Source organism: Cuculus canorus, chromosome 1 (assembly GCF_017976375.1).
Source record: "Cuculus canorus isolate bCucCan1 chromosome 1, bCucCan1.pri, whole genome shotgun sequence".
Lineage (NCBI taxonomy): Eukaryota > Metazoa > Chordata > Aves > Cuculiformes > Cuculidae > Cuculus > Cuculus canorus.
In genome coordinates, this window is record NC_071401.1 from 99,832,603 (window position 1) to 99,976,781 (window position 144,179).

A 144,179-nucleotide genomic window follows, 5' to 3' on the forward strand; every position below is an offset into this window, starting at 1 on the left:
AAACAATTTGCCCTGAAGGTCACAGGGAAAACACACTTTCTAGGCACAAGCTAATTTAAGAGATGATGAAAGCACTCCATGAAAACCAGTCTGCACACAGCACATCTTTTGGGAGAAGGGAAAAAGCTGAGCTTCCCAGGAGAACATCCCTCCTGGACTTGTTTCGGCATCAATGCCCTTCGGTAAAAGCACAAGTGCTGAGCTGGCACACTTCCTGGGACCACTGTCAGGGAAAAAAAAAGAGTATTTTTGCCTTTAGTTCTTAAATGTCACCGAAGAGTTTCCAAGGTGACATAAGGAAAGGGTGGGAACAAAATGCTAACTGGAGTAAATAGCTCCAGTAATTCCAAATTATTTGTGAAAGTCAGGCTGACTGGCATGAAGTTTGCAAGTTTCTCTGCAGTGAACAGCATCTGGCCAAACTGTAATTTTGCTGCTGATTGAAGAAAATTAAGATCAGTAGCGCAAGCAATGGAAAACTGCAGGAAAACGGGAGAGCATTAGAGCATACTTCTCTCTAGCAAAAGTTCCTCTATGATCACCAGGCAAAATACAGTTTAAAAAAACAAAGCACAAGATTCATCAGTATGTAGAGGCTTCAGGATCAACGGCTCATTTAAAATGCTTCAGCGAACAATGCTGTAATATAGCAGCCTTTTGGAAGATGTCTGGTCCCCGGGATCACTGCTCACCAGATATATCTGTTAGGTTGATACTGAAAATAATTCTCTATAGGATGCCCAAAGTTTCATCAGAGCAGGTTTTTCAAAACCCTCCAGTGAAGGCCAAATAGTGAGAGAAGAAACATTTCTATGTGTACACTGCTGAAAATGAAAGAGGAAAAACTGTCTGTACCTGTTTACTCTTCCTGGCCTGAGGGAATAATCCCTGCTGGTTTCTTTAGTCAGCAGCAAGAGAGGATATAATCAAGAACTACCTTAACACCATCTGGTTTAGTTACAGAGGCTCTCTGAGATAAGGGGACAGCAGGAGACAGCCCTTTGGCTAACAGTACCACCTGTCCCAGCCAGCAGGCAGCAGCTATGGCTCTCACTGCATTTTCTCAGAGCTGCTTTGGCTGAGTCCAGAGCTTCTTTGCTTCCCTGCATTGTGTTCTCTTTGACGGCACCTTCAGCCAACATCAATGATATACTCGCATTTATATTCAGTCTATTAAAATAACATGTCCAGCCTCACAGCTGACATTTCTGAGCAGCTTCGTACTTCTGAGGAACAAATTTTTATTTCTTCTTTCACTTTTTTTTTCTTTTCAGCCAAGTCTCTCTTAATAATAAATAAAGCACTCCTCCATTCAAGCTTTGTCTGCTGCATGGTGAGATCCAAATCACACAATACCATCTGACCAAGCAAAACTAGGGGTACCACCCCAGCCTCCTTTCCTCTCTTCTTCTCTCTCCGCCCCCCCCCCGCCCCCAGTGTATATATTTATATATAAATATACGTGCATATATATATGTATAAACTTGTATAGCACTTTTCTGTCAGGACATGTTCAGTCGCTCAACACAAGCCAGTTTTAGACCAGTCCCGTGCAAAGGCCCTTTGAATGCCCTGGCAGTATCCAGGCAAAGGCTATCTGTTCTCTTTGTACCTGCCAGCCTCGTCTAGCTTGCCTGCTGGTCTGAGGCAAAACGCACATCTGTTGTCACCTGTGTGGTTTTATAAGCTTTTTACAATGGTTTTCAAACATTAATTAATATTGCTATTTTTAGCTCAGTGTCTTAAACTTGGTGCGGTACTGTGCTCCGGCTAGTTACTGCCTCTCCTTGCAGAACTATTCTCCTTTTCAGGAACCATCTCAGGAGCAACAAAGAAACTAGTTGTTGAAACTTGTTTTCCAAAATAAATGAGGCCTTTCCATCCCAACACATCCATGCCTATAAATCACACCTCTCTTCTGTTTTTTCCTGGTTATCCAGTTCAGCAAAACTGAGCAAGCAGTCAGTCTGCAAACGTAAAAAGGCTGGATTATGCTTTGCTTTCCTACTTGGCCATCCTGATTTGAGCATGATCATATTTAGCCAACTCCTCAGTTTCACAGAACTTGTGAACACTTATTCTTCGTAAATTTATTTATTCTTTAGGTATAACTGCCGAAGGTGTTGGAAAGGTGGTGGAACAGGAATGACAGGCACATCTCTTCTCCATAAGCCCTACTCTACATTAAAAAGTATCTCCAACTGATTTTTTTTCTCTTTTAATTTCTACAGAGTTTACTTCAGGCCTTGTGAATTATTCCCAAGGACAAGTCCAAGCTCCTGTTACAGCTTCTCATTCCTTGTTGGGTGCAGTTCAGGTCATCTTGCTAATTTATGGTTGCAAGCCAACCTGCTTTCCTAGCAGTTCTGCCTCTCTCAGCTGTTTTTAGCATTCCAGAGCCAGAAGATACTCCAGTTACACAGCGAGTTTCCCAGTCTCACCAGCTGTCTCTAACCTCCCTTCACTGAGTTCAATGGGGAAATCAAATTCCCCAGGTGGGTATTGTAGATTCCAGCATGGGGCAGTTTCTGTAAAGCCCAACATGTTGGCAAGGCCACTTTGAGTTTCTGGTCTAAAACATTACTTTTATGGGAGAAAAAAAATAAATACCTTTTCTGTCCTAACCTTGAAGTTTAAAGAACTGCTCCTCGCAGGTGTCTTTCTCCCTACTTACTCTCATCTCTTGCATTCCTACTCTTCCAAACTGATTTTTTTCCAGGCATGCTGTTTGCAGCTTTCACTCTTTTTAAACATACTCTTTCCTCATTGTCTTTTGCAGCTGAATCTTTTTGCAAACCCAGTTCCTATGAAGCCCTTCCTGTGGAGTCCTTGAAAATGAGAATACTGAAAAACCTAAGCTTAATTGTCAGCTAGCTATCACTTTTTTAATCTCAAAATACCAATCTAGTCAGTAAAATTATTCCCCATAGATGTGTATGAATGGATCTTACGTGGCACTGCTTTAAAAACATAAAATCCCATAAACCCATGTCAATGGACCTTGTGTCACCCTTCCTTCATTGCCAGGCAATGGAGCCGCATGTCCAATTATTTTTGATTAAGACTGATAACTGCAAGCTGCTAGTTTTTAATTCCCTATATCCTTCCAATAAAAATTTTAGTCTGAGAACGGGAATCCCAAAAGAAACTCCCACTGGCACAAAGATACTTATAACTATAGACACAAACAAAAAGGTCCTCAATTAATGAGATACTGAGCATTTGTAAGTGTTCTTTAAAAGAAGGCACACAAAGTACAGAAGTGTTCTAAAAAAAATTATTTTCAGTCCATTCCATGCTGTTGCTGCTGAGCTAAACATAAATGTTTTGAAATCAAGTGATCTGGTAGGTTTAAAGATGACAAAATATTTCAGTCTTGAATTTAGCAGTCCAGATGGAGGAGTTCAGAGGTATAACAAGAATATTTCTCTTGAGACACGATGTAAAGAAAAAAGGTAATACCAGTTTTATCTTCTAACAAGGACGGCACTAAGCACTGAGCTAGTGGGCCCTGTGAAGTAAGTGGGGCTATTTGCAAGGAGGAAATGAAGTCCAAAGATCGACATGAACTCTTCCAATTTAAACACTTCTAAAAGCAAAAATCTAATGATTTTACAGGACTCCATTTTGTCCTGCTGCAAAGTTTCCTTCATTATTTTTATCAAAGCACCACACCGTTTTGAGGCTTAGAATTAAGGTGTTAAAGAAAGCTGTTACAGTAAAGAAGAACGCAGAGTTCCAGTTTAAAAGTAGACACACATAGCCAAGTACTGAATCAAAGAAGATACATCTTCAGAAAATAAGTTTGCCTTCTTCCTATAATAAGCTTGTGATCTTCAGAGCAATGAGAAGAAAGTACATGTGTTCATCTTTAAACTGGTTGCACCTGAATGACATTATAAACAGCCTTCTGAAACACTAAGAAGTCAACAGGCATTAGCTGTATAACATTTTTATTTTACTATATTGACATTTTATGCACAAATATTTTATCAGAGTAAAAATAGAAAATAATTGTTTCATGTAAAATTACCAAAAAAAAAATGCAAAACACAAAAGAAATAGATAATTATTAGCAGAGTATAAGTGTCTTTATTTAAAGAGTAAAAAGTATGCAAAAAAACTTCTGTTTTACAAAAAATTTGGGATATTCTTCCTATGTTTTCCTTCTGGCAGCAAGAGTATAACCTTTGACAATATATTCTACATCTTTTATTTTATCGAAGACATCAAGTTAGTCACAGCCTTCTCCCTCAGTTACAGAGAATGTGACAGTGATTTTATACTGCTTGAAAGATTCCTTCTTTGCTAATTAGAACACGGTGGAAAAGCAGATGATCCCACAACAAAGAACCCAGAGGACTATCATACCTACTGAAAAGCTGCGAAACAATAATCGGATGTATTTACAAAGGAAGTGTGATATCAAAAGTTTCCCCTAGAGGGCTTAGCATTCAGGGGGATAAAGTATTCATACATTTCAATTCTGCTGTTAGTTTATCCTCCCACAGTCCAGTTTGATGTAGAAAGTGCATCTTTTAAGGTCCTCTTCATTTTATACTGTATTTTAGTGAAAAAGGCCTCTCACAAACTCTGCTAAATAAAACTAGTGACTTGTACTGGACTTCTGTTTAGCAACGGAGTGGTGTTACATACACAGCCCCCGCCACAGATCTATCAGATTCACCTCACTTGCAGTAAGCCAACCTGAATCTACTCATACAAGTCACCTCAAACACTTGCCAACTGGTGGGACTGGACTACTGGAACAGTAACAAATGGATTAAGGGTTGACCTCTGGTAACAGATGCATTTACATATTTTGCTCAGGGCTTAAGACATTCTTAAAACAAAATAAAACCAGCATGCTCAGTAGATGGGAGCGCTTTAAGAGCCCAAGAATGACAACTGAAAGAAACTGGCAAAAAGAAAAAAAAAAATATATAATCCTGATGATGAAAAAAGTATGCCCTAACTACATGCAAGATCTCTAGTTAAGCAAAAACTGTCTGCAGATGAACCTATAAACAAGCTTCGTCCTCAATTCATGTTTAAAATAAACGTCTTCTGTGTTCTCTGCCCTCTCCCTGCAAGCATGACCATTCTTCTTCAGACCAAAAGCAACAGTCCAGTGCTTTCACTACTCAGCATTAACACACTTTATGATTAGAACCTTACTGTACAAACACTTTTGATTTAAGGTTTAAGAGTAGCTCTATCTCTCACAGAAGTAAAGGTTTTCCTTTATACATTTTTATTTTAATTGTTAAATGTTACCAGAGGGTGGTTCTCCTATAAAAAGCTAAAAAATATGCATGGTGACATAATATTTATACTGTTTAATAACACGTAGGGGCAAACCCAGAACTGCACAATTTTCAGCCATCAAAAGAAACAGTCTAATAGGCATCAGTACAGAAGCTCACAAGTTGCAGCCTACTTTTTACTGCATGTGTAAGTTTGCATGAAGTCCTACTCTCTGTAGCTCAGAATTCAGTTTATATTCCAACTATTTCTAGTCATCTTCCAGACTTCAAATTACACCTGGCTCTGGAGCATGCATTTGGTTTATGAAGCTTCAAATCATTACCTGAAGTTCAGAAAAAAACTAATTTCAAATAGAAAATTACACATATTTGTATTTTAAAAGAAGTCAGACTGTACAATAATTTGGAAACCAAAATTCAGTTCTCTGTAAAATAATTTTCAGCCTGCATTTTGTTTCTAAATGGGGACTATTGACTGTGATTAACTTCAGTCTTCAGTTACTAAGGTTGACTACTGTGCAGGTACAAGCACCTTGCAGATTGGAGCATTAAACACCTCCCTCACCAAAACAAACTGCTCTTTGGGTGAGGGCTATTTTTTCAAGTTTTCACATCACCTGATGTGGGGGTGGTAGTAGGGGAAGAAGTTTGTCTTCACTTTTTGCTAAATGGCTAGCATATTTGAAAACAGGTAAGTACTTGCCCTCATATATGCATATTATCTACATATTACAATGAAATAGTCATAATTGGCTTTTCACCCAAGCCGGATCTAAACCTGGACCTCCTTCAGTTCTGTCTAGTCTTAATTTTCCTTTGCTTATAAACACAGAAGCTATTTTAAGAACCTGATGCTCTGTAACTTTTAAAGTGTCTTTTGGCTTTGCCTGATTAAATGAGAACAATGAACATGTTTAGCTTTGAAAACATCAAATGTCATTTGGTAGTTCAGCAGAGAATAAAAGACTGGAAAGGACTGAGTTCAGACAACTGATCAGCCTGCCTTCTGTAGGTATTTATTTTCATTAAGAGCACTGCAAAAATTACTTTGCAGAGCTATGGACATCAAACACTGACCAGCCCAACCTTTCTCACAAATCTCAAATTGCATACTGTAGAGGCCCTGGCTCAAAGATGCAGAAGTTGTGGTGATCCCTTAACTTATGCTGAAATATATGCTGTTAAAAAGATCCAAATTTACATGAGTCCCAGTTCTTTGTAGAAAATCATGCACTACATTGTACTGTCAAGAAACAAAAGAAGCTTCCAATTCTGATAAAGGTAAGAGCAGCAACTGCTCTGGTTATACAGGAAAGGCCTCAGGCTCCCACTTCCAGGTCCCAGGGTTTAATTATCTTTCTCTGTTTGCAGGGATGCGGTAGCTAGTGCCACTGCTGTAACTGGCTGTGCAATCCCATGGAGCTGCATCTTGGCTAGTTTCTTCTGTTCACATTCTGTGACCAACCGATTCAACTCTGCTGCGCTGTATCCTATCAGAGTTTTCAAGTCGCAGACAAATTTGTACACAAACCTCTTGCCTTGCACTTTGCAGATCATGTCTCCATCATAGTAATACCTGTAAAAACAAATAAAAGGAAAACAAAAAAAAAAAAAAGTCAATGTAAACCTTAAGCATCAGTACCTTCCACACACATTAGTCAATTACTTAAGGTCGCTCAGAGGCCAAAAGAAGCAGCTTTTTCTTGTCATGGATCTCATATAATTTCATACACCAAGGTAAGAGGTTTGAAAGCTGTTCCTGCAACTCGAAACATTACAGAGAAACAAAACACAGTAATTTTATAAGCTGTAGGAAATACCAGTTCAGAAATTAAGGTCTCTGAGGAGTTGAAAAACAGCTTGGTGAGGGTAGGGTCTAAGTTTTATACAGTGCTTTGCTTTAGTAAGAAAATGTCTCCTCCCCTCATTATTGTCTTTCGCTTTCTTTACTCTTGTCTCTGCTTTTCTCAGGAAAAAACTGACATTGGAAACAGTTTGAAAATTAGCATTGTGGCTTTTACGATAGTAAAGCAGCCATTCTTTCCCGTTTGTTATAGTTAATTTTTTTCTTTTTTGTATAGCTCATATGCTGGCAAAACTGCATACTTTGCCTTTATTTACAACTAATAATGACTTCTCAGCATGAATACTTTTTACATTGTGTCACGGAAGAGTTATCAGACTGACCAGAAATGCAGTAAAGGTAACAAAGTCCGTATAACCCACTACACTCCAGAGACACTTCAGACAGGACCAATAAAACAGAAGTTACAATACTACAATTTCGTTTCTTTTCTTGTCTCACTGCAGGCATTTATAGAATGCATGTTACATTTCTATTAAGAAAACCCAAGTGGCTGGGACATAACTTGGACTTGATAAGCTTCACAAGCTTCTGATAAATTTGAAAAAAAAAAAACAATTAAAAAAACCAAAAAAAAACCCCAAACAAAATACCACCAACCAAAAAGAGAAGAGCAGGCAATTTAATGTCCTGAAAATCATCACCCAAATGTAGTACAAAATAGCCCAGATTTCTTGACTGTCTAAAGCTCAGTCCTCTGAGCTTATAAAGCAAAGATGATTCTCATTCACCAGCAATACTTAATCAATTAAAAGACTAACTTTTGTCATCTAGCTCTAATGGAAAAGTGTACAGGAAAGTAATTATTTTTCAAGTCTCACTTCCCTAGTGGATAATTAAACAGATGCTGTCTTTAGAAAATTTACCACCATGTATGTAACAAAAAAGCTCTTCTTCCCTTTTTCACCCTGCCCTAGTTTCTGCACTGCCTGTTTTTTCCTACAGTTGGGCAGAAGTAGCGCATTTCCCAATAATATCAACATCACTTATTGTATTAATCAACAATTGACACAGTAATTTCAGTATATTAAACAAAACACATTACCATTTTTGTTTTAATAAATCCTTAGCTTGACAATGGCATTTATCATGGAAGTAGCAAGAAGCATTAACCGTCCCTTCAGACATTTAAGTGTTAGAAAATATCATCAATATTGATGCAGCCGCCAAAATGGCAACATTTTGAGAAATGTGATTTCTGTAATTCTGTGACTAAAATATAAATGCAAAACTTCTCTAATAGTGATTTATGCAAATTACTGTGCTGACATCTGTTTAATATCCTAGTGATAAGAATAGTACTCTAAAGTTCTTCAGCTGCCTTTGACATCTTCTGTGGAGTTTGCTGACAAAATGCAAAAAACATTAGCATCATTTAGATAATTTTGATGTTCCAGAAAGTCTTCACATACACCTTCCGTACACAAATGCAAATGCAAAGATTCACAAAACCAGACTGCAAATATGCGAACGGTACTGCAACAACACAGGCTGGGGAGCAGTTCTATGGGAAAGGCCCTGCTTTGGGCAGGAGGTTGGATCAAAGACAACCCGAGCCCTTTAACACCTGAGGCACTCTGTGATCCTATAAAAAAACTATATGTTAAATAATACAATAATAACCATACAAGAACAGACTAAAAATGCATGGCCAGCAGGTCGAGGGAGCCGATTCTCCTCCTCTACTCCCTTCTCAGGAGAAACAACGCAGTGAAAAGTGGAAATGCTGAGAGGTAAATCTTAGATCTCAGACTTCAACCAAGATGCAACTTCACAAACATAAAGAGTTCTTAAAACCGCTTTAATATCTACAGCATTAGGCAATAAACATTCTTCTTAAAAACTTCGCAAGAGAAACAGATTTAACTATACCAGAATAAGAAATCAAAAGTTCAGTCTTAATGATTTCAGAGAACTTGGATGAATCTTTGAATTATTCCAGAGGACCAAAGAATCATAGTAAAAGGCTTAATTCAGGAGCTATCATTCTTCCCCTCCTCAAGCATATCAGATCACCTACAGTGATTCAATTCATTTTACCAATGCCAAATTACAAAATCATGATGGAATGAAGACTGCCCGAGATTCTTCAGATGATAAAAGTTCACTATGTTGGAATCGCAACAATTGTTACAACTTCCCTGTCAAGTGTTTTTTTAAATTTAACATCTCTATTATAAGAGCAATAGAATGGATCAATGAATACTTGAACTACTTTGTTACATACAGAATTCTACTGAAATGTACATAATTACAGAAAAGTATTCACTTTATACCATAACAAAAGTAAGAGGAACATGAAGAAGTAACACCGTAGAACATAACAAAAAGTCATTAATTCACAGTATTCACATATTTCTGTATCTTTGAACATAAATGAATATTGTTTGTCACATTACTGAAAGCATAAATGCTAAAGATACGTCAAAAAGAAACATATTTCTGAAAGTGAGCTCCCCAAATTAACTATCAAGTCAGAGTTCAATAATCTTGAAAAAAGAAAATACATTTTCAAATACTCAAGAAGTTATTGCTTGAGCTTATTTAAAAAAAAAAAAACCACAAAAAAACCTTGCCCCTGAGACTAACACAATCTGATGGGAAGGAATAGCTTTCAGAGGATCTGTTTATTCCTTTACAAAAAAGGCCACAAATTTGCATTACAATAGTTAAAAATAAGGCAGCCAAGTGAAGCAAATCACTTCATAGCTGATCAGTTCCTGAAGTTTCTTACCTCAAAGCCCGACTAAGCTTCTCGTAGTTCATCGTGGGTTTGTTTTTCCGCTGTCCCCATTTTTGTGCAACCAGTTCAGGTTGATTGAGTTTAAACTCTCCTTCGTCACCAACCCAAGAAATACAGTCCCGAGCATCTTTATCAGTGAGAAGTTCTAATAAAAACTGCCACAACTGGATCTGGCCGTTGTTTCCTGTTGAAATAGGGATAACAAGATCCATTTCAGGTAATTCTTTTCACATTCTCCTCATAGCTGAAAATTCTCAACCAATATTAAAGCAGGCCAACATAGACTGTAAGACGGAAGGAAAACTTGCACTTAATTAATTTCTCCAATTATTCTCTTGTAAACATTTTCCAAATCCACTAGTATTAAAATCTATTTAAAAAAAACCTGATGAATACAGAAAAAAAATATTCATGATTTCTCATAAATGTGTACTTAGAATTTAATGGAAAAATATATAACACTACACATAGTAATTTAGACACATATGTCCTTCTGAAATAGCCGGAGCTGCTTATTCCTCTTCAGGCATATACACATATGTATTTATATACATAACAGAAGTTGTTTTTTAAAAAAATAGCTTAGACTCCAATTTCCAACACAAAATATAAGAAATGCAATCCACCCCCCGCCAAACTTCAGCTTAAGAACAACATATCATCTTCCATGTCTGATCATTAAGAGTTCTTTTTAACTCAAGTATCTGCAGTTACATTTCTATATGCTCAACAAGATACAGACAGCAGACCTGATGTCTAAAGGGAGAAACACGGAGTATTCCCCACTGACATCAGCCAATAAATCTTGGCCTAAGAATCCTGAACAACATCATAAGACTTCTCCAGAGAGTTTAAAACAAATAAAAACTCAAGGGAAGGATAGGAAAGGATTTATGAGAGAAATCCACTGTGCAGAGAAAAAAAGAGAAAATGTTGACAAGAAAAATTAAGATAAAGAAATCGAGTTATTAAATATCAATGAGTATGTACAAATAACAGTAATTCCAAAAATAAACTGCAGGTATAGTGTGCAGTTTTCCAGAAGGCACATTCATTTTAAAAAACAGGAATCTGAAACTTGCTGAATTATAAATTCACGAAACTCGAGGAGAGTGGGCAGGAGGACGGGACCAAGTGGAGCAAGTAGTAGCTAGGCTAGGGTTCTACAACGTACAGTTTATTTTCTCCCCTTTCTGCTAATACAAAGTGGAAAGAACTTAAAAGCTTGACTAAATGACTAAATGCTATGCTGGAGTTTGAGAGGACAGACTGTTAAGTGACAGGAAGAGAAACACTTTTATGCATCTCATTTACTGCAGGACTCCAAAGCTGCAGTATCACATTAACGTAGTGTCTATGAGAGCTAACCCTGCATGTTGTTCTGATATATTTTGTGCACATCCCCATATGGAATTCCACAAACCTCACATTTAGGATGACATGAAGTGTTCTACAAAACTGTAATTCAAATTAATGAGTGTTTACTGCATTTGCATTTAAAAATAATGGAGACAATACCTGTTCTATTCCCAGGGGAACTTCTGTCTTCCCCAGAGATCCTTGGAGCTCTCTGTACTTTAGCTGCCTTTGCACTGCTGTTTATTACTTTAATGGTTGTTGGGGTAGCAGGCTGTACAGATGCTGGAATAATTTGCACAGCTGTAAATTGGAGAACATAGCAGAACATCAATTATAAATTGATAGCACAGAAATAGGCATTTATTATTTACTACCTGTATCATCATAACATCTAGGAGCTAGTTTTTTCCTTTGCTAAAAAGGCACACTATATAAGTCACAATGCTAAGAATAATTTTCAGACTTTTTACCTCTTACAGGGGAAACTGCAGTTTTAGACTTGCAGTAAAGATGCCACATTACAGATAAAACATTTTATTATGATGTGTACTATGTTTCCATTAAAATACTCTCATGCCTTTGTTTTCATCTTTATGCTGTTTCCCATATGATCCACCCCAATGCACCCCTCTTTCTATAACCACTGTAGAACCCACCGTACTTCAAATAGCAATTAAATACCCTTCTATAATAGCTGTGTAAGAGGATACAAATGTCCATAACAAGGTGGCTCTCTAGACTGGCTTCAACTAGACACAGATCCAGGATATGAAACACAGTCTATCTATCCTTATACATTATAAGCTGCTTAAAAGTGGTCTGAAAATTGATTACTTTTAATAATTGCTGACACTGCTTCAGCTGGAAACATAGGTTTCAAATAACCAGAAAGTAACTGCAAATTTTTTTTTTCTATTGTTGGTTTCTAAACAAGTCCTCTCTTCCAAAATCCCTTTCAATTTCTTAGAAATCCTTTCTGTTGAAATCATAACATTTAATATATCCATTTATTAATGCAATATACAACCTAAAAAAATCCAGAATAACTAAAGATCTCAAATATGTATCCCAAACAGTGTACTTAAAGAGAGTGGAAAACCAACCATCCAAAATGGAGGCTAGAAACTTTCGTAGCTCAGGTTATACACCATGTTTCGGCCAAAACCAAAATATCAAGGCACCCAATGCTTTGCTTCGAAGTCTAAAATATGCCCCACTCCCCTCACCAAAATCACTCTCTCAATTTATTTTCAAATGGTTATACTATTACAGCCCTTAACCGAAGTACAGTGCTAAACCTGCAAACAGTTAACTGTGTGAATTAGCTACTGGTAGAAGTACTTACGCTGATCAATAGTAACAGTGGCTATTTCTCCAGAGTGTTCTTGGCTAGCCAACACATCTGCAAGTCAGGGGAAAAAAAGTTTTTACTTAACCGACAGATTTCAAGTCACAGGGAGTTCAAAAACTTTTATATTTCATAGAGAGAAGAAGTAGAACTTGTTATCCATTTGCAAGAGACATGCATAGCTAATGGTGTCATGAGTAGAGACATTTAACATCTGACATTCAATTTTTAGAAATAAAGATGTACATGGTGAATTTCGAGGTATCTTGTGCATTCTCTATCCCCTAAAACCTTTATCTATATTATTTAAATGAAGATGGAAATAGATTTTAGCCTGCCAAGTTACATCCAAGCACCGCAAATCCGAAATGCATGTATATATTATTGTACTATTCACATACAATGCATCAATTATTAGTTGTGTTGTGTCCAGTCTAAGGATTTCATTGCCTGTGCTTAATAATCTTTACTTCTATATGACAGATATGTACATTAAATAACTCACAATCAATATTTAATTATAAAACCGTCAAATTCAGGAGATGCACAAACTAAAAATCTTTATTAAAACAAAGGAAAAATCATCAGTCACTATTTCCTAGTATTTACGAAGTTTGATGAAAGATGGGCAAACAGTGTTTAGTATGCGGATATGTTTCATAACAGCAGACATTCTCACTGTTATCTTGCATTGATGCCCTCATTTTTACTGCCAATATTAAACAGAGGAAAACCAACGGCTTACAATTGTTTTGATCTTTAAAGAAAGAAAGAAAAAACAGAGAAGAGGGGAGGAGAAATAAGTAAGATCAGTTACAGAAAAATCTCCCGTACACTTCCGAAGAAGCTCCAAATGGCTCCAGAGGATTTCTCCCCGTGGGACGCGCTGGAAGAAGTCTTCTTGACTGAGGCTGCAGAGCTCTCGCCCAGGAATGCTGAGTGAATTGAGGTCAATGTCAGTCATGCTGAACTCCTTCATCACCCATACCACCCAGTGGAGCACCTGATCTGTTGACCACTGCACTGGGTCTGGGAAGAGAGAGACAAAGCTGCAAATCATCCCATTACATACTGTAAGGTTCCTCCTCACTGAGGACACAGAGCTTGTCCTTACTGAAACTGATAAGGAGAATAAAATACAAGTGGCTACTAACCCACAGCATTCAAACAAGCGGAACCTAGAATTCCTTTGGGGATATGACCTTTTCTGAGGGTCTTTTAAAGAACTTTATATAAAGGGTTCTTGTTATCTATTTATTTTTTTAAGATGGGCTTTCTCCTAGGCCAGTCAGTGCTGCAATTCAGTTAAAGTTCAATGATGGCATGCTTTCAATTACATTATTAACTTCCATAAAAGTAAATACATAACACCAAGGAGTGCTGTTACTGTGATCAAATCCGACTAGATGGGAAGTTGACTCTATGCAGTGTTGTGGCTCGACGGGAAGAAGCAAAGAGCAGACGAGATTTTTTTTTTTTACTTTTTTTTTTTAGCAAAAGCTTTTGCATCAGAACTATGTCCAGAATTTCTCAAACATGGAAAATTATTATTTTCCTTCTTCCACAGGTTTTTAGCTTCTAAAAAGTGATTTCTCACACAGCAGAATGCTCAGCCTCAAATAGGTTGATCAGCATGTGATTAAGATGAAATATTACATTCTAAACTGATTTGTATTATCCCAGTTTCTAAATTATTTAAAATCACCACTGTACAGGGTTTGGCTGGGACAGAGTTAATTTTCTTTATATCAGCCCATATGTTCCTGTGTTTTATGTTGGTGATCAAAACAGTGTTGGAAGTACACCAGTGTTTTAGCTACTGCTGACCAGGGCTTGCAGAGAGTCAAGGTGTGAGTGAGCCCTAGGAGTGCAACATGACTCACCAAATAAAATATTACAATGGAAGAAGGCTCAGAAGAGATAGACAAGGGTGAACTGCACGTGGACCTCAGAGAATAATGCAAAGAAGCCAACTTTATCGCAACAAAAAAGGAGGCAGAGGGCGGCCTTTGTTTTAGATAAAACAGCTATCAACAGCTGAGTGGATTAGCTGGTGGTGTAAATGTCTCCCTGAGTCATACCGACCAGCGTGGGGAGAGTAAATACATTGCTCAGCTCAAGACAGAGTGCACAAGGTAGAAAACTAGCAAAAGAGTTGTGAAGGCTCCGCCTGGTTTCAACCCAACATCAAGAGGAATCACATTGTCTCTGTGATTGGACAATGTATTACAATTGCTGTATATTTCTATGTGTAACTTACCGTAGTATTGTTATTTAGTATAATTTGTATCACTCTGCTAAATCAGAAATCCCATCTAATATCAACCATTTTCAAGTAAATTTTATATTAAACATTACACCCTCCACACATGGAATATGTAAAAGAACCTGGTCAGAGAGTGTTAGACTCTGACACAAGGCCTTATCTGAATCTCAACTGACCACTGCAGCAAGCAGTCTAGGGGTACACAAGAAATTGGGAGAAGACACAGCCAGGACAGCTGATCCCAGCTAACAAGACAGACATTCCTCATCATACAACAGCAGCAGCAATAAAACCCAAGGGCAGTTTTTCCCCAAAGTAGCCTTTGTACAGAGACTGTCTAGGCATCAGTCTGGTGGAGGTGAGTGATTGCTTTTGCATTGCAAAAATTTGCACTTTCTTTTCTTTTTCCTTCCTTTCTGCTGCTTCCTTCTTCGGCTTTATTTCACATATCAATTAAAATTTTCCTTCTCCCTGGGGACCTTTGCAATGGTACCAAACTTTTGGATTCTATTAGCAGAAACACTTTTAACAGCTAAGAACTAATAATCTCTAGTGAAACCTACCAAACCATAACACAAAGGAAAAGCCATAACAGACCTGCTAAAAGGTAATTTTCTATTTGCAGCAAAATAAAGAAACTTGTTAAGGATATAAGGATGAAGACACTTAACCACTACCTTTCTGGATGATGATCATTCACTGACTGGACTTGACTTTTAAAATCAACATATTCTGTATTTTGAAAAGATTCAAGGAATAATTTCAAATAAATGATTTCTAAGAACTTCACAGAACCAAGGCTCACAACTCTTTGAAGGAAACTGGCCTCTTTTTCTATTTTTAAGATGTATATTTATAAACTTTTACAGTCAGAGTTGTGGGTTACAGGTTTTCTTAAAGCAGCAATCATAATAAAGTTTAACAACAACATTACTAAACATAATAGTAACATGTTTTTAAGTAATCTTCTTATATTAATGGGAGAGCATGCAGAAAAATATCAGTCTGCTCCACATAATGCCTCATAGTTCTTTTCAAACATTCTGTTTCAAATCCCTGATTATCAACAGACAGCATGATGAAAAATATTTTGGAAGTGCTTGCCAAGGAGAATAACAAAGAGACATGAAAAAGACACTGCTTTAGTTATCAAAAATACGTTCAAAATACTGGCAAGCTACATGTCCTACAAACACCTATGGCTTCACTAGAATTCTTAAACACTTCTGAAGACTTCATTTGCCAAATACATTTCATTTTTACATGTTTGCTTAGACAGTCCAGCTTCATGTGCCAAATATGTCTTGACAGTACACTTCTGCAAGTCACAGCTTTTTCCAGTATGTTGAAATCGAGTATGGCTACACAAAATCTGATTTAAGACCATACTCAGCATTCTACAAGCTATGAACCATTTGTTTCAGTACCTTTAGAGGCTATCCCCACTAAGTACTGAGTACACATGAAAAAGAACTTTATCGCTAACATACACATTTTCAAAGAGGGGAGGAAGAAGAAAACTGCTTTTTAAACCACAATGACAAGAAGCAGTCAGCTTCCTGGAGCAAAAAGCACTATTTTAGTGAAACTATTACAAGTATTGATTCTACTTTAATCTTACATCTGCATTATACTTAACCATGCCATAAGAATCCTTCTCTGAGATATTGGAGCACTTCAATTATAAAACCAAAATTAATCACCATTCATGAAAACCCTGCCCCTACCTGAATACACACACACATTATCACGTATTATTACCATAGGGTATTCCGAGGCGCTCCTGCTCCTTTCGGTAGCCTTCCAACGCTGCAGCCCATCGTGTCACTTGTTCGGAGGTTTCATCTGAAATTGTTGTAATATGTTTTGTCCCATCCAAGGTTATCACTTGAGCTTCCTCAACAAGGTGAGCTTCGGCCTCTGCATGATGAGCATCTGGATCAATCACTACCTCCACAGTCTCCACAGGTTTCACAATTTCAAGGATATTTAACTTGGGCTCTATCCCTAGGTACAGAAAGAAAAAACACAAAACTTAAAGATAGCAATACAAATATGACAAAGCACTGTTTTAAAGCTTTCTAACTGATAGGTGTTAGCATACTTATGAAAGAAGCATGACACAAAAAGATGCTCAAATACCTGCAAACATCCTAAATTAAAAGACATATTCTATTACATATAACACACTTTACTAAGGTGAATACAAAGCTGCCCCTCTTCCCTCCTCCAGTATTACAGCTTCCTATTCTATTTAGGTGATCCACTTCACATACGTTGAATAGAATGTTCAGCACGTGGGCATAAAGAACAAGTATTCTGGTCTGTAAGAAATACACCAAAACAAAGGAAAAAAAAGCAGCCCTCAAAAAAAAAAACAGAACAGGCATCCACTCCTTGCACCAAGTGAGAGGCATCTCTTTCAGCCTTTACAGTATTTCCCTGATACCTCTGAGACCTATAAGCAGGAGTTATCGTTTTCTTTCAGTAACCTGTAAGGGGCAGTGTGTTCAACAGCAAGTTAAAAGAAAACTAGAAAATTCTTTGTTTTAAACCCGATCAGCTATTCATATTTTGGTTTTATGTCTGTCATATAAGATACTAGACCACAGAGTTCGAAAATAGGTCTGTATCTATTCTGCAGCAATAAAGAACACATTCACTAATGCTACTAATGCTTTGTACCACCACCTTCTCTGTCATCTTGTGAGAAGGTATTTTTTTCAACCAGTGCCCCACCAAATTTCTAACATTGTATAGAAGATTTTTCTTGTCATTATAATGTGCTAAATAGATAAAAATTACTTCATTTTTTCTGACTCAGTCTGTCATAGAAATTTGCAGTTAGCTGCATAGATTCTTAAACTCTAGTTGTCCAAGAGACACACAAGCTCACTTACCTCACAAAGATGAAACTGTCACCTACCTCGACAAGAATCTTTTGCCTGCTTAGATACTTGGTTCATTATGAGTAACCATTCATCCTTAATGAAAGACTCATACAGTAATTTTCACTATTTGACCCAGGTTTGTCTGTGTTTGGGGCTTTTTCTGGTTTTGTTTTTAATTTAGAAATTGATATGAAGTTACTATGAAAAACATTTCAAATAGCACCAGTTCGTGAGGTTTATTTTAATTACTACTACCTATAACTACCCCAAATTTACAGTTAGAAATAGTAAGGGATTAGGTTTGCTCACAAGCACTCCTACAATATTAATTTGTCTGTAAAACAGACCAACATAACCGCTTACCTTGCCTAGATATTACTTGCACGCTGAGTTGCACTGTTCCATCTGTTTTTACTCCTTGATCAAAAAGACTTCGATCTGGGTCCAGCTTGATAATAGCAAAGAAAAAAAAAGTATTAGGCTCACAGTTGTAACAAACTTATTCTCCTTTAAATTTTAGAAACACTTAATGTCTGCAGCAAATTTTCTGAAAGTGTGCAAATACTCTTAAGTACTACGTAGACATAGTACGCGACAAAGAATTTAATCAGAATTTGAAAATTGCCACTCCATTCTCTTTAAGGTAGTTTCAGTTACAGGGACATCCTGCAGCCTAAAAAAAATAATGCAAGACCTTGAAGTGCCTTCATTTTGTGAAAAGTATCTACAGTTCCTTTTCTCAGTTTTTAATACTTTCATTAAAATGCTTGTCTTTAAAACACTACTCTCCCTGTTGTTTCTGGAGAAGCCACAGATGTCTGGTTACAACTACAAACAAAACACAAATAACACAAATAAAACACTTACGTCTAATGTGTGGTGATGCCTGTGAAAATAGTGCAGGGGGAAATTTCTCAAGTAATGTTTTGCTATCAATGCACCCGAATATACAACCCCTCCCATTTTATTCAGATTCAAAACAGGATTAGACTCAAGAGACTTCAGGCAGCAACAAATGATGTGGGCTACCTCAAAAGAAGATAGAATTGTTGTTGCCCTCATTCTTTCACTTGCAAGGTGGTATTTTTTTGCTTTCACACCCTCACTCCAGGAACTCTAAAAAATGTTTTGATTTTATTCACGCTGAACTAGTGTGTACAAATTAAACAGTCAGATGATAATGAACCTGACACTAAACGAATCATGAATTCCACAAACAATGAAAGAAAGAGACAAAGTATGTAAAGTACTTCTCCATAATGAGGTTAAATTTTTCATAACCTTCCAATTTACCTGGATATCTTGCAGACAAATTTCATGTGCATCCAAGGAACACTGCAGTCTGGGTTCCAGCAGCTTCTTAAGATTTCCAACTGGTTCATTGATGTCAATAGCTTGACTCACAAATTCTGCTGTGGTGTAGGTTTGCTCAACAATGCTTAAATACCAAATTAATACAACAAACCATTACCTACATGTTAATACAGCAGGTATAGAAAAGCTTAAAAAAAGTTAGAAGTAAAGTATATAAAAGGTAATCCTGAGTCTGAAGTCTTGCTATGGTGCAGAAGAACTCTTAGCCCGAGTAGGGATTGAATTACAGAATTTGGACCCATTGATACTACAGCTGTGTAACTCTTCTTTTTCTCTGTCACAGTTAAAAAGCTAGATTAAATACCTAGATTATTTTCAGATCACTGTTTCAACACGTTAAGTCACAATTAGTATCCTATACATTATTAACTTGCATGTACAGTAAACTGATTCTATTTGCCTTGCCTAGGCTGTATTTAAGAGATATTCAAATTAAAAACAAACACAGAAAATTGACAGATAGGGGGAAAAAAAGAAGGAAAAAATTATCCCTCCCATACATAGTAAGTGTCCATGTCTTTTCACCAGTCATAGATAAACTTAACACATATGTGATAACCAAAAGGGATTACAGCAACATGGAGCCTTGGACAAAACATTAGTTACGTGTCATGTTTGTCCTACACTAAAATGTGACTATGCATGTAGGCATTCAGAAACATCAATATTATTGGACTTGTGTCTTAACAATGCCTCAGAAAGTTGTTCTTCTACATTTACACAGAAGGGAATCAGAAAGCATACAGACATAGTCGGTTTTAAGTAGTAACAAAATACTCAAGGAGCTCAGAATAAGAAGAAATAATAATATTAAGTAGCTTTCTATCAGTTGTCCAACAGCAGGTCACCTAACAGCCTCAGCTATTTCTATCCAGCACATTAACTGTCTCTCTCTGCTTTCAAAAACAGTTTTAAAAATTAGAAGGGAAGCATTAGGAACGAAAAAAACAGGCTGAGGTAATTAAGTCAAAGGATACCAGACTTCAGTATCTATGGTTTCAGTGGCCCTAACAACAATATAGTCAATAAATACACAACATCATTTCTGCTCTGTTAAAAACAAACGACCCTTTTAATGGTAAAGCAATCCACTGGAGAAACTGAAAGGTTTGTCTCAATTACAGAGGGATACACTGAAGCTGAAAGGTTTGCAACATGTACATGTAGATGTATTCCTAGAGACATGAAAGTAGGAGAAGAGTACCAAGAACAACATAGCAAGAGAAAACCAAACTGTCTGGGATTTAAGCAATTGAGATTAAAGAATATGGTAGCACTATACCAATTTCTTATAGCGGCTACAGCTGCACTCCAGGAAAACTGCCATTTAATTAGATAAAAAACAGAAAAATATGAGAGAGCAAAAGAAAAACTAAGAAATTTGTATTCAGCAAGCTGAAAAAAAAGTGGAGACAATCAACAGCAAGATTGTGGAGATAATACTTGAGACAGTTACTTCTGCCAGTTACCTTGGCCCAGCTACAAAACACTTATACTTATTTCTTATCCATGGCCACCTATAAAAAAGTGCACAATACCCAACAATCTGAAGAATCAAACTTCGTGTGTGCCAAGAAAACAAATAAACGAATTGCAGCCTAACAAGACCAAAAATCAAAGACGGTACATACCTTTCTTCAGTGCATTCTTGTTTCTCAGTTCCATCAATTTCTATTTCTATCAGCTCCTCTGCCTCTCTCTTAGTCATGGCTAAAATTTCTTAAGAACAGAGCTACGAAGAGAAAAATATTGTTTTTTATGAGTCACAGACCAACAAAACAGAAGTTGGGTTGTGTCCTGTCAAGCATTTTTTAAACCAAATACCAGCACAGCTTTTTAAAAGACAGAATTCACCTAAAAAACAAAGGCAAAAGCTAATGCAGATTTTGCAAAACATATAACAATACCTGTTCCTCAAACAAATATTCCAGGGGCAAATTCAAGACTATAAATTTACATCAGCACAGAGCCCGAAGCCTGATGTTCTTGGAGACATCCAAATTTACTGACTGGTTTTGTTATGGGCCAGATACAACTTTAATGTCTGTTCACAAAATCTTTTGAAAATTCTTTGAAAGTAATACATATTTTGCTATCTAGATTCAGCTACATTCTAACTTCCTAGCAAGGCTGAAAGATGCTAGATAGGAGATCCATGGTTTCCTCATAGGTAAATAAACTCAATAATAAAGTGATTATTGACTGTCCTATCTTTCCACCCATCCTTCTCATGGGTGATCACTTGATGATATGTGCATAATGAATGCATCTTGATAAGTCAAAAACTAACACAGTATGTTAGCAATTAAAAGGGAAGCTATTCTGTGATAATGTCCCCACTGACACCACAGATTTTCATGCCATGTGAAAACTGGAGTCTGTCGGAACATAAGGGGGAATGAAAGAACAACAGCATTTGGTCTGTAAAGACAGAGTTTGTATAAGACTATCATGTTTCACTAACCATCCCATACACCATGAGCATGAAATACTCACAATAAAGAGCTGGGACAAATTATATTAACAGTTTACAATAAATAACACCACCAACTCACAGAAAAAGGAGTAGAAATGAAGAGCAAAAAACCACAGCAGAAAAAGCGAACCATGCTACTATTTAAATATTCACAATTGAAGAGATTAGCAAGGTTCCTAACCTGGAATCACTCTTTTTCAGGGACCACTCTATCTCAAACCTAAATGTTAGTAAGAGAATTTATTAAAGACAAGTTAATAAAGGGAACTTACTAAACTGTAAAACTCCACAAAAGGAATATTAACCAACTAAGTTGCACAGTTGAAAAGGTTTAAAGAAATTCAATCTACTCATTTATCTTTTTCAAAAGCTATTATGTAAAATTAGTTTTTCATCCAAGTGTACATGATACTAATTTGTAAGAAGCTACCAGGGCCAGACAGGAAGCAAACAGAGCCTCATGAATATCTCACCCCTGAAAGCAAAACCAGAATCTGTTCTGCTCACAGACCTGGCTCCATGAAAATCACCTAAATACCAGGGTAGGGCCCACTGAACCAGAGGGCTAGTGCCCACCGAACAGGGCCCTAGGAGTCCAATTTCCCCATCACTTAATCTTGTATATCATCTTCACAATAAACATGGAAGAATGAAGCATGACTTTTGAAGAATGCAAACAAGCTTAATTAAATACCTGAAAGAACTGACACCTGTATGGTTACAGGTGATCTGTCTGTTAAAAGATTCATTGAAGCTAAGGTTTGAGCAAAGTCCCTCACTAAAAACTCGTAAAGAAGCTAACTGTTATCACAAAAAAGGGGGGAAATTCCTTCCTGTGTTAGCAATCACATTAAAAACCCCAAGCAACAAGAGTAAAGTGTTTTTTTTCTTTTTTGGTTGTTTTTTTTTTCGTGAGGAAAGGAGTTTACCAGTAAGGTCACAAAAGGGGTTAGGCCAGGACTTCTAGTCCTTGACATAGTTGTAAGTCATTTACCGAGAAAACTACAGACCTGCAGAAAGAACTCACAATTTTTAATTTCTGGCAGGAAACATTCAGGATTGGTAAATGCAAAGTGAGGCATGGTAAGTAAATATTATATAATGATATCGTAACTGTAGAGGATTAGGTTACAGAGATATTCTGAAGTCCCTATGGATTGGACTCCAAACTGGCAGCTAGTATGTGTTCACTCACTCTTCAAAGGTGGTTTGTGGTTCAACTCGCAGGCTCTACTGTATTTCTGGTTACCCTGGCAAGGTAGGAGAGGGAAGCACAGGCACAGACAGCATGTACAGAAAGAAGAAAGATGTTTCCACTAAGCACAGATGCAAGCAAGGGAGATGACAGGTGGAAAGAGGAAGAATAACATCATGAAAACATGTAAAGTCATTAACAGTTGGGAGAAACCTAATGGGGAAAATTATTCACTCTCTCAAGTGCCAGAATAGAGAGGTTTCTGATGATATAAACATTTCATACAAAATCTAGCAAAATTTGTTGCTACCAGATGATGCAGAGGTTAAAAACGTATATAGGTTCAGTTGGAACTAAGCTTCCTGAACCCTCCCTGAAGGCCACTGAGAAACATGAGAACTCAAACAGCCCTGTGTGCTAGGATGGTCAACATGGTAGCAATACTACAACAGCAACACTTTTTTTTTGGGAACACATAAATCCATGCTCAATTTGTGGAAGGTACAGCCTTCCAGTTTCTCTTGGCCTTCAACCTAAGAAGCCCTAAAATCTGTAATCCAAGAAGTAATCTGACCATAATGCTCAACACAGACTTACACTAACGTAAAAGACAGTACCTGTCAACAGAGCTTATTTTTCCCTGCAGGACAGCCCAGTGCTACTCCACTACTTTTTATAGTTTGGCTTTTGCAGTCAGGGGAGAAGTTTCAGTGTTTAGTTAAGATCTGTCCTTTCTTTTCCCTTGAATGCAAGGAATTACACAAGTAACAAGCCTATCACGATACAAGCAGAAACTACTGGTAGGATTAGCATTTGCTGTCTCATGAGGTAATTGTGAATTTGGGGCAACTACCGAAGGCCATATGCGTTATCAGCTGATATTGATGCCAAACTACTGGACATATTTGTGTTCCCAAGAAGTGTTGATGGAGAGTTTGGTACTATCCATCCCAACTATTATTTGAATTGGTAAATACTGCCACAGATTAGGTAATGAAGTGGACAACTTATCATTTATGAGTCAGAGATCTTATAAGTCATCATACAGTTTGGATTTAAGAAAAGGTGGTGGACCACTAAATGGACAGGACTCATGCCAGATTTCAAATGTTTTCCTTCCTCATTAACAGTCAGAAAACGAATCTGAACTGGGAGAAAAGCGGTTGTGCAGCACGTACCTGGCTGAACACCAGAGAGCAAACCAAGTAAGACGTCAAACACCCCCTTTAAGTTTTAACAAAAAATAAGTTTTCACAAGTGGAGATGACAGAATAGTTTGGGTTGGAAGGAACCTTAAAGATCATCCAGTTCCAACCCCCCCACCATGGGCAGGGACACGTCTCACTAGACCAGGTTGTTCAAAGCCCCATCCAACCCGGCCTTGAACACCTCCAGGGATGCATCCAGAGCTTCCCCGGGCAACCTGCGCCGGTGCCCCTGGGCTCGGAGGGGGCCCAGAGGGCCGGGGCAGCCTGGCTCGGCCCCAGGCAGGGCGGGAGGTCCTCTCCTCCCTCGAGGCCCCACGTTTCCCGCCGGTTCCATTTCGCGGTCCCGGAGGCACCCAGGCCCCGCGATCGGGGTCTGCCAGGCCACGGTGAGGCCGCTGCTCCCCGCAGGCCCCGGTTCTCTCTCCCTCTGTCCCCGCAGCCCCCCCGCCCGCTTCCCCCCCTTCCTCCCCGCGGCGCCTCTCGTCGTTGTTTGAACCCGAAACGGAAATGAGACTGGCGGCGCCGGGCACAAACGGAAACAAAACACGGGGCTGGGCCGGGCCGCACTCGCCGCTCGCTCACCTCGGCCGCCGTTCCCGCCGCCCGGGCACCGAGCGCGGCGGCCGCACAGACGCCTCCCGCGGCCCCGCCGGCTCCGTCCGCCGCCCGCGCCAGAGGGGAGGCCGCGCGCGACCGCGATTGGGCAGCGCGCGGCCCAGCGCGGGAGGGCGCGCCCACACCGCCCGCGCGCCAGCGGGAACTACAGCTCCCGGCGGGCCCCGCGCCCGAACGGGAACTACAACTCCCGGCGGCTCCCGCGCGCCGCCAATCCGACAACGCGGGTGGGGGGGAGGTGCTGGTACCACCGCCACCCCTTTTCCTCCAGCGTGGTAGCGCGAACTACAGCTCCCGGCGGCCCTCGCGCGGGAAGAAGGAACTACAACTCCCGGCAGCCCCCAAAGGCCGACAATGCAGGGGAATAGGCGGGGCTGGCGGTGCCCGTCACTCCAAAGCGTTTCCCTCCACCACCCCTGGCCCGGAAGCGTATAGCTTTACGTCCGGCGGTCGGTGGGAGTCTTGCGCGCTGGCAGTGGGGCGGTGAGGCGGGCGCTGGGCCGCGGGGCGGCTTTCCCGGCGTGCGTTGCGCGGGGAGGCGGGGCCGTGACCGTGAGCGTCCCAAGGTGACTGGAGCTGGGCCGGGGGGTGCTGGGGGCGCGTCCTCCTTATTTTCCTTCTCCGCTGGATTTCTGCCGGAGCCGGTGGGCCCGTAGTGCAGCTCGCCCTGCCCGTGTCTGAGAGTTGCGGTGGTTCAGCCTGGAGAAGGCTCCTGCAAGACCTCATAGCAGCCTCCAGTACTTAGGGAGGGCCTACGGGAAAGCTGGGGAGGGGGCTCTTCATCAGGGACTGCGGGGATAGAACGAGGGGGAATGGTTTTAAGCTGAAAGAGTGCAGATTTAGATTAGATATTAGGAAGGAATCTTTTACTGCAGGGTAATGAGGCGCTGGCACAGGTTGCCTAGAGCACCCGTGGCTGCCCTATCCCTGGAGGTGTTCAAAGACATGTTGGTTGGAGTTCTGTCCAACCTGATCCAGTGGGATGTGTCCCTGCCCACGGCAGGGGGATTGGAGCTGGATGATCTTTAAGGTCCCTTTGAATCCATTCTGCGATCCTGTGACTAACAGCCCCACTGCCTGCAAGGAGAGGTCCCAGGCGGGTGAGATGGAGGCAGAGATGTCTGCAGGGGGAAAGCAGTGGCACTGGAGACCGTTGCTTCTGCTGTCTTTGATTGGACTAAAATTTTTAACTTTTCTTTAAAAGCCAATACTTAAAATTGTCAATTTGTCTCTGTCAAACAGCATATGTAACGCTGTGTGGCTACCTGTGGTCATGGCTGCTGGAGTTTTCACCCCAAATTGCATGCCAGTTTAAATATTCTTTCTGCTGTAAAGCTACTCTGAACCAATTATCTTGCTTCTGTGTGCATTTGCATTGCAGAAGGAGTGATCTGATTCTGTGTTTGTTTTGATTTTTAGTTAAAGCATCAGCATCACCATGATTCTGCATCAGATTCTGCATCTTTCTTCCCTTTTTCGCTCTGCTGTTTCCATTCACTTGCGCAGAAACATTGGGCTTTCTGCTATTGTTTTTAATAAGGCAAAGGAGCTTGATCCCATTCAGAAGCTCTTCGTGGACAAGATCAGAGAATACAACACAAAAAGCAAGTAAGTAAAGGAAATATTTTAAGGCTGATGGCAAAAAGAGGAAAATGTTCATTTTAACAAATGCTAAAATATGATAGCTTTGTAGGTTGGTCTCTCAATACTTAAGGTATTATAGATTATATAAAATATATAATTATATAGTATCACAAGTGAGAAGTCTTGTTTTTTCATACATGGCAGAAAATGTCCTTTTTGTTTGTCTTAACAAAAAAGTAAAGCTGATGACATTCTTCTTGGGAAGTTAAGGCACTTAGTTTTTGCACATTATGTGAACAGTCAGTTTGTTAGTTTTTCCCCATTTCCAGTTGTCAGTGAGGGTACGTTCTCTTTGATCTTCCTCTTTTGATTGATGTAGCTGTAAAAGCCCTTCTTGTTGGTCTTTACTTCCCTTGCCAAGCTCAGCTCCAGCTGCACCTTGGCCTTCCTGACTTCATCCCTACACAACCGGGCAGCGTCTGTATACACATCCCAGGTTCCCTGTCCCTGCTTGCACTGCCCATGCAGCTCCTTCTTTTTTAGTTTAACCAGCAGGTCTCGACTCAGCCATGCCAGTCTCTTCCCTTTCCTGCTTGATTTCCTACATACGAGGAATGAGTGCTCTTGCGCCCTGTGGAAAGCTTCCTTAGATATTTTCCAGCTCTGCTTTGCTCCCTTGTCTCGGAGGACCATGTCCAAAGGAATCGTACCAAATAATTCCTCGAAGAGCTAGAAGTCTGCTTTCCTGAAATTTAGTGTCCTGCCTATACTACTCACCTATCCCGTATCCCTCTGGACCTTGAACTCCACCAGTGCATGATCACTGCAGCCCAGGCTGCCACCGATCCTAACGTCACTGATGAGCTCGCTTGTATTGGTGACCATAAGGTCCAGTATTGCTTCTCCTCCAGTGGAGGTCTCAATCAGCTGGACTAAGAAATCATCTTCAATGCACTCCAGGAGTCCTCTGGATTGCCTACAGCTTGCCGTGCCAGTTCTCCAGCATATGTCTGGGTGGTTGAACTCTCCGAGTAGGATGAGAGCTTGCGAGCGTGAAGCCTCCTGTAGGTAGAGGAAGAAGGCTTCATCAGTTGTCTCACCTTGATCAGGTGGCCTGTAATATACACCAACCACAAGGTTCCTGGCGGTTCTTCCATTTTTCAATTTTACCCACAAGCTTTAACCAGTTTGTGGCTATTCTTCAACGACAGCTCTTCACATTCTATCCCTTTCCTGAGATAGAGAGCAACGCCTCCACACCCGTCCTTCCACCTTTTGTTAAGGGCTAGCTTGGTGTTATCCCCCTCCCTCTTCGTATCTAGTTTAAAGCCCTATCTACAAGCCCCGCAAGTTCCCTGCAAGATCCTCCTCCCCCTCTGAGAAAGGTGGCCCCCATCTGAAGCCTGTAACCCTGGTGCCATGCAGGCCATCCCGTTATCAAAAAACCCGAAGTTATTGTGACACCAGCTATGGAGCCATGTACTAATAGACTGGGCCTGTCTGAGCTGTTCTATGTCACCACCTGTTACTGGGAGGAGGGAAGAAAAGAATCACCTGGGCCCCTGATTCCCTCAGTAGCCATCCCAAGGTCTTAAAATCACTTTTAATCTCCCTTGGGCTTCTTACAGCTGTTTCATCGCCTTCCACATGGAGCAGCAGTAATGGGTAATAGTTGTTTTGGCCAGGCTGGGAAGTTTCTTGGTTACATCCCCTACCCGGGCTCCTGGGAGGCAACAGACTTCCTTCTGAGTGGGGTCTGCTCAACATATCAGACCCTCTGTCCCCTTCAACAGAGTCTCCTACAACTGTGACTCTCCTGTCAGTCCTTGTGCTGGTTGGAGCAATGGTGTGTTTACGTCGTTTCGGTCTCTGACTCTGCTCTAATGTCGGTGCATCTTCCTTCGTGTTTTCCTCTGGTCTGTCCTCCACATTGAGACCCTTAAAAGCTGTTGTGGAGCGACACCTGAGGTGGTGTGGGCAAGGAAGGGGTTGATTTTCTGCCCCTTTGGTGGACTTGCTCCCACTCCCTACCCCCTTTTGAGCCTTCGCCTACAACCTTAGCAGGGGAAGATGCCTGATCCTTTTCTTCCTGGGCTCTTACCTCTGTATGTGTCTTCTCTTTTGCTTTGGAGCTCAGGGTGTGATCCCGTCCCTCTATTTCCACCTCACACTCCCTGATGCTCCTCAGCCTCTCTGCTTTCTCTTTCAGCTCTGCTACCAGGCTGAGGAGGAAGTCCACTTGTTTGCACCTTATGCAGCCCTCACTGCCCTCAGTTTCCAGTGCAAGCTGGTGGCACTCCGTAGAGCCAGAGACCTGGACAGCTGCGTACTTTCCTGGGAGCTCAGTCTGAACTGATGCATCCCTCCTGGCAGTGAGTGCACATATAAGTGCACAATGTCCCATCTTTTAGTTTTTCTTTCTTGTTTAGCATTCAAAACATGTTCTTTTTGCAAGAATACTTAAACTTTACTAACCAAGATCACAAATTTAGAAATAGCAGAGGTAAAAATTTTTTCAGGAAATCACACCTGAAAGAAGTGAAACTTAAGAGCCCTTAAAACCTGGATACTCAACATAGTTTTTTGCCTCAAAGGGCTACCTCTGTAGCTTGAGTTTTCATGACTGATAGTAGAAAGCCTGTACTTTACTCTGAGAACCTTGTTTATGGGTAAGGTATGCAGGCCCTAAGGTGTGTTGTGTCTTGACTTCTGGAAATATTTTAAATTGTTTGATTTAGTTGGTTGTCCACAAGGTTTTTAATTAATAAATAGCCATGAAAATGAAGAACTTTGACATGGTATTTCAGAACTGAACAGCTAATCAGAACTTTTATTTTTTTTTAGGCAAGCTGGAGGGCCTGTTGATGCAGGCCCTGAATTTCAGAAAGAAATCAATGAATCCCTTGCTAGACTTCAGCGGGCGTATGGTGAGGGAGATCTAACCAAGTTTCCAGAATTTAAATTTGAGGGTGAGTTGACAATGTTACTGAACTGCTAATTGCAAGTAGGGACATGTTCAATAACTGGTTTTCTTAATTCCCATTGTGTTTTTATTTGGACCATTGAGATGCCCTTAGTGAATCTCATTGCGTTTGCATAGTTCACATCTAATTCCTCCTAACTCCTTTTTTAATTTCTTTAGTTAAATAAACTTTTTCAGTAAAGATGTGGACTTACTTATACGGATGCTTACACAAACTTGCGGTCAGATCAGGCTACCTTAATTACCCTTCACAAATGATAAAGAAATAGCCTCTGGAGAAATAGCACAGGGCCTATTATATTTTTTTTTCCTCATCAAAGAGGTCAGCAGACTATAATTTGAAAACCTATGTCATTCTATGACATAAAATGTCTATGTCATTCAAACTACAGTTTGTAAATTTTGTAAGCTCATCTGAAGAGCAGTGATTTCAGAAAATTAAGATAGAACTTTGCTACTGATTACTTCATCACTAAATTACCACTTTCCTCAGTTAGGTGGATAGGACTTCTGTTTAACCGCATTAGCATGTTTTCATATTACCCAGACTGAGCATGACAAGAATGCTTGTGATGATTGTTTTATCAAGTATGCAAAGAAACTGCTCAAACTGTCTGCCTTGGGACACAAAGGCAACAGTTTACTTCTATTTTTATGGACAGGCCCATTTCTGTAGTGTTTTTGCTTCCTTATCTAAGTACAGCTCAACATCTTCATTGCTCACAAGCAGTTCTAGCTAAAGTCAGGTTTTGAGGGTGCAAGCTGTCTTTCCCATAACCTGTAAGCAGCTGGTAGCTTTGATTCAGCAAAACTTTGAATGTGCCAGTGAACTGTGTTTACATGGCAATGTTTTGGTAGCCAGGGGCTGAAGAGGTGGTCTCTATGCGGAGAAGCCAGGGGCCATCCCCATATCGAACAGAACTAGTTCCAGACAGCTCCAAAATTGTGTCCATTGCAGGACACTGCTGAAACAGTCAGTGATGCTGATCGCACCTCTGTGATAACATATTTAAGAGGGTGAAAAATGCGATCTCTGTCCTCAGTGTTACTGTGAAGGGACAGAGGGAACGAGAGTGCGAGGCTTAGTGGACATTTGGTAGCCTGCCAAGGTCAGGCCACCATAGTCAGTGACTTAAAATTCTGATCAGACTGAGTGGAAATTCTAATTTATACTAGGAACACACCTAAAAAACATTTTGGGGTTTGGTGGTATTTCAGTTGGATTAAGAAGTAATTTGTTAGATTGTTACTGTTGCAAATAAAACAGATAATCTGTAACTTAGGAACTGTGGTATTTGGCCCCCCCCCCCCCCCCAGCTGCTATGTGAACAGCACATATTGAAGTTTAGGATTCTTTTTGTAATAAATCAAAATTTCTGTGACTGTAGGTACAGAAAAAAGCAGGGGGAGACTTACCACTGTTGCTTATCCTTAACCTAATTTCAACAAGTTTTCAAAACTAAGTGGCTACATAGGTAGAAACTTATTTTTTTTTTGTCTTAGTGAAGATTATAAGAGCTGAGTCTCACCTCTCGCACCCTTTGAAGCAAGGATAGTAGGCATTAGCAGCCTACCTGTCAAAAGCCCTAACCTTTCTAAGTTTGTACCTTTGACATAAAGAATGTCTTCCTCCATGTTTGTATGTGGAGAGCATCTTTTGCTGAATGGAGTCAACATTGCACACTCCATTCTGTTAGTCAGCTATAAGACTCTCATCAAGAAGAGCTTGGTTACTTGTAATACCAGAGCTATGTTGGAAATACTAGTGTCATGTTCAGTAATGTTCTCCTTCCCTACCTGAGGTGTTACTAAAAGCTGTTTTGGTTACTACAGTGCACCTCTGTCTTAAGCCTCACACATAACTCTAAAACGGAAAAGACTTGTCTAGTGTAGTTTATTCTGTAATACTGTGTATATCCAGTCATACCATGATGCCAACAAAGTAAGTTTGCTTTAGGTTGCCAACTTAATGTTTAGTTTTCTTTGAATTTCTTTGTGGTGTTTGAGTATGGAATAAAAAGACTAATATCTTCTCTCTCTCTCTTTCTTCATTTTAGAGCCCAAATTTGAGGAGACTCCAAAGTGATCCCTGCATGTTGTATATCAAACGGCAGTGAACATCAATGGAGTTGCTCAACACAACACCAGTTGTAACTTAATAAATGCAGTGTTTCAGTTCAATTTCAGAAGTGTGAGTAAGTTCTTAACTGTATGGTAAGCATACTTACCAATGATCATCAACTCATTAGTTGACTGAGGCATCTGAATAGTTTCTCAGTGTTAACTGCAAAACTCCTTTGACAAGCTGCATTTTACTGCTGAGATGTTACTGCACCAATAATGATAGACCAAGAAGGAACTACTTGGTTTTCCGAGTTCGTCACATCCAAAAAGCTTGTGCACAAAAAAAAACCAAACCCATGAACCCTAAATCAGTAGCAAAGCCCAGTGCTAGCGATGGCCCTGCACAGTCAGAAGTATATGCACAAATACACTAGTTTTACAGTGCATCAATGAACACACAAGTGAAGTGTTCATCTTATAGAAGCAACTGAAACCTGTTAATGAGGCTGTGAGATTTAAATTCCAGTAACTGAATAACTAACACAAACACTTCAGGTTCTGAGGAAGTTTTTATTTGTGACACTTCAACAGTTAGGGTCCAGATGCTACAGCTTGAGTTGTACTGGCATGATTTTTCTTCAGAATAAAATTACATGTCCAAGCTACAAAGAGAGAATGAGACTTCCTTGTAGAAAAGGAGCTGTAGGCATTTTGTATTAAACAATAAATCACTGCTTTAGCCTCAGATACAGGAAGCTTTATTTTGTCAGGATAGTGAGTTTAAGTCTGCATGATTACTTACACACTTAGAGATGGCTTTGGCAAATCTCATGCAGTGTCAAGCTACTAAGAAGTCAGTATTGCAGGAGTGTTTGAATCCTTGACAATGGTGAAGACTTAGCAGAAGCAGTGGTAGCAAGGCCATGTGTGGAAGTTATTTGAATAGACTGTTCCAAGCTGTAAGAGTGAATCCTGTACTGCTGCATGTACACATGAACAAAATGAGAATTCATCACACAAATTGACTTGTGTATTCAATTTAGGCCTACCTTTAAGTTAAGGTTTTTTTGTTTTGTTTGTTTTGTTTTGTTTTTTAAAAGCAGTCAAGCAGTTAGGTTGACTAGGTCTAAACATTGGCAGTTCCCATTTTCAGTGTGTAGTACGTGGAAATGATATTTACAGAGTAGAGGTCAAAAGATCCCTTTGATACTTTTGTATAACAAGTAGTCATTTGATGTCCCTCACAGAGGCTGAAATCTTCTAAATAACAAAGGACTTGGTATGCTTGAAATCCTAAATGAAACAAACAAGGTTATGTGAGTAATAGCTCAAAGATTTTAACCATTTTAGAATTTAGTATACATTTCAAAAAGCATTGAGATTGGAAAGAAGCATGCGTGGAGCACTGTTAGTTAACATTTGCTCTTTTCTGAAAAGGGCAATCTACAAAAAAGTGCTGTTACACAGAATAGAAATAATAACCTCTTAAATACAAGTATCTGACAGCTCTGTTGAGCATCTGATTCATAAATGCATTAATATTGATAAACAAGATACCACAGCTCTTCAAAGTTTGCTCCTTCCCACTTGGAGCAACCAAGTAGCTGGCCTCAGTAAGTTTCTTGCGTGCATACATACTACATGAAGAAATAAGCTTATACTGTTAGAAAAACGGATGGAGTTCAGTGAGTTTTTAAGTCTGCCAATGGAGCTTCAAAGTATAGATAGTGAAATTAAGTTGTTCCTACTCAAAGTTTTGTTGGAACTGCATTCTTTTTGGATGAATCAGAAAAGCTCAAACAATGTACATGCAGTCAAAGCCCTTAAGACATCACTTTGAAGAAAAAAAAAGTAGCTAGTAGCTTCCACATTTAGTCAAGCATGTTAACCCACATTAGTCTTGGAGGAATTGTAGCCCAAACTTTTTTCTTGCTACTACCTTGGACTGCAGCTGAGTTAGTTCCCTTGGTTAACTGGTATGAACAAGCAAGGCAGAGTGGAATACTTAGCAAACAAGAAATGGCATCATTAAGTGGACAGTATAGAGATGAGATTGGCAAACAGAATCATAGAATAGTTAGGGTTGGAAAGGACCTTAAAGATCATCTAGTTCCAACCCCCCTGCCATGGGCAGGGACATCCCACTAAATCAGACTGTCCAAGTCCCCATCCAACCTGGCCTTGAACACCTCCAGGGATGGGGCATCCACAAATAGCGTAATGGTGTTACTTCTTAATTTATCTGATGGAGATACAGTAATCATGAAAAGGGGAAAGAAAAAAGAATAAAAGAAGCTAATAGCAGAAGAAGCTAACAGGGAGAGGTAGGTAAAAGACAACCAGGTAAAAGCCTGGTTACTGCAGTAAAGAAAAAGATGGCAAAGTATGGAGCAAGTTGCTCTAGTTTTATGGCACTTTAGACTGAGTAACAAGAAGCTATAAATACAAACAGATAGAGTATCTCTGGGTATTGGTGGCTGTGAGGGTTGAGGGGCGGGAGTGGGGTGTAAAAGCCTCACAGGTCTAAGGAACTTTGAAGACATTTAAAATTTTAATGCACACTACTGAATACAAGATACTTGCCTTTTCACTTGTAGATTGATAGTTCGTCTTCCCTCTGTTAACACAAAAGGAACATAGGTTAAATAGTGACTTTTCTAGTATTAGTTCTAACTCTATGAGAACCTTATTTATTAATGCATTTTTTTTCCTGATTTCCAGCAATTCTGGGAGTTTTTTGCCGCTTAGAAAAAAGTCAGAATAACAAATGCCTTGAATGCTTTTTGGCAGCTGTTGTTATCTCATGAACCACTGTGGAGTTACCTTCCCTAGCTTGCCTTTTCAATGCTTCCAGTTATGCTTTTTGTCTAGTTCACGGCCAGTATAAGCAGCACAGTATTTTACAGTAATATTCATATTTCTCTCTGGTACTTTTTGTTACCTGTTATTATCTAGCAATGCTAAGATAAATGTTTAAAATTTAAAAAATGAGGGCAGCCTCCAATGAAGCACACAATTTTAAGCCTTGTGTGGGATCACTAAAATAGTGTGAAGAATTCTGACTTGCTACTAAGAAATTCAAGTGCATGAAATAAACCCCTATCAAAGGAGTAGTTGAGACACTCCACCAGTCATATCTTTACTTAACATTTCCTGAAATAACCTGTAAACATGGATATGAAGACAGCTCAATTTGGTTCTGATCATCTTTTGTCTAGTTTGAAGAGGAGAGAAATGCATGCCTGTAGTTGAGTTGGTGGTATGAACTGTAACTGTGTAAAGAGACACACATCTCTGCACATTTATCACAGTAATAATGCTTGATTCCTTTTGTGACCAGCACACTGGTTCTAATAAGGGAGCCAGCTGGTGTGTAGAATCAGGTTTATTTCAGTGTTCAAAAAAGCCACTGCACAAAAATCATGAGAAAGGACTCTAGGAATCATCATTGTTACTAAATAATCAGACATGTAAATGAATTTTGCAGAGATTTGGTACTACTTGCATCACGATACTTACTGGGAAGAGCTTTCCTCTGAAAAATAAGAAAAAAAAAGTAATTAGCACAAGAACAGTTCCCTCGGCTGATTTAAAGCTCTTTATAATAGTTATTCACAGCTTACTCAGCTCTTCGGTTTCTAGAAGGGATTTCTGAAACAAATGTCTCTTTTTGGTGTAGAGAGTTTAAACAGAAAAAAATTAGGTTGCTTTCAAAGATAAATGACCTTCCAAGTGATCATGAACTCTAACAGCAGCCCCATTAGCCTGTTACTTTCAGGCAGCGGACCTTCTCAGGCCCTGGACACTTGGCATCCCTTCTTGCTGTGCTCTACAGGCACTAACGTAAATACTACAGCTGGATGTCCACCCTTTTGCAGCAATCTTTAAAAACAACTTTCTCTACGTGCATTTTTGTCAAGACCCAGAAGAGGGAGCCAGTATTTTAGTTTCTCCTTCATGAGAATTGAGCCGCTCGGACCTTCTGGAGTATAAGTGAACTTGGCACGGCTTGTTTTTATCTTGCCTTTCTTTGCCATGCCCTCTCCAAACTAGAGCAGAGAGGCTCCAGGAACCAGGCCTCAGCGCTTTACTTTCTCTAGACTGCTGTTTGGTAGCCCTATGCAACTGCATGAACTTCTCAATGTCATTCTTGAAGTATCTTTTGCAGCAGAAGTTGGCAGAATAAAAACTAATGCACAAAAAAAGTTGCTGTTGTAGTGCTCTGTAGCTTTCGTACCTTCATGAAAAGGAGGACGTGTTACAATCAGCAGAAGTACAGACATTTTTTTTCACACAAGGAGTGACTATATTTTACTTACTTGTAAAGTAGCCCTTTTTTTGGGCATAAAGTACTCCAAGACCACATAATGCCATTACCAGAGCCACAACTACTACAGCAGCGATGATAGCACTTACATTAAGGTCATCTGTAATTATAAAACATAAGTCCAATGTAGTAAGTTGTAAAAATTTCCATTGGCTGGATTTATTTCCCTCCCCCACTAATTACTCCAGGCACCTTTTGTATCTATGGGTGGTCTTTAGCCCTATCTGTGTAAGTTAAGCAGTAACGCTTAGATGTAGAGAAGCAGTCCAAAAGCACTGCTGTGTCACAGCCACATCGAAAGGCGTGCTTAGTTTGGGTCAAAAGTAAGGAACAAGTAAGAGGTGATAAGTTATACATACTCCTCGTTACACCTAATCCAAATATGTCAATACCTTGAAATCTTGTCTCAAAAAAAGTGTTTTCATATAGTTAGTTTGCCTGAAAAAAATTAAACAGCTGATGTCAGCACCAGGTCCTAGTCCTGATGAATTCCTTGGGCAAATTATTTTGAATTTATTGCTTTTATTTTTTATTTTTAAACAGCAAGGCCTTCAAAATTCAACACAATATAGGTCAAGAAATATTTTAGCCCTGATGTCTAAAGTTAAACTCTACACTGGGCTACTGAAACATCTAGGCATTTTTATTTTGAAGGTGATAACCCATGCCCATTTCCTTATATAATCACTAAGAGCTTAATATATTATTATGATTGGGAATTTTACCCCAAAACTTACCAATTGCTGTGCATTAGTTAACAATTATTTAGGACTTCAGTGAATATTTCCACAACAGAGGGATTCTGTCTTGGTATCTTGTGCAACAATTCCTCATAATCAACCTCATAATCAAGGAATGCACTAAAAGCTGTGATGCAGTGATTTTCAACTAAGTTCTAAGAAAGCACTGGTCAATTGCTTGATGGAATACTTAGACATGAACTTCTGTGCAGTATTTGTGACCATCTGCTTTCCCATCACATCTTCAAGAGTTTTATATTTTGCAAAAACATTCACACATTTCAAGTTATTATAGACTCTGCCCCTCCAGCCTTTGCTAAATTCTTTACTAGCTAACCAATGTTACACTTCACCTTTGCAGTGCAAGTCGGAAAGAAATGGGCAGCAGGATTTTTTAAGATACGTTGACTTTTTCAGTGTCCTCCGACAGGTATAAATGAGCCATTGGGTTAAATTTCTGATCTGTAACATTAAGCTGTCACACAAATGTATCTCAAAAGGATGGCTTTTCATAAAGAAAATAACCCAGTGAGCCGGCACATTAGCCAGTACACCTTTCACAAAAGCATTCTGAAATATTAAAGCTTTGATATGACTATTACTGTTCTGTGAAGTTCAGTGCTGAGCAACCTAAAGGCTGGCAACTGCAATAATTTTAAGATTATAAACTAGCTGCTTTTCTATGAAAAAATGCTTCTGTTGTAAGAAAGGAATTCTTTAAGTAGCCACAGCAACTACATATAGGCAACCATTATTATTTCTGTTATTATTATTCCTCCCGCCAAATGCCATAAGTAAACAAAAAGATATAATTCAATCTGGTCTTAGCTTCTCAGTTGCATTATTGCAATACCGTTGCCCACCCTTATTTTCTTTGACACATACCAACTTGCATTCGCTTCACTGAGCATTTCTGAGATAATCCAATCCCATTGGAGGCTTCACAGAAATACTCTCCAGTGTCACTCTTTGTAACTGTGTTAAATAGCTGTTAAGACAGAGTCCAAAACCATTATCAGAATGGAAAAAAATTCAGAATTTCCTGTGGGATAGAAATTTTGACACGTCAACAGGGTATTTTTGTTTGTTTGTTTGTTTTCAAAAAAGAAAAACCTGAAAGACATTCTGGTCCAGTTCAACCTCATAATGAAGCAACTCAGTCACATTCCTTGGTCCTTAACTTCAGCTTGTGGTCTAAGAGGGTCTTTTAGATGGACATTTTAACTAGATTGGGTGTATCTACAAGGAGACTGCTTTTCAGTAATCATTACTTTCCAATAAAATGCATTATTTTAGACATATTGTAATCGCAGAATCCCTGACATCAGAACATTCTTTTCATTTTACCAAAAAAACACCACCAGCAAAAGGAAATTACATACACACAAAAAAATCATGTACTACAAAAATATTTCCCACAGAAAGTTGGCAGGGTCCCGTCCACCTCAAGAAACAGCATTTTCTCTCTTCTTCCAATGGAGAAATGCTAAATCGTACTGTTTATCAAATACTATCACTTTAAAAATGAAAATGAGGAAGGAAGAGTAGGACAGAGACTGATTTCATGTCAATTCCATTGTTTCTCTGTATTCATTTTTAATTACTAGACTTGTTTACCTTTTTTCCCTCTTAACCTATCCCGTACTTTAAAACCAAGGTTTTCCAAAGCGATTAGTAATTTGGAGTAGTGCAGCATGCTGAAAGATCCACAGGACCTCGGAATGCTTAGTCACATTGCAGTTTTCCATGTTTGATCATGCACAAGAGTAGGGTGTTCCAAGAACAACTCTTTACTTCTGAAAAATCTCAGCTGACAATGCATCCATAAGTAGTATGTATCACTTTTTTTAGAAGGATTGGCTAATGAGGGAGGGATGAAAAAGAGACTGCCATTTATGAGGGGAAAAACACCTCCACAAAACAAACTACAACTAAACCAAAAGCCTGCTAAGTTTACTTAAAGCCCAGACTCAGTCCCATTGACTTCACAAGTACTGGGCTGGAACTTGTAAATGCCACTGGATGGCACAAATTCTGGACTGAGGTAGCGCTGCATGTCTACTGAAGTTGCTATTTAAGATTTTAAGGCACTATTAAATATAACTGTTGACATACTGAGAGGTCATTCTCTCCTGGCACTAGCTAAATGACAAGGTGAAATTTGTCGTGTATTTTCTAGAATCTGCTCATTTATCATTTATCATTCCCACAGCCTTGTAACTGACCCATTTGTCTTCATCACTCAACACCTATGTCTTGTCATTGGTCTGAGGCAGAAACTACCTTCTACATTCCTTAGAGCATATTTCAGCATGACATTCATCTCCAACAAAGACCTTGTGCATTTTTTTTTATTAAGACCCCTTCTGTATTATTGTATGAAATGGTACATTTGGTCTTCCCGATAGCTGCTTATGACAGAGTTGGTTACTACACTTACCAGAGTGCCAGACTTTTTATTCATGGTGTAAGTTATGTTTGCAGCTCTAGCACTGCCTGTTCCTGTCTTTTCCAGTAAGGCAACACCATTTTTGTACCACTGGTACTCCGATGGAGGAGACCCCTCTGTCTCCTTACAGCTCAGTTCCACTACTGTTCCTGTCATTGCAGAGCTGGGTACGTCACATACTGGCGTAGCTGGAGCAACTGGAAAATGAAATTGCACTTATTACAGTCTTATCAGTATTGTCTATACAACAGCAGTTTGACAGTCACCGGTGAGGTGAGCACTCATGTGCCTAGGAACATGCTTAGCAATTAGCATGTTAATGAAATGAGGTGTTGGAGAAGGGGCTGAAGGCAGACTGCTGCTACTGCAGAGCACAGTAAAATTTGTGAGTTGCTAAAAATGGAAGAATGAGGCTTGCTCCCACCACATGCTGTGTCATCTTGTCTCCCATCCAGCCTCAGAGTTTTTTTCACCTTGTTTTTTTGTACAGGGCCTCCTGCTCATAGACAGAGGAGGGATAACTTGGGGAATCTGTAGTCCAGCAATTTCTCCTTTCCCTGCCCCAGTATTTAAAAAGCATAAGTGAGAAAAAGGAAAAAGATTTTTTGTATTAAAACAAATTAACTGCTTTTTTAAAATTATTGTCAGAAAGAATTACCGAGACTGGCCATCATCACAGCCATTGCCTAAATCCCACATTGAGGACAAAAACCCAATTGGCTACTAAATTTCAGCATAAATTAAAACCAAACATTCCCTACATAAATGCGGGAGACCCTATTGTTCCTTCTACTGTGAAGATGAACATCTCTTTTGCAATTTTTATTACATAAACAGAACAGGAACCCTTTTTTTATGTCTTTGTAACTTGAAGCTATGTAAAAGAAAACTAAGGGTGAAGAGGCATGCATGGAGTACTAAAAGCAGAAGTTAACAGGTATTCATGCGGCTTTCACATGATTTTAAAATAAAAGGCAAAAATAAAAAGTGAAATACTAATTAATTCACATTAACTATCAAAAAGGCTTGTGAGCAAAACACACAGACACACATTCTCCCTCGGGCTCTAAGTTTTCAACTTTCAATTAAGAAGCCACATTTAAAAGAAGAAAGTTGTTGAGAGAGTGGAAGAAAGAAGTAGATGGTGTTACCTCATTGTTGGAGCTAATCAGAAATTTGTTAATTTATCATCCTTTAGGAAGAACTTCTAAGACTTTATTTCTGATTTTAAAAGATCAATTATTTTTGTATAGAATAAAAACACAAACTACGAAAGCCAATGTTTTCTTTTCTTTTCTCTTTATATGGAGAAAACTACTAACCTCTACCACTCATCCACTGGGAAAAACCCCAGAAACAATGTGAGAAGAAAGTGCTCAGTATTCACTTTTCCCTCCTTTCCCCAAACGGGAAAGCAAACAAACAAAAAACCATGAAGAACAACCCCCTTTTCCCAAGGCATCTCTCATGTAAATGAAGCCCACAGATTTCTAGCTCCCTGGCTGGCACTGCGCAGACACTGCAGCAGTTTCTCCTTCCAAAAACAGGAGGAGACTGTGGCATATTGCAATGAACTGCTGCTTAGAATATTTGATAAGTGTTGACAGATGCTGACTTTCCAGTGCCAAACTCCATGATCAGCTTGTCCAGATTCTCAGCCACTGAGTGAATTCAGGTTTAGAAGAAATAGAAGTTTCACCATCACATAAATCAGAATACTCACAAAGTTTTGAGAACTGAAACACACATTTATATCAATAAAACCCTAGTTATATTTCTTTATAATATAAGCATGCGTTTTGCAAAGCTCTTTCGTGAAGTGTGTAGTGGAACATGCATATGCATGTGAGTGTTTAAACCCAGCCCAGAGAAGACCCCAAAACCCAGCAGTCACACACCATATGGACAACCCCACCTTCAACACCCCTTACTATTATTCCAGTTCTTTACAGAAACCCAAGTAACAAAAGTTTGTACCCAATACTGTGAGAGTAATAGTAGCCTCTCCCAGGCGTTGCCCCTCTTCGCTCTTTGCGCTGATTTCACAGCGGTAGGTCCCAGAATCCTTTCTGGTCACATTTCTAATACGGATTCCTGTATTCAGCATCTCAGCTCGGCCTCGAAGATCACCTTTAAGGGAGAACAGACAGAGAGGTTTCTGCTTTATGCATATGGCAAATTCTCATTGGCTTGTTTTGAATTCACGCATAATTTATGAACTATTGCTAATTTGTTCAGTGTTCGTTATCTGTCAGCAAGGAGCAATATGTAATCCCCTTCTTAAGGCAGAGAGAGGCTTCCACAACTTGTATGTTTAGTCCAAAAAAAAACTCGGTTCAAAAAACCTGCATCTGTCATACGTTTCCTAGTTGGAAGATTGAATGTGGGTTTTTTTCCTATAGATATTTCAAGAAAACACGTTAAGCAGTAGTCAGGTGACAAAAAAAAAGACGTCTTTTTCCACTAGAGGAATGGCGATCAGTAACTTAATTACCTTACAGAAAGAATTGTGAGTGAGACCACAGCAAAGTATTCAACATATTAACTTGGCAAGAAAAACTTAATGGATTTAGCAAAGGCACTGCCATCACACTTCTTACAATGAGGTTTTCTTCATTCTACAGCTTGTTATGAAATTAAAGTTACCTGCACACACAGAAGCATGGGTTCTAGTGTTTCTCTAAATTAAATATATGCAGAAAAACCCAAGACCAGCACATCTTGCAAGCTCTACAAACTAACAAAACTGCTGTGCTTTTATTTTACTTCTCAGCTTTTGTTTATTGTGTACAAGGGACCAGAGACCCATATTTTCTACAACACATAAAGCTGAGGTAAGTCCTTTTCAGAACATATAAACAGAAGTTCCACTTCTGAAAAGAATACAAATAATTTAAAATATACAGCTGACTTTATATTTTATGTATATAAAAATTGCTGCATTATTCATACCTAAGCCTGCAGCTCTACAGAAGGCTTCAGAAACCTCTTTGTAGGATAGGAGTGCAGAGCTTGCAGTAGTTTGGGGGAGTTTATATCTGAATGTATTTAATTTTTTAAAAATGTCAAGGAACGTGCAAAGCCATTTTTCTTAGTCTTGAGTTTTAGTATATTTAACTTAATTTAAAAAGGTAATTAATCATTGACGGGTTTATTAAGAAATGTTTTCTTCCCCTGGGGAAGAATTCTTTTCCTCAGAAGGACAGCTGTTCAGTATGGAGAGTTAAGATTCTTTCAAATGACTCTTTCAGTCATTTTCCTAATGTTATTCCCCAAGAAAGAGTCAATAACTCTGTTAGTGAATGACACGTTGAACCACCAGTCTAAGCTTATAGTACTGTACCTGTAAATTCACCATTGTAGTAGACAAATGAGACTCCTTGGGACTGGATTTTTTTCCATTCTATTCTGAAGCTCATCGCTTTTGAAAATTTGTGCTTGCAACTAAGAATGGCCTCTAGAGGGAAAAAATACCAACAACAAGAAAAAAAGAGAACACAAAAGGGAAAATTAGAGACTTCAGCAGTGGGTTTGGTACACGTTCAGGCTCCATGAAATTAATATTCCCCTTTCTAAAGAATTTGAGCAGCCAGCAAAGGCCAGACCTACTTCTCAAAGTTATACCATCAGACCTCCAGATTTATACAAATACAATGGGGAAAAAGAAACTCGCAATTTTCCCATACTTCACTGGCCTTTGGATCAAACTTTGGATCACGATGTTGGGGACTAGATATTCCCATGTTGGATGGGCACAGCTTCTGCATTACTACCCTCATTTTTGGTTTAAATATTTTTGGCAGTGAGCAGACCACCATTAAAAAAGGAATCTTATCCTGTTATCAACCGTATTTTGTGAATTACCTTTCTGAATTCAGTATCAGTAGTTTAACTGTTTAAGTGTATAACAATGCAGATGGAAAACATGCCAGTAAGATGGCTAAATATTCTCCTAAGTAACCAATGCATTTAGTTAGAATTTCACAGTGGTTATTGTAATGCTATGTGGAAGGTGAGATTCTGCTTCAGTAAGGTTTCCCTATCAATAACCTTTTCAATGCAAAAGGGATAACAAGTAAATGGAGCAGCAACAAACAAAAACACAGAGATAGAGACAGGAACTAACAGAGATGATGACCAAGACCAAACAAACTGACGGGACTCTCGTGTGGGCAACTGGAACAAGTGAGGATCTCTGCATCTGTTGGAGGGGCTGCAGATGTTGGGGGTGTGTGTTGGTGAGTCTCAAAGAATGTGTACCTAGATTGCTAGCTATTGGGGCAGAGAGGGGTGCCCTGACTAAATTTAGGGCCAGCAACTGTGGTCACACTGGGGGTGTAGGCACGCCTGGGCTTGTGATGCTGACTTTTGGAAGTGAGTGTGTGAGTGTGCGGTGTTCTTATCTTCCCTAAACCTGGTGTGCCTTGAGGTGTGTGTATAATTCACTAGCAAATCTCAAGCTGACTGAACTGGTAAGTAGGGTAGTGGCAGCAGATGGGCAGAGGGGCTGTGCTAGTACTCAGGGGATCCACGAATTCGCATGCCTTGTGTGGTGTTGCACCTTTCACCACGGAACATGAATCTCCATTGGCCAGAGAGGAGGAAGGAGGCTCAGCTGTCTATACTTAATGCTTTATGTGAGCCCAGTCAGTGTTGTATGTGGGTTCTGTTGATGGCAATGCTTTGTCTGTAGCCGTCTGTGTAGCTGACAGTGCCAGTGTCACAAGTGTGTGTATGCACAGATGTGCACACATAGACACGCAGTCCTGGGACAGGTGCAGCCTTGCTACTGGTTGAACCTGTAAGTGGGAAAGCAGCACGAGGTCCATCGGCATGGGACAAAGACCTCCAGGAGCACTGAGTGTGGCTCCAGCGGCTGGGCACGAGGAACCCCCATGTCTTTGGAGCTGCTGGTGGCAGAGGCTGCTCATAACATCTCTTGGTGGTTCCTTCTTATTTTTCTTGAGTTCTCAAGAAAAGAAGGTTCATGCAACTGTTCACCTTTCTCACTGTCCACTCAGGTTTCCCCAACTTAAGTACCATAGACATCACCAAACAAATTTCAGAGAGAGGCTGAGATTTCAGAAGTTACAGGTAGCTGCTAAAGTTGCCGTAACTGGGTAAGAAAGAAACCAACATTAATGCTCCTAATGAGGAGGAGGTTATACTGGGAGCTCAACTGCTCTTTTTTCCTCCCTCACAGCAGGGTATCAGCATATGCCATCACTAATATGTTGCCTGCATCATTAATTGTGGTCTATGGTCAAGCCTATAGTTATTAGGGGAGAAATTAAAGGGTAAGAGAAGACACGGCAAACTGGGCAAGTGAGTTATTGGCACAAACTCAGTGTTTCAGTAGTTCCACTCACTGCAGAACAGCATGCTGAAATATATATCCATATTTTTCCCAGTAAATAACTTTTATGTCAAGGTATTAATAAGAATTGTTGGGAAACAACATCAGAGGAAAGAGTCCAACCACACATCTGCCTGGCTTCAAATCTATTAATAAAATAAAACTTAGTATCCCTCAGGAACTTCTATAAAAGATACAAATACAATATTGATCTTGCCACCTTTAGGCTGCTCATTTTCCAATACAGGCTAAAGTATCAAAGATCAAAAGCCCTTACAGTTTTGGCAATACCTGTCTAGCTTTCAGGAGGCAAACATCCACTGCTCAAACAGACAATCAGTCTGCATTAACTGCCACCCTCGTCTCCAGCCTCAGCAAACAAGGTTGAGGGGCAAGTAAGAGCTACCGACAAATCTACCCACTCAGCCTTCAGACCTCTCCAAGATCTCATCTGTAGAGAAACAAAAAGCTTCCAAGGAGCCAGACTGCTAGCCTCTGTGGTCTCTCACAGTGGAAAAAGTGTACAGCCTTGAAAGAAAAACTGAGGCAGCAAGGCATTCTTGCCAGAAACATGCTACATATGCATAGGCTGGCTGCTTCAGAAAACATGCTGTGCACTCAGGAAGCCCAAGGTTCCTGACTTCAGGTTGAGTGGATGGGTGGAGGCTTCCTGAATCTTAAGATTTGCTAAAGTTTCCTTTCTATTTTGTTTTTGTATCCTTCTAACAAAGAAAAACCATCATTCAAACTCAGCTTGCTTTTGCTACTGACCTTGTGACAGCTGGCTGGTCTCATGAGCCAGTCTGTATTAGCTGACAGCTCAGCTGAAGCGTTCCCAGCTGAAGAAGTCACCTCTGTCTTGAATGAGCTCCCCCTTACTTGCATGCCACAGTTTTTCATTTCAGAAAAATCTAGCATTGATGCCCTCCCACTAGCCTTATTCAGAGGAAGGGAACAGAATGAAAGAAAGGGAGTTTATGCAGAACAGAGACAACGTAATATTATAAAACCCTCCTTACTTAGAGTTTCCTTCTCTCACTTTTTTCCCATATTAAGGGAGGTATTTATTTTCCAGAATAAGACTACTTGAATTGCATTAAGATAGGCACACAGGACTGCACAGGCCTGGAAGAACCTTCTGGAATCTCAGAGAGGTCTGGACAATGTTTAATTTGGATGTACATCTGGTCTGGAAGCTATCGCTTCATTATAGAATCATAGAAATCCCAAGTTGGAAGGGACCCATAAGGAACTGCTCCTTAAAGAACTACCTGAAACAAACCATATGACTAAGAGCATTGTCCAGATGATACTTGAACTTTGACAGGCTTGGTGCTGTGACCACTTCCCTGGGGAGCCTGTTCCAGTTATTGACTACTCTTTCCCCTACAGTAACTGAGGTGGGAGGAGAGAGGAAAGACGCATTTCAGGTCAGCTGCATTCAGTTGAGTAGCTACATCAATCAGCCCCTGCTGCTCCCCTACTGATGCTACACAAAAAGAACTTGGCATGGCATCTGAGCTATGTTAAACTGATCTCACCCTATCATACAAATAACAAAAGAACAAAATGCAAGCCATATATAAAGAGACAGAACCCAATTAAGCTTTAATATTAGCTGAAGAGCTTCTCTCTCCTCTCGCCTGTCCTGAGTGACAAATGCATTAAGTTTTTCTTCCCCAAAAGTGACAAGAATACTTGACTGAAAGTTATCTGACAGCTTTAGAAACTTCCAAAATATTTATTGCCTCAAACAGATTAATAAAATCTAAAGCTCAGTAAACAGTTCTTTGAGTTCCCAAATTATCATTTCTCTACATTCCAATGAAGTGCAAAAAAATCAAACAAACAAAAGACACCACGTAGCCCACAAACCTCATATATGAGTACAGACTACTAGGATCCCTTTTTCATCTACCCAGAAACCAGTTGTTCCTCCTTGTCTCCTTAACTCTCTAGCACATTACTAGAAGTCATTTGTCACTTTATATATGACATAGACATAAAAATATGTAAACAGCCACTAAGGTTACTGAAAACTCACTGACTTACTCGTTGTTTCCTCTATAGGCCCTCACTTTTCTGTCTTACAAGATAATTAATGCTGCTTCTTTCTATCAGTTCCCATCATAGCCATAACTGGTTTTGCTGATAACCAGGCAGAAGTTAGAGTAAGCTGCCAGGACTGACAAACAAGTCACAGAATCACAGAATAGGTGAGGCTGAAAAGGACCTTTGGGGAATGTCCAACCCCACACCAAGTAAGAGAAAATGGGGACAAGATCACGATTACACAAACAGTCAATGGAGAAAGCAGGAGCAAGATCTCTCAGGAAACAGGACCAGAATCAACAGATGTACAGCTTCTGTATATGTAGTTTGCATGTATTATGTATATATTAAAAATAATTACAGCAATGCTCATACCATACCCTTAAACTCCTCTGCTTTTACGTTTTTGTTATCCGTTTCAATGGAAATTCCAGATACTTTACAATCTGCAAGAGGACAGAAGAAAAGATAATTCAGCAATAAAGACTTGTAATTTCATATGTGCTTCAACAGCTATAAACAATATTTTCAAGACTTCCTTATTTTCATATATAATATTATATATTATTATATATTATTATTATATATATTTTCAGTTTTGAAAATATAATATTTTCAAGACTGATTAGATATTGCCTGCTGGAGAGAGAATGGGACTAAGAGCTAGACCAGGACTGGCCATGTATCATAGAATCATAGAATAGGTTGGGTTGGAAAGATCATCCAGTTCCAATCCCCTGCCATGGGCAGAGACATGCCCCACTAAATCAGGCTGCCCAAGGCCCCATCCAACCTGGCCTTGAACACCTCCAGGGATGGGGCAGCCACCAACTCCCCAGGCAACCTGTTCCAGTGCCTCACCACTGTCATGATGAAGAAATTGTTCCTTATGACTAGTCTAAATCTGCCCCTCTCCAATTTATACCCATTGCCCCTAATCCTATCGCTACAAGCCTTTGTGAACTGTCCCTCCCCAGCTTCCCTGTAGGCCCCTTTCAGGTACCGGAAGGTCGCTATATGATCTCCTTGGAGCCTTCTCTTCTCCAGGCTGAACAAGCACAGCTCTCTCAGCCTGTCCCCATATGGGAGGTGCTCCAGCCCTACATTCATCTTTGTAGACCTCCTTTGGACCCGGTTCCAACAGTTCCATATCCTTCTTATGTTGAGGATTCCAGAACTGGACACAATATTCCAGATGAGGTCTCACAAGAGAGGAACAGAGGAGCAGAATCACTTCCCTTGACCCGCTGCCCACACTTTTGATGCAGCCCACGATACTCTGCCCAAGGGGCTGCAGGGCTCAGCCATGCCCTGCAGCTCGGAGAGGGTATCCTGCAACACCCATGAAATCACCTGGGCACCTGCAGCCTGCATTACCCTTCAGAGATGCTGATTTCTAGATGTTTCATCATCTCCTTCCCCCTTCTAAATGTATGCCCAACATTCTTCTTTTTTCTAAGAGAATACAGCTTCACATCTGACAAAATAAAGTGAATTTTCATATGTGCACATTACCAAAAGATCCTAATTTGTGTGCATCTATCCTGTCCTTAGTATATTTTAATTTTATCATCGCCTTTGTGTTACCCCAAAATAGTTACAGCAGAAGTTTACAATATGAAAATAAATAAGAAGTGAAGAAGTCAATTCCAGCAATGCCATTTGCGTACCCTTAGAATAGTGAAACAACAAAAAAATATTTGCATTACAAACAGAGCTTGGAAATTTTTTCCATCCCATTAAGAAAGGAAACTTTCCTGGTGGACTTTTAAAAAGGGGATTAAAAAAAAATCCCCACACCCTGTTGAAATCAGAGAAGTGAACAGCTTCTCCAGCACCTCCCAAAGTAAGCATTAACTCCTGCATGTCCACACGGAGCCCATCTCCTTGGTTTTGTCCAAGCTTGGTCTAGAATAAAGCCTAAAGTTTTTCAGGCTTTAACCTCTTAAGCCCTATTTAGATTTATGGAAAAAGAAAGTTACATTTGGACTTCTACCCAAACCTTACTTGTTCTAGAAACAAACACCCCCTCGTATCCTATATGCCAACATATTTTAAAAAATCATGTTTATCTAGTAAAATATCTTCCTTCCTGTGCATACAAGAAAGCTGGGGAGAGGATTTTTATAAAAGCATGTAGCGATAGGGCAACGGGGAATGGCTATAAATTGGAGGGGGGCAGATTTAGACTAGACATAAGTCCAGTCTAAATTTGCAATGAGCATAGTAAGACATTGGAGCAGGTTGCCCAGGGAAGCTGTGGCTGCCCCATCCCTGGAGGTGTTCAAGGCCAGGTTGCATGGGGCCTTGGGCAGCCTGATCTAGTTGTGGGTGTCCCTGCCCATGGCAGGGGGGTTAAAATTAGATGATCTTTAAGGCCCCTTCCAAATCAAACCATTCTATGATTCAATGATTAATTCTATGTGTTGATGGTGGGGGAGGCATGTTTTGTTCTGAGGATCCTGACAGCAGCAAACACTTGCTAACACTTAGGAAGTATTTCTAGGACTCCAGAGTGTAGGTAAACCCATTTATTAATTCTTGGTAATCAAACTTCTCTCTTTGGACAAAAAACAGCTCAAACACATGCAATTTACCGCTGTATTACATTCACAGTTTCATGAGCCTGAAATTTCTCTCCTCCCTTCCAAGACAGATGTCACACAGCTCACTGTTGTTGGCTAAGTATTAATAAGCTAGAAGCTACAATAAGAAAATATGTTTTATGGCTTCTGAGGCAGGATCATACTATTTACTTCTCACAATGGAAGTTATCATGACATAACTTTGCATATTTTATATTGGGAGCTTGCAATCGCTCAAAGTTTCTACATTCCCCTGTGAATCAAGGGATTCACAGAACACATGACGATCCTATTAAGCAGTGCAATAAATACAAAATATATCAGCAAGAAAGTTCAGCATACACACAGGCCTCCTCCTCACACACACAAACCACATGTATACAGGACCCTCTTCAAGAAGCAGAGGAGTCCAAAGAGCAACTTAAGGTGGTGCAAAGAGAGCTGACTGGATTAAAACCATTATATATTCTGATCAAGCAGGAAGAAAGGAGAAGTCCTTGAAGTTTATTTTAATGTCCCTTCAGAAATGTCTCCACCAATTACTCAGAATCTAAGATTTAAGCTTTGGGTTTTAATTCACCATATAAAAAGCAATAGTGAAAAGATGACATGTCACTGTACCAGTAAACTTTTTGTTTAAATGCTTTTATATAGACTGAAAAAAAAAAACAAACCAAACCCTACTCTTATGTGCTGGTAACTTCATTTCTTTAGACGTAAACCCCCAAAATACAGACTTTCATTTGATAATCACTGACACAGCTGTAAACTGATACTACTAGCTGGAAGAATCATTAAGGAAAAGCGTGTTAGTCAAACCAAATGAAAGGAAACAGTGTGCCTGGAGGAAATTACATGAGAACAGAATCAAAACAATACGTGCGAAAGAAAAAAGAAGTCTTGTGGTATTTGTTTTGCCAAGTTCTAAGTAGCAGGTGGTCTAGAGCAAAGATTAACAAGTTATTTTGCAGGATACTGTAAGCTTAGGAAGTCCGATGCCCCAAGAATAAAGCGATAATGAAGCCAGTTCTCTTATTGAAATCCTGAAAGAGAATAGGAAACCAGACATCTGTTTGGTGTTAGTATCCTGCAGGCACATGACCACCTCAGGATAAACCATCAGCGACATGCTTAGATGTGAATGCAGACTTCTCAGCTATGTAACTATCTACTACGAGGTACTCAAACGATATCTAGAATTCTGCCACAGTCACATCATTTAAACACTTTCACCGGTTTTGGCTCTCCTTTTGCCATGTTTTTTCCTAAAAGTAGGGCATAGACCATATCATCCATAAATGGGGAAGGGTGAGGAAAAGTTATACACCTTTGGACAGAATTAGTTGTGAATCACCTTTAAAAAAAAAAAAAAAAAGACTAACTTGAATTCTTCTTAGTAGTCTAAGATGAGGTTGTTACAACCAAAAGGCTATCAGCTCCATTCATGGTAGCATTGGCAGGCTAGACTACATTAACTCTGACAGTTAACAACAGGCAGCTAGAGCTCAGAGCCCCCACCCTTCCCAGCCACATTGTTGTCAGTAGTTACTGCTTAAGCAGCCTTCATCTTCCATCACTTCTGCATGGTGAATGCTAACCTGCAGCAAACATGCTGGAGAGAGATCAAGAATATTCACAGCTTGTGCAGGAGTCTCCTGTGTTGGCCAGTGTCCTTAACAGACCTCCAAAACTAGTGATGTAGGCACCAAAATGTAGCCAGAAATAATGATACAGGGTTTACTCCAGTTAAGTAAACGTAACAAACATGGCATTAAGACTTCCAATTTTGAACAAGGGCTAAGAGGATATCATCCCACATCATGGGTAAAAGGTAAAAGAACCTCAACTTCAGTTTTTCAGTTACCTTGAGTAACAAAATTTCTTGAATCTTACAATAATAATAGAACAGGATTTACTTTGGGCAGAGTTTATCAGATTCACAAAGAGACAATCCTGCGTATTTTCAGCCACACAAAACACATAAAGGAGTATTCTGACGGGAAGGTCTGTAGGATGGAAATAATAAACCCCTCTAAGCCCAGACATGGAGAGCAAGTTTATATTTTAATTGGGGTGGTGTGACTGCATAAAGGATGTAATCCAGGAGAGAAGGAACATTTTCTGGCTGACCAGCTGAAGAGATCTAAAACACAAAAGGAACTTCGAGAGCTTCTCAGCCACTCCCTCACTTATGTGGTGGCTGTCAGCAGCACTTCTGTTATATTTTGGAAACTGCTAGAATTCAACAGGGCAAGTTTAAGTCATTCAGACTCTGGAGCGGCTGCAACTTTCTGAGACCTGGTGGTAACACATACAGTTCTTGAAAGTAGCTTAACATGCTGCTGAAATACGTGGCAAGATTTTCAACACTTTTACTAGCTAATTACGACATAGACATTGCAGATGTTTTTGATCAAGGATGAAAACCTAGGAATCCTACACTATATACACGTTATCCCTATGTCAGTGACAAATGAGAATAGTTTTTCTAGCAACTTGAAGAAATTGCTTTTAACAAGGAAGTTAAGTTTTCAGTCATACCAGCTATAGGGGAAATTGTTTTATAATACAAGTAGATGCAGTGTTGCTTTCCTGGCACTACAAAGAAGCTGTCGCAGTGTATCTGTGCTGGTAACATTTCAAGCATCAGGAAGAAAATATGGCTCGTTATTTTCACCCTTAGACAGTACTAGAAATGCAGAATCTTGGTCTTGAAATGGCAGAGATACAGCAGCAGAAGCAGGATTTTATATAGTCAGAAGGTCCAAAGAATACAAGGGTGCAAGGAATAGAAGCTGTGTTACTCTGCCAGTGAGTTTAACTTCTATGTTGTAGTCGGTGCCTTTCTGTAAGATTTATTAGTAACCTCATTAAAAGCCTTGTAATAAACCGTAACTTGTGCACACAGATATTTGCTAGCTTTCCCTATCCTCCTTTTATGCAAACCCTCTCCTAACTCCTGACAAACTATTCATGGAGAAATAGACTAGATTTTTGGAGCAAGGGAAAAGCTGGTGCAGGGAGAAGAAAATATCGAAGTCCAATATTTGGTTTGGCTTCCCTTTTGGAAGAGCAGCTATTACAAAATTAAAATTCCATCTCTAGCTGAGTATCTAACACACACAAAATTGACCTTCCCCCCTCAACCCTAACAAAACAAAAAAAATTTACCCTAACCTATTTTCCATGTCTTCTAGCCTAGGCTCAGAGCCACGCACAATGGAGTAATCCTGCACTCTGTTTGCTGTCCCAAGCAAAGCTATACATTGAAGCTGATTAAAAAGGCGTCAGCTAGGTTTCTAACACACACATCAAGTGTCTTGCTGGGAAGTCATCAGGTTCTTTTCACTTTTCTTAATTAAAAGACTTCAAATTAAGAGCAACAGCAGTCAAAAAAAAAATTAAAAAATATCTACAGAGACTCAAGTAAGACAAAGCAGTCAAGTTGTAAGGCATCCTGTCTGCAGAGCCTCTATTGCATCCATGCAAGGTCTTACCCTTAAGTCTACTTCAGGGTGGTTCCTCCAAAGAGGAAAACCTCATAAGTAATAGGCTGTTTCAGAACATCACTCCCTAAAAAAGATACCAAGCAAACCAACCCAAAACTTAGGCTAGAGTGACAAAGTCTGAATGGCCAAGCCACTGAAATAACTTTTCTTGGATTTACTACTTATTACCTACCCAGAAATCTAAAGCCTAATAAAAAAAGCGTACCATTTTACTTAGATGTAGCATAAAACAAAAAATTCTTCACACCCAACTGTTACAAAAAGTCAGGTTTAATCAGCTTCAGTAATTCTGGCTTTGTAATCAAATCATATGACAACAGAATGCAGAACTGCATTTTCATCCCACCAGAAGTTATTTTAGTGAGAAGAGAAGCTTTGCCAGAAAGTGACCAAGAGCAGGATTTCTACCTGTGTTAAAAGCTCGTATGTGATGATCTGAGGGAGGTCTCCATCTCAGAAAGAAGATATTGTGTTAAAGGCCTCAGCTACAGGGCAGACTAGAAAAGAGGTTTTCATTCATAATGCAATGAAAGAATGAATTAATCCTCGTCTTTGTCTGTATTGTTTAGTGCAATTTGAAAGGCTAGCACACCAGGTGCCTTTATTCTTAACTTTCAAGATTTACTTTCCAGTTAAGCCAAAAAAAAAAAAAAAAAAAAAAAAGTAATGAGAAACCAAAGTTTTCAGAGCCAATTACCTAAAGTTACCAGTACTAGTCCTAAGAGTTTAAGATTATATTTTTGATTCATTTCAGAGCAGAGCCACAAGGACAGTTGGCCCTTGAAACACGAAACTGGAAGTTCTTGTAGAGGAGAAAGTAGGGAATAAAAATCAAGTGGCATGGTACAAGAAAGGAAGAGATTATTTAGGTCAGCCTTTCTGAAGAAACTAAGCACCAAAGGACAATTCCAGATAAACTGAACAGCCTCCTAAGTGCTTTCAGCAGTCCCAACACTGAAAGATTCCTGCACGAGATGATGTGGAAAACTGGGAGTGAGGGGAATTGTAATTAATTTTTATATAATTAATGATCAAAATGTAAATTCAATTCCCTTGAAAGTTTCTTTTTGCATTCTCCTACTCACACAGAAGAGAGGGACAATTTGAATTCACGTCTTACAAAGATTCAATGTAGCATAGAATTTATTCCAACAGAGAGACAATCCAGAAAGCACATGCTATTAAGTGAAAAATATTTATAGCTCACACTTTTACAAGAGTCAAAACTCTGCTACTCTTCTTGTATCCATGGCAATTCAGAGAGAGCTTTTGAAACGGGGGATGGGGTTATAAAGTAGTCCGGCTGCCACAAAAAAGCTCCTATTTTCCAGCCCTCTCCCAGTTCTGCTAAACATTGGTTTCCACAGCAACTGAACAGCAGCTCAAAGACAACTTGTAAGTGCCGTGCAAGCCTGTAGCTGCTTCAGCTGTTGGTTATTTTAAGATGCATCAGGATGCTGACGACCTGTGTCTAGTACCATCATGTTTCAAAGATCATAAGAATAGGCTACGGGAATAGAAGCCCCTTGGCACTGCTGTCCCACCCACCTCATAACACACACCACAGCAGTGATCTGAAGAAAGATTTCCAGTGGCATTGCTAGATGTAACAATTCAGCAAAACACTTGCCTGTGCAAATATGTCGAGAAATTGTCCTAGAGCAATTATTAAATTTACAAAACAAAGCTAGGTACCCAGTGCAAACTGCCACATTCCTCTGAAGTCAACAGTAGTAGGCAGATTTACATCAACCATGAAATTGGCCCTGAAACACAAATGAACTAGAAGAAACAAATACACACACCCACAAACTCCACACAACCATCATTCTGGCCCACAGTTCAAATTAAAGATCTCTGAAATCTCCTGCAACATTTAAGTGACTTTTGCCGAAATAGCCAAGCAATTTGAAAGGGATAAACAGTTGTGTCATTTAAATACACACACTATGTATCCAAGAAAGCGTGGAAACAAATCTAGTTTATTTTCCAAGTATGCCAACCAGCTGTAGTTACAATATCAGTAAACACCATATGAAACTGGAGATTCTGCTCATTCAGAACCACAGCAATCAGAGCTCCCACACTGCAGAATCATGTTTCCAGATGCTAGGAAGAACATCAAGATGCTACAATTTTAAATACCCTTGTAAGTAAATACATTGTTATAGCGAAGGAATGTCTTTTCTCCTAGTTGGCCTTAATAATTTAACCTGGAACCAGATTTCCTGTGCATCCTCAACCCCTTCTCAAGTTTACAGCAGCTGTTCCCCAGCAGGTCTTCTCAACCCCTTTCTGATTAAGCATTTCTACAAAGCACTTTCACTGCAGAGGTTGACTATATTGAAGTTGTGTGTTAAGTTCTGACTTTTAAAGGTATAGGAGAGTAGTTAACTGGAATTCTGCATTGCAAACAGATCTTAACTAGCAGGTAGGATAGCTAATTTGACCAACTACACCTAAATGTCACATTTTCAGAAGTGTAATAATCAAAGCCAAGTCAGCAGTCACTGTATGTCCCCTACTGAAGGGGATGACACATCTGAAATATATTAATTTTTTGAAAAGTTATTCTCTGAAGCAAATATTGACCTAGAATATACTTCTATATTAATATGCAATGGATGTAAGAATAACTCAACGTGCTTTTTTTTTTTTTTTTTTTTAAAGGGCTTTACAAGGGCTTTCTCCCACTCAATTTTTGCTGACTTTGTGACATACTGTGACTTCATTCTAGCTGGCATGTCTACTAAAAACAAAATTCAGAGTCTTTCTGAAAACAGTGAGATGCTCTTTAAATACAAATACTCAGCAAGAGCTTTGTACAACACCGTGAATTTGGGATTTCTAAGGAGATGTTTCCAGATGGGGGTGGGGTTGGTGCTTTCACTTGAGCAAATTTCATTTGAACCATGAATTTTAGGAATGTACCCTATTTGTGATAAACAGCACTGAACTTAGCTTTATAACCGTTCTCTTCCAGACTACACAACAGAGTCTTTGCTAATATGAGCTGGGAACCTGATGACCACATCTTTCCAGGCCAAAAAATTTGGTGAACTCTTCCTAATAATCCCAATACAATTGTAAAATTAGCTCATCCCATTTCCATTCACACACGATGTCTTACACAGCCAAGTTTGCTCAACAGCCTCTTGCTGCCAGACGCAGCTAACAGTCATCTTTAATGACTATTACTTTCAATCAACATAGTAGTTTACAGTATGAATGCATGTCTTCAGGCCTTAATTCTACAGGCCTTTCATAGTTAATTTAGTTCTTTAACTAGAAGCACCCTCTGGCACATTTCAACAAGACTGAAGCCACTCCTTCAATCCAATTAAGGCTGACACTATCAAGAGGAGCTAGAACAAATAGAAGATGTTTTGCATGCACAAAGGAGGAGGGTGATTAGAAGAAATCCTCCGGAAGGTAGAGCTAGGAACAATAGGTCACAGTATAATATGTGCCAAGTTTGCCTTAAAGAGGATGAAAAGGGTAAGAAAAAAATAAAAAATTAGGAAATGTTAGAAGCACAACACTGGAAAGTTACACAGGAAACAGGAATAAACTCCGTGCTTTGTTTATTTATTTTATATCAACCATAAATGTTAACATGGTGATCATCACAGCTCTTCAACGGAAGAGATGCATTAGGAGCCACATCCTCAAGAATATTTGGGTAAGGTTTGCTAATGAAACACTCTGCTGTTTTGTGTCACAAGGGAAAGCTTAGGATGTGAGACAGCATTTACTGATTTGCTTCCTTATGTAAAAGGATTCGATGATCTTGTCTGCAGGTACTGAAATTAAGAAGGTACCAGCTGTTTCACTTTCACAAAAAAATAAAACAGAAAAATGATATCATCAGTTCCATAATGCCATAAAACTACAGCAAAAAAATAACCCAGGACTGAAGGCAAAATCTTGTCAGAATTAAATAGTCAATCTAGTCACAGTTCAGAGACAGAAACAGTATCAGGAATGTGTAGAACTGGCATTTTTTTCAATTTTTCTTTTAAAGCCATTATGTTTGTTGGTTTTGTTTTTCAGAATAAACCATAACCGATTAAGGATTAAGCCCCCTGGGTCATTACCTTTTCAAGCACAAGTTATTGCTTAAAAGCCTGGTGGTTAAAATGGCTATAAAAACATTCTGAAATATTGCACGGCACAGTATCGTCAAAAAAACACATTACATTTCTAGAATACTTGTCAGAGTCAATAGATCACTGCATTTCACTAAACCACGACTTCCAGATATGCATATAAGTTGGTTTATACTACTGGTTTGTCATCTGCTTTGCCTGCTTCTGCCAGCATCCCCCTTATAACCAACTGCTCATGAGATATTAATGCTGTAGAAACTTAGAATAATAGAATCATAGAACCATTGAGTTTGGAAAAGATCTCCAAGACCATTGAATCAAACCATCAGCCCACCACCACCACTACTAAACCATGTCCTGAAGTGCCACATCAACATGCTTTTTGAACACTTCCAGTGATGGTAACTCCGCTGCTTCCCTGGGCAGCCTCTTCCAATGCTTGACCACTGTTTCAGTAAAGAAATTTTTCCTAACATCCAATTAAAACTTCCCCTGGCACAACTGGAAGCCATTTCTTATCCTATCACTTGTTACTTGGGAGAAGAGACCAACACCCACCTCACTACAACCTCCTTTCAGGTAGTTGTAGAGAGCAATGATGATTCCTCTCAGTCTCCTCTTCTCCAGGCTAAACAGCCTCAGCTGGCCTTCATAAGAGCTGTTCTACAGACAATTTATCAGCTTCATTGTCCCCCTTTGGACAAGCACCAGCAACTCAATGTCCTCCTTGTATTGAGAAGCCAAAACCTGAAAACTTGTGTGACATCATTATTGCTTAAATTGCAGTTTCCTTCAGAAATAAGACTAAATAATACCACTTTGAAAGTGACCAGGCTCCTTCAACTCAGGTCAACTAATTTCAGTTTAAGGATCACTTTTTGAGAAAGATGACTGAAGAACAGGCCAAGGACTACACTGGCAAACAGATTATACAGGTAGACGCACATCAGCATAAGTGCTGTGATCACAAGGAACACAAATGCAAAATAGTGTCTTCAGAGTTCAGCTCTAAATTTACAGAACAATATATTTTAGTAAGAAGAGGATCTGAGCATATTTACATATTTATGCCCACTGTTGCTGCACGATTGAGCTTCTTGCAAAGAGCCTGGATGGTGCAGAGCTAACATCAGCAAAGCTATGAGTGGTCCAACCAGGACACATTTCCCATCTGAAGGCAGAAGCAGCTAAAGAACACGGACTCTCTACTCTTAGTCATCACAACCTACAATCTAAAATAATCGTATTTCATACCACATTTTTATGTACAAGATTTCAGCAGGGCTCTATAAAGGTGTAAGGCTTACAAATACAGCATATAGGTGCAGAATTGCAGCCTTAACAGCAACATCATGCAGTAGATAATTTTTCTAGCTTTCAGATGATTAGTCCCACCCCAAAACTGAAGGTGTTTAAGTTACTAACATATCTATATTGGACATACTATTTTAAATATTATGCCTGTAAATAGGGTTACCAAGGACTCCAGTCCACTTCTTTATGCACCTATTGGACACACAAGCTACACTGTTCGTTTGATTGATATTCTCTCTAGTTATGATTTGTCCTCTCTATTATATTCATGCAATGTGACCCAATTCAGCTTCAAAAGAAAGACAAATTCCTCCTTACCTTCTCCCAATATTTCATTAACTGCTTGTAACATCTAATCTATGCTAGAATTCAGAGCTAGAACATCACCTCAGTAATGAGCAGCAGCTCTCTTCATTGCACATCCTGTTCTACCTCCAAACTGCTCTTTTGCTTTGGGGATATGAGCAATGTGTACTGAGGTATACAGTCAATTGTTAAAGATGACAATAAGGTCCAGGTTCAATTTTGTGCCCACTCCCCACCCCTCCACCAAATCAGATGAAGTTAAAATGACTGGTGTTCAGAATTCATCAAATGCTATGCTGATCCTAAACACTGACTTATTCCCAGCTTTACAAATTGAAGTGTTAAGCAACCTTTTGGGTTTTGTAGGTTTTGCTATATGGATATTCTATTCTCTTAGGTTCTATTTTACTTGAAGATCTTTCTTATATTTTCTTATGAAAATGTCATAAGATTCTCATAATTATTTTTGTTGGACTGAAGACTAGCTTAGAACAGGAAGAGAAAGACTTCTGTGCAGCTTTGATATTCCATAGAAGACATTAAGTTTCCTTTAACTCAATAAGGTACATCTAAGAACTGGTCATCCCTCTCCTCTTTCTCTCTCTTTACATGGTTCTTTAAATAAACTTTAAATAAGTTTAAAGGGGTATCACTTCATTCTTTTCTCACAAAAATTTGTGAGAAAAATTCTGCCAACAGTTACTTACATTAAAAAGTTACGGCACTTCTTGTCAACTGGGCAAAACCTTTGTTTTACCTCCCTTCTTCCCCCTAAAAAAGGGGGCTAAGAATTTGATCACTGATGGAAAGCAAACAGCAACTATGTGTGGATTGTTATAGTCTTGAGGACTCAGAGATAGAATTGGTATATAAATGCAATAAGAATACAACATACAGTGACAGGGGAAAAGTAGAGCTGAAAATGTTTTAGTTAGTGTTGCTCTATACGTTGCTGATCTCCCATGTTGATAAACAGCTTCCTCGGATCACTTTTATGCCCTAGAATATTAATTATTGAAAGGCTCCAAAGAGGAGTGCTATAAGTACAGCAACTTCTAGAAGTATCCCTGAGCCACCAGTTCAACAACACTTAAACAGAACATGCAGGAAGAGAAGAATCACATTTACTTTCTACGCCTAATACAGAAGTCTTGTGAAATGTACTACTTGATTCAAACAGCTCTAGTTGATGTCCAGGATGTAGGCCATTAGAAAAGGAAGGAAAAAAAAAAAAGGTTTATAAATGGAATTATATGAAGGCCTCTTAGACTACGGCAAGTAACAAAACCATACACTAATGCAGCCCAAAGGGTTGCTTCTTAATGTCTAAGCATACTTCCACTATGGATGCATAGGCTTACTTCTCCCTATCCTCTCTCTTAGGTGCCAGCTTTGATGTTACCAGTGAATTTGGAGTGTCTGACTTTACTTGCCTTACAAGTTGCTCAAATACTACAACAGCATCATCATAAAAAATTTGAGCCCTTACTACTACCTGGCCGTCCCAGTCCTCCCTCTTTTACATTTTCAGATGCTGTATTGTTCTGTTCCAATCCTGAAATATTGTTTTTCCTTTCAGGAGCCTCTCAAGTAATTACAACACCCTTGTGTATCAGTGAATATCGTATTACACCAGGGAGGACCATTAAGTTGGTGAACAGAAGGCAACAGTGGCATTCATTGCAAGATACAAACAACACTCAAATACTGACTAAAAATAAAACATTTACCTTTGATATAAATTATTTACTGACATTTAAACAGAAAGCTACTAAGGCTTCTTGAAGGATAAAGACCTTTCCTTCATAAACTCTTCCAACATCTAAGCATTACTATTAATGATCTTTTAATTGGACTTTACATGGACTTTAGAGGAGAAAGAAAGAGACACAAGCCTTTCCCACCTTTCAAAAAGAACCCTATGACTGTTCTTTAAAGAAAAGGGAGGGGGAGCAGAGACAAAAATCAACCCCAACAAACAAACAACTCCACCTAGCAACATTTATCACTTTTTTTTTTTCCCTGAACAACACTAAGCAGATGCTAGTGATGTCTCCCTTTAATACTCTACTACTTGGGTTTTAGAGATAATCCTTCTCTATTTAATTATTCCTGCAGTTAGGAGTTGCAAATATCTGCAACAACGTGGAATTATGTGCAGTGAAAGTTACTGATTAGTTATAATCTTCTAAGTCTCAAGCAATGAAATATATGCATTTATCTGTTAGAAGTTACTGAAATTTATACCTTTTTCCAAATCTTGACATTTAACATCTTAATTGGCAAGACATTACATTAAAATTTGTTTAATTCAGCAGCATTAGCATTTAAAGGTCTTCAGTCATGTCACGTTTATTACAGAAAGTATATATTTCTGTTCAGAATTAAACTGCACAACTTAATTCTAAGCAGGGCCTGATTTTTCCCCAGTCTACCTTTTAAAAACGTTCACGCTCTCAAACAAGCTCAATACCTTCACACCAGTCAATCAGACCCAGCAAGGTAGCATGAAAACACAAACTCGGAACACCTCAGCCAACACCACTGTGCAACGCCTCGAGCCAGAGCTGCAGGCGCTCCCAGCCAGCAGATCTTGGCATACCAAAGCCCAGAGTTCTCATCCTCAGCCACTGTATCCTCTCAGAGTTGTCTGTATTTATGCAGGGAAGCAGCCTCTCCAAATACCGAAGTGTAGCCCTTCATCATTAAATACATGGGACAGCTTGCTTGAATCTCAATTTCAAGTGCTCACCACTACCAGTTTCAACCATGTCAAAGCTATATCAAATCCCTGCCACGTTCACCAAAATCCCAGTCAATCTCACACAAGGGCACATAAAATAAGAGCTACAAACAACAAGCCAGGAGTTTAGGAGAGAATTTCTCATCTTTGTAGTTGACTAGCTTAAATATTGGAGCAGAAGCAGAAAAAATCAGTTTAGATGACCCATTAGTCAAAGGGCAGAGAACCAATATTTACTTTTTAAGACCATTTAATAGAAACCAAAAGGGTACTGGAGCACCAATACTAGCATGCACCTAAACACACCTGTGCATTTTACAGATATAATCCCAGATGGTGCGTTTTAACTAAGTTTTTTTCCAGTATAGCTACTATAAAGCTTCAGTTATGAATGAGGGCCTCCTGGAGATAACTACCGTCTATACAATAAAGTGGTAAGCTGCTGTCTAACTCCCACAGCGTGTATTCAAATTCTGTATTTCTGCATATCATTTCATCATATGTTTACAAGTATGCCAAGCACAAACACTTCCCCAAACGTAACCAAGCTCTAGACAGCACACACAAGCCCTTAGCATACTACCCTCAAGAATTTTTCCCAGTTCATACCAGATACTTTTTGCAGGCTGAGATACAATACACAATCATTTGGTTTCTTTATTATGTTAATTTGAGCAAAAGTAATTTCTCAGGAATGCATGTTCCATTGTTACCTCCAAGTACTATGCTAGCAGTTTGTGAATAGCAAATATAGCCCCTACTGTTAACATTATCTGGTATCAAAACAGCCCTATAATGCATCGCTTTCCATTCAGACAATATGGTTTGTTTCCCTTTGAGTCTGATCCAGTTGCTTGGACAGGTTTGAAAGTGTGTTCAACTCTTAAGAACTCCAAACAAAATATATGTGAATATATTTATTGAAACTTCATATCTGTAGGGTCTGTTCTTTCCAGCTCAAGTCTGACCATTTCTCACTTTTTTAAACAGCCAGGATCAAGCTGTAGCAATTTTGATGCAAGTTTGATCTTCCCATCTCTTATTAAAAACTGCTAAATTTGGAATTTCTAGAAAGCAAGCATTAAAAATGGCTTATTACCAGACTTCTCCATCATGTTTACCTCTACAAATAATCTTTGAGAGACACTGGATGCCTACTTTAGCAGCTGTTAACCAGGAGGGGTTACAGGCTTACTAGTGGTTCAACAACATCCACTCCTGTAACTTGCTGTTGTTCAGAAACGGCTATTTTCCCCTTCTTCATTCTCCAAAAGCTCCTTCACCTCCTAGTGTGTGTTAGAAACTGACAAGTAAACAGGAGCAGATGTTCAGCTGCCAAGCTCACCTTCTGCCTTCTTTAAGAAATTTTATGCAAGCACTCCAGTGCTCAATGACATCCTGTGAACATAGGGGTGACCTCACTCATTGGAGGCCTCTAGAATAAAAGAGGCGGCTTTGGAAATACAGGTGCGCTCAAGCACTGGCAATCATCCAAATGCTCCTCCAGCCTCATTTGCTGTCTCATTCTTTGGTATACATATTCATTTCCCTAAAAAAACCCAAAATATTTTCATGAATAAACCAAATAATTTGTCTCGATTACTAGACACCATAATATTTGCTTTAAGTTTCCTGTGGTGTAACTACAGCACAATTACGTAAAATGCTTTGAGGAAGATACAACAGGCTTTTCTGCAGAAATGTTTTGTTAAAACTGATATTTCTTTGAAAAGTACTGGGGATGGGAAAACGGATGCCAAAAAGAAAAACTGTAACAAAGGTAGCTTTATAAAACTGGGTGGGGGGGAGGGGAGAGAAGGGGGGGGCAGGAAGAAGGAGGAAGGTGAGCTAAGGGTACTAGGAATAATTACTGGCAAATTAATTGCCTTTCAGCTTCCATATAGTGCTTTCCTCAGTTTCCTTTAAAGGGCTCGCTCCATCATAGAGTAGGCACTAAAGTGGAAATTACTTGTACATCATCTATCTTCCCACATACATACAATACCAACACAAAGTTATCACAGTGACAAAAAAACCCTAAGTAGCCAAACAAGAAAAAAATAGCAGTAAAATAGTTCATTGTGTACATCCACAGGGACTCTATTTTAACTAACATTTTTTTTGTTTGATACGATTGTATGATTTCAAGGGAACTTTAATTTAGCCATTCCATATGGCCCTGGCCAATAAGTCTACAAGGACAAATACAAATGACTACCTTGTACTTCAATTGCTTTGATATACAAGATATTTATATTGCAATGTGGACATTTCTGGCTGTGTGAACATTTCTTAATAATCTCCCTTTACATAAGCATTTACACTGGAGTCACCTCCAGCACTGCTAAGAGAAAGTACGATGCTAAGCCCTACTTTAAGAAAAGTATTCCTAAAAGGGATTGCCAGCTGCAGGAAACAGATGATAAGCAGCTTGCCTTCAGAAGCGCTTGAACAGAAAGATGACATTTTGAGTGTTGATGGATCGTACCATATGTAAAATTGTTAATCCCAATTTCAGATCCGAATTACTAGTTGTTCTTGCCCCTCCAAAAGCCCAGACTACCCAAACCTAAACCTACACCCTCATCCCACAAGGGAAGTTTGCCTACTTCTGCTGCAGAAGATTTGCAAGCATGTCCTTGTCTGTCTTTAGTGAAGAAATACCACTGTTATTTACTCATGTGAAATTATAAGAAAACTGAATTTATTTTAATATCAGTTGTACAAGATTCTCCTATACTTAAGAAGACGGCTTCTCTCTCATGCCCACGAGCACTTGAGAAGAGCTAAAGCCCTTGGAGCATCCTTTGAGGAAGCGCAAAAGCTTCCTCTATCATTTTTAGCTTACTTCTTTAAAAACGGGTCTGCATAATCCCACAATAACATTTAAGGCTAGTCAGTGGACTCAGACAAGTTTGGTAGCTTTAGAACACGAAAGATGACCCCATATGTTTTGTTTAGTCAGTCAGCTAAAGAGGAGAGGTGAAGTCAAACTTCACACTTGCAAGTTCTTGCCTACTCATTTGTGATGTCATCAGCCAGCTTCTGCAGCAGAACCTGGCAGCTACCATGTTGCTGCCAGAATGGTCTGCAGTAGGAAATATAGATATAATACAGGAAACAATCACTGAAATATCTTTGTGTAACTCAGTTTAAAAGCCAATGAGAAGACTTCATTCAGACTCAATTAGATCTGCTAATCACAGTGGTAGTTTTTAATTCATGTTATTAATGCCAGATGCCTCACAGTACTTGCAATTACCAGAAACACACACCCTATGACATGAATAAAGAATTGTTGCAATGTTAAAGCTGAGAAAACAGGACCCCACGGGCCAAGTGACAGCTAAAACAAGTCCTCCACTTGCATTCATCCACCTTAAACAGAAGAAAACAGGAAATGTGATTGTCTTAACATGATATATCGAGGTACATTTCCCATCTCCTGCATGCAGTAAGGGAAGACAGTCGCCCTCATCTTTTCTTTTGCACATCCAATAGCAGGCTGTGGGGCCAGTAACCTGAACTAAGGATACTTCAGGGCCAGGAAGGGTGCAGCTCTTTCTGCCTCCTCTCTGCTGGAAAGAGGGGGAGGAAAGACACTAAGCTTTTACCATAGAACAGCATTACTTCTGCATGAGACTTCTCTGAAACAGAAAGCTCTTTTCAATAAGCATGCCTAGATTTAAGGGAAATAGCATGACTTGCTCAGATGCAGCACACACCATGATTTCTGAGAGATGTGCCAGTAAATCACAGCCAAATTTCTTCTGAGCCCTGAGGATCGAATCAAAAGAGTGAAAACGTGAAGGTTGTAACATAAGCCACAGAGAAGAGCATGTCTCCCTTTTAAGGACAGGAAAGTCTTCCAACCAAGTCCTCAATTTTCATCGATTTTAAAAGCATTTGGGCGTCTTGTACAGTGTTACCACAGTCATAAATAAAAAAAAGTTAGGCTGAACATTAGAAAGAAGCATTGCTTTTCTGTAGTTAATTTTCATTTGTCTGGTTTTTTTATATTTAAGAAGTGTACTGTCATCTCACAGCCTATTACAGTGTTTAAGAGTCTGTGCAGGTTTGTAGACCACTAGCAGTCAGTAGCAAAGAAATACTGCTTCTCAACTAAAACAGCAAGAGAAAGAACCTTCCTTTGATGTCCTTTTCCCCCACCTGCCTCTAAAGAAAACAGGTAGTCTGGTTTATAGTATTATTATGTTGTAAAGATATTGCTGAGAAGCACGGAGTCTTACAAATTTAATAAATCCCACCTCACCGGAACATGGACTCTGATTTAGAAATCTTTTCTTTGTTTGCTGCTTTAACTTAGTAGGGACTTACTCTGATTTCTAAATTTTCTACTAAGTTAAAGCAGCAACCAAAGAAAAGAAGTCTTCACAGAAGACTGAGGGTTGACAATATTCTCAGTTTTGAGTACATCAGTTGTACATCATGTATAATCGGGAAAGCACAGTTTAAAGACTTCCACTGTAAATTCCTACAGCCAATGTAGTCGTGCTTTGTCATTTCTTGGCAGGGGGAAAGACATAAAAGGCTTTTTTGGTCTAGAACCACTGTATTTGGCCAGAAGGTTCCTAAGCACTAAGAAGTGCTTGCTTAAAAGCCAAAAATAAACAAACAAACAAACTCTCACCTTATATATCACTCAAACTACTCCATCAAACGCTTGTCCAGAGTACTATTTTATTGCCTCTGCATTGTCCTCACACAGACAGATTGTGCTGGACTTGCTTCCAGCATCATCAGCTTAAGTTTAATATTCACTAACTCAAAAAAACCCACATATAGAACCTTCAGGAAAGGCCGGCTTATCAGTAGGTACTATGTCCTCCAAAGCAGCCACAATGATTAGTAACAGTAACTTCTGTACATGTTCTGACTGTCTCACCACAGAGCTCACAAGTCTTACTCTGTGGCACCTTCTAAAACTTCCCAGATAACATCATTTTCAGAAGCTCAAGCTAACAGAGCATATGATTGAAGGCCTCCAACTTCCTTAGTTTCCCCTAAATGAAAGGTGAAAGGGAAGATTTATCTCAGAGTAACCACTATTTCTGCAGGTCATTAATATTTCTTAGTAGGTTCTCATTGAAAAGCAATCCAAATCTCATCTACTTTAGTACTGGTTTCGGCTATGCTGATGTGCTTTGACCAACTTATACAGCACTTAATTTTTGCAGCTAAACTACCAAGCAAGTTCTCTAGACCTCCTCCACAATACAATGTTCACATGCTTCAGGTATCAAGCACTACTTTCTTTTCCTCGTTAGTTTCTGCCCATGCCCCACTATCTCCATGGCAAGTTGGCCCCCAGTCCCACAAAAGAGACTACTCAGCCTATACATCTGACTTGGACATATGCCAGTATTACTCACTCTTATGTTAATGTGGACATATTCCAGCCACAGGAGCAGCAGCAGACTCCTGATTGCCTGGATTTCTGCCTAGACTTCCTCCGTCTCACACAAACAATAAGCATTTGCACACCTACCTACAGTCACTTTCTTCATGCAATGACTTCTTATCGGGACTTTGCTGGTAAACTTTCTCTGCATCTGGCATTTCTTGGGAATTGGGACAGGAAGAGGAAAAAAAAAATGCAAGTCTGACAACTATGTAGACACCAGACTTTGATCTAGTGTGTTGCTTCCGAACCACCCTCTAACATTGGGTAACGCTGCATCCATTCTTAAAAAGAGTAGAAAAGACAACGCTGGGAACTACCGACCTGTCAGCCTCACCTCTGTGCCTGGGACAGTCATGGAACAGAATGTCCTAGAAGCTATGCTAAAGCACACGAAAGACAAGGAGGTGACTAGTGGCAGCCAGCATGGCTTCACCAGGGGCAAGTCCTGTATGACCAGCTTAGTGGCTTTTTATGATGGGGTAACCACAGTAGTGGACATGGGGAAACCAACGGATGGGATCTATCTGGACTTCTGTAAAGCCTTTGACACAGCCCCCCACAATATCTTTCTCTCTAAATTGGAGGGATATGGATTTGATGGATGGATGGTAAGATGGATAAGAATGGTTGGATAGCCATATCCAGAGACTAGTGGTTAATAGCTTGAAGTCCAGATGGAGATCCATGATGAGTGGTGCCCCTCAGGGGTCCGTACTGGGACCAGTGCTGTTTAATATCTTCATCAATTACATTGACGGCAAGATTGAGTGCACCCTCAGCAAGTCTGCAGATGACACCAAGCTGAGTGGTATAGTTGCCACAGTCGAAGGACGGGATGTCATCCAGAGAGATCTGGACAGGCTGGAGAAGTGGGCCTGTGTGAACCTCATGACGTTCAACAAGGCCAAATGCAAGGTCCTACACCTGGGTTGGAGTAATCCCCATTTTCGATACAGGATGGGGGATGATGTGATTGAGACCAGCCCTGCAGAGCAGGACTTGGGGGTGCTGCTTGATGAGAAGCTCAGCATAAGCTGGAAATGTGTGCTCACATCCCAGAAGGCCAACCGTATCCTGGGCTGCATCAAAAGACGCGTGGCCAACAGGTCAAAGGAGGCGATTCTGCCCCTCTATTCCTCTCTTGTGAGACCTCATCTGGAGGATTGTGTCCAGTTCTCGAATCCTCAACATACGAAGGATATGGAGCTGTTGGAACGGGTCCAGAGGAGGGCTACCAGGATGATCAGAGGGCTGGAGCACTTCCCATATGAGGAAAGGCTGAGAGAGTTGAGGTTGTTCAGCCTGGAGAAGAGAAAGCTCCGAGGTGATCTTATAGCGACCTTCCAGTACCTGAAGGCGGCCTACAAGAAAGCTGGTGAAAGACTGTTTACAAAAGCTTGTAGTGATAGGACTATGCGGCAATAGGTATAAACTGGAGAGGAGCAGATTTAGACTAGACATTAGGAACAACTTCTTCACCATGAGAGTGGTGAGGTGCTGGAACAGGTTGCTCAGAGAAGTTGTGGATGTCCCATCCCTGGAGGTGTTCAAGGCCAGGCTGGATGGGGGCCTAGCAAGATGGGGTCTAGCAGGACATGTCTCTGCCCATGGCAATAGGGCTGAAACTAGATGATCATTAAGGTCCCTTCCAACCCAAACTATTCTATGATTCTATCATTTCCTCACTGGAAAAAACACAGCCTGCCTCATCATCTCGCATATATGTTGATACCCATGCAATTAGCAACAAATTAAGAAGAAAAGATCAAAAGAAAATAATTTTTATTATTATTTATTATATTAAAGTGAAAGCCTGCTCTAGCTGTCCATTTAACAGCCCCAAATTTCCATAAGGTCTTGTAAAAGCAAAGAGAGAGGAAAAGAAAAACCACCACCAACCCAAAGACTTAAGAGGTATGCATCACTTCAAGTCTCTCCTTGAGAGACCTTATCCCTCCTCTGAAAAAGAGAAGTTTCCACACTCACAAGTTTCTGTTACGTGAGGAAGAATTAAAGGTAAACCACCAAAAATATCCAGCATCAGCACTTTGGATGTCCCACATTCCAATCCACTGAGAACCTATCCCAGTCTGGTCACTGCATTGCAAGATTGTGCTGCATAATTATTTTCAAAACATTATTTCCATGTACAACCTCTTTCCCTAAAATACCAGCAAGACACAAGAAGCATACAGCAAGAGCACAGTAAGATATGATCAGAAAGCGGCAGCCTTATCATGTAACTCCACTGTTAACACTATGAATTCACTGCTTCTTCACAGGTATGTGGCCCCATAATCTCTTTTTTTTTTTTTTTTCTTGTGTCCACGTGCTTCCTGGATCATAGATTCACCAGGATGGAAAAGACCTCTTGGTCTTGTCCAACCATTCCTGTCTGCCACTAAGCCATGTCCCTGAGCACCTTGGCTACCCATCTTTTAAATACTTCCAGGGATGGAGGCTTAACCACCTCCTTGGGAAGCGTCTGCCAGTGCTCAATGACCTTTTCTGTGGAAAATTTCTTCCTGACATCCAGCCTGAACCTCCCCTGGCACAGCTTGAGGCCATTCCCCCTTGTCCTGTCCCCTGCCACTTGGGAGAAGAGGCCAGCTCGCTCCTCCCTCCAACCTCCTTTCAGGTAGTTGTAGAGAGTAATAAGGTCTCCCCTCAGCCTCCTCTTCTCAAGGCTAAACAGCCCCAGTTCCCAAAGGGATGGGACAGCTTTTGCCAATTTATTTTGATACCTCCTTTCCTCCCCCCAGTTTTGTTTTTTCATGGGTGGGACTACAAAAACGTTGGAAACTTAGGTCGTTCCAGAGCTGCTGCACTCGGTGCTGGCAACAGAACGCACGCTCCCGTCACTTGCTCATTCATCTTGCAAAGACCAGCAGAAAAGCAAACTACACAGCCCGCATCCTAAAGTTTGCACCACCGTCGAAAGTCAGCGGCTTGCGCCGAAACAGACCCAGCTTGAACAGGTTTACATCTGCCTGAAAACAAGAAACACACGGAAACAATCAGCGCGCACTCCCCCGCCTGTGGCGAGGGACGCGTTCGCTTTTAGATCGCTGTTGGAGACACAACTTGGCTCCTCGCTATCCCGGAGCGAGGGAGGGGGGGAAGAAGGCATCCCGCCCGCGGCTCCCGGAGCGAGCGAGGGAGAGGGAGAAGAAGAAGAGAGTGAGGGAAGGGGAGGGGAGAGGGAGAAGAGGATGAGAGCGAGGGAGAGGGAGAAGAAGTAGAAGAGATCGAAGAAGAAGAAGACGACAGCGAGGGAGGGGGAGAGGGAGAAGAAGACATCCCGCCCGCGGCTCTCGGAGCGAGCGAGGGAGAGAGGAAGGGGGAGACGAAGACATCCCGCCCGCGGCTTATGGAGTGAGGGAGGAAGGAGGAGAAGAAGAAGACATCCCGACCGCGGCTCCCGGAGCGAAGGAGAGGGAGAAGGAGGCATCCCGCCCGCGGCTTCCTGGCTCCCGGCGTGGCATTAAGGCAGGGCGTGTGCGGCGACGGGGCACCCCATAACCGAGCTCTGCCCTGCAGAGACAGGTCCCGGGGGGCCCGTCCCCCTCGCGCTGCCCGAGGGAGCAGGGACGCGGCCACTTACAGCTGAGGACCCCCAAGTACCCGAGGAGCAGCAGGCGGAGGCTGCGGCTCGCCATCTTCCCGGCCACAGCCGCTCCCCGCGGGCGGCAGAGGCGAATAAAGCGCTGGGCGCCGCCGCCGGGGCGTGGGGCGCGGCCAGGGGGCGGCCCGGGGCGACGGGGTCCGGGGCGGCGCCTGCACGGCGGCCCGGGAGCAGGTGCGACACCGGGGCGCAGCGACCACGGCTCCGAAACTTTGCACCATCACAGGAGGCGTCTCCGGGCGCAGGGAGTGGAGGGTGCTGCAGGGCTGGACAGCCCGCTCCCGGAGCATCCTCCATCCCTCATCCTCCATCTCTCACTCTCCATACTTCACTCTCCATCCTCCATTCCCACTCTTCTCCTCGCCCAGGGGCCAGAGCTATGCCGCTGCGTTTCCCCAGGGCTGTAGTGTATTGCATTCAGCAGCAATTAGCTCCTATTAAATAATTTATTTATTACACTGAGAGATCTTCATAAGCCCAAGGACATTTGTTGCAACAGAATAAACTTTTCATTACGCAAAGCTTTAAAATTCTCGAAGGAGATTACCGTTATGTACCCTCTGTTCTTACATTTCCACCCAGGGTGAAAACAGAAGTAACAAACAGGGTGAAATCACGAAAGAGGAATAGGGATGTTCTGGAGGGAAGGAGGGCTGTGTGATGGGAGGCCCTGGCTTAAGTTGCAACCTTTAAATAAAGTCAAAGTGACTCCTTGTGCCTGTACAGCTGGACCAGGCACACTCCCACAGCCTGTAGGATATATCCATTAAAAGGCAGAAGATGGACTACGCTGTGACCTTCAAAGCCTTTTTTTATTAATAGTTTATACTAGCCTGAGAAGAGATTCTTGCTTAAATATACAGGAGTGGTAATGGCCCTTTAAATTTATGAATCAAGGATAATTACTCATTGTGACAGTTAATGGTGCATCTGAGTAGTTTCTGATGACATCTTGAAAATATATTGCCACTGATGTAGTATGGTTCCATACCAAGAAAAGTATCATAAGCATTTCTCTCATAACCAGAAGAGCAACAGTGGCTATATTTTGTTAGACTACAGCTAAATGAGCAGAGATTATTTAGAAATAAAATCATGAACAGCTGTTTTAATGGAGACCAAAGAAGTAGGACACCATGATGCACTTCATGCTAAAATCTTCTTAGCTATTTTTTCACATGCAAAAATATATATAGAACACAATATTTCTGGAAAAAAATATGTGCATACATATAAACAACCAGTATAATGGTGACATGCATGTAACAAAATCAGAACTATTCCACAGGCAACAGAAAAGCACTCTGCGTAGCCAGCCACAACATAACTTAAAGCACACACTGAGTTTCACTAGTTTCAGTAGGGTTGCTTTATTGATTAAAGCCACATAGTGATAGAAACACCATGTTGATATAAAGTCTAAATATACAGGAGGAGCCTGGCAGGAAAGTTATAGAGAAGGGGGATGTTAAGAAATGGCAGTATGGATATAAAAATTAAGTGATAGCTTATAGGATGACTACTGTAGCTGATATGACAATGGATTGATGAGGGGGATTAAGAGGAGAAGGTATCCCATTAGACGGTGGAATGAAGTACTTGTACAATAGCTTTCCACCAAAGGACGAAAGCATACTAAACATTCATATATAATTGCCCAAATACATAGACTCATGTATAGGGTTTAATTTGGATTTAATTAACATGACTCTCATACCACAGCAAATCGACTTGAATGTATGGAGTTTATATAAGCATGAGGTCAGAGTAAAGTTCCCTTTTTTTTCCCTTTCACTGCTTTGTTTCTCTTGCAAGCAAAGCAAATATTCAGCGTACAAGGCTGTCTCCCCAACATTTCTCTGACTTTCTAGCATGGTTTCACAGTATGTTCACAGTTTCTTTATATTCCTCTCTTCTATTATATTTCAGTAACAACTAGATCATACTTTCTCTGCTTGCTTTATACAATTGCAGGAAACACCAGCAACTAAGTGTGAGTATTCCAAATGCATTTACAGAATTATTGGAAAACTGGTTGTAACACATAAAGTTCATATAATGTATATACTTCTTCTGTATGTACTTTGCTGAAATATGGTATTCTTAAAAATAATGTAAGAACTTTCTCAAAAGAGTACAAGACTGCTATCCATATTTTTAATCTTTTCAAGTTCAAAGTAGTGAAAATATTTTAATGAAACAATGCATAAAGCCCAACATGGAGCAATTTGTTTGTGGTACTCAGTTTAACAGTTATTCTTGGAGAACTTTCCATAGAGACTCCTTTTTAGAATAATAAAAATAGTCTATAATTAACATCTGCACAGAGAATGATGGTCAAGAATAGCTATCTTATTTTGTAAGAACTATTCTAGCCAAGTTCTTTGGGTAGAGAAGTCTTTAAGAATTGTGTGGATGTACAACATGGTTTTGAGACTTGGTTGCTTCTTAATTATCTCAGTAATTAATAAAGCAAACGGTTACCCTTATTTCATTATATGGTATTTTAGATAAATCTTTGTTCTGACATTACGATTAAATTATTTTTCCTTTTAACAAAGCTTTTTTGCAAATGCAGAGTGCTGATGGTAATCTGCTCTAACAATGCAAGTTTACCTCTTTTATTGTGGTACCATCATTCTGTTGAAGAGCTCTGTCTGAAAACTTTTGAAAAATGATTTGCAAAAATTCTGAGGAACAGTATAAGCCAAAAATCTGACTCATCACTTTGGGAGCATTTTTTTTTTGTTAGCTGTAGGGTGATAAAAAATGAGCACAGAGAAAGTAATCTATATGAAGAAAATACTCCTTTGGGTGTTTTCTTCACTTAAAATAGGTTTTATTTTGCCAGGAGAACAAACCAATTCAACCTAGATTTATTTTTCTTCACCTTGCATGTTGATTTCTAGAATAACTTTGAGGTATATTATAAAAAAAGCCAGAACAGTGTAACAAATTAAAACTGCTAAATGTGATTACAAAGGTGTTATGATGTAAATACTCAAACACATTACAGATAGGTAAGAGAAGAAGATGATTATGATTCCTCTTCTCAAAAACGTGTGTAAGATAGGGAGATAAGAAGAGACCTGGCTGCTTAATGAGTACTTAGAAGAGTAAGACTCCTGTGTAATCACTCATCTGTCATGGCTTACACATTCCAAACAAGAAGACAGTCATGGGAGAGCTAATGAATATTTGTCCTTGCACTGCCATTAAAAAAAAAAAACAAACCCAAACTATGTTTAATGAATGACAATGCTTCCTACTATATCCCATTCAGGCAAAAAACTGACATATCTCAAGTTTACTCATTGCATTTAGGTAGATCAAGTAGTGTAACCCTAGTTTCATGTAACCAAGTACATATTTTGGAATGTGTTGATGAGCAGGTATTATGGATGTGTGATGATCTCTGAGCAGCTCATCTCTTGTTCACAGGGTAAAACATCAGTGAAAGCATTGAAGATAACACTTTTGCACTATTTTCCCTTTTCTTCCTGTGCTCTCTTGAATTAGTTTTTCTTTAAACTTTTTAATATCTCTTAGCTGATCTATACTAGCGGTTAGGCCAGCAAGGTTGCTGACAAATGTGCCTGGTTATGATGAGAAGAGTAGGGGAAGATTTAGAATCTGGAGTCACTGAGAGAGAAAGTAAGTGATATAGGAAACAAACACTCCTATGCATAAGTATATCTATATCTTTATATATAGGGGGAGTTGGAGGGCAGATTATTATTGGACTTCACATTGTTTAGGTTTTGATCAAGAAGACATCTTTGAATATTTTTTCATATTTAAAGAAGAAGAAACAGATTTTTTTCATATTCCTAAAAAGAGAATTGTTGTTTGAAGTGGTCAGAGATGCTCTTTGAGACTTAGTGCCGTAGCCTCTGTACACATCTTTTTTTCAGGTGTACTAAATTGTTGTCACATATGTTTGTTTTAGCAAGTGCTGAAGATGGGAGCACATAGCCGTGGAGTGACTTATCTGGTGTGATTCTGGGCATGACAATGGAAAAAGTTGATAGAAATCTGTTTTGTAAAACTGCTAAGCCAGGTTCTGTTTAATTACCTAACTTAATCACCAAAATAAATATGACTTGCTCCATGTCACAAGCCTTTTTTTCTGAAACTCATTGACCAATGTGCTATGTGGTTTTCCTTGTGTCCAGACACATTGAACTTATTAGCTTGGAATTCTTGCTCTTTAGTGAGAAGAATTACCAGCAGCCACGTATAAGTGTGTAGAGAGGTTGATATCTCCTTTAAGGGATATAAATATCCCTACTTTAAGGGATATTTTTTTTCTTTTCCATTTTGACTATCACTACATCTAGCTTTTTAGAGTGTTCTGGGGTATTGTTTTGATGGCTACCCGCTCCCCTCCTTACAGGAGGCCTTGTCTCCTTTCTGCTTCTGTGGCATCTTGTTATTTTGTTTCACTGTAGCATATTAATTACTTGAACACCTGTCTGGGGAAAAAAAAAATCTGGTTTAGCTGGCAGATTTTTTGCTTGTTATGTATTGTGAAAGTGAAAACTGCAAGCAAGTATATTTTGAGAAAATAAGCAAACAAAATTCACATATTCTTTTATTCAATGGAGCTATTGTTAATGTCTGTTTAAAGACAGACTATGCCCTAGATTAGTTGCCTTGCTATAATGAAATGGACTAGAACATTGTGATAGAATACCATATCTCTATTACACCGTTAAAATGTTTCAGATCTAATGTGTCAGCTGAACTTGAACCAGTACATCAGGAAAATCATACATCAGGAAAATCTGAGGGTAGGACAAGATAACAGTAATACGAATTACTTGTTCTTAGTAGCTCTTTTCTGTGGATCCCTTCCTCCATTTTCTGGAATGTATTGTATAATTCTATCATTGACTTGCAAAGTACAGTATTAATGCAATTTTTTTTTCCTTGATTGAGTTTGCAAGGTAACTGCCACTGGGCAGACAGCTCAGTAGCAAAGGCGCATTTCTAAGAAGATACACCAAATTGGATGGCATTGTAGGGTTTCTCAATCCAACCTATGCAGCAGTGGACAATGGATTAGCCACAATGCTGGTGGTGGTCGATTCAGAATTATTTCACCACAGTGTGCACAGGAATATGTACGAGAAGCTGTACTTTAAGACAGATCACTGAAATACTGTGAATAAAACATAATCTTTCAGCAATACTGATCCTGCAATTTGTATTACTTCAGTGATCTCATGTTCAGAGCCTTGTACGGTGCTGCTACAGTTGTCTACCTAGAGGATAAGCAGTGAGAAATGGATAAGAATGGCAAAGGGAGGGGCAGGAGTTTTTAAGCCAGTTTCGCTTTTGAGGTAGTCTTGCTTTCATGAGGACCATAACCTGTCATGGTTTGTCACCTACCCATTATGATTGGGTCACATACTATGGCATAAGAGCACTTAAAAAGGTTTTTGTTGCCTCTGAGAGCATCCTTCCTTTTTCTTCTGAACATTATAACATAACACCCACAGTTTTCCTGAAAGCCAAAGGGCTTTATGAAGTCTTATACTTTGTAATTATTCTTGGACAGTTTTTCGCTTTTGTTACCTGTCTCTTCTTGGTACTACAAACATGCTTGATGTTATGACACACCAAAAGCCACTGGCCTTCAGCCAAACCCTTCCCAAAGTGCTTCTGGGTTGCAAGGCCTTTGTCTTTTGGCATTGACAGAACAATAGCTGAGGGATTGCACTGAGCCTTTAGGTCCCCCAGAGGCTGCTGACAGAGCTGTGTTTGGCAGCTGTGAGTAACCCCCCAGCTGGCCATTGGCTCAGTCCATGAAGTTTGAGTGGACCCAGGGTTTTTTACCCTCTCCCAGAATCAAGTAAATGTACTGTAGTAAAGACAGAAATGATATTACAGTTGTGAGCCAGCTGTGTCAGCATGAATCAAAAATAAGCTTGAAGACTGAACTTTTTAATTAACCCCAAATCTATGCCATTGTTGTTACTCTTTTTGCTTTTGTCCAGGGGCTGTAAAGATGCCAGATGAAACCTCGGGTGAAGTTTCCAGCAGCTTTGTTATGTCTTTTGATTTCCACTGAGGGGTAAAGCTTTGCACTGTTACTCTATTGAACAGGGATTACCAAAAAGCAGAGGGATACAACCATGGTCTTCCTGTAGTCTTCAGTGTGTTACAGGTCCCAGATGGTTGTTATCTGCATTGTGCTTCCAGAGCAACAATGAACAAGTGGAAGGGGAGACCATTTTATCCTACCAACATTTTTTTCTGAAGAGTAAACTGATTAACAAGTTACAAGTAGTTGTACAAAAGAAAATTTAGAGATAAGAAAGTGGCAATTTAAAGCAGAGAGTTATATAATAAGGAATGTGCAGTATCAAATAGGATTTTACCCTTATTGTTCAAGACTTCCTCAGAGTGACAGAATAGGTTTTGTTTCTGTCTTTCATTCTCCAAATCTTTTGAATTTATCTCCTCGTAGAGTAAAAATGATTTTAAACTCTATAATGTGAACTTGTTATGGTTTTTTTTTACTGTTTAAAGCAAAACAATTATGTGATATGATTATTGACTGCATATGATTCCTCAAGCCACAGAATAAAAAGTTAATAGAAGAAATGGTACAGTTGAGCTGTAATGATATAAATAATAAAAATAGCATCTTTGTGTTTTCTCAGGACCTTTCACTGCAAGGCTATAAACTGTTTTATACACGGAGGTATGTTGATGACAATCAGACTCGTGCACTAAAAAATAACTTGTATTTAACTAGTTTTAAAAAATGAGGAAGCAGGATGATTGGCTTGCAGAAATTCTTAATGTCTCAAATAACATAAGGAAGGTTATGAACAGCTACTGTACTTGCACACCTGGTTTTCTGGATGAGAGCCCGGGTGAGCAGAGAAGCCAGTGTCAGGTACGAAACGAAGAGGAGCCAGCTATCCTGCTGCTCTGCAGACGTGCTTCCACAGTGGAAAACTCTGTCTGTTACTAGCCCTTGCCAGTATCAACACATTTATTTTTTTATGCCAGGTTTAATTACATCCTTTAGCTCCTAATGACACCAATTCAGTGTAACTGCTTGACATTAGCATTCTTGATGACTGTTGCTACATCTTTGCTACTTAGGGACTTAGACTGAAGACTACCCTTACGTAAATTGCACAGCCTTGAAACAAATTTGGAGTAATTTCAGAATTGTAACAAATTTTAACACAAGTTGTGGTTTTCATACCCAGGCAGTAGCTATTTGGTGCTTGGCTTTAATCGTTTGGGGAGGAAGGGTGGCAGGAAGGTCAGTGCTGGTGAAGGGAAGCTGGCAGTGAGGTACAGCCTGCCCATGGCCCTGCCATGGCAGGGACCCAGGCACCAGAGACCCTTTCCACCAGTCACTGGGCCCATGATTCATAGAATGATAGGATCATAGAATGGTTTGGGTTGGAAGGGACCTTAAACATCATAGAATCACAGAATGTCCTGAGTTGGAAAGGATCCACAGGGATGACGGAGTCCAGCTCCTGTCCCTGCATAGGAGAACCCCAACACTCACATCGTGTGTTTGAGGGCATTGGCCAAATGCTTCTGGAATACTGTCAGGCTTGGCACCATGACTGCCTTCCTGAGCAGCTGTTCCAGTGCTCCACTACCCTCTGGGTGAAGAACATTTTCCTAATATCTAACCTAAACCTCCCCTGGCACATCTTCCTGCCTTTCCCTTGTGTCCTTGAGACCATCCAGTTCCAACCCCCCTGCCACGGTCAGGGACAACTCTGACTGGACCAGGCTGCTTAGCACAGCATGTCTGTGATCCTCCCTGCCAGGCAGCCGAACACACCGATACAAGAAGTAGTTACTATTGCAAAAAGCGGAATATCTTTCATTTAGGCTAAAGTAGAGTTGTTCCGTCTAAGTCACTGTGTTTTTTTTGAAAGTTAGAATGTCTCTCTGACAGCATGATTTCTGTCAGTGTTTTTCCAGACGCTGTTCATTTTTTGGAGACGATGACACCTTGTGCACAGTGTGATCTGTGCTGAGCAGCTGTGTCTGCTGCGTTCCCCTCTGTTTGCAGCCTTTCCCATCTCCAGTGCAGGGTCAGGCAGAGCTGGAGCCAGCTCCAAAGCAGCAACGGATTTAACTGCTGTGAAGTTCGTAACACTAAGATCAGTCCTTGGAAAGTAATAGAATATGCTTAAGATTTCTGGGAGAATTTATCCCTGTGCATGTGAGTGGGAAATCCATCCTGCCCCTGCTCTTGTCTGGCTGCACGCGATGGATGGAGATCGTTCCCTCGTGTTGCCCAGCCCTGATGAGGGATGCTGCTTCCTAAAACTCCAAAACGAGTCTCTAGAGAGTCGATTTGCCGGGGTTTTCGGTATCAGCACGCCTTCGGAGCATCGAAAGCCCGCCACGGCTTTGAGGGATGGCGCTGCCGCCTGCGGGGAACGAGGCTCCTTGAAGGAGGAGGGATTGTGACACCCGCAGCGAGTGAAGGGTGCGCGACGGGGCCTCTGAACACAGAGGTAAAAGCTCAGCAGACCGGCTCGAGCTCCCCTGGCGCAGCGGCGCGAGCCCGCTGGCCCCGCCCCCTCCTGCTGGCCCCGCCCCATCCCGCTGACCAGCCCCTCCTCGTTGGCCACATCCCCACTGCCCCGCCCACTCGTCTACCCCGCCCACCGGCCACGCCCTCTTCGCTGGCCCTGCCCACTCTCTGATAGCCCCGCCCCATCCCAGTTAGTCCCGCTTTCCTTCCCCGATTGCCCCTTCCATTATGGCCCCGCCCCCTGCCCGCTGTCACCGCCCCTTCCCTGACGTCCCTCCCCCGACGCCCCCAGCCACCAGTTGCTCCTCCCCGCTGGCCCCTCCCTGCTCGGACCCCGCCCCTTGCCGATTGGCCCCGCCCCTCCCCGATGACCCCCGCGCTGACCCCACCCCCATAGGCCCCGCCCCGTCCCAGCTGGCCTCGCCCCGTGGCTCCTTGAGGCGCGGGGTGCCCCACCCCCTCTGACCCCGCCCCCTCCAGACGCTTAGACCCTCCCTTCTGGCCCCGCCTCCTTTGGCCCCGCCCCCTCCCCGGCGTCTGGAGGAGGCCAGTGTCCCGCAGCGCCGCCTGGCGGCAGCGTGCGAAACAGCGGCCGGAACGTCGCTGCCGCCGCCGCTGTTTCCGGCGGTGCTGGTGCTGCGGGGCACGCGGGCGGAGCATGGCGGCGCGCTGGGTTGTCCGCGGACTGCGAGGCGGGAAGGGGGGACGCCGTGAGTGGAGGTGGGGGGGGAGGGCGCTGGGGTAGCAGCGGGCCCTGCTGTGAGGGGCTGAGGCGGGCGGTGGCGGGCCTGGGGCGCTGTGGCGGAGGGTGGGCCCTGGCGTGGGGAGACTATATGAGGGAAGAGCCTCTGCGGCCAGAGAAGGTCGTTTTGATGCTAAAGTCCAAAAAGAAAAGGAGTGATTTGATACAAGAAGCAGTTATTATTACAAACCGTGGAATATTTGATTTAAGCTAAAGTAAAATCAAGCTTTGTCTGAGCAGTTGAGTTGTTTGACATATAGACAGAATGTCCCTCTGACACTGTGTTTTCTTTCAAACAATTGTTTCTCCAGACACTGGTCATTCTTTGGAGAGGATAGCGTTTTGTATTCAATGTGGTCTGTGCAGCACAGATGTGTCTGCTGCTGTCCCCTCTGTTTGCAGCCTTTCCCATCTGAAATTCAGGGTCAGGCATAGCTGTAGCCAGCGCCAAGTTTGTAAGAGGTTTGACTGTTGTGAAGTTCACAATAATACTAAGGTTAGTCCTTGGAAAGTAGTAGAATATGCTTAAGGTGTTTGGGAGAATTTATCCATGTGCATGTGAGTGGGAAATCCATCCTGTCCCAGCTCTTGTCTTACTGCGCGCCATGGATGGAGATCACACCCTCTTGTTGCCCAGGCCTGATAAAGGGTGCTTGCTTTCTAAAATGGGTCTTAAGAGAGTTTATTTGTGAGCCTTTTTCGTGTCAATTCAAGCTCTCAGTGCTTTAGGGTTTACTGTTGTGGCTTTGTATAAGCATTGCAGGGCCCAGGAGCTGCTGAAGCATTCACCTTAGTGCGTATTGCCTGGCAGAGAAGAACCTGGGGGTATTGATCAACAGCTGGCTGAATATGAGCCAGCAGTGTGGCCAGCTGGTGGCCAAGGAGGCCAACAGCATCCTGGCTTGTATCAGAAATGGTGTGTCCAGCAGGACCAGAGAAGTGATTCTGCTCCTTTACTCAGCACTGGTGGGGCCACACCTTGAATACTTTGTTCAGTTTTGGGCCCATCACTACAAGAAAGGCATTCAGGTCCTGGAGCATGTCCAGAGAAAAGCAATGGAGCTGATGAAGGGGCTGGAGAACAAGTCTTACAAGAGGTGGCTGAGAAGAGAAGGCTGAGGGGAGACCTTATTGCTCTCTACAACTACCTGAAATGAGGTTGTAGCAAGCTGCGTGTTGGTCTCTTCTCCCAAGTGATAGGCAATAGGGCGAGAGAAAATAGCTTCAAGTTGTGCCAGTGGGGGTTGAGATTGGACATGGGGAAAAATTTCTTCACCGAAAGGATTATTGGGCACCGTCAGAGGCTTCCCAGGGTGGTGGTTCGATCACCGTCCCCAGAAGTATTTAAAGAGATGGATACATGAAGTGCTTGGGGATATGGTTTAGTAGTGGATGGATGCAGTTGGACTTGATCTCAAAGCTCTTTTCTAGCCTAGCAAACCTATTATTCTGTTGAGACACACATGTAGATCAGCAGTGCAGTGGCATGTCTTCCTTTCTGTAGAAAGCAGCGTCTTGTAAAGAGGCTTTGAAAACTTCTTATTGCTTATTTTAGATAATTACTTTTACCAGGGTTCATCTCCATACCAGCTGATTTGCGACTGACATCAGATGAAGTTATTCAGATGCGTAATGAACTCTTTACCAAAGAGAAAGAGAGGCAGTTGTCTCTTTATCCACGAATTGAGAAAATTGAAGTGAAATACACTGGGAAATCGCATCCAGGCACTGTGTTTGTAATGAACAAAGCTTTGTCTACTCCATACAATTGTGCTATGCGTAAGTGAATGACTCTTAAACTAAAAGCATGCAACTCATGATGAAAATTTATTTCTAATTGAAATATTTGTCACCTGGATTTGAAATGTTAGTGTTGACATTTTAATGACCAAGATAACAGACATGCATTCAGAATATTTTTTTGTGGGAGGTTTAAAATATGTTTATTCTAAAATACATCAGCAGAAACAGTTAATTTTTGGAGGCTCTGTTAACAGCTCATCCTTCCAAACTGTTTATAAAAGTGAAGCTTGCACGTTGTTGTTACAAATGCAGGGATCTGAATTGCTGACTCTGGGGAGTATGGTTAATAGTTGTGAGTTTTTTTACTTTCTTCAGACTTAAGTGAATGGCATTGCAAGAAATCTGTTCTAGCTCTCGTGGATGGTGAAGTCTGGGATATGTACAGACCCTTGACCAAATCATGTGAAATTCAATTCCTTACTTTCAAAGATGAAGATCCAGAGGAAGTAAATAAGGTAAGTCTATGTATTATCTCATTGTAAGTGACACTGATTATGACTGCTTGATTCTGTATGTCCTTTTCTGTTCCTTGTTCATCTGATTTCGTGAACTTTGTTGTTGTGAAAGTCCAGATATATTTAATAGTTGGTTAGCACATCATGGTTTTCATTAGCTGGACCTGGATGTGGCCTAGGTGATGTGTAGGCATCTCTTTCAACCTATATTGTTGTATTAGTCTGTGATTTCAGATTTAAATATCTCCAGGCAACACATGGCTTGCATTTTAAATGCAATTTTGATTTATTTATTTATTTGTTTTTAGTTTATTCTGTATGGAGAATCATCTCCAGATAGAAGTTTAAATACTAAAGAAGGTGTTGCTTGGGTTCACAGCTAGGTTTATGTGTCATTCAGTTAAGTGTTGGTACTCCTTTGGAACAAATAGCTGATGTTCATCTGGTATGGGTTGTTAGCTTGTAGGTAGTAAATCTGTGTTTTGAAATTCTCTTTATAGGCCTATTGGCGTTCCTGCGCCATGATCATGGCGTGCGTGTTAAAGCGGGCATTCAAAGATGAGTACTCAGTGAATCTGATTAAAGCTCCAGAAGTGCCAGGTGACCTAAGTTTTTTATATTGCTTATCTTGTGGTTTTGCTGCTTCTTCAATGAGTGTCTGATATTGTTACCGAAAGTATCAGAGAGTCGTGTCTGACAGGCTGTTGTTGTAGTCTTTATAGTCATCACACTGAGAACAATTTTGTGGTCAAAGTACAGGATATTGTCTGTGTGGGAACTAGATTTCAGACTACTTTAGGATTTCATAGGTGAAGGTAGTAACTTAAGGACATAACCTTTTTATTGTGAAGTTGCATAAGTAAGGTATTTAGAAGTAATGTGTTTCTGTGAAATTTGCCCTAATAACTGCATAACCTTGTAAGCACTTATGTTATTGAAAACGAAGATGTATGCATCAAGTTGGAAGATTATTGAAGTACAAACAGGGCTAGGAGCAGAGTTTGCTCACGTGTGACCTCACACAGATTTAATCTGCCTTTGACTGTATAATCACAGCTGAGCATTTGTATTTTATCATGGATTTCTTGTAATAATTTTTTTTTAGTCTTATTCATTTTTATATATTTATAAATGTGTGTTATGGCAATGAGTACATACTTTGTTACAAACATGAATATTTTTCTCATTGGAATCACAGTGATCTCTGGAGCTTTCTGTTACGATGTGATTTTGGACAATAGACTGAATGACTGGAAACCAACAAACGTAAGCACAGGAATGTCTCTCTTAAAAAGTTATAAAGCTTGCATTGTTATCCAGTGGTTCTTTTCTGATGGGGAGAGAGGGCAGTGAGTTCTTTTTCTTTTTTATTTTATTTTAGGTCAGGAGTGCTCTTTGGAAACTAATCTCCAGATTTGCCATGTACTGGCTTTCATGGCAGACTGGTCTCAGAGCACACAGAAAGGGTTTCTTGCAGATGAAATTAAACCTAGAGCTGTTTTCCAGGCTCTTACAGGTTTTAGGTATATAGGACTAGAGTAGCTCTAGTCTGAAAGAGAACTCTCAAAATTGTTGGTGTGGCTGTTGGGACCTCGGTGCCATCTTTGTTACTATAAACAGCTGCTCCTACTCAGCTGATCTTGCCTTATAGTGTAGATGTAACTGTAGCCCTAGAGCCTCTCTGTGAATAGAGCCCTCTGAAAATAAGCATGTGTGTAATGTGGATATTTTCTCATAGCGGTTTACAGCATAATGTTTATTGTTTTAAAAGAACCGTGACCACATTCAGCCAAAGCTCCACTTAATAGTTAGCCTATATAATATTTCATGCTCTTCGGTAAGACTAATAACCTACAAACCTTTGAAGTCTTATAGCTATTTGATAGGTGGTGGAATCATGAGTGTTTTACTCATCTGGTGCCTATTCTTGTTCTTATGTCCAAATATCAGCAGAGGTTTGTATGGCCAACAAAGCAGTGTTGGTATGATGCAGAATTTTTCTTCACTATGATCTTGAAGTATCTTAATTTGAAATATTTTCTAAGTCACATTACAAATACAGTTTCTCCTAATAACAACTTCTTATTTATTGATGAATCCGAGTATGCTGAGATTTGGATTCTGGACCAAGGTGATCAATATCTGTTTATTACTTATTCAGCACTTTTAATTTTGATTCTCTCAGGATAGAGACCATTTATAAGTGGAATCAGAACTCTGGGAAACAGCATACACAGATTAGTATTTAACAGTAGCAAGACTGTATATGTATATATCGCATTGGGAAAACCTGAGAAGTTTAACTGCAATTAAGACATGTTGTTTGTGATGGAAAAATGCTGATTGATTTCACTGGGCAGCAAATCAGTCCATTCAAGCAGCAATGATCTGTGGCAATCTGTTGCTGATAAATAGTAAGAGTTACAATCCTATGGCCACATTATTGTATTTAGGATTTGTAATAGATAATCTTTATTGTTTTGACTAATATTTACTGTTTCTTATGCTTTATCTATTCAATACAGCTGTGAAACAGTGGTGACAGTTTTATCTGTATCACTTATATTTTAGGACAACTTCCGTTCTCTTACAAGGGATGCCAAAAAGCTAATTCATAAAGACCTGCCGTTTGAAACGCTGCATGTTGAAGCAAAAGTAGCACGTGAAATGTTTCAGCATAACAGGTAAGTGCCTGAATTAGTTTTTTTTTAGAAAGGCAATTATAAATTATTTTAAATCTCTTATTGTTTTTGTTTATTAATATAAGATGTGACAGGTGATGTAAGAAGGTACTTCTCCCAGTACATTGAAGGACTGTGCCTCTGTTCTCTTCATCATTCTCCCCTACTTTGTTTTTAGTGTTCTCTCCGGAGGCCAACACCAGGCACCTTTACTGGAATGTAGTTTTGTGACAAGTGGAAAGACTGCAGACTTATTAGTTTCATAGTGAACTTCAAGGTTTTACTACTTTTAAATTGAAGCTCTTGTGGTTTGACTTTGCACACTAGTTACGCTCAGCCTTTACTGAAAGGCTTTCATACTCAAAATTTTTTTCATATCATGGTATCTTCAAGTGAAGGTTTGATGAAACGCGATTTTTGAGCTCTGCAGGGAAAAACGGGTGAAATGCTCTGGCCTCTGCTATAAAAGGCTTGTTCAAAACACTCCAGTTCTATTTGCTGAAAAAAAACTTAAGCTATGTTTTGAGAAATAGATTTTCTGGTCCGCAACTTTTTGGTGATTGAAGAGAGATGGTGTTAAATAATAAATTATTTATCGCTTTGTGAACCAAAGTAAAATTATGCTTAAAGCTATAGTTGCAAAAATACCTAATTTTTTAGCTTGATAACGAAGATGATATTAATGTGACAAGCAGACAAGCATCTCTTTGCCAGTGTTGGCTGGCAAGCATTGACAGCATGTGGAAGCTGGATTTTGATAATAGCTTTAGACATTGTTTGTGTATTTGTGTGTATAGAAAGAGCAGAAAACACCTAGCTCTCTTGCAGATGGCGTGCTGTTGAGCACCAAACATTGCATAAAATCAGTTTAAGTGATCTGATAGTGTCTTCTCGTCTTTCATGTGACTGGAAAACCTCTTATTTTTATTTGAAGTAGCAGGTTCATTTTATCTTTCTGAATAAAACTCCAGAGAGAGAGAGTGTGATCCTCCTATAACATATGCATGCTTTATGAAATATGCCAATGCGTGTTGTCACATAAAATTAAGAATTTAAGGGTGTTTCAAATCTAATAAATACAAGCATGACTTTTAAGAGTACTCCTTAAGTTGATCTCTTAAGTAGTCTAATAAGAACTTGGTGATAAAGATGAGGATTTTTTAATTTTTTGTTTGTGTTGTACAGATACAAAATGGAGATTATAGAACAGAAAGCTTCTCAGAATGCGGAAGGAAATGTAACGTTACATAGGTGAGCAAAACTGAACTCTCATTCTGTAATGATTTACTGAAGGGTTTGATTGCATTGCAAATACTCTCTGCAAGTGAAAAGAGTAATTTATTCATGATGGTTTTCAATTTAGAAATCACTTGTATTCGTTACTCTCTCTACTCTTAAGTTGTTTGGATAGGTTTTTTGTTTTTTTTTTTTAATACAACCTTTGTTTTTTAATGCAACCTTTGTTTTGTGATGCTTAACACCTGGTGGTTCTTGCTACATTTCTGTTTCTTGCTGTGTTAAAGGTGTGGTAAATGCCAGAGTAGTCTTACTGGTTTAAATGCTTTCACATAAAATCTAAGTAAATCTCTAGAGCTTGGTAGGTTAAATAAAATACAAACGAAATACTGTTGTATAGTGAATTTTTCTTCCAAAGTTGTCAGGATCATCCTAACTAGCAATCTATTTTCTTGTAGTGCTGGATATGAGAAATGAGCTGGCTCCTGTGCAATAAGCTTGTGTTGTTTCTCAGGTATATAAAAGAACTTGTTACTAACTTAGGCTAGTGTAGGATATTCAGTTTTCTAGATGTCTAAATTGTTATGCATTAGGTTGTGGAGTTGCACATCTCTCTGAGGAAAAGATGTCTTTGCAGTGATTATTCTTGACATTTTGGAATGATGTTGTGTCTGTTGTTCTCTCATTCCTCCCACTCTCTATTTTGCTCAATAAGAGGGAAAAATGAGTTTACCTATTGATTTCTGGGACAGGTTTATTCTGAAAGTTCTTCTGCTGTACTTCTTTCTGTTTCTCACTTTTCTTAATTGATTTGCAGTTTTCCAAGACCTGAAAGGGAGGAAAAGACTTGTGCAGATTGTAAACACTGTACTGTGGAAAATGTGTCATCTTGGAGACAAATCTTTTTCTGGTGAATGACAAGAGTTATCCCACTATTAAAGCAAACATGGCTTTAAAGATTTGTTAGACCTGGGATCTTCTTTGTAGACTTTAGGTTTAAATTTCACAATTCATTTTAGGAAGTCATGTGACCTATAGTTTTGCTTCAGGAAACCTAGAAATACTGAACTGAGGATTTGTTTTCATTTGGACTGGGATTTGTGTGGATTTTCTTTCTTCTGTTTTGAAGATAGGATTTTTCTAATGGAAAATAAAACCAAATAGGTTTGTACTTCTCTCCAAATATATTTGACATAGGGTGTTGGTTTTCTTTTTCCCTCCCATCAGATTTGGTGACTTTGTAGATGTTAGTGAAGGCCCTCATATTCCAAGGACAAGTTTCTGTTTCCAGTATGAGATAACGGCAGCCCATAATCTTCATACTAACCAATCTGAATTGATAAGGAGATTCCAGGGTGTGTCCCTGCCAGTCCATTTAAAGGTAAGTAATCCATTTTGTACAGATTTTTCTTCTTTAAGTTAGGGCATTTAGCTTACTTTCCGATCTTTATTATATGCTGTGTTGGTAACACAGTGGTTAATTCAGCGGTGAAAACAGTAGCAGAAAAGGAAGGCCCATGATGATGATTGTGTTGGATATTTGGATTTGTTTTCCCAGAACTATTGCGGGTGTGAAATCAGAACTGGAAAAGCTTGCTTCAGAGGGCCCCTGATGTGTTTTTCAGTACTGAAAGTGTTGTTTTGGTTGTGCAATTTCTGCATGGATATTTTCTTCACCTTGCCTTAGCTGGTTGTGCATGCTAATCTTCTGAAGTTGAGGCTCCTGACAGTGTTTATTCAGATTCAGGAAAGAGCAGAACTTTGCATTTATACTCACGATAAAGATTACTGTTTTAAAGTCTTTAATGACACTGAACTCAGACTTAACAACAATAACAAAAAAATTCCTAGAGCTGGTCAGTCTTAAAAAAGGCTTTGCTGATCAAAGGTGGAGACAGGAGTCTTTCTTCCTATTCCTGTCATCAAATTTTAATTCCCATTTTTGCCCATTAACCCGTCAGTGATTTTACACAATCAGTGGATGTGGTCAGCAGATGTATTCAGGTCCCGCCAAGGAATGTGGGCAAATTGGAGGCTGTAACGATAAGCTGTAATGACTGAATTAGATATTGTTATGTTTTTGTGCCATCATTTTTATATATTTGTCAAAAACTATTCTGTGAGAAAACTTCGGCGCTGTTTTGGCCTTCAGCAATATAATTTGATGACATTTAATACAGGCTCACCACACCGTGTGGCGCAAACTGCTGGAAAGATCGAAGAGGCTGGTAAGTCTCGTTAGTGGTAAAGTACAGCTTACCAAATATAAGATGTGCTGTGATTGAGTAGAATTTGAATGATTAGAGATGGGTAATATATTCAAGAATATATCTTTAGGAATGGAAGTGTTCACAGGTGAAGAAAAAAAAATTAACTGCTGCATAGTAGAGGATATGCTATCTGAAATGCTTCTGAAGTCTGATTATTAAAAAAACCCATACACTATTCAATTGATATAATTTGTACTATTAAAAAAAACCCAGAACAAATTGTATTAGACTTGCCATTCATGGCTCTGGAGCTGTCTGCTGCTGAGAATCCCACATGTTCTCTGTAATAATCTCTAAGCTGTTGTTAATTATCGCTTTAAACTACATTAGTGTTTTTTAAATTAATGTTGGTATCATACGTGCATAAAATTTAAAATTATTTTTTCCTTTTTTAATGTGAACATGAAGTAAGAGAACTAAAAACTGGAATAATATATTTAAACTCACCTAAATTTTAGGTAATAACAAGTTTTCTGCCACAGGTTTGACAGACCGCATGTGAATGTGTTTCTTATAAGTAAATGTGGGGATAAAACCTAATACCACTGGGTGAACCCAGGTAGAAGTTACTGGAGCTAAAAGGGAATGCTATTTCAGTAAACTGCATAAATGCACTAGTTTTGACTATTTTATGCCTGTTTAAAACCTGCATGGAAAATAAGAGTTTCTTGGAAACATTCTTCTGTTTTAAACAGACACTGTTTCAAAGTTGAAAGATACTTATCCAAGAGAAGCTTTACAATGACTGAATAAATGCCAAAGAAAGTTGTTAAGATAAGTGGAACTATAGAATATTATAAGCTGTGTACATCCTGGGGATTACTATCAAGGCATCCTTAAATCTAGGAAATCTTCATAAGTATTAAACAGCAGATGTTTTGGACCCTTCAGACCAAATATTTTACTTATTTTTGTGGCAAGAGAGAGAAGAAAGATGCTGTATGCCTACTGAGACTTGTTAGCCAAGGACATCTTCAGAGCCTAGACCATTATATTTTTCTCTGAAATTAGTTTGAAGATGCTTGTTATTCAGGTTGTTTAGTTTTGGAGACAATAATTGTCTTCGTAGGCTGTCTTTTTTGTTACAATAGCAGTATGAGGGGAGGATTTCCAGGATCAAGGAGAATTAAATAATTTAAAAAATTATGACAAAATTGGTATGTTTCTGCAGGTCTCTGATGAAAAGTATTTGGAAGCAGCAGCAGAGGCAGAAGATGGAAATGAAGAAGAAAAACCTCTGTCAATTTAAATTAATTTTACCTTCTGAATGTATATAATAAAATGTGTGTTTTTACATGTCTAATTTGTGCTACATGTGTTAATATCTTGGGTAATTAATTTGAATTCTGTGGACCTAAATAATGGATAGATGTAAAGCTGTTACAAGACATTTCAGTCCACTTAACAAATTTCACTTTAAAATAAAAGAGGAGAGGGGAGATAATGTTTTATTTGCCACAACTGATGTTTTTAGTTACCCTTGTCCTTGCCTCAACAACGGTGGTCTGTGTGCTTACATTGTCCTCTGTGATTAGTGCCGTTTGGCCTACAAACTGTAGTTGAACTGACACCTGGAAAGGCCATGCTCTTTATCTTGATGTATTTTCAAGACCCCTTATTTGGTCCTTCATGAAGAAAGTCTTTCAAATTTATGACCTGATGTATTTGTTTCTTGCTGTAATTTCCTGATGAAATTTCACGGACTTCTTTGCCTACAGCAATAGAAAGTTGAAACAGTAGTAACTTTACTAAAAAAAGAAGAAAAAGAAGGCTCTTTCAGAAGCCCATAAAGGGTTACAAAAAGTTAATCTTTTACTCATATTGATTTCCTATGAGAATTTAAATTAGATATTCTATTGTGTTTACGGTTCAAAAGACTCCATTCAGGAGACCACTGTGTAATTGTCATTGCTTTGCTAATACAAAAATAGCAGAATGTAAAAGCTGAAAAGTTCTTTGAGTTTAATATTTTCTGCTCTAAAAGTGCAGTTAAAGATCATTTTCCAGAATACCTGGTATGTAGTCCATTATTTGCATCCCCAGTGTAGTGAGATCTATTATGTATTTTCATTCTTTGATATTTAAATAGGGTGACTTCAATTAAAGTTCACAAGGGGTTTTTGTTAGATGATGTCTTCTGACATTTTGTGTTTTCATCCCTAGCTCATTAGAGCTGTTCTCATTACACCAGAAGACATTTTATTACTTTCTGAAATGCAAATATTTTCTCTGAATTTTATCCCAATTACTGTTTTAACCATTTACTTCATCACTTGCTTTCTAATCAATTGACGCTACAATTCTGTAAGAGCAGTAAAATACTTCTAGGTAAGGAAATCTTAATTAAGCTAAATAACAAGTAAGTAAATGCTGAATGTGTCAGAGCACAGAGTAAGAAATGCAAGTGGCAAAAGCAGCTTTTGGTGGCATTGCAGGAATCTGCTTAAGGTATGCATTACATTTGTTTGCTCCTATGCATTTCTGTGCTTACTGCCATCTTCAGCTATTTGGATCCACTGACATACAGTGAAGTCTGTCAGTATGCGAACAGCCTGTGATCTTTGGTTTCGTTTCCTGTTAAGCAGAATGGGAATAGCCCATGCCTTCTCAGAGTAGGTGGAAAAAATGATGTTTTTTCCTCCTGGTTAATATTGCAGAGGACTTTTTATAATGGTATCAGATGCTTATTTTATCAAATAAGGTTCTTGGGTCAAGGTTTACCTTAAAAGAGTGTACACACACACACACACACACACACACACACACGCATATTCTATATATTTTCTTAAAACTATACATGTTCTTTGCACTGAGCTTTAAATAGTTCTACCACCGAGCCTGGTGAACCTGCAGAGTTCGTACCGCTAGGTGGGAGCAGTGGCTTGAGGCTTGAGGCAGAGAGGTGCTGTCTGACCGGCAGGACTGGAGCAAGAGAGTCACCCTGCGGGGACACGGGTGAATCCCCACGGAAGGGACTTTAGCAAGTGCAGAACTGCTTTAGTGAAACTGCCTTAGAGGGCTGCCAGCTGAAGTTAAAGTGATTAAACTTCCCTCTGCTCTTCCCTGGAGGTTTGTGCATAAAAACGAAGCTCAAACTTCTGCAGAACTTGGTGCTAGGTCGCTTTTCAGCTTGTGTGGGCTCCAGAAGACAGATTTTCCTTTAGGAAAGACAGAGCTGGAGGAAGTTTTTGACAAGCGCCAGGATTCTCTCAAGAGGACAAAGCAGTTAAAAGAGAACTGGGTCATAGAATGTAGTGTCCCATTCTTTCTTGCCACTGATATGATGGCACTTCTTGAAGTAGGAGATGTAAATTCATTTTTCTGTTCTGCCAGAGAGGGATTTGGAGCTGCACTTGTAGGGGGAAACATCTGTGGGCTTGTTTTTGTAGGGATCACAAGGTACTTTGGGTATTCCCTACCTACTCTGTATGAAGTAATGGCACTACTAAAAAAAAGTTCTGGACATTTCTTGGGCAAGCATGGGAACAAATAGAAACAGTGCTCAGGGCAGTCAGTGAGCAACAGGGAGATCCAGTCCCTGGGCTCAGGGACATTAGTTGTTATATAAAATGCTGAAATTGTCTAGTAAGAGGAGCATTACAGCAGCTAGGCTCAAGTAATGCTGCTTTTCTCTTCTTGGCATTTCTAAACTTCAACTGAACCACAGGATGGAACAAGCCAGGCTGGTTATGTGGGGCTGTCCTGTGACACACACCTGCAACTGTACCTATAAGTCAAACTTCAAGCTGTGGGGTAGTGTAAAATACCAAAATGAACTTAGGTATGGCAAAGCTCTGTCTGGGTGTGGATTCTGGATGTGTGTGCACTGTTCTGCCCACCATGGGCTTGACCCAGTATTCTCCATTGGAAGCAACTAAAAGAGACCAGCATTCAAAAAGAGACAACAAAGTAGATACTGTTATTTCTCAATACTGACTGCTGTAGATCCCAGAAACTGCAGGGATTAGGGGACGGTACACAGACAAAAGAGACTGCAGAACTGAGTCAAGTCACCTCCTTAGCTATTTCTCCTCTTTTTAAAATTGCTTTTCAGATGTAGAGGGGCCGTTGTTACTCCATCATTCAGTAAAAGAAATGCAGAGCCAGCTCAAGGTAAGGAAGAATCTATACTGCAAAATACAGATAGAGAAAGGGGAGGGTAGTGTGATTTAGGTCAACATACATACACTGGCCAGATTCTGATAAAGAGTAAAGAGGGATGACATTTTTTTTATGGTGAAGGTGGCGGGACACTAGAACAGGTATTTCAGAGAAGCTATAAATACTCCAGCCCTGGAAGTGTTGAAGGGCAGGTGGGATGGGACTTCGAGCAACCTGATCTATTGGGAGGTGTCCCTACCTATAGAGGTTGGAACTAGATGATCTTTAAAGGTCCTTGCCAACTCAAAAAATTCTTTGATTCTGTGATGATGGGGAAAAGCCAGCAACTGAAGCCTAAGAAGGCTTCAGAAGGCCTTGTGCATCTCAATAGTAACTCTATGGCTTCTTACATTCAAGTTGTTCCTCCTTCTACACCTTGTTTGAAAGAAAGTCAAAACTTCTCCAAATTTCAGAATTTTTGCTCTGAGCTTAGGACTCGAGTGTTCCCTTTTATTTATGTTTTTGTCAAATAAACCTCTCTGTAACAAGGTTAAAGCTACACATTGTCTTGATCCTAACAAGTGGTGGTAGGAACTTTGAGCTGAGTCAGTTCCAGCTTTGTATACACATTGCCTTACCAACTGAGATATTTTTTTCTGAAGAAATATTCCATAATTCATGTTATCATGGATTCTGGAGCTAGAAGAGGCAATTAGGATGTTGTCTGACTTCCTTCATAACAGAAGGAATTAAATGTCAAGAGAGAGTTATTTTTTTCTTACCAAGGATGTGAAATTCTTCTTCCTTGGGAAATTGAACACATGCAAGTGATGAAAACGTTCAATCACCGGTAAATATCAAGTCCTCTTATGACAGTACCTAGAATGAGTTTCTCTTTCTATTTTAACCTCTGGCAAGAAGTAATCTCTTACTGCTATTTGGTAACTTATCTAATGCTGTACTGTTCAGCTTATCACAATGCTTTGTTATATTTGAAGCCAGTGAACTTGCTGGTGCAGCTACATTCATTTTATTTTTTTTTTTTTTTTAGGGAATTCGGACACAGGAACTCAATGTCATGGAGGTGTTCTATGGGAAGAGTTGGCAGTGGATATTTCTTGAAGAATACCAACCATCTGAAAATGGTAATGCTGTCATGCTGTGGTCTTTCACAAGATTTAACCCCAGTCATGGATAGCATTAACATTTTTTCAGAGTAAAAAGAAAAGCTGTTTTTAAATATCTGCTAATATAATATCTGCAACTCAATATACCCGCTTTTCTAGGGAATCAGCTATGCAGAAAAAAAGACATATAAATGGTGTAATGACCATATGTATGTATGCTATCTATTCTTAAGTTTGCAGGTTACTCAAGTTACATTTTAAAGAGAGACTGTGCAAGGGAACATACATTTGACTTTTATAGCATGACTATGAATCAGAATGGTGAGTGGCTAGACCCATTTTCTTCCTTAATATACCTTCTGTTGGCATGTGTCTGTGTAGGGCAAAAATGGGAAGTCCAGGCTGGGGAGTGGAAAGGTGGGGTGAAGTAAGGAAATCAAAGTTGATCATTGTTTCAGTACTGCATCATTCACAAACACTCAGGACAGTACTGTGCTCGAAGTACACGGCTCTAACGTTAATTAAAGCCTTTGAAGAAGAGAAAAAATCTTTTACTGGTTGCAGGCTTGGGGTGCTGTGCAGTGAATGAGACTTCTTCGAACACAATGAGCAACCAAGGAAAATATGTATCATCTTCCTTCTGTGAGCACAGTTGATGTAACAAATGTAATCACTTCATTAATACTTCACTTTAGTCTATACATTCCATGGAGGAACTTAAGTTGTGGAGGCAAGTTCAACAACAGGTTCGGCAGCATCTCCAGATTTCTGTGTTTCACAGAAATCTTAGCTTTAAAATTGTCTTTCTCTGTCAATCACACAGTTATGGGCTCTGTAAGACTGCAACTATGTCAGGACAGGGCTGGGCTTGCTGCTAGTTCTCTGGTAACTGCACCACAGAGAAGACAATTAGCAGTGACCAGCAATCTAGGACTCCCCTTCTCCTAGGGACTTGGGGACCACCTTGGCTTCAATAAGAGAACTGATACTGCCAAATGTGTCCTCAAATGGAGAGGGAAATCAAACTGCACTTCACTGTTTGCTCATGGTCCCAAGAAATGAGAACTTCTATTGACTCTCCTCCTTTCTTTTGCTATAATTCCCTCCCCACTTTCAAAGCTATTTTTTCTGTAGAATGAATAGGAGTAGGCTGTTCTTTAACAAGATGTGCTTTACCACATTGAGGATCCCCTCGAGCTATGGCTCTGACTTTGGAAGGGATGAAGCTGGCTTTTGCTTATTGGTGGCCATGGCCCCTGGCTCTGTGCACGCCTGGGGAGCCAGTGAACTTACAGCCTGATTTGGAAAACTTTTAACACCCTGCAGTGGTTCTGCCTGAGTGGAAAAATCACATTCAGTGAGAGTGTTTGTACGTGAGACTGTTTTATATGTGAGACCATTGATTCATAAGTGTCTGCGGTCTCGATGTGCTTTGTAATCATACCTCTTGCTGGGGGTTCACAGTCAAAACACTGCAAACAGAAAAGGGTATACGTACTGATACAGAACAAACATTAACCTTATTTCTTAATTAATGGTGAGTACTTTGAGTGTTTTTTTCCTCCCCTTCTGTTCTCCTGTGCAATTAATGTTTCATAACTAAACTATTCATTGAGCAGATTTGATTTGAGCATAAGATAGAGAGTTTTAAAGACTGTCTCTGTCACTCAGGTTTTCTGACCGTGAGTATTCAGTATCTATTTTGACCTTCCACAAAATAAACATAATAATACTTCCCTATTTATCTGGATTTTTCTGGGACCTCTTCTAAAATTTTAGAATGCACTAATAATCCTACAATAAGATAAATATATTTTCGTGTTCCCCTAATGACCCATTGACCCTTTCCTCCTAATAAACTGGCAATAAAATCTCAGGGAAACATTTTCTGTCAGTTTTTCACTTGCATATAATAAAACTGTGTAAATGAATAGAATGCACAGTTACACATGCCTAAAGTTTAATTCATCACTTTTCTGTCCTAAATAGTATGAGGAAATTAAACAGTTGTATGGGAAGTAAAGCCTGAAGAGCTGAAAAAGCAATAAAACAAGATAAAAAACAGGTTGTTGTGCTCAAAATGTTACACATTCTGCATCCTTGAGGACTTAATTATACATAAAGCTGCTTTTTTTCCCCTGCTTTTTCCAGTGACTTTAAACTAGCAAACATTCTGGCAAGCATGCCTGCATGCAGAACAACTTCTCTTTTTATACTTAGAATGGAGATTTTCCCAGCATAGTACTGACTGATTCACGATTTCTGTTCTCCTCCCACAGCAGCAGTTTGTTCCATGTGCATTCTGGTAAGAGGCATGATACAGTGTTAATGCTAATATGTAGGAGTCAGTCAGAGGTAAAAACCCCTATCACGATTAGCATTAACAACATACAGCCTACAGAAGAACTCCAGGGACTGGAGTATTGAGACACAAAGAACTGAAACCACCGGGTTTTCCCCTTCTTATACCTAAAAAAAAAAGAAAAATAAAGAAAAAAAAAGACAGAAATGCATATAAAAATTTGTCAGAGAAAGGACAGACATCAGAGGAAGAGGATTGTAGTTAGTTAAATACACAAGAATCAGCTGCTCTACATTTAAAAGCAGTCAAACCTGCAATTGTTTCAGTTACTTTTATAAGAGAACTAGAATATACTCACTGTTCTTCTCTGAAGGACTTCCATCATGCTGTTTATTGTATTTTTTGTACTGCTTTACTTGCATTGAGTAGAAGGAATACAGACCTTGCCTAATTTTGAATCCCTTTAAATAATGGTTTATGAAGACTTCTAATATCAGCTAAGTTCCTCAAAATGTTAAGAACCCAAGATAAGTAAAAGCAAAAACTACTTGGGTTTATTTTTACTTAAATAAGACACTATGCTTATCAAGAAAGCGGACTGTTTAATAGGATGTGAGAAGCAGAGCTAAGACACAATCATGGTTTCATTAGTATGCACTGTTTGTGATTAAGCAACAAATATTCCTTTGAACGATGGAATAAACAGATCCTGACCAGAGAGAAAACCTGTTGGACAGATTTAGTTACTGATCTAGGATCCATATACAGGGTTCCTACACTCCTGTTCCAGTAGGCTAGAAAGATATTAATGATTAGAATTGTCTCTGTTGAACAGTACATTGTTTGCTAATTGCTTCTTAAAACTCACCAGTTTTGACCATAAAATTAATGTGTTTTTTTTCCGTCAAAGTTGAACTTTTTTTTTTGTACTTCTTTCAGCCTATTATGAGGTCTTTCCTGAAAACTAACAAGGAAAACAGTTTTAGAAATCAGTAATTCTATAAAATATTTCAAAAATTTGCAAAGAAATTGCATAATGAAATAGAAATGCACTCAGTAGAAGAAAGGTTAGAGAATCCTCATTATATATCCAATTATCTGATTTTTTTTACAATTCTCAGTTACTTACATGGGTAATAAGGATGGAATAGTTGAGACAGTCATTCCAAGCAAGTTTTAAAAGGCCTAAGTAATGTACACATAGTTCTCTGCTGATTACGTCTTGATTGAAATATATATTCCTTTCTCCATCCTTGTAAAATAAAGTATTGGCTCCTGGGCAGAGTTCAGAAATGGTTGAATCTTGTTTGCTTTCTATTTGGTCTCCCAGTAACCACTTAAAAAAAACACCCAAACATTTACTGCATTTACTGTTTAAGAAAAAAGTAACAAGAAAAAAAGCTATATGAAATCAGACATTATATATAAGACACTACTTTAGAGATGGTTTTTGTATGTAAATGTAAAGAAACCTGTGTGCTTTTATAACTTCCCTACTCTTACTAACACATGTTTAAAGAGGAAGTTAAAATGTCATAGTAAGACTGTGATCTAATTTAGAGATTTTAGGGAAATTACCTTTCACTTTGTGCCACTCTAAATGAAACCAGCCAAGTACATGATCATGATATGTAAGTAGCAAACAAAAATTCCAAGATGAACAAAAAATTTTGGTAGGCAAAAAAAAATTTCCACACTTCGAATTTAAAATGATGATTCAGAGCTCTGGTGAGTGTTCAGGTTAAACTCCTACTGAAATCAGACACTGAGACCCGCGGTATAACATTTGCATTTGTGGGCAAAGAAATGAACAGTTTCTAAACCTATACATCAATACTCAATGTGTGTGCATGTGTGGTATGTGCGTGGAGGGTGAGGGGTGCAGGTCAGGGCAGGAGGATGAGAGGTGCAAGTTAAGGATTTAATTTTCTTTTTTTTTTTTTTTTTAGGAAGAAAGAAATATGTATTCTGTCAAGAAAAGGTTATTGTCTTTTCTGAATTGTGGATTCAAGCCTCTTTAAGCAATGATTTGGATTTCATGATCTTCAAAGATCCCTTCCAACCTAAATTATTCTCTGATTCAATTATTGTGCTTTTAATGTCTCTAAGTCTCTGAGTTCTTATTCGGTCACCCAGCTGGCATGCAACTTTATGAAAGGCTTAATGCAAAACATCTGTTCCTCTGGTGGGAATTTGGCTTCATTAAACTTTGGATAAGGATGCCACTAGGCAGTAGGACAAGAGCTTTGCTACAAGAATCTTCTGTCACTTCAGAGCCTGTTGTCCCAAGAATATTTGTAGATTATTTATAAATTAGCACTCTCTTAAATGTATTCTAGTTTGCTATTCTTTACACTATGCTTCCCAGACCCTACTTCCTTCATATTTTTTTAGGATTTGCTAGAGACTCTCCTACAGGTTTTACTAAAAAAGATAATGTTTTTATCTGTGGTTTGCAGCAGCCTTTTGTGGCTGACAGCACTTTCCTCTTCAGTCTGCATTTGCCTGCATTCAGTTTTGGAGAAGGGATGTTTTTGAAATTGATCATTTGAAAAGATCTAATAACTGTTTCCCTAAAGAAGAATGAGTTCTCTACTTGCACATGTCTACTTCCAATATTATTGTTAAACAGTGAGGGAAGGAGACACTTCAAGACAGCGTTTGCTCTCCACAGCTTTACTTCAGAGCCAGCTCTTTTAGGCAAAAGTGGAGAAGGGGATAGCCATAACCACAGATAAGCTTTGTCTTTGGTGCTTTGCTACTCCCATGACCTTGAATTTATGTAATGGAATAGTTTTGCCTAGGCTGGCACCCTAACATTTTAATTTTGGGTTGAAAACCTGTATAGCATCTCCAATGCTGCAAACTGTTTTTCTTCTTTGTGCTAAAGACAAAAAAAAAGAATCATGCTTTATCAGGAAGTGGTGAGAACTGACACGTGCTTCCCCTTGCTGAACCTTTGTGACAGTCTTTAGTACAGCTGTCAGATTTCCATTACATGAACAAACACATGTATTGCTGCTTGTCTTCTCACACAGCTCTAAAAGTGTGGCCTTGCCATCAATGGAAATGATAACCTTCTACTCATGCTTAAATATAATAAAATAAAATCCCCTATTATTTCCCTTGCAACAATAAAAAAATAAAAAGCTCATAACATCTGGCATGATTTCCCTCTTTCTCTTTCCAGCACTGTTTTCCTTCAGTCACTAACATCAAAATAATGAATTTATGCTTTGTATCTTATGTACTGATTTCTGGTTATCAGGTCCCATCCACTCATCTGCTTTCCTGTTTCTTTCTCTGTCGTAGTGACTTTAGGTAGGCGTGTGTTTTAATTTCATTTTCAAACCTCATATCTGCTTTCATTGCTATTGCCTCCATGGAAGCTGTCCATATCAGAATTGATCTCCTAGGCTAGATGCTCTACCCTTTGATTATTTTATCCCTGTTTGACAGGGACATACGGTCAGATATACAATAAAACATTGTCCCACCTTGCCTTTTTGTGAGATGTCCCTCTGGATTTCTTAGTAGCCACATTTGACTTGAGACATATAAAGTGCAACACATGGTTCTTCCTCTGGTGTCATTTCTGCTTCAGTTATTCTCCATCTGCATTCAATTCTTCTCACCACCTTTCCTGTCAATACTGTAAAGAAGTGACCTGTTCACCAGCCATGTTCCTTATTGCACTTCATCTGCTTAGATAAGACTTCCTGGAGAGGTGTAGATGCCCCAAGCCTGTCAGTATTTAAGAGGCATTTGGACAATCCTCTTAATTATGTGCTTTAGCTTTTGGCCCGACCTGAAGCACTCAGGCAGCTGAACTAGATGGTCATTATAGGTCCTTTCTAACTGAAGTGTACTTTTCTATGCTACTTCTCCTCATACTTTTTTACAGACCACCCTCCTTCAGACAATAATTTTTTCCTCTACAGTTCAAGTACCTCCTAAAGGTGAGTTTCTGCTATGACAGCTTCAAGAAATCTACTAGTGCCTGCGAGGCTGTTGCGATAAACTGGGAAGCTGGACGACTTAGTTTGAACTATAAGCAATAAAAACAAAAGTAAAATTAGTAAACATAGGCAAGATTTTCTCTGCTTTTGTATACACATATGCAGATATGTTTAATTTCCTCTCTATGTAATTTTCTCAGTATGTGACAATGTTTGTCATTGTTTCTCTTGCAATATTAATGAAACTGATTGAGAACTGACTGAGGCATGACATTACTGAAAAATAATTAATTACTAGTAATTTTAAAGACTACAGTAACTTTACTTTGCAATCTCTCTTCCAAAATACGTGAGAATGGACATTATATTCATAGCTATTTTTGGTTTTAATATATTTTTAAAAAATCTATGAGTTATCGAGGCACTTAAAAAGGCTGCTCAAGTGTAGGTAGCTCATTGTTTTCTAACCTAGGATTTTCTTTGGTCATTGAAATATCAATGGTTAATCAGTTAATCCATATCATAGCCTATATTCAGATTCCCTTCAGAAGGATTACACAAGTATAGTTCAAATTTTAAATGCGAGAAGAGCTCATTTCCCCACCTGTACATTTGTACACCATTGCATGGTACCTTAAGGGTCCGAATGGACTTATGCTGCTCAGCTAATGGACTAAAAGCATCCAGCTTGTTAGTTTAGTTATGTAATTATTAGCCAGTTTTGCCTCTCCAGTCCAAATGGCCCAAATATTATTTATCTGTTGGTCAACTAGAGAGAGGATTCTTTGTCAGGAATCTGGAGTAAAACTCAATGTTTTGTCTCTGAATTGGTAGCGAGAGGACAGCTTCGATAGTACTTCCCAATATAAATTTTTTATGAAAATCACACGCAGTTTAGGAGAATAATTCAAACTCTGTGAAATTTGATAGTCAATTTAGAAAAGATAAAAGGCGTTCTCTGAACAGCAACAAAATCTTAGAGCTTTTTGCCTTTTGGGGAGCCTCACATGAAGGTGCTTAGGGTTGTGCAATCACCTCTGTTACAAAGCCCCTTTTCAGTGGGAGGGTATGAGGGAGAAAACAAAACTCACCAAGGCCAAAGATCTGCAGTGCTTATGCATGTGAATATCTATGCTCACAATCATATTGGAGGAATCAGACTGTGATAGACCCCAAGCCTGATGCTTTGAAATTATAGAATAGAGACCCACTCTGACCTTAATAGGCTTTGAAACAGACCTAGTGAGCCCCAGTCTTTTATTTCTATTTACCTGCATATATATGATGCATTGCTCACAAGCACAGTGTCAGGTTACCTGTTGAAAATAAATTAAAGGCCTCATTCTGGGGCAAGAAAATTGAAGGAACTTTGAGGTCTTGAAAGAGATGTGTCAGCAAGCAGATTGTAGGAGACATAAGATGGGACTCACATCACCCATATGCAGCTGTGAAAAATTAGGTGGTCAGTCTCTGCTGTCTGTCTGCGTATCCTCCCTTAACATTCACCAGAGAGAGAAAGAAGTGGGCATTGGCCAAATATTCTTCACCTATTTTATATCTTCCTTAGAATGTTGCAGACTGCCCTCTGGGGATGCCGATTTAGTTTTATTTGTCAAAACCAATACTTGGTTTAGTATATGAGAGTGGATACAATGCATCAATGTCTTCCTCTGCAGTCACGAAAAAATTCGTTTTGTAAAAAATAAGACCAAAATGAAATGTACCAATTTCAAAGGTATTTTCACCCCTGAATGACAGAAATCTAATTTTGACTGAAAAAGAATTAGGTGTAATATAATTAGCACACTCTAAAGCTTTTAATTATCTATAAAATGCCATTACACATAAACAGTATACCAGACACCCATTTTCAGGTACCCTATTTAAATTTTTGGGAGGGTTTTAAGTTCTCTTCTCCTGTAATTTCTCAGAAAGTAAAGGTGTTCTTTTAAAAATACTTAGTAAAATATTCATAGAATCACAGAATCACCAGGTTGGAAAGGACCCACTGGATCATTGAGTCCAACCATTCCTAACAATCCCATATTCAAGTCTCTTACTTAAGATACTGCAAGAGCTCCAAAGGTGTGTATATGTGTAGAAGAGGTTTTTCTCTGCTGATTACTTCCCTCTAAAATAAAATGTACTTCTATTTCACTTTGTGGATCAAGTACCTGATTTTTTTTTTTAAATACTGTATTTCAGCAATATTGCCTGTTTCTTTGCAAATTAAAAATCACCATACTAATAAACTAATAAAAGAAATTATTAATCTTCAAATTGGTGGCCAAATTTGAGTTCAGATCAACTTTTTGTAACCAAATTAAATCTTAGAATTTTCACCAGACAGGTATTAATGTTGAGCATGGAGCTCTGTTTTGTCTATATGAATATGTAGTTTAAGAAAGTTAAAGTTCTTATATGGGCATTTTAAACACCTTCATTTTAAAAAGAATTAAACCAAACCATAACTAAATAATGTAAGTCTAATGGGTATGATTTAAAGAAGGCACTTCTCTGACGCTTATTTATGAAATGAGGACCAGAACTTGTCCAAAACTATCTGTATGACCAAAATTAAATAAGTCAAACTATTCTGTACAGTTAATTTTTCCCCTCCTGAAGGCATCTCTGGCAAGTGCTATGCAAGAGCATAACTGCAGATTAGCCATGAAACTTCCAAATAGATAACTGAAATGTTGTAGAAATTATATTCTGTATTGCATAGTCTTCTAAACTATTCATCTCAAGACAAAAAAAGGAAGGCTGCAGGAGCTAAAAAGCTGCACATATCCCCCATGTCCTCTTAGTCATCTGCAGACACCTTTCCTGTGTGTCCTGTTCTGTCCATTATGTGAGGTGTAGCCACCTACAAAAGTGAATGCAAAGACAGCAAGGGGGCTGGGTTTGATTTTACTTGACATTGGTTGTCCATATGTGATTCTGAATGGCTGAAGGCAGGCATGTATCTGTAAGGATGCCTGCCTGAATATTTCTGCATGCGTGAAGTTTACTCTTTCTCACTCTCGAGGCTTCTAAACCCTGTCTGAGGGCCCCTTCCCCTGGTCTGCTCCCATCTCCTGTAATGTGCAAGCTTCTTATTATAAAAAAAAAAAAGAGAACACACTCAAAAATAAACAAAAAAAAAGCCAAAGAACCAAATTGAAAAACCTACCTGCTATGAGGCAGTTTCTTTACACACAGATGCAAGCAAAACCAACGCAGCAAGAAGGCCACAGACTTCCTTTGTTCCATCTCACAGGTTAACCAAGATCACTGAGCTTGTGTTGTGTTTTTTTTTTTCTTCTAAAGAAAGAGAGGGAGAGTGAGAGAGAGAGAAATAAAGCAAATGAAAAATGAAAAAAAAAGCAATGGAGGCAGCAACAGTTGGTCTGGCTCGTTGCCTGATATCCCTGCAGCACAAGTAAGGTGAAGAAAGCCCGCTCCAAACAACTTGAGACCCTTTATAAGTCATGAAGCTGACTCATAACCAACCGACTTGCCTTGCCTTTAGTAAATCCCCTGCTTTCCTTTTCTTAGAACAGAGCTTAAAAAAAAAAAAAAAAAGAGAGAGAGGGAAAAAAAAAGAAAAGAGAAAACCCAAGGAAAACAGAAAACTTCAAACAAACTGAGGATTTTTTAAAAATATACCATGTACTTTACTTCCCTCAGACAGCCTGGTATCACCCTTTGATTTGAGTAATAATAATAAATGCAAATGATTGTTTAGTAGTGACAATACACTTAAGCTAGGAGTATGTTGTGCAAGAGAGTTCACGCCGTTATCTTCAGAGATCTAACTGGAGAGGGAGTTCACTGTGGTGAGCTGTTTCTCACTTTTCTCTGTATTACTTTGTCATCCAGAGCTGTACTGCCCAGAATTTTTGTATTGCAATTAACCCGGGTAGATCCAGGCAGAAAAAAAGAAAGCAGTCACAGGTTATATAAAATTCTCCCTGTCCTCAAGAAACGTGCAGGGACACCTGACAGTTTTAGCCGGAACAGTTGTAAACCTCTAAAACCAGGACAAGATCTAGCCAAATTAGAGTGTACACAGAAGACTGCAAAACAGTGGACTGTGGAAACTTGTTATTAAAATTATATAGCATTTTTAACATTTTGAAAGTCCACTGCAGATGACTCGAAAGACAGGTTGGTCTAAATGTACAGAAGAGATAAACATATAGTTCTTGTGTTCTGAGCATATCCCCAGAGAAATACAGTTTATGTGAATTTCCAACAAGGAAGGGTGTGTCTGCTGCCTCCTGATTTTCCTCAGACATTGAGGGTTGTGTGCTCTCAAAATACTACATTTTCATTATGAATGACAGAATTTCTTTTTCTTTGCACTTTGTCAGTTCAGTGACATTTGAAAGAAATACTTTCATTTCAGAACTCATTAAGATGGCTTAAAGACAATAGTTGTGTGTGCCAAGCACTGAAATATAAAGAAATAAAAAAAAAATCTGTCAAATCCTATCTTACACACACTGTTCTTCTCTCTGTTTTAGAACAACATCTTGTAGTTAGAAATGTCTTCATTTTCCCCATTGAACCCATATAAGTTTTGGGTGCTTGTTTGCAATTTACATTTACGTGATAACATCAGACCTTCACTCCTCATTAATAATATTCCAGTTATTGTTTTCTGCAGTTATAGAGAAAAGTTTGAAGTTGTGGCTGGAGTAGCGATGCCTCTCTGACACATCCCAGGTGAAGATCTGAGAAAAACAAACAAATTTTATTTCCGAGGTCCCCCACTCCGGGAACATAGCCCTTGACTACGCTACTGGAGGTGAAGAGGGCAGTAAGCCTGTCTTTCCTCTGACACTCATACATCTCGATGGGTAGGAAAGTTACAGCAGTCATCTTTCTATCTTCTTCTTGTGCCTGTGCATTGGAAGAAGACTGGATTTCACTTGGGCACTAACCCAGAAAGAAAACCCCACTGAGCTACTTGGTCCTCTCCACTAAATGCCTGCTCTTACTTAGTACTTGATGTAGGGCTAAAACTTGAGGTCAGCTTTGATGGAGAAGAAGAGGGAGGCCCCAGTTCAGAGAGATTAGACCCTAGGATTTTCTCCAGCCTGATAATACTGCAACACAAAAATCTGTATTCCTAAGGAGTTGAGCCTTATGGAATCACACTTGGCATGTGTATGTCTGTGTTTATCTGTTGGTCTCCTCTCTAATTATTTGAAATCATGGACTAATTTGAACCCACAATGATGGAGGGATATCTTGAGGATATGAAGTTCCTATGATTTTTTTGAAAATGAGTGAGGAAAGATCTTAAAATTCCCACTTGTGGAAAGCAAGGTAATGCAGGTTCAAATGAGTTAAAAGTAAGGGTCCACTTGTGAACTCAATTACGAATCCATAGGCAATCAGATTTTGTTCATTTTGCCATTCACAAAATTATCTGGTTTGTAAGGGATTGTGTTGTATGCATGAGAACAACAGTTAATACATCGATTAATTCTAGGTTAAAGAGCAAATAAAAGCCTGATATTGTTAAGAACAATATAAGTGGGTAAATTAGCAGGAAGGGTGTCCATTAGGCATTGATGCCTGATTATGAGTATGCATTTGTGTTTGAAAGCAGGCAGGCAATCAGCTTCAAATGGCCAGATCAATGAATGCTGTGAGGTTGTCTGGTGGCATTACCATTACCATGGTCCAGCGTGCTGCTGAGGCTGTCCCATCCTCTCTTCCTGCTCATCTGAGTTTCATTCTCTAGATAATTTTTTGCATCTTACAGCGATTATCACTGTGGTTCTGCGCTTGAATATGGCACAGCACCATAGCATAATTCCCTGGGAGCTGCATAAACGCCATTCTGGTTTTCAAGTGTGTGAATATAATTTCAGTGATTACACCAAGAGGTGCAAAGCAGTAATGCCTTGCAAAGACATCAAAAAGGACCTTTAGTGTAATTTGAAGAAACAAATCAGTCTTTAAAAGTAGGCCTTATATTTTTCAGTTCCTGAAGTCTTTCTAGCTGTCCAGCATATATAGAAACATGAATTTCCTAACTGACATGGTGAAGATGGCCAGCCTTCCTCTCCTATATGATGCTCTGTGAGATATGCCTGACCAACAGAGGGCAATACATTCACACAAGCAATAGACCCTGGTCCAAAGTTTAATGAAATCAAGGAGGGTTTTAGCTTAGTATGACACTGGTTAGACCTATAACTTTCAACACTAATTTTGCTTGAGCAAATTAAGACTCTTAATAACATCTATCAGAGACAGAAGCAGATCATTATTTAAGCTCAATTACAGAATAAACAATGAAAAAGGTAGAAACACCAGATTTAATTAGAACTGTTTAATAATGGAAGTGCCATCTTCAAATAGAGCTTGTTTATGAGTAACTGCAAGCTTTTAAAATATAGGTCACCGGAAAAGCTAATAACAATTTAGAGGAAACAAACTTCTCTTTTAATTAATTGCAATTTTCTTCAGACTTTCCAGACCCATTTTCTCCCTTTTAAAATAATTCTTTTTATTCTTTTAATGAGTTTTTTGAGCTGAAAATTCTAAAACTGCTAAAATTAGGCTTTACAACAAGAGCTGAATGTAAAGGGTTTTTTTTGAGTACACTTTTAATACTTTTATGGAAATTTTGACATTGATTAGACAAGATATTTTTGAATGAAAGTTCTTTGAAAGCTAACAATTCAGTTAGCCAAAAATTATTGTATACAGTTTATCAGTTCTTGTCACACTGCATAGTGAAGTGTCTAAAACATAATTTGAGGTGGATGTTTGAAGATTGTTCAAGCCATGTCTTTCTGTTCTCTATCCCTTTGCAACAGCTTCTTGTACTGCAACTTATGCAGTCCTGGATCTTTATAACAACTGAGTTGTTTTTACAGGAAAACAGTTTTTTCTTGTGAGCATCAAAATTCTTCTGAAGCAGCTTTTTGAGTGCCTATCATTTCTTTTGTGATATTGAAATCCTACTGGTGAGCCACAGAGGAGCTAGAACGTGATTACTCAGATCTATCTTCCTTTTCTGATTCAAAGGTCTTAAGTCACAAATACAGCTTTAAACGCTGATGAACAGTGCCTTCACTTTCTTTACACTCTCTCTTGTCCCTGCAATGGAGATGCTGGTTTCTAAACCTACCACACAAACAAGATGTTCTGGTGGACCTACTTTCCAGTGGGACTTGTGGCCTTACCTGAGGAACTAGGACTACAGTGAGTACCCCAGGAGTTGGGGAGGCTCAGGAAAAGCAGATGAACTGCTTATGGTCCTCCTCCACTTGTCTCAAAAACTACCATTGAGAAATCCAGGAGGACATTCCAGAACAATAGGCTGCACAGACATTTGGGTGCAGCTTGGAGGCTGTTCCTCTGAAAAAGCTGGAGATCAAGCTTTGAACACAAACTCCAGACGCCCCATGCTCAAGGCTGCAGAAGAAGGCAGCGGTGGTGGAGAAAGATGATTAAAAAGCCACATCCTAGGGAAAACGGGTTCCTTCTTCTTTAAGGGCAGGAAAAGTCTCTGTCCTGGAAAGCAATAGAACTAGAACTAGTAAGGAGGACTCCAGTACAAAAAAAGCAATGAATGTTATCGCGAAGTGAGATTACCTTTACATGGCAGAATGAGCTGTGTTTATGAACACATTCTAATGCATCCTGGATAAGTGTGACTGAACAGAACTCACGTATAATTAAAAGCATGTCTAATAATGCTGAATAACTGCATGCAATTTCTAGATGCTTTGATTTTTATCCAGATATCAAAGAATGTTTGGATTTGTATCCTAAAGGCATTTCTTGTACCTTTCTTGAGTATTCTCAAGTTACAGTTGCAGCTCTCATAGTTTCTGGATATTTTCTTTATTAAAGCCTTATATTCTTGGGGGAGAATGGACATAATTTTTTCCCACATTTTCAGTAATTTTAATTTCTAGCAGCCTGTGAGGTACACATTTATTTTTTGTTATGTTTAGCATCCATGCTTCATCCACTATAATTCTAGGAAAGACGACAATGAAACATGAACTGGAAATAATTTTGACATTCTAGAAGTCCCTTCCTATTACTTTGTTGGTGGTAAAAGCTTCTGTCACCCTTTCAAATACAAAAAAACAGAGGGAATATGAATACCACTAAAAACCTTAGGGCCAGAGGCCAAGGTGGTCTGATGTCCATACTCTTCTTCATGGAAAGAGTCATTGGGCACTGGAACAGGCTGCCCAGGGAGGTGGTTGAGTCACCTTCCCTGGAGGTGTTTAAGGAATGGGTTGATGAAGTGCTTAGGGTCATGGTTTAAGGGAGTGTTAGGAATAGTTGGACTCGATGATCCAGTGGGTCCTTTCCAACCTCGTGATTCTATGATTCTATCTAGTGCATTTCTGTAATTCTCAAATGTTGCTAATATCATGGGGGTATGCAATGTTTTTTTTTGCCAATGAAATTTATATATGATTTCTGTTTGTGAACAACAGCTGGCTGGATTTCTTCTAACGTTTTGCTCAGATGACTTCTGTCTGCTCTTCTGGTTTGTGGAAATCTCCTGTAGGAATCTTCTGTTTCATCATGCAGGCTAGTTTTTCATACCACAAGAGGTGCCAGGTAGCACGCCTGATACTTAGAGCCACTACTTGATGGAGAACAGCCCTGGACATGCACAAGTGCTTTATATGTGGCCCCTGTGGTCTCTCTCAGGGCTTTGCCAGCGGCACGGTCCAGGGGCAGCCCCCTGTTTTTCTGCCCTGGGGGAATGTTGTCGAGGAATGTAGGGGCATGGCCACCCACTGGCAATGCTCCCTGCCAATGTGGCACCCATAAACCTCTTCAGCCTCTCTCAGGAGGTACCAGTTAAGGGACAATATACGACAGGTAGGAAAGATACCTCTTCTGGGTTTGACAGAAAGAAGATGGAGTGAGGGGAGGGGAGCATTTGCTAAATAATAAAATAATAGAAGATACTTTTGTAGAAGAATTCAGAAAAATTGAATTTGCATGTATCTTCTCATAGATTCTTAAGAACTTCTTGGAGTTTTACTGTTCGGCTGTGTAATATAGTCTACAATAGCATTAGCAAAGAGTTGCCACTGAAAATATGACTGAGGAAGTTAATCACCACAGAAGAGATACCAAATCCTTCAGTTCTTATTTCCTCCTGAAAAATCAGAATTATATTTTTGGGAATCAGAAGAATATTTGTTTAGATTATTGATCTATATGCTGAAGATAACTGCCACTTCGTGGAATATATTATTTCAGAAGTTTTATTGTATATCTGAGGGGGGTAAATGTTTTTTTTAATGTAAGCCAGGTTGGTGCTGCGAAAGAAATTGTGTACTGTCTTAAACTGGTCTTTCCCAACATAAGCAGTTTTAGATGTGAAATTGAATGAAGGGACAGTTGACTTCAACAATAAAAATCAACTGTTTGAACTTACTAAAAAAATTAAAATGATATGCCAAACATGCATGGGGACATATCCTCAGCAAGAGAGTGGGAAGTAGAACAGTGAGAAGCTGCAGTTCAGAATTGATGAGAATATAAGACTGAGTACAAAGGAAAAGAAAGTCTAGACAAGCCTGGTGTTTCTTCACAATAGAAGACCTGGCAATATTCTGTCTGAATTATGGACTGTCTGCAGCTATTTGTGAGAGCACTTGAAGGTCAAAAATCCTTTCCTTGGAATATGACCTATTTTGCTTTTGAAGATGGTTCTCCTGCTGTTCCTTTCTGAGCTGTATCTATATACCTTTTCAATGATTTTATTTAGTCGTTTTGCGGTATAGTCAGATGCAGTGAGATAAAGCAGTCTTGTAGCATAAAGTCCCTTCCAACTTGACATTATGCAGTGGTTCTGACAGCACAGTTCAGCTCACTATGTAATAGAGTATAGATAAAGGATTTATAGGAGAAGAATACAAAATCCATATGTAGTAGACAAAAAATTCTGATTGTTGGAGTTAACGTTATACATTTTGAGTTTTGGATCTCGAGTTTAAGATCCCTGCTCACCTTTTACTGTGGTTTAAGCTGAGGGCCTCTGTGATGTCTTGTCCAGTTTGGACTGCAAAGTAAATTTTATAAATGTAAAAATATTAGGATGATTTTAGGGAGTAGGTGTTTTGATAAACCATCATCTGCAGGACATTAGGAATTACTAAAAATCCCACAGTGCAAGATATCCTTATCGCAGTTCCAGACTTTCTTTTTGTCTAGATGTATAGGAGAATTTAAATAAGGATTATGAATTTGTATAGCCTTATTCAAAGCTCCTGACCCCTTGCAATTTTCACACCTCTAACAATCCAGCAAGAGGTTTCAGCAAGAACTAAATCAGAAATAACTATCACACGCTGAAAATTTAAAGCTCTATCTGAGCTCATCACAGAGCTCTGTTTGAGCAATGCATGGGGCTGAGAGAAGCAAGGAGAAAACCAGATGTTTATTTTTCTGAAAGAGTATGCTAATGTTTACTATGAAAAGAATTACTTTGCAGCTCTTGAAAACACCAATGCTGTAAAGAAGGGCCACTCATGAAAACACTCACAGATATCTTTTGTGGATAAATAAAAATAATTTTCCAATGAGGAGAAGAAATATTCTTAAAGGAGAAAAACCCTTCCCTGCATCCATTGCTATTTCCAACTGAGACTGTTTTTCCTTTTTCTAAGACCTGCAAATTTACCAGTGTGTCAATATATCATGTATTGAAAGGGTTAATGGATTTTATCTGCCTCTTTTGTACTCACAGGAAAACTACTTAGATCAATTTCCTGTAACATAGAGAACTGTATCACAACATGAAACACTCAGCTGACAGTTTTATGGCAAGAAATGGAAGGAGCAGCTCTATGAGAGTGTGCTTCAAAGAGAGTAATGTGGGTGGGGAATTTTTACTGTCTACACACAAGTTCAGAAATTTCTGAAGAAGTCAGTCTTCAATCAATGATCTTTCTTTCTGTAAAGTACATGGGATTTTGTGCTTTTTTCAGTGGTGAATATTTCCTTCCCAGAATCCCTTTATTGACAACACTGGTTGCTACTACAGAGGCATGGGATTAAAAAAAGAAAAAAGATTGCCTGGTAATATGGTAATAAGTATCTTTATGTCACATAGAGTGTTAAGTTGAATGAAAAATTACATGTTTGGATGTCTTCTATGCTCTTATATATTCCTAGGAAAACTGAATATCTTTGTAAATATAAATCTGCTAACCATATTGAAAGCACAGTTACACAATTACATTTTCATGTAATATAATAACTGTCAATAATATTTATAAATAATAACAGCAGCAGTAACAACAACCAATAATTTAATGCATAACTCATTTACTGAATAACAGTAATTAAAAATTCTCCTTAATTATAAGCTGTCTCAATCCAAGACACGTATGAATAGGTGAGAAACGCAAAAGCAACACATAAATAAAACAAGTGGAGAAGGCTGGCTTCAGTGAAGTAACATGCCTCTGAGAAAGGATTTTAGGTCGAAAAGCGTCACACTTACTTAAAAGTAAAGTGTAACTGGGAGTAGAAACTCATGGAGTAGGGACCATCTCACTATAAACAGTATCACTATAACTATTCTATTTAGGTATTTAGAAGAAAGAAAAAAATGGAGTCCACCATTTTTCAGGTTGACACCCTGAAAGCTGTCGCCTTCAGGGAAAGCTATATAAGAATATGTTTCAGTGCCACAAGGAGCACTAGGACTCCGTGTTCACAACATTCTGTAAGTAAAAATGGGGGAATTAGAATAATAAAACCTCAGGGGTCTGACAGCGTGTGTTACGAGCATTAGGTTGTTTGGAGAAACCAAGTAGTAATTATGTGCCTAAAAATCATGTTATTAAGTCACATTTAACTCAGCCTTCAAAGGAGAGGTTGTGGTCTTCAATGGGGCCAACAGTTTTACTTTGAGTCACAGCCTCGACTTATATCTTGTCCCTTAGAGGAAAGAATGAAGGAATATATCTCGTTCAAAAGGGAGCAACATAATCCTACACCAAGAAAAAGTTACAGCTGCATTTGTAACAACATTCTATGTTTTTAAAGAAGGACGTGGATACCCTGTGGTTTTGCTCAGGTGAGGAGAACTTCCTCACACGACCAGTCCTGCTGCTGTGTTAAATAAGATTACACTTGTGTCTGTTAACTGTAGGATCTAGACCTCCTACATTTCCGGGACTGGAGAAAAACAAAGACAGACACCCCAGACCAGAGCCTGACTCAACAGCAAGCACATTAGCAGGGAAGTAGCGTTACAGCTAATAAACTGGCTAACAGTGTGAAAATGTAGCAGAGTATATAGGTATTCATGCAGGTCTTGATTCTGTGAATGTTCCCTTATACTTTCAACCTAACTCGTCAGCCTGCACGTGGCTAACAGGACCATACACAGTTGCTCCCCTACAAGGTGAAGTTGGAGGTGAGATTCAGCAAATGTCATGAAATTGGAGTTCTCCTCTGATCAGTGGCTACTCCCAGCAGCTGGCAGACATTTGGAAGGTATTTGGAGTCCCTGGGAGTCTCGGTCACACAAGGGTGGCTGGAAAGCCCCTCAGGGGACATCCCTGCTATGAATTGCAAAGCCCAGGAGCCAGAGAAAGTCTGGCTTGAGCAAACATCTCTGCATAGTGGGGACTGCAAAAACCCACTGTGACCAAAGTTCTCCTGCTCCCCTCAGCTGCTGGAGGTTTTGCTAAGGCAACTTTACTACTTTACTACTAAAGTCCTACAGTAATTTGAGGCAGTTTGGTCCTGAGGCAGTCCCAGTGAAGGGAAGTGGTATCAGTGGCCTCAGTGGTATCAGAGTTCAAAGCGGAGAGATGAGCTGGCAGGATACTGTTTGAATGCTATTCACTGTTTAGTAAAAGCCTTTGATGTTTCCATGTTTCCAATATTTCCATGAGGCTTATTGTCATCCTAAAATTGCACTCCAAGTGCAAAGACTTGAAATCGAGAGCAAACAGTAAAAATCAGCACACTGATTCAAAAATGGTAAAATGGATTTTCCTGTTCCTTTATCTGTTCTGCATTTTCGGATCATGTTTTCATTTGCGTGCAACTGTAAGGTCTTGCAAGATTCCTTGAGAGACAACAGTAAATATGTTATTATTGCAGAATTCCTGAGTTTGAGTTTGCTAAGAAAACCACCTAATATCCCAATACTTCAGTGCTGTGCTCTAAGCAGCAAAATGTAGCTACTGCACAACTTCATTCTTTCACTTTGTCCTCCCTTTCCCTGAATTCTTCTATCCTGCAGGAAGAACAGGTGGCACAGCAGAGCAAGAGAGGTTTTGCATTGGCCAAAACATTTCCTTCTGTCGCTTTAGCTCCATGCAGTAGTTGACAACTGAGCACAAAGTGAAACTTAGGAAATATTCCCTTCTGATAATTCAAAACATCAAACAACTACATTGCTGTGTATTTGATGCTCTGAGGGGTTGAAAGACCAGTTCTTATTTTTCTAGTTCTTTTCAGCATGCACAACAACACCCATCTGGCTAGAAAGTTTGCTGCCAAAGCAGTGCTGATGAGATTAAAAGGAATGATCTAGCTGGAGGAGATGAGACAGATCAGTACCTGTAATACCCCTCAGTCTGAGGGAAGTTAGTTTGAGATGAGGAGGGTGGTTGCAAATAACAGTCCTTTTCCTCTAAGACTACTCTAAAGATGTAGCTCAGTCTGCTGTTAGATGTTCGCATGAAGTTGTTATAAATGTCTAGATGCATCCCTCTTCTCTCTGCCCCAGCCCATGGCAGTGTTCGCAGCAGGCCACCAGATGACTGTGTGCCATATGGGCACTTCTTAGGATACTAAATGTGTCTATGAATGATTTTCAGGAAAGGTAGGACAACATCAGCTGGAGGATCAGTAGGTCTTGAAATTAATTTACGATGCAAGAAGACATACATGGTTACGCCACACACTCACTGAGTTCCTAAAATCCCAATGACAACATCCTTTCTATAGGATGTACCTACACTCTATCATAAAAAGCAAACCTTCAGGTACCAAATATTATCTGTTTCTTCAAAATGTGATCTTTTGAAAGTTGAGCATTTATAAAGCAGAGCCTACAACTAACAACAAGAAATGTATCTAGTATTTTCATGCCCACCACATACGTATCATGTCCTCTTTTCCAAGTGACATAGCTTGATATGCAAAACTTTTAATGTTTTAAGTCACTCATGAAATGCATGCAGGCTCTGTTTATGCCTTTTTCACCTTCTTAACAACAAGAGTGCCAAACCACTGAACGTTAGGAAGCATTCCTACTTAATTTCTTAGAAGTTTTTGCTGTTCCCCTTTCTAATGAAGGCTACCGTTATAGTTGTATGTCAAGAATGATTCATATGACACAAGATGAGTTTACATATGCCTTACTTTGTGTACTTTCACTTATTCATAGATTTACACACTCATTCTTGTCTTAGACAAGACAATCTTGACTTAATTCCTGTATAAAGGTATGTGTTCATTTGCTTACAGAAACACCATTTATCATATTACATAGAATTTTGTATATGTGATTTGTTGCCTAGGCACTCGGATACTTTACCTTAGAAAAAAACAGACATTCAGAAAAGACTTCTAAAACCCACCTTGTCAAGTTACATGTATTTTTATCTCCTATATGTCATAACAGAGGTGCATTGCTTTCTTATGTTTACTGCTGACCTAATTTTACTGGTTAGGTGATTGTTAGTAATTTTTAAAGTAATTTACTTCCCCTGCTCCTGCTAGTGCCAATCTACCAGATTTCCAGACGTTTGCCAGCACAGGCTACTGGATATATGAAAATCCTAATAAGAAATGACAGCTACGGGGCATGGTATAACTATTTAATATGAAAACTAAAACTGAGGAGATTTTGATGCATAGGAAAGGTCAGTCCTTGCTCAAGACTTGCTCTGCATGCGAATGAACGAATCTGTTAGTGGAATCTTTTGTTGCCAGGGATGTTCTAGGGGCAATTTTGAAAATGTCAAGTCCAAGTTGTTTTAACGGACTTGGGTCTTTCTACAGCAAGAGTACAATCCAGAAGTCCCTATGAGCTTGAATGCAAGCAGATTTAGAACCTGGCAAGGAATTCATGTCTTGTAAGATAGGCTTACGTGGTAATGACAACTGTATCTGTGTTAGTTACCCTCTGCAAGGTATGTAAGTGGGAAGAAACAGACTTTTTTTGGACTCAGTTCACCTGGCCTATTTTAGATTTTTAATTTAGATGGAGATGATTTGTACCTAGAAGAATATTTATCTCCATGACTTCTAAGAAAATCTATATTTTTATCCCAGATGCTGAGGTCTACTTATGCCTGATACTACATTTTTTCAAGTGAACCCTATTCACAGAACCCAGGCCAAGTCAAAGGTTAACCAGGAAATCACAATGGAGTGCACTAACCTCAGCATCCTCCTCAAGCAGGGGGTTACATAGCTATAGTGATTGAGATCCAGTACTGATTACCAAAATTAGCAACATAAACACAGTGATAAAGTTTTTGTGGAGTTATTCTATGAGATTTAGCGTGTATATTTACTTTACAATGAATGTGCAGATAAATACTTGAATTTACTGTGGCACGATCTAAATACGGCTATAAGATTCCATGATTAAAAAACAAAAATCTCAGGAGAAAATGTTTGAAATCCATTCATCAAAACTACTAAACTGAATTTATCCATTTGCAGTTTAGTTTACAACTGGTTTGAATACATCAACTGATTAAATGTACCTGTTATGATGTCTGTTTGCCGAAGACTGTAAATAAGGAGAGAAGCTGGACATCTGGCAATGTGAAGGCATTCTTGACAGGCTGTGATTATAGATAACTAACCGATGAGTTTCTTATTCATGGAGTGCAATATAAGGAAATTTATCTTGATCTAAACAACTAAGCTTTCTGTGGATATTTATATTCAGAGGTCTGAATTTTGATAATTGTATTTGAGTCCTTAAAGGTTTGTCATATTCAATTGATCAGTTCTGTCTAAAGTTAGCAGACTGGATTTACTGTCTACTTGTCTGCTCCCCTGATCTAGCAAACACAGTGCGAAAAACACCAATAGGGAAGGAATTTAGTCACAGCTTTGCAGAATTACACTTTATACCTTTATTTAGATGTGCATGCAGGGACTTACTCTAATGTTGCATTCCTACCTCCTGGTAAATAGATAAGGCAAAAGTTTTCAATTTAAGATTCAACCATGTCACCTGGACAATGTTCCATAGACATCAGCTTCAGTAGTGCTGCAAGTTGCTTGACCACATAGGATTATGGCTGCCTGGATGTTACTGAATTCACTCTTGAACCTGGTAATATTTGATTTAAATGTTTGCATGAGCACATTTGTATTATTTTTAGTGCAGGGAGTACATTTTCTTACATTCTGAACCATACGCCATATGCTAGGCTCAGAGAGCTGTGCCATGAAAGCATTTGCCTCCTTGAAATGTCACTAACAATACATGCTCCTGAAAAATTCTTCTGCTCCCTTCTTTCAAACAGGAAATGCCACTTAATTTGTCTAATTTTTCAAAACAAGGCTGTGTTTTAACCACAACATTTACAATGTCAGACAAGATTACTATATTCTGACTGACTTTTGAGACACGCATATGAAAGGGGGGGAAAAAAAGAGAAATTATTTTAAAAAGTGATCTTAGATTTCAGCATAACTTTAGGAGCAGGTTGACCTATAGGAGCTTGGCGCGATGAGAGGATGTTGTATTTGAGCTTGATGAAAATGAAAGATGTTTCATTCCAGTCAATTATATCATGGCTTTACTGGAAATTTGGGGTGCTCAGTCCCTCATGGTGGGCAGGGTACTAGGTAAGTTGATTTGTCATTAAAATGCTGAACACAGGTGTAATATTTAGTTTAAAATCACATCAATAAAATTTTCTGGATGGTGGACATGCTCCCACTGATATTTTTAAGGCAGTATGAGTGTTCCAGAGTTTTCAATTGGAGCAGATTTGCTTAGAAAATACATTAAAAAAAAGGTAAATAGAAGCAAATTCTATAGTATTTTCTGGAATACTTAAATAGATGGAAGACTGATGGAGCAGGAAGCTGATTTTCTTGCAGGATATAATGTGTTATTAACAACAAATAATTGTTACCTCATTAGCTTAATGGTTTCTTAAATGTAGTTTGTTATTCAAACATATATTAACTGAAGTTTTGTGTTCTTAATACTGAAGCCCATAGGGCATGTACCATAGAAGTAGTGAGTATTTTTTTTTTTTAATATTATGTAAAACTAATAAAGAGCTGCTGGAGAGATTTAATGAATTTATTCGTGTTGGTCCCACATATATATCCTAATGTTGTATCTATGGAAGGCTCCCACTTGCTTCAGTGTGAATTTCCTTCAGTGACAGCTGGATTCTGTGTATGAAGATGGAAAATCTGAACTATTTTTAAGAATAAAGAAAGGTACACCATATGCATACCTTTGCCAGACATATGTACTTACTTTTTTTTTTTCTCCTTTATGAATTAGACTTGACACTCAGGTAATGTCTTTTTTTTTCAAAACTGAAAATCAAGTCCCAGAATGACAAACCGTTTTGAGTTGCAAGGAGATGGAGTCTTACAAAGATGTCCTTTCTCCATGTTTACATTCAAGAAATGAATCCAATATTTGCAGTAGTCTGCAATAATTTAAAGATGAAAACATCGTTAAACAAATCAGTGTGGGGTTTGTTTGATATATCTCTTGGGAATGTTACAAGCAAAATCTTAAACTTCTCTCACTTTTGCACCTTTCATCCTGAAACTTCATGTACTCACATGAAATTACTCAGGGTTCTTGCCAAGCACAGGGGAGAGATGAGCTCCCAAACTTGTCTTCTGCTTTCATAGAAGTCAAAGTGATGCTTTCCCTTCATTTGTGCTGGGGCTATAGACCCATGATATTTTGTTGTGTTGACTTAGAGCCTTCAAAAAAAAAAAAACGTATTGAAATACCTTCTGTGGTGGTGTGGGACAAGCAATCTGTAATTTAAGAAATTGTCTTGGATAATGTAGTCATTATACTCATATTTTACCCAAAGCGCACTTTATGTTCCTAGCACAGCACCCCATCTGCCCCTCCTGGGTTCCCATAACTGTTAACAGTGGTTTACCAAAGCAGTTTTAACAGCATATCTCTTACTACTCACTGGGAAGTTTTGTGTGCAGGCAAATTGTGAGGCATGAGTAGAAATGTAAAGCTTCAGTATTTCCTGGCAGAACAGAAGTGTGTGCATGCAGAAATGGGAACTGATCTCTTTAATATGTCAGAGAAGAGTGCATTTGTTCTCTTTTTGTGAAGCATTGAGCATAGCAAAAGTAATGATACTTGCTTGTCTGTGTTCTCATGATTGTTTTTTATTAGTTCATTTTTAATTCCTCAAATATACTTCAGATTCTTTTATTGTAGGAATGTGTCCAGATAAAATATGAGGTATTTCAGCAGCATTCAGTTTTTGCAGAGCGCTCCTCAACATGACATTGAGGTATTTGTTTTCTGTATGTAGATTTCATTCCTAATACTCTGGCAGAATCCTACTCAGTGACCTGACTCTTTGGCAAACACTTTAATGAGCTTTAAAAACTTTCCTCTAATCATGGAAATACTGATAACAGTGCTTGACTTCATGTGGAAGAGTAATTCCAGCGAAGCTAATAGGACTATTCCAGTTTAAAGTGGAGTGGGTTTCAGAATCAGAGCCTGAATTTCTTCAGGATTCGTAGAGATCACTGTAGTGCACAGGAGAAGAGAGAGACATAAGCTTTTAGATTCCTTTTAACACACACTTGATAAATGCCATTATCTAATAGACATTCACATCTCATTTTCAGTTTGGTAATCTGTTTTCTGCTGAGGATCTACACTTGTAATGAGTAATTTTTTTGCATTTTAAGGCCACTAAATCCCAGGCAGAGAGAGAAGGTGGAGGCCATAAGAGAACAATTATTTTCTCTGGATTTCTACATACCATTAATTTTCCTGGTAATTCCAACTGTTTCTTGTGTCCCAGACTGAAGATGTTTTACTGTTTGATGCATGTGTGTACAGATTAGTGGTCATATTGATTCACTGTACTTTTTTGCTCTGTCATCTTTTGACATTTGCTTATGTTAATTTTTGTGAACATTTGTGCTTTTCCAACAAAGTGAAAAAAAAATCAAGTTTGCCACCAGACTACAAACAACAATTTAAAAAGATTTATTAATTTGCTATATATTTATAAATAAATATACCCCTTTACTTTTAATGCAGTCATTTATGATGAAGTAACATGGCTTACACAGAGGGGATTTTTAGTTGAAGTACATACAGAAATAACTGCAAATCAGGGCTGTGACTTAAAGAGCAACATATTTTTTAGTGATCTCATGCCCAAGGTGTCTGGAACTCAACATCTCTGGTATTGGCTGCAGCAGGTTGGACCACTGCTGTGATTCATCCTGGCAATTCTCAGTTGATTTTGTACATCAATTGGGGATTCCCACTGAACCAGGGTAATTCTAAAAGAGTACTTGTAAGTGAATATCTGTATGTCAGCTTATTTCTGATCTCACCCCAGTTGTGAAGATCAGGACTTCATAATCTTAAATGTATGTCTGCTGATGTGTTCACTCTGCTCCCTATTCATGTTCTCTCTGCCTAAATCTGGGGGGTACTGCACTGTGCAATGTGTGGGTATTATATCTCCATAGTAGTGCAGCAGAAAAGCAAAGACTGAAATACAAGAAATTGCCTCTGACTTCCCTTCTCCTTACAACAACGTGTGCTGATTTCCCAGCACCCTCTTCTGCTAACATATTTTTTTTTTTTCTTCTGAGCTTGCTTTTCTCCAATCCTTTTTTATTACGCTCACTGTCACTTTTACTACTACCTCATGGATTGGATTTTCTGGATTGTCTGCGTATCTGTCCAAATGCCAAAGATGCATGTTCATTCATCTTGTATCATATCTATTTTTCTTTTTTTTTTTTTCAAATTCTCTAGCAAGGGATGTGGAAGCATTTTCCATTATCCTTAGTGTCCACAAGCTAGTTCTTAGATCCTTTTTGTAGGAAAACTGTTCATTCCATTTACCTTTTCCTTTTCTCTTTCTTTCTTATTCCCATGCCTTCCTCTCAGTGCAAGATCCTATCCCATTAATCCTGAGCCCTGAATAAGTCCTTAGCAACCAGTTCCTCTATCTTATTCTTCTGCTGCTGAGTGTTTTTGAAGGAAACCTAGTGCTTCCTTCAGTAGAGCCCGTTCACTTCTCCAAAAGCTTTTTAATCTTCCAAGGCAAAGCATAATAGTCCTTTACTGGCTATCATGGCCAGAGATACCATTTACATTTAATTATTAACTTCTTTTTTTAATACTGCTTTCCTTATGTCTCTTACCCCCCTCTATTCCAAAGCTATCTCTCTTCATAAGAAAAAAATAGATGAAAACCTTTGTGATCTCACCCTTCTGGGCTCCTTGACTTATTTATCCAAACAACTTTCAGTTGTTTATTAGCAGTCCTTGTTAATTGGGGATGTCCCAGTTGACTGGAGGCTAGCAAGTGTGATATTAGCCTACAGGAAGCACTGAAAGGAGGATCCAGGGAACTACAGAATTATTAGTCTGGCCTTAGTGCCAGAAAAGCTTATGGAAAAGATCATCTTGACTGCCATAACACAGCAGGTACAGGGGAACTAGGTGATCAGGCCCAGTCAGCAAGGGTTTATGAAAGGTGGGTCCTGCTTGACTAATGATCTGTGACAAGGTGATCCCCTTAGTAGTTGAGGGAAAGCCTGTGGAAGTTGTCTACCTAGAATTTAGTAAAGCCTTTGGCATCATTTCCCACAGCATTCTTCTGGAGAAACTGGCTGCTCATGGCTTGGATAGATGTATCTTTGCTGGGTAAAAAACTGGCTGGAGAGCTAGGCCCAAAGAGTTGTGGTGAATGGAGTTAAATACGGTCAGTGACCAGTCAGAAGTGGTGTTCCCCAAGGCTCAGTGTAGTGATCCATTCTGTTTAGTACCTTTATTAGTGATCTGGATGAGGGGATTGAGTGTGGCCTCAGTAAATTTGTAGATGACACCAAGTTGAGTGGGAGTGGCAGTCACCTGGAGGGAAGGAATGTACTACCGAGGGGCCTGGACAGGATAGATTGATGGTCTGAGGCCGACTGCATGGGGTTCAACAAGGCTAAGTGCTGGCTGCTGCACTTGGACCACAACAACCCCAGGCAACACTACAGACTTGGGAAAGAGTGGCTGGAAAGCTGCCTGGTGGAAGTGGACCCGGGGGTGTTGATCAACAGTTGTCTAAATACGAGTCGGCAGTGTGCCCAGGTGGCCAAGAAGGCTAATAGCATCCTGGCTTGTATCAGGAATAGCGTGGACAGCAGGACCAGGGAAGTGATTGTGCCCTGTACTTGACGCTGATGACACTGCATCTTGAATACTGTGTTCAGTTTTGGGTCCCTCACTAGAAGGCACTGAGGTGTTGGAGCATGCCCAAAGAAGGGCAATGGAGCTGGTGAAGGAGCTGGAGAACAAGTCTTATGAGAGGTGGCTGAGGGAACTGGAGTTGCTTAGCCTGGAGAAAAAGTGGTTGAGGGGAGACCTTATCACTTTCTACAATTACCTGAAAGGAGGTTGTGGCAAGGTGGGTGTTGGTCTCTTCTCCTAAGTAACAAGCAATAGGATGAGAAGAAACAGGCTCAAGTTGTGCCAGGGGAAGTTTAGACTGGATATTAGGAAAAATTACTTCACTGAAAAGGTTATTAAGCATTGGAACAGGCTGCCTGGGAAAAGGGATGAGTTGCCTTCCCTAGAGCTATTTGTAAGACATGTAGATGTGGCAACTAGGGGTATGGCTTAGTGGTGGACTTGGCAGTGTTAGGTTAATGGTTGGTCTTGATCATCTTTAATGTCTTTTCCACCATAAATTACTCCACGATTCTGTGATTCTATTCAGTCTCCTCTCCTATCAACATTTCAGCGACTATGGAAACTGTCAGAACTGTCTTTAGAGATTTGGCTTCTGATGAATTTTCAGAATTCAACAATCAGGTCTGAACATTACAGAAGACACGTGGCGGAGAGAAGTAGAAAGAGGAGTCAAAATAACACTCTTTAAAAAAGCCTTTGTGACTGTTTTTCAGTTGCAAGAAGTGAGCTAGGATGTTAGGTCTGGAAGCTGTAAGTAGATAAAGGAAATGTGTCTCTTAAAAGCAAAGTAGATCAAATTACATTTAAAGGCTGAATTTGAGCAGATGAACTCCAAGTTCTGTGCTTAGTCTATTGATAAACCATACTGAAGATCTGGATGATCAGGAGTGAAAGGAAGCATGCTAGAATGCATTTGTTTCCAGATTTTTCTGTGTATATGATTTTCCTCCAAAAAAACCCCCAGGGTCTCATCCTGAACTGCAGATGAAAGACCTCTAGAGTGACTCTTTTAAGTAGAGGCCATAATAGAACAATTATTTCTTTCAGTCCTCATGATTCATGAACAAAACAAAACAACTGCAGAAAATTCAGAAATGAACAAAAAGAGTAGTCCACATCTTATAATCTGTCACTTATTTAGTCAACAAAACAAAGGATAGAGGAAGTAGTCAGTACAGAAAACCGGAAGCAACTAACAAAAAGAGGAAAGAAATAACACCTTCTCTGCATTCTTGACAGAAAGAGCAAGAAATTATAAGCTCTGAAGTGGAAAAGCTTGAGGCAAACTATTAGGATTAGAACCCCCACGCAAACTCCCAAGTATTTTCCAGCAGGGCACGTACCTTAGACATATGCCTCATATAAAGTCATTACTGGAAATTGCTAAAAACAGCTGTTAGGAATGATATAACTGCAATTCTACAGTCCTTGACACAGGTGAATGTGTCTTTAAATCCATTCCTCTCCTGGTTGCTATGGTTCTGTGACACACTGAAATCAGAAGTTGCTGCCTATAGAAGTGTTAGCCTTGAATTCAAGAACTGTGTTCTATGGCTCCTTTGAGTGTCTCTTCAACTAGAGATGACCATATTTCTGCCTTGCACTAGTTAGGGACAGTCACACTAATATTTGGTTCAAACATACGTACCTGTAAACCCAAGAACCCATAATCTGGCACAGCAGTATTCATTCTGACTCATCTCGTTCCCATTATCAGAGCCCTGAGTGCACTCATAAGCCATAAAGACCCTGACCAGCCTCACCTGAGGCCTCCACCTACACCTGTGGGTCCAGGAGCCCTGTATAAGCTCAACCTGCTTTCATTCCTAGCTTGGGTGGGAAAGAGGAGAAGGTGTTGGTCTTCAGCTTTGTTACTACCTTGCTTGTGCCTCTGTATGGAGCTCTTTGAGTGAGGCTTCGATTTCCAGGCTGGCTCCCTGGCCTAATTTAGACTTGTCTAGCAGTCACAGGATCTGATCTTGACCGTGACTTGTGTGATGACTTCCCATCTTGATTCCAGACCTGTCTCATCACCACAATGTAGCCTTAACATCTGGCTTCTTGGTTAGACCTGGCCACTGACTCTGGCTCTGTCCTGCATGGGTATAGCCAGGCTGGCCCTTGTTCAACCCACGTGTCTTCCATGTGTGAGGACAGACCTCGCTGGGAGGAGAGGACTCTGTCAGTCAAATCCTTGACTGACCCTGCTTGGGGCTCCATCTCAGCCTCGCCCAAGCAATGCTACAGCAGACCTGATCTCCTGCCCTACCTGGCCATGGGCTCCACTGAGCTGGGATACTGCAGGCTCCTGCCCCATCCCCAGGGAGATGCCTCACGCCTGGGTGCCCACTGGCTACCTGCTGGTGGGGTAGGCCCTGGGGAGCCCCTGGCCCAGGTTGAGTATGTCTGTGCCTGCTCTCTGACATCTGCACAGAAGCTGGAAGGATGGAAAGAGCATCCTGGGGCCCAAGACAAAGTGTGAAAGGTGATTTTTTTCATAGTACAAATAAGTATTTTGGATGAATGTCAGGGCAGAAATAATTTCTATTTAGATAGGCAATATGCATGTACAATTTTGATTTACCTCTTCTAAATCTGAACCTCTTAAGTGTTATTTTTATGTCTTATTTTGATAATATAATTTTGACCTTTCATTTACGCCATGCCTATCATCTGGATCTTGAAGTGTTTTGCAGAATGAAAGGGGCAAAAGGGGACAGAATAACCTGCATTAAAAGCATCAAGATGGAGGATGTATTTTAGATTATAAATTTCCCAATCATGTCAGGCATTTAAAAATGCCTTTTTTTTTTTTCCCTCTCTAAATGACATCAGCTTGGAAATAACCTGCAACATCTCTGGATGTAAGAGATTAGCGCACACTTCTGACAGTAGTATTAATCAGACTTTTCACTTCTGTTATGCATATCCTTGGTAGTACAGACAAAGTGAAAACCTTTGAACTTCAAGGCAAAATAACAGGTTACGGATATAAGGAAGAAACTTAAATTCTAATTTAAAATCATGTGCGCTAAATTCCTGAGGGAAAACAGAAAAACTGCAGACCACCTGTTTAGCAATGTAGTGATATTGTGAATTTTATTGTAGTCATTTCCAAGGTCCTTCTTTAACTTGGAAGTATATGCTTAGTATTTTTTACTTTTTAAATCTTGTTTGTACTGAAAGTAAAATAACAAATACTGATATCTATTAAACATGTAATGTTTACACAGCATTTATTTTTGTTAAGACAGGGCTTTGAGAAAGTGAGAACAGAAATTCTTAACTCCCGTCCACCATCTATACCTAAATGCTCTCTTCCCCTGTCAGTCTTGGAAAATATTACTTGAGTTGTTTTCCTCCTCTTTATACTTTTTTCTTCTTTTTTTCACTTTCAACCTCCTGACTGGAAAAGAAACTGTATACTCACATGAACTGAAGAAAAAAAATTGGAGCTTTACTTGTTCTTTTGAAAGAATGAGGAAAAAAATGGAGAAGCTAGGGAACCTTTGGATTTTCAGGTACATTTTAGTGCCAAAAAATTTTTTATTATTGCACATATTTTTTTAATATTGCAGAAAGAATAAAATGTCCTATTACAATGCAATATGGCAGTGGAAATGTTATTCAAGGAGATCGTAGTGATCACTGAGAAACAGCAACAGACAAATGGAAAAGTTCTGGTCAGTGAAGAAATATATTAGTTTTCACCAAGTGTGGCTGCCTAACAAACGTAATTAGTTGCTCTGAGTTAGATTTATTTTACTTAATTTGTTAATGTGGAGTTCTCCTATAAATAATAGAGAAAGATAGGTCCTATCAGATGTCAATTCAGCCTTAGTTTTTTACTGACCTTTTTTAAGATATAATTAATTACCGTCTGGGTGTGACTGTCTCCATTAGCTGTAGAAGTCTAGGTGACTGGTTTAGTCTAGGAATATAGCCTTCCTTGGCTGTAGACTTTCTTGAGAGGGCTAATGGACAGACATATTCTGAATTCCTTTCTGCGGGAGACTAATTTAGGTTTCTGGTCTGAATTGTTTCGCTACTATTGCAGATTTGCTGTCTCCAAATGCTCTGTAGGGTTTTAGACAGCTATCACTGAATAATTTTTCATTTGCATTGGTTTCCTGTTTTAAGAGAATGAAATAGAAACTCGGTCCTGCTGGTGATTTCCATTTTGCAGGTTAAATAAGCTGGCAGGCCATGCTGAGTACCTGGTCTAACAGTGGACAGTAATATCACACAAATGGTAACCATGTTTCTGCAACAACATTTTGCTGAAGGAGCTACAGTAAGGTCTCTTGCATCTGCAAAATGAACTCTCAGTGCTTCCACTGGGGATTTCCAAGTACCTTGCATCTCAAATGACATGGTGTGAGCAACAGCATCCAGATCCAGTAGCTGCGCATTCAAATAGGTGTTAGTTTTGGGCTGAAATAGAAAGCTGTCACTATTGGATGCTGTGGTGACGCTGGTGAATGAGGCAGCTGAGTGTGGTCTTCTTTCAACACTTCTTTGATGACAGAAAAATTCCTGTTTGACAATGAAAGGTTGAAGAGTCCACCAACCCTTTTCATACCTATCTCACTGAGTTAAAAGCTCTTATAGCAATCTCTGCAAAGTTTATACTAAACTATTTCCCTTTGACTCAGTATAGTCCATCTTCAACACCTTCCTTTGTTTTTTTGCAAATCTCAGCAGACATTAGTGGTCTGCAGCTACATAGATTTCTAAATCTTTCCTCCCTCTTTCCCTGATATTCAACAAATTACAAGTAGCTGCTCCATTTGTCCCTAGTCATTCCCAGGTGAATCTACCTCCTGCCCAGTTAAATCTGTTATTCTATGAATTCTGTGGCTTGCATCCATAATATTCAGTATTCCTGTATTCTCTAAAAAACAAGAATTTGTTTTAGTCCTTGTCCTGAAACCATCAGCGCTTTTCACCTACATCCCTCACTGACAATTGTGCAAATGCAATTGGCTAAACTGCTTTAAAAACCTTTTGAGCATAAAAGTCCCCTGCAGAATTTCATGTGTGCTGACAGCTCTGCTCCACGCACTACAGAAGAACAATTTGGGAGGGGATCTGATTAATGCTTTTGGGAGATAAAGAAGTCCTGTACCACAGGTACATATTACAGGTTGGCAAAAGGATTGCACACTGAATATACTTTTTCAAAAAACAGAAGCTCCTTCTTCACGCCTATGAAGGAACACTTTCCAACTGCTGTTTGGATGCTCCTTCCACACATTGTGATTTATCTTCCTCTCCTCTTTGAGACTTCAATGCTCCCTTTTCTTTTGAAGCTTAGCCTTCCTCTTTACCATCTGACTATTAACATAGAATTCCCTTGCTTGGGTGAGTCTCTCTTGGAAGTGATTAGTATATCTTTTCCTCAGAAATTTTAAAAGGATTTGATTTTCATGAATTTTATCACTAAGAAATCCCTCAAGTAGAAAAATACTTTTTCATAATTTAAGAACAGACCTCCATTTTAGCAAAAGCACCTTTTACAAAGACAGTTCTGTTCAATATAGTAAATCATCACCTATGACCAAAAAAGCCTCACAATATTAATAAAAAAACCTTGGTTTATTTTCTTATATTTTTGGCAGGCTACAATCAATTGAACCAACATTTTGCAAATTAACGATTTAAGGTTGCATTGAAGGACAAGATTTAGCAGCTTAACCTGTGATAGCTAGGTCTTGAAGTTTACATGTGGATTACAGGGCTTGATTAACTTTGGAATGAGATGAATATTTCTGGTTAGTCTTCAACTGTTGTCTTTAACATTCAGTTATCAGTGTAGGAAGGATTTCCCCTATAGTAATTTGAAAAAAGAAAAAGGTGTCTGAACCACAGAAACATACTTTTAAATAAAATTCCATTTTAAATGTTAAACAGTCTGTGTAACAAGTGAGTAAAGGCTTAATCATAAGTAAAGTATCACTGAAAGGCAGCTTGGTAAGCTGGATTGAAGCCCATCTACCATAGACAAGCATACCACAAATAGTTATGGTATATGAAGGACTATTTTTGAACTTGACAGTCCTTTGCATTTTTTCATGATCTGATGGAAATTTCGTCTCTAAAAATCAGCTTCTAATGTTATTAATGCACAAAAGTTCCCTTTACCGCAAAGCTACAGGCTTTCTTGTTACTCAGCATGGGTACAGACATATCCATACAAATTTGTGCTTATGGTTTACCTAGTGGAGCTATCTTTGGCTCTCATAATGATTATTTTTATCTGCTTAAACACACATTAACAACAACTAAGTCTTCCATGAATATAAAACCACACGCTTTGTTTGTTGGCTGATTGATGTCTGTAGTCTAACACAGTGATAAGAACTTTGAAAATACTAAATCAAATGAAGCGATTTATTTGGAACTTTTATAGTTACAAGGTGTTATTGATAAGATGCTTTTTTGAGCTTGTCCCACTCTAGAGCTGAATTAAAAAAAAAGGGATTTGAATCTGATGGTAATATAGCAGTCTAAATAAGCTGATTATTGCAAGGCTGTAGAAATTATTCTGTATTTGTGATTCACTTGGTGACTAGATGGACTAGGATAATCTGAAATTTAAATACTAAAAATTTAATCTGTCTAGTGTGAAAAGGAACATGCCTGCTGCATGCATCTCAAGTGTAAGAAATGTCAAAATTAAGGTTTCTGTGCATGTGCAAGCTTACTGCTGAGCAAAACCCTTATGAACACATTCTTTGAGGTATTCTGTTTATTTCATATTGTTCCCAATTTATGCTCACTCAGTGAGAAGCCGTTTAATGTATTTTATTAATGTCATGATGTAATTCAAACAATATATAACTCTAATTGGCCTTCCTTGAAGACAAACTACTAACTCACATGATATTGATTATTCAACAGTGACAAATTTATTTATTTAGTACTGCAACTATAGAGGTGTAAGAAATGTTAGCTTTTTTTTTCACAAAGGGCAAACTGAAGCACAGAATGATTTAAGGTGTAAAACACCTATCAGTCTTGAATACTTACTTCAAGAAGTCTGGAGCCTGATTTTTATCAGAGCACTTACTACTATTATTAGCAGTTTTCATGTTGAAGGTATTGCTTTTACCAACTTCACTCTCCTCGGTAAGTGATCAGCTTTGATGCTAGGACAGAGTTTTAAGTCAAGCATGTAATGAGAAACTCAAAATTAGTAGACACCTGAGAAAATAATTTAAAATATTTTCTATTTAGCTGATGAGAGTCTCTGTGACAGAGGCAGGGATAAAATGTGGTTCAGTGGCACAGATTTCACCTGTCTTACTCAAAAGGCCATCTTGTTTCCTCTTTCAGTTTACTTCTCCCATTACCAGTGACAAATGGAACCAAGGTGTTACAGACAACTGCTTCTGTTGCTGTGAATCAGTAACTTGTTCCCAGAGACAATTCGTACTACCTACTGAGAGAGGCAGAAATTTGTAGGGCGTGTAGTAATACAGTTAAAGACTGTATCACAGTGCATTCAAGCAGGGTCATCTTAATCTGAAATTAAGATGACTGATACCACTTTAATCCTCACATTTCTGAATTTTAGTGTGGTTAATTTTACAGCAGTCACTTTAAAAATATCCAGTAATGCATAATTTTAAAGGTCTTACAACACAAAGAGGTAAGAGAAGGAAATTAGGCCCTATAGCAACACATAACTGTCAGCAGGGTTGCTATTCTTAAATCAGTAGCTCATACTTCTTGCACTTAAGCTAAAAGGAACAGATAAAACTGGTAGTCATTCTCTATGTGGATTGTCACTAAAGCAGTGTAAAGACTTTTATCTGGTCAGTGGGTTTCACAGGTATTCTCTAATATCAGAGAAACCCAGCCTTGGAAATTTGATCCTCTAATAGGGAATCTAGTCAGTTTTAATATATTTTATTAATTCTGGATTTTTCAGCTTATGTGTCTTAGAAATTGTTTAATAGTTCTCTGTGTTTTCTTTTGTCTTGCTCCTAGGTGCTAGTTGTTTGAGGCAGAAATGGTCTTTGTCTTGTATATGTGGTACTTAGTGCAATAGGATTCTGCTGGTGGTGCATCTTAGTGCGTGGTTCCAATTCTCAGACGTGCTATTGCAATACAGACAAATACATGTAACTGCCTTTCATTCTAAAAATTAGGCCTGGTCATCCACCAATCAAGTGTGTTGGAGCCTGAGATCCAGCATGATGTAATATAGTATACATTCAGTCTTCAATGATCATAGTTTATCTGATTCCAGCTCATTCACAGGATCTTTTTACATGTGGTTAAAGCCTTTTTTCTTCAGTGTATCTGATTCAATTGAAGTTAAGAAAATAATTATTTTCTTATAACCAAAGAAGTAATTTTATTTTTACCAGCCTCTCACTTGAAATTGTTCAGATTTTCTGCAATAATTTATGAAAAGGCCAAAAAGAGACAAAAGATTTCAGTTAGAAAAAAAATTCTTCAGAAAAATAAGTGACTGGAAACATAACTCTATAGTGGGTTTCAGAGCACCTGAAAACTCTCACCTTCAAATGACCTTGTTATTATATATACATTGTTTAGAAGAGTTATTCTTTAGTTACCTAATATTAACCATATAGATATTTTGAACAATTAATTACTTTGAAATTTTTGAAAAATTAATTACTTTGCACTCTTCTGAAAATCATTTTTTTTCTTCAGGATATGCAGAGAATAGTTTATAGTATCAATACAAACTTTCAAGATGTAATTCCTATCTGAACCAATATTCCACAGACAGAAAGGTTGCACAAAAATTGTTTACACTCTGATTCCTCAACTTCAGGATGATTAGACACCAAACAGTATCTGCTATATACTCACAGTACCTTTCTAGCCAAACTGGTCAAGTATGGGTTGGATAGGTAGAATATAGGGTAGATGGACCCACAGGGGACCTTGTCAGACTGGTGAAATGGACTATCGAAGTTCAACAAAGTTCAACAAATGTCAATAGAGAAACATTGACCAGAGGCTTGGTACTGACTGGTAAGAAAAAAGTCTAGGTGAACACAAGTTGAACATGAGTGAGCAGAGTACAATTAAGACAACGGTCAGCCATATCCCAGCCTGTACTAGCAAAAGTATAGTCAGTAGGTTGAGTGAAGTGATTGTGATTATTCTCTTTCATTCAGCATTTCTGCTGTGCACCTGTGTCCAGTTTGGGGCTTCCCCAGTACAAGAAATATGGGGACATGCTGGAGAAGTCTCGCTGAAGGGCAACTGAAATGATGAGTGAGCTGGAACATGTGCTGCACAAGCTGAAGTTGAAAGCTGGGGTTTATTTTGTGTTGAGATGAGAAGGCTGAGAAGATGGGGGATTTTCATTGCTATCTTCAGCTACTTGATGAGCAAGTATAAGGAGGATGGACGCAGACTCTTCTTGGAGTTGAGCAGTGAAGGGATGAGAGATAAAGGACACAAACAGCAACAGAGGAAATTAAAATTACGTATTAGGACTTTTTTTTTTTTTTGCAGTAAGGGAATTCTAATACCGAAGCAGGTGGCCTGAAGAGGTTGTGAAGTCTTCTTCTTGGAGGTGTTCATATTTCAGCTAAACAACTTTGTCTCAGTTCACCTTGGCTGAAGCAGCATGTAGGAGCAGATGACCTTCACAGGTCCTTTGCAATCTATATAAATCTATCATTCTGGAAAAAAATAAATCTCCTGGGAAATGCAAACTTTTACATTAAGACTCACAAATATTTTTTTTTTTACTTGCATCCAGTGGTGGCCATCTGTGGGTAGTGAGGGTTCAGTATGATGAATGTGGTTGTGTATCTATGATAAAGCTTTCAGTGATCAAAGGGAGAGGCATTCACACAATGCGAAGCAGTCTACTGATAACATGTGTCACAGTCACCTTTTTCTGGGACAGCACACCTTTGAGTCACAGCTACAGTGCTTTAAAAAAGTGAGTAAAGTCTTCCAGACCCAGACAGCTGCTTTGTTACACTGATGAAATGGGGCTCTTTGATCTGTACTTTCCAGCCATATAAGTCAGTATAGTCCCTGTGCTGGGCCTGTTTTGACTCTCCTGTGGAGTCAAGGAGCTATAGGGGTTAATCAATTTCCATCTTAACCATTCATCCCAGCTGTGTATGAGAAATTACCACAAGTAATTTTGCTTGGTACCCAACGATTTTCAGTGAACCAGCACTAGCTTCTCTTCAACGAACAGCTGAAATTTCTTTGCCATGGTAAAAATTGTTGGATGGCATTAACAGTTATGTTCTCCTGAAGATGCCTATTCAATCTTTTCTCTTCAAATATAGTCTGCAACATCTATTTTTTCTTATGCATTAGAGAGTCCTACAAGATGACTGTTATTGGGTGTGCTCTAATGTGTTACTTCCTTCACATAAGATTTAAAAATATTTAATATATTGTCATAGGATACGGTCAGGATGGAATGGTAAACACTTCTCTGGAGTAGGACTTTCATGTGCCTTCTTTGCAGGATACAATCTGTTAAAAATCACGTATTTTAGCCTCTTTTTGACAAGTTACCTCAGGGCCCCATGAACCTGACCACGCCCTGCTCACATTCTAATTTTTTTCTGATTTTGGGAGTGGGTGTTAGCACTATGGAACTGGTGGGGATGAGCTCTGTAAGCCTTGGTCATATGCGGTCAAACTCGAAGCTCTCAGGACAGAGAAACATTGCCAGTTTCTGTGTTTGAGCTCCAAAAGTGGAACAAAGGAAGCCAGCAGTTTCTGGTCCTATTAATTGATCTGCTAGTGGCTTTTGATTAGATCTGTTTAAGGCTTTCTAATGCAAACCGTTTTTGGCCACAAGGAGCTGAACAAACCAGTCTGCAAAACTGAATTTTTCAGCGCTTTTAAGTTTCAATTCTGCTGCAATGTTTTGCTTTCCAGATGGGAAAACAAGCTCAATATTTCATTTCAGCCTGAATCTAACTGAACAGAAACATAAGGATTTGTTGAATTGAGTTGAATGGTTTAGATTCATACCAGATTGTCTAAGTTGATGTGGTAGCTTCCGGTAGCTGTACTTATGGGGAAAGCAGTCTTATGTCTTGATTCTCTTAGGAAGAAGTGAAATTGAAATAAATAAAGCTGATCATGTGCTTTATCTACTGTTGTCTTTAGGTCCAGTTTAGAATCACAGATATTTAAATGCATACATTTTGAATGATGTCTGTGTTTGTCTGCATACACATATAGGTATGAATGTATGCATTTCCAGGAGAAAAAAAAAATTAGGCATATTTGAACAAATATATAGATGTATATATTTATTATACCTGTATTTATATATACACAATAAAATGTGCCTGCAGGAGAATAAAAGATGTCTACAAAATAAAAATATCTTTCTGTTTCTAGACATGTTTTCCTAGTATATAGCATTTTTATTTCAACACTTAGTTATGCCTTACCTGAACAGTTCATGTGCCTATGACTGTTATTGGCAGACTTGTGCCATGGGGAGGCACCAGGAGAATTAATGCTGAAACTTAGTTTAAGTTATGTAAATAAATGAGATAATGTTCATATGACTTTGTGCAGAAGAGCCACAAGATGGCAGGAGCACCACATGTCAGGGTTTTTTTCACAGCGTTTCCATTCTGTTTTCCCTACTTTTCTTGTATTGCATTGCAATTTACATAGTTTTGATGATTTTAAAATCCAACTCAGTTCAACAGCAAGTCACTTTAAAGGTTTTAGGTCGCTTATTATGTATGCCATAATCCAGAGTAAATGTAATAGCAACATTAAAAGTTAAAGCGTTGTACTAGTGGAAGAACGAACCACTTTTAACATTCAATTTCGTAATAATTTCCTTATTTATAAAATAATTCGTGTATTTTCAACAGTTTGGGAAATCATGTTTTTCTTCCTTCATCAAGTTCATAATGTTAAAATGTACTAATGGACTGACAAAACTCTCCCAATCTACTTCTTACATTAGAATTCTGAAAAAAACCTAAAAAATGCAAGCAGCTCCTTAGCCAAGCTAACGAGAAAGTACTATAATTTTTGTGCTTCTGATGGAACGTATGCCAGGTGCATTGCTACCAGGGTCTCATCCAGAGGCAGTGCAGATACAGAATGTTGCCTGCAGCTTGACGTGTGTAAACAACTTTGCAATATTTCAACAAAGAAAAATGAGTTTTAAACACAACACTGTCCCCTGTAAAAATATATAACAGCTATTTATGAAGCACCCTAGTATACCCTTCAAAAGCACCCCTGTGCTTTGAAGAAAGGTCGTGACTTGGAAAGGATCTCTTCGGATCAACAGTTTTTACAGTCACTAAGAAATGGGCTCCAATTTGACCATATGATTAGCCTAGAGGACTGTCAATTTACAAGCACTTAGCAGAACTCTGTTAAGAGTGTGGCAGTTTAATTATTTGGTGAGCCTTCTTGCCTAAGCTTGCTCTAACTGCTTCACAAATTTTTCCTTTCTATGTGGGTACAAACAATATCTCACTGAGTAATTTGTGCACAGGCCATTCTGGGCTCTCTGCAGCTGTGGATGCTCCCTGTCTTTCTCCTCTGTTCACTGTGTGAGACTAAGGTCCCATGGAAGAGATAGCGTGTCCCCAGTATTTCATCAGAGACTGCACAAAAAGATTACTGAGGTGATGCAGAGAAGAATTAAAACTAAAGTGGAGGGAAACAACGCTTGTATGAAAGACTAGGGAACAGAAAAGGGTTTTTTTTTTTTTGTATTAGAAAGATTAGCAATAAGATGAATTTTAGGGAGATATGCAGAAAAGAATATATTTCACTGCTTGACAAAGCAGATGAAAATGCTAACGATTCCAGTCACAATTGCAGTTGTCAGGACAGGGTTTTTTTAGGAGGTTTTTATTCGAGGTGGGTGAAAATTGATACGCATAAATATGGTACCTCACTGCAGATCGAGAATGTGAGAGATGCACTGGGAGCATAACCCTGCAGTCACTACTGAGGCCAATGGACTGAAAGAAATATCCTTGCCCTCTTCCTCCTCCTCAGTGCTGATATGAGGTAGTAGGACCACAGAAGACAGGGACTATAGGAGCCTGGTGTATCCCATCTGCTCTACTGTGCTGTGCACCATGCTGGAAACACTGATGTTCCTTACACAGACCAAATTCAGTACCCTGTAGAGCAAAACTTTCACCAAGGCATTCAGCAGCAAGATAAAGGAATGGCATGTGTGGGCAGGATCTGCATCTAGGGCCTGTCCCTTTTATTATTAAGATCCTATTTTCAGTTTCTTAGAAGATATCACAGCTTAAAATGTTCTTGGTGAAAATGCCCATGCTGGGTGTCAATTTTTATTTCTGTAAGAGATACAGCTATATAATTAGCTCATTTCCCAGAATGTAAGCAGAGGGAAAGTACATTTGCCCTTTAAGAAAGATCTTTAATGTTTCACTGAGAAGAGCCAGCACTTCCATGCTTGGAAGCAAAACTGTTGTGGGACTTGTTTTTAAATTAGAGCATTGCCTTTTGTTTGGAAAAGCAAGCCTACTATTGATTAAATTATGTGTAACTGAGAAAATATCGAAGTACACATGCTGGTCCAGATACATATAGGAAGACCTGGTAAACAAGGCTGACTACAGCTACTTCCACTTAGCGATTATATAGACTGGTAGTTTCTGTTGCTTGCTGTGAAGCAGGTAGCTCCTGTCTAGAATCATTCCTCAAGGAATGACACTGAAGGATCTGTAAATCTTGAATCTAAAATATCTCCTCCCTTGCCTTTTACCCCTGCTTCTCTCACCCATTAGTCTGCCCCCCTATCCCGCCGCTTCCTGTTTCTGTTTCGGGAGCATTAGCAAAATTTGGTTTGTTTGTATTTCTGAGAAGCTGTTAACCAGCTCAACTAGTCTTCCAGACTGCAAATCAGTTGATAGTTTTAACGTGAAGCATCTGAGAAAGCTGTATCAAGCAGGGATCTGAGAGATTTTGAAGTGCCAGGATAATCAGCATGCACCTCCAGATAACACTACTTCTCATAGAAAACACTGAAGGGAGCCAGTTTGACAGAAAACTTTAATTTTGAGATTTATAAACTTTTAGATGCCTGACTTTTTTTTCAGATTTCTTGCATCTAAGACATGTGTGCATGTATACAGAATAATTGTGTTTGGCTACTGATATCTATTTATCTAGCTATCTAGTTATCTCTCAGCATGAATAAAATCTATTCTAATACAAATCCACATCTTTGTATTTCTTTGTAAAGTGGAAAATGTAAGTGGTAATTTTACCAACAGAGAAAATCTATTTGAAGGTTTTCTCTGGATGACGGTTGCTTCCCGATTTTTTATCTTTAATACAATGTGGGATGCTAAAGCACACCTACCCAGTGGAATTACAATCCATTTTAGCTGTTCAAACAACATCATCCTATCAAAGGATTTTTGATTTCAGCGCCTTTTCAGTGTACGGCACTGAACTTTTTTTGACTGCAAGAATATATTTTGTTTCATTCTAATCCATTTTATACCCACTGTCTACTATATTATTTACTGTCAGTATTGCATGTAATAATCTACAATTTTTATTGTTATATGTATTTAACACATTTTAGAGCCAATACATAGATAACTGCAAAAGAAAAGGCAAAAATTGACATTGTCCCTTCTGTCCCCATTTCAATCCTTGATACTTTCCTAGTGTTTCAGAAGCAAAACCATTTTGGAAATTTGGGGATTGACCTTTTCACCTTTATCAAATGAAGGCTCCTGTTTGTGAAACCAGTTGCACAATCTGGCTCTTTATTGAACTCCCAGAGCTATTTATACAATATAGCACAATATGGCTGCTGCAGGCGTCAGCAATTGTGTTTTTCTGTGTAGGTAGCCTAGAAGGAATCCAATTAGAAACAAGAATATCTGTGAACACTTGTTATTTTACTAAGCATTTGGAGGAAGAAAGATATAGTATATACTTTTACTGCCTGCAGTGCAGTTATAATCCCAAAATGCATGCAAAAAACTATGTAGCATTAAGTGTAGAATGGAATTATTTCCACTATTGAACAGGATAATGCACCAGGCATTATTCTGTAGGTCCTTCCCTACGCACGCTTTATCATGTCACGCTTTGATAAGACTTCAGAATTGCAACTTATCTTTTTCTTGTGTGTGAAGAATTCAGAATAATTTATTTGAGTTCAGTTTCTTGAAAGATTGCAATCTTTTCCTGACATTTGACAGTAAGTGGAAAGGTAAATACTGAACTGCAGAATAACAGCTCCTCTCAGCATGTCCTTAATCCTTATGGAGACTTGTGCCTAGACTCGTGGGAATCCATGCATTAGTACAGTGCATATCCTCTGGATTGAGTATTCCCAGTGTTTTGCCCTGGAAAAAGACGCTGGCAGGTGCAGATTTATAACTCCTTAGCTATGAAGCAACCAAAATATCATCACACTTAGCACTGAACAAACATTATGTTGAAAAGACCAAGTATTTCAGGTAATAGTATGCAGTAAAAGTAGTTAACAGCAGTAACAATGGTGAATCTTGAAAATATATATATATATCTCTAAAATATATTTTATTTTTCCAAAGAAGAAGGATGGTTGATAGTTATACTTAGAGTACTGATGAGTAACAGAATATACAATTTTATTCGTGCCTGGACTACAAAAAAAAAGGTAAAAGATTCCATGACAAGCTACAAGAAAATAAGCCCATGTCTTTTTTAGGTAAGTGAAATGAGATCTGTAAAGGATCTTTACAGTTGCAAATAAATATTAGAGATCAACTCATTTATTTTACCTTTCCTACTTAACATGCAAAACATTTTTCATCAAACAAATGCGAATTGTTCATAAGAAGAATAACATTGCAAGAAGATCCTTTATGTCTCAGTTTTCGTTAAGTAAATATCTGTTTTTTCCAGAAAAAAATGCTTCTTTCTAGATATTCATGAAAATATCTTTCATTATTTACATAATTTTCCAGTCTATATTGTTAGCAATAAGTATCAGGATAGCTGATAAGATTTTACCCTTTAAGTTTCATTCAAAAAATAGAAATTAGATTTCAGTGATGAGTTGGACTTGATCATGGCAATAATAGAAAGTAATTAATAAGAGTTGACATAAATCATTACATGTATTGAAATACATTTTTCAGGTAGAGTGTATTACTGAGGGACAAACCTTTACAATTCATATGAAATGCTGTATTTTCCTTATTAGGAAAGCATAAGATGTATAGTATAAGTTCCATGAAGTACATGTAAAAGCAAAATGATACATTTAGTTTTATTCACTCAGATTCAGTGTGGAAATGTATAATACTGCATAAATTTTGGTTTTCTTTTTTTTCAGCAGGGAAATGGTTTGACTGCATTGCTTAGGAGTACAGCTGGACCAAAATATTAATTTCTTGACAAGCAAAGATTTTCTTACAACTTCCACCCATCCCACAAAACCCTCTTGCATCAAACGAAAATAAAAATTAGTAATCCTAAAAGGTTCTATAACCTAAAATCCTGTGGAAGTACCATTAATGATGCTGCAAGTAATTTGAAATGCAATGTTCTGATGTAAATATATTTTTTATTTTAAGCATTAATTCAGAGTAGTGGTTTAGATTGCGTGCACGTGGACACTTTCGAGAAAGCCACAAGGCCACTTTCCTTTTGGTGTGATGACAGTGTTCCGTGGAAATTCATACAGCACTTCAAAAAGGAGAAGGTATAGGCAGTCAGAAATGTGATTGTGAGGGTGCTCTCAGTGCATCTGTAGTGGGACAGAGCTGATGCAGCCCTAAAGTACAGCAATAATAAATTGAGAGATAGATATCTGAAGTACAGTAGGAATTGCTAATAATCACCTAATTTTCCAAATCCTATGCACAGTTCTAGAAAGATCTGATAATCTGGGATGTTCTAGGGCAAGAAGTGTTTGAATGGCATACTTTTTGTGTTTTTCAGTGATTACAAATTCCAAAATGTAATATTACAAGACCATAAACCTACTGTTAGTCTGGGGCTGAACACTGCTTAAATCAGAGTAGTGGAATGAGGGAGAATGTTCCACATTTAAGAAGACAACTTCATGACTACCCGATTTTTTTTCCAAAACGACTGGCTGTTTTGCCTCTCACTGAACAAACTCCACTGTTCAATGCGTGTATAACCTGTGTTTTTTTTCCTACAGTCACTTTGAATCATGGAAAAAAATACTCTCATATTAAAAACTGTGGACTCCAATTACCCAAGGCCTGAAAAAGAAGGCAATTGTAGGAGAGGAACCAGCACAGGACTGTAAGATTAAAAAATGCTGAGGTTTCTTCAAGACTTTACCTGTAGCTATAGACTGGGAGCTCCATATTTTTGTTAGTAAATAAATCTAAAACTCCTTTCCTGCATGAGATTGGACTGAAGGAGAAAATTGTGAGGTCCTCCCTCTTCTTTGTGACTCTTCCTTTGCATGCTTATCTCATTCTCTGGCCTGGGCCTCCTGATTATAGAGGTTCCTCATTGTGCCTCTCGTGTCCAACTTACTATTTTCTGAGACTATTGCTCTGCTTTAAATCATTTTAGAGTATTCCTCCCTTTCTGTACACTGTTTTCCCGAAGAGCAGCTGATTCACAGCTACATAATTTGATCAAGAAGCTGCAGAACTGCCTGTTCTCCTGTTGATTCCTTTTTTTTTTAACAACTTGAAATAACTGAAAGATGAACTTTCATAACATCGCAGGATTAGTTAATCTTTGCTGCTTACCTTACAGTAATGTTCTTCTCTTAAAATTTATGCAGGCATTAGTCTCTACCAAACTTCAATATTGTAATTAAAGCAGCGAGCAGTTATCACTTGCATCCCTTAGAAAGTACCAAGAATATCCTGGAATCATGTTGCTCAGTGGCTGTTTCCACATATTCCACTATTTACTGTGGTGTGCCTTGGTCTACAGCACGCTGTAAAGATAAAATTAATTCTGTAGAGAATTATTCATGTCCCGGTGCAGATGTGGATTAAGTGAAAATACACATGTGCTTGCAGACTGATGTTGCCCTGGCAAAAATACCATTTACGAGGAGGAAAATTACCTAACTCTTCTAACAGGCATTGTTTAAACTGAGTTAGGCTGATGAACAATGACAGTTCTATGCTGCATGGCATAGTATTTTATTACATTATAAATTCTTGATGCAGTGACATCAATATTCATCTTCTGTAGTACAATACAGAAGTCATTGCAATTATGAGAAAAGCCTTCCACAAGTGACTGTTGTACTGGATTGTGTAAAAAAAAAAATCAATATTAACAATTTAAATGAAAAATGCTAAATGAAAAGGGTAGTTGCTTACACAATATAATATAATCTTTCAAAATGTGCAGCTGCTTTTTTTTTTTTTTATTTCTGCTCACAGGGGAACAAGGCAATGACACTATAAAGCAAATGTTACCTCAATAGCATCATATGCTGCTCTTATTTTAGTTTCTAATTTTCAGACTCCTGTGGATTTTGACTGAATTAGTGGCTTAGAAATGCCAGTTCTGTGCTTCTTACTTGAAACTCATGTGTTCTTCCTAAAGAATCTTTATTTCTACAGGACTGCTGTTTACAGCACCTTGGAAGTACCTAGTCTGCTGTAAGGAAAAATAAAACCTGAAGATTAGCAAAACATAATTTACTCGTAAATATAGTATTAAACATATTCCTTGTTACAATTAATTGTAGGCAGCAACTGTAAAAAGGAAAGAACAAGCATCATAAACTCTCTAGGTCTTCCAAAGTCACAGATAAATTCTGCCATTTTATCTTTGTATTGGACTGACTCTTTAGAATGACTTTGTATGGGCTGGAAAAGAAGCCAGAAGAAAGGAAAGCTGTGGTAAATTATAAAAATATTTATGAAGGCACAAGAGTGACAAAGAAAACCAGTAAGTGATCATTGATTTTGGGTCTTGAGGCAATAGATAGACTGATTCACTCTCTGAAAAGTTGCAAAGTCCATTTTTTGCTCATTTTTATGCTGGAATCTTTTAAGGCCAGGGTATATTATCCTAAATATCTCTTGCTCAGTAATATTTTCTCAACCAATGGCATTTACGATCAGTGGATCCTGGCAAGGACAGTTTTGAAAAAAGCAGAAATTTCCAAGCTGCTTTGTTTCTCTTTATGGTGAAAGCATCTTTAGCACAGGGAGACTGCTGAGGCATTAATCTCCAAAGTGAGCAACACATCTCTTGCACATGATATGAGCCTTTAATCAAAGAATGTAGATGGCACAGAAAAAGACTAGTCCTTTTCTTATGACAATGCACATCCCTCCGAAAATGAATGTGCAATGAAAAGCTACTTTATATGTATACCTCAGAAGAAAACTCTGTCTCTTAACAAAACATTTTATGATAATCTCTGAAGAAAATATCTAAAATAAGAAGATAGTTCATGACCACATAGAGTCAAAGCCGAAACAAGAAATATCCCCCTATCCCATTATGTTACTGTGGAGTTGGACTCAAGAATATCTATTATTAATTTAAGGTAAAAGCTATGAAACAGATACGACTATTATCCTCACATCAAGTATTTTAAGGTCTGTTTAAAGCACAAAATTTCAATTCTGAAGAAATTTATAAGGAAGTGAGCTATATAGACAGGAAAGTCAAGAAACTTCAACATGTCACTGTGCATTTTCCAGTCCTTGGGGTAAATATAACACCTTCTCTGAAAAATCACCTCTTTTGCCACTGTCTAGCTAGTTACACAGTTGCAGAAATAGCCTCCCTTTAAACATTTTTCTCCAAAGCTGCAGGTCTGGAATTCCACTGATTGTTACAAACTGAACATTATTTGCTTTCATTTAGTGAGTACTCCAAAGTTTTTGCACTGTTTTCCTTTCCTTTGTTCTTCACCAGCTCAGCCAAGGTGCGATAGTTCACAGGAGCAGGATTAGCTAAGATGCTGCGTTCTATTAACTTTGCAAGACTTGGACAGTCCTCAAAGAGCTTCTTGTAACCCACTGATAAATGTGTGCTACTGCGCCTGTTGCACCCAAGATTCATATCTTCTCACATGTTTCTGGAATAACTTATGATTCACAGCATCACAGATTTAATAAGCTTTAATGAGTTTTAATAATTTTAACTCTGCAGCTCCTGAATATGTTGGCTAAGATATGGGCTATTGTATAGGCTGCTTCTCTGATATTGCCTTTTGGAAGAAGCTCAGCATCTCTCAATATTTTGTTTAGATGGCTCTCAGATGAGCATATCTCCTAATAGAGATATCCTAATAGAGATATGCTCAGTAGTGCCATTCTTAATCTCTTCAGTAGTGCCATTCTTGATATGTCTTGCCCTATCAGTTAATAATAGGAAAATAGCTTTTATTAGGTTCATGCTAGACATGCTTCTGAGTACATTAGGCACTGATGAGCATGTTAGATGCTCAATACCAATCATGGTTAAATCTTAAGAGAAAAGTTTCTAAAGAATCCTTATTCTTTATCTGATCCCTGCTTTTTAGAGTTCCTTGATCACATGGTCAGTCTGTGATAGTGACTCCTGCAAATAGAATACTTAGAGGTAGTTAGTATTATTTCGATATAAAGAAAGACAGCAAAAAAAGTGTCATGGTGAATGCAAGGAAGTCAAATTCTTTTTAACCAAATCCAAACATAGTTGAAAGCATCTTATTTAGCTACTTGGCTGTGCAGAACTAATTGCTCAGATTGAATTAGAGAATAAAGTTCTAAGTGCAAAATTCTCTTGGTTTAGTCCATGGTTTTAAAAGGATATTAAACTTTCAGGTACTCTTGAGGTATCACTTTTAGAGTAACCCGCTGTCTCCTCTATAGTCTAGGAGAGGGCTGATGGCTACATGCAGAAAGTGGTAGTTCCCATGGTTTTGATGAGTGTTTGAACAGTCTTCATCAATTTGTTTTGACTAAATGGGAAAGCAGTTTTGTATTAATCACCTCCAAGCTGAGCTCCAGCAACAGTTGCTACTTTCCCCTTCTGTGAACAGAAATCACTGAGTTTCTTGCAATATATTATTAGAAATTTATCTTGATTTTTATTTGACTGATTTGTCAATTCTGCATTCAGCAAATGTTTGAAATTATCAGGCTGTTTGAACAAGATATTTAATGATTGCAGTTCCCTATTTAAAATCATTAGCCTTTTGAACCATGTTAAGTGGTTTCACAAATTGGATCAGTCAACGAATGGTCTTTTGCCACAACCTAAAGGGTAACCCAGTCTGTGGCTATATAGAGATTGTGACTGTGGGTTCACAGGATTCCATAATACACAAGGACACGGAGGTTTTATCCTCCTAAATTCTCTACTTTGTTACAGATTACCACAAATATCACAATGATCACCGCTAGCAAGTATATCTGTGATTAATAAAGTAAATCTATCTATATATCTGTCTATCTATCTCAAGCTACTACAAGTTACAGTCAGCAATCAGCAGAATAGGATCAATCAAATATATGGCAACAATCAATAACAGCGGTAATAGATCATATAGTCTTAGTCAATATAATAGCAACAATTAATAACAGCAACAACCAAGTTGCTTACGGTCAAATAACTATTACACGTTACTGCAAACTTACTGGTAGTGAAGCCACTTGACAACAGTATAGTAATGGAATAATAGATTAGTTATATGGAGAGAGATACATATATATATATATATATGTATATATATCTCAAATTAATTAGATTTCAGAAGGAGACCCAACCGTCCCAGAAGTGGAAGGACAAACTAAACTGATGCCGCAGTGGGAGAAGGGGCCAAAAAGAGATCAATAAAATAACAGACAGAATCTCCAATGTTGATTCATGTCACAGAGTTTGGAGTCAGCCAAGTGTCCCTGGTGAGAGACCAAGATATTGTAGACAGTTCATGCAGAATTCAAACCGTTTCGGAAAAAGTGTGTGCAGCATGGGAAATTCTCCTGTGCTGATAGAGATAGACTTCATTTTTGGATAAAAATTAAGTCATTTTTGTAACATAAGGACATCCTATTTAGAGGAGCCAATAAATGATGTTTATTTCTATTTTTCATCTGTAACAGCCAGTAGATAATGACGTTTTCTGTTCTTTCAGAGTAATTCTGTTTTTCCAGAATATTTTTCACCTTTTCAGATGGTGATTTGCCATTACAGTCCTTTGTACTTGTCCTTATCTGCAGTACCCGACAATGCTTGTGGTTTCTAAGTACCCTGTCTGTACTTCAAAGAGCCCAGTTGGATTTTCCCAGGATGTTTCTAGTTTCAATGCCTAGTTCTCAGGCTCACAGTTCTAGGCTGGCAAGTTTTCTTTGTTAGTATTGTTAAGCCATATTTAGTTCAGAGATTTCTCCCTTCTAGCCAGAACATGGTTGCTCACACGACCTTCAGGAAAGAACAGGGGTAAAATTCTTTCCTGCTGTGTCTCAAATCAGCTCAATGATGTTATATCAAAGACTAATTTTGTCCTGAGTCTTTTAGGATGTAATATTAGGTTTCTAAAAATGAGAATAGAATAAAAATCTCATATGAATAAACATTCATGAATACTTGAAGTGTAGGGGACATGCCCAGGAAGGTTATTCTGCCCCTGTAGTTGACACTGGTGAGACTGCACCTTTAGTACCATGTTCCGTTCCAGGCCCCTTGCTTCAAGAAGGATGTTGAGGCTCTGGACCGTGTCCAGAGAAGAGAACAGAACTGATGAAGGGGCTGGAAAACAAGTCTTACAAGGAGTGGCTGAGAGAGCTGGGGTTGTTTAGCCTGGGGAAGAGGAGGCTGAGGGGAGACCTTATTGCTCTCTACAACTACCTGAAAGGAGGTTGTAGAGAGGAGGGTGCTGGCCTCTTCTCCCAGGTGACAGGGGACAGGACAAGGGGGAATGGCCTTAAGCTGTGCCAGGGGAGGTTCAGGCTGGATATCAGGAAAAAATTTTTCACAGAAAGGGTCATCAGGCACTGACAGAGGCTGCCCAGGGAGGGGGTTGAGTCACCATCCCTGGAGGTATGTAAAAGATGGGTAGATGAGGCACTCATGGACATCATTTAGTGGCAGACAGGAATGGTTGGACTTGATGATTCAAGAGGTCTTTTCCAACCTGGTGATTCTACGATTCTATGTACAGTGACAGTTTTGCAGACTGATTTCTTCTTAAGTGAGATTTCTTAGCTGACTATGGGACAATTATATGTTATACTATTGTTATACAGTTTGATTAATAAATGCACATGTATATTTTTGGCTTAAAAAATTAAAAAAAATTATAAAAGAAGTAAGTATATGATTTCTTTATTGTGGTTTGGTCAGTCAGAAAATTGGATAGAGTTACTTCTTTTTTGAACTTACACATATCAGCTTCAAATGCATAAAATGTAAATTTCAGGGTATGTTCTCTTCCTAATTTTAGCATTAACTTGCATAAAATGTAAATTTCAGGGTATGCTCTGTTCCTAAGTTTAGATTTGTTTGCGGTTTCTTTGATAATAAATTTTAGCCAACTGTGAAAGTATGTGTACACTGCGTACTGACAGTTGCGGTGACTGTAATAATGTTAATGATATTAACGCTAGTGTACATGTAATTCCAGGATTTATTCCACCATTTAATGGGAAAGACTGTAACACCTGATTGTGTGTGAGCTTGAGATATCATTCTGTTATTGGTGCATGTGTGTATGTGTGTTCAAACTCATTTTGAGGAAGTAAAAGAGGTGTAAGGAAATTCTTCATGAAGGTAACAAACTGCATCAACTGT

At 39.2% G+C, this 144,179-nt stretch overlaps 4 protein-coding genes across 6 annotated transcripts; 2 read left to right on the forward strand and 2 right to left on the reverse strand.

Annotated features, from left to right (window-relative positions):
- Window positions 1-4,062: 4,062 nt before the first annotated feature.
- Window positions 4,063-24,766, reverse strand: GABPA (GA binding protein transcription factor subunit alpha). 2 transcript variants are annotated; one of them, XM_054065403.1, is made up of 10 exons: window positions 24,574-24,766; window positions 20,744-20,844; window positions 19,032-19,176; window positions 18,102-18,186; window positions 16,609-16,854; window positions 13,416-13,610; window positions 12,579-12,635; window positions 11,393-11,533; window positions 9,866-10,058; window positions 4,063-6,843 (listed from the first exon to the last, which is right to left on the reverse strand). In XM_054065403.1, the coding sequence occupies exons 2-10, from the start codon at window positions 20,818-20,820 to the stop codon at window positions 6,615-6,617; spliced, it is 1,368 nt and encodes a 455-aa protein (XP_053921378.1). In that variant the 5' UTR covers window positions 20,821-20,844; window positions 24,574-24,766; the 3' UTR covers window positions 4,063-6,614. The 2 variants fall into 2 exon arrangements, with proteins under 2 accessions (XP_053921378.1, XP_053921386.1); XM_054065411.1 differs by lacking the exon at window positions 24,574-24,766 and adding an exon at window positions 23,962-24,371.
- Window positions 24,767-25,013: 247 nt separating this feature from the next.
- Window positions 25,014-31,354, forward strand: ATP5PF (ATP synthase peripheral stalk subunit F6). Of its 2 annotated transcripts, none has more exons than XM_054065430.1 (4): window positions 25,014-25,172; window positions 26,026-26,214; window positions 29,035-29,159; window positions 31,231-31,354. In XM_054065430.1, the coding sequence occupies exons 2-4, from the start codon at window positions 26,045-26,047 to the stop codon at window positions 31,257-31,259; spliced, it is 324 nt and encodes a 107-aa protein (XP_053921405.1). In that variant the 5' UTR covers window positions 25,014-25,172; window positions 26,026-26,044; the 3' UTR covers window positions 31,260-31,354. The 2 variants fall into 2 exon arrangements, with proteins under 2 accessions (XP_053921405.1, XP_053921410.1); XM_054065435.1 differs by lacking the exon at window positions 25,014-25,172 and adding an exon at window positions 25,188-25,343.
- Window positions 31,355-31,497: 143 nt separating this feature from the next.
- JAM2 (junctional adhesion molecule 2) lies at window positions 31,498-69,913 on the reverse strand. The gene is made up of 10 exons (XM_054065420.1): window positions 69,757-69,913; window positions 46,542-46,607; window positions 42,097-42,210; window positions 40,731-40,883; window positions 38,745-38,950; window positions 37,190-37,292; window positions 35,557-35,664; window positions 34,757-34,772; window positions 33,821-33,854; window positions 31,498-32,530 (listed from the first exon to the last, which is right to left on the reverse strand). The coding sequence occupies exons 1-10, from the start codon at window positions 69,809-69,811 to the stop codon at window positions 32,498-32,500; spliced, it is 888 nt and encodes a 295-aa protein (XP_053921395.1). The 5' UTR covers window positions 69,812-69,913; the 3' UTR covers window positions 31,498-32,497.
- An 8,979-nt stretch (window positions 69,914-78,892) lies between these two features.
- On the forward strand, window positions 78,893-88,793 carry MRPL39 (mitochondrial ribosomal protein L39). The gene is made up of 10 exons (XM_054056425.1): window positions 78,893-79,020; window positions 80,625-80,831; window positions 81,171-81,310; window positions 81,811-81,910; window positions 82,509-82,576; window positions 83,882-83,994; window positions 85,177-85,242; window positions 86,455-86,608; window positions 87,408-87,455; window positions 88,669-88,793. The coding sequence occupies exons 1-10, from the start codon at window positions 78,969-78,971 to the stop codon at window positions 88,744-88,746; spliced, it is 1,026 nt and encodes a 341-aa protein (XP_053912400.1). The 5' UTR covers window positions 78,893-78,968; the 3' UTR covers window positions 88,747-88,793.
- Window positions 88,794-144,179: the final 55,386 nt, after the last annotated feature.

What these genes read in the sequence shown, in the direction of transcription:
- ATP5PF (XM_054065430.1), top strand. Translation starts at nt 26,045, where the DNA reads ATGATTCTGCATCAGATTCTGCATCTTTCTTCCCTTTTTCGCTCTGCT. An exon ending in GAATACAACACAAAAAGCAA is followed by an intron (nt 26,215 to 29,034) that starts GTAAGTAAAGGA and finishes ATTTTTTTTTAG; the next exon opens with GCAAGCTGGAGGGCCTGTTG. An exon ending in TCCAGAATTTAAATTTGAGG is followed by an intron (nt 29,160 to 31,230) that starts GTGAGTTGACAA and finishes TCTTCATTTTAG; the next exon opens with AGCCCAAATTTGAGGAGACT.
- JAM2 (XM_054065420.1), bottom strand. Translation starts at nt 69,811, where the DNA reads ATGGCGAGCCGCAGCCTCCGCCTGCTGCTCCTCGGGTACTTGGGGGTC. An exon ending in CTACAATGGTGAATTTACAG is followed by an intron (nt 40,884 to 42,096) that starts GTACAGTACTAT and finishes TCTCCCTTAAAG; the next exon opens with GTGATCTTCGAGGCCGAGCT. An exon ending in ATAAAAAGTCTGGCACTCTG is followed by an intron (nt 37,293 to 38,744) that starts GTAAGTGTAGTA and finishes CTGTCTTAACAG; the next exon opens with CTATTTAACACAGTTACAAA.
- GABPA (XM_054065403.1), bottom strand. Translation starts at nt 20,820, where the DNA reads ATGACTAAGAGAGAGGCAGAGGAGCTGATAGAAATAGAAATTGATGGA. An exon ending in GCAAGTAATATCTAGGCAAG is followed by an intron (nt 16,855 to 18,101) that starts GTAAGCGGTTAT and finishes TTCTGTACCTAG; the next exon opens with GGATAGAGCCCAAGTTAAAT. An exon ending in TTTGGAGCTTCTTCGGAAGT is followed by an intron (nt 12,636 to 13,415) that starts GTACGGGAGATT and finishes CCTGACTTGCAG; the next exon opens with ATGTGTTGGCTAGCCAAGAA.
- MRPL39 (XM_054056425.1), top strand. Translation starts at nt 78,969, where the DNA reads ATGGCGGCGCGCTGGGTTGTCCGCGGACTGCGAGGCGGGAAGGGGGGA. An exon ending in AGGCGGGAAGGGGGGACGCC is followed by an intron (nt 79,021 to 80,624) that starts GTGAGTGGAGGT and finishes TACTTTTACCAG; the next exon opens with GGTTCATCTCCATACCAGCT. An exon ending in ATGACTGGAAACCAACAAAC is followed by an intron (nt 82,577 to 83,881) that starts GTAAGCACAGGA and finishes CTTATATTTTAG; the next exon opens with GACAACTTCCGTTCTCTTAC.